Source organism: Lemur catta, chromosome 11 (assembly GCF_020740605.2).
Source record: "Lemur catta isolate mLemCat1 chromosome 11, mLemCat1.pri, whole genome shotgun sequence".
Taxonomy (NCBI): Eukaryota; Metazoa; Chordata; class Mammalia; order Primates; family Lemuridae; genus Lemur; species Lemur catta.
The window spans coordinates 35,959,427-36,103,605 of record NC_059138.1 but is presented as its reverse complement, the minus strand read 5'-3'; the positions used below and the strand labels follow the sequence as shown (position 1 = coordinate 36,103,605).

The following is a 144,179-nucleotide window of genomic DNA, read 5'->3' as shown; positions in this document are numbered from 1 at the left end:
ACTTTACAAATGTGCCTGGCACATAGCAGGCATTCAGTAAATATTTATTTAATTTAATTATTGTTTGGCCCAAGACTTCAACTCTATGTCAAATTTCCTGAGACATAGATTAATTTGGTTCTTCAGTATAACTTCACTGGTTGGAGAGAAATTTTTATGAAGATTACTCCTTATAAGGACCACTAATTTTACTTTTGAGAAAAAGAAATTTATTTGTGAATACCATGCCTACTTCACTCAAAATAGCTGAACTCTACCATATTCTTTGCTTTTATTTAAATACTTCAGAAAAGAGATCAGAACCTTGAAATCCTTTACTCAAAAGCAAGGGATGACCACTAATACAAAAATCTTGCCAATTCTTTATCTAAAAAGAAATTATTGGCTGGAAAAGAAAGTGCCTGTTCTAAACAGCAAATCCAAGAAACGCTACCAAATAGAGTTAATCCAATCTTGCTCTGGGATTTATTGTTCTTAACTATTTTACTGCCATATCTCATTTTATTTGAGTGATTAATCATCAATCAAATTTTAAGATTCCCCCGTGGTCTCACAACCTGCCAATTAGGAAAATAAAATGTCTCCTTTACCAGAGTTAAGATCCATGACCTCCCTAAGTATGTATAATAAAAAGGGGTCATGGGTCATTAATGACAAATGGGCTTTGTGATGGATGGCTAAAAGCATAGAAAAGACAAGATAAAGCAAAAGGAGAGACATTTTAAAACTCCATAGAAATTGAAAGGAAAGATATACAATATCTTCAGAATCTATAGATATCTTTGCTGACATTAGTCATAGAACGATGCTATTATACATATAAAAAACCACTCACAGTTTTTCTACACACTGTTGAGAAGGGAAAAAGTGGCCTTTAAATATATAATACAACTAGAATGGTAAAAAAGAAATTAATTGATTAACTAGCCTGCATCAGGTGTGCTTAAATATATTAACGAAAGTATACAGATGTTGGCAATTTTGCCCTCTTTATTCCGCAGGATGCATATCTTAATGTTCTAATGCAGAGAGAAAGCCGGTGGGCCAACCTGCTGCCCTAAGGGGCAGAGAACCAGGGCCTTGCACATGTGACCTTTCGGTTCGTGAAAAGGCCTCATGATCTTGCAAATAAACTCACAGAGGCTGCAAATCAAAATGATGCCAAGGTCCTTGGTCAAAAGGAAGGCTGAGAAGAGAGGGAAAGAGCAACTGAAAAGGAAACAGAATCAAGCAGCGTGATCCTTATGCACCATGACAGGCCCAGCAGAGAGGGGCCCTTCTGAGGGCAAATCTGTAATATGCCCCAACATAATAGCTTTTACAGAAATTTTCCTTGATATCAATGTAAGTAAGTTTATGTAACTCAATGAGCATGTTTAAAATAGTACAGGCCTCCTTTCCATTCCAACTTTGAATTTTTTTCATGTTTTTTTTTCTTTTTTTTTTTTTGCCCACTTCATTTGCACCTGTTTTTCAGTTCCTGTTTGTTGGTAGAAAAGTGGAAACATTTCTTGATTGGTGGGACAAATCCATAATACAGGAATCAGAAGAATAATGTGAATTTTGATGTACCATTTTGACCTAAAATTAAAATTTTCTTTTCTTTTATTTTGAAAATGGGTTCCAAGGATTGTCAAGTGACCCAGTCCTCCAGACTGTAAAGAGGAAACTCAGTGGCCCCAAGCAAGCTCTGTTTTGTTTAGAGGGCCTAGTAAAACATGCATTATGTTCTAAGTGCTCAACTAATAACATTTAATTTTTAAAAATTTCAGTTGCAAAGCAAAACCAGGGAATCAATATGAAGGAAGCTTCTCTTCAACATGGATGTTTCTTTTTAAAATATATACTCTCAACACCAAAGAAAACCTGGAGTTCATTTTTACTTCCCCTTATTACAGACCTTCCTTTTATGAATCTCCCAATTAAAGATGGTACAATTCTTAAACTGCAAATAACCCAAGATAATTGTTTCAGGGGTGCCCATGATGTTTCCTCACACAGACAAGTTCCTCAATGGCATGCACAGAGGCCTTTAATTTATTCATTCAACAAACATTTACTAAGATCCTAATGTGTACTGGGTACCATTCTTTGTGCTTGGGATGCAAAATCTCTGGCCTGTGAGGCTCACATTTCTACTGGGGAAAGACAGTCTAAGAAAATTATGTGGCATTTAAAAAGTGGTAAGTAGTGGTAAGTATGGAAGCTAAACAGAATCAGGAGTAAGGGGTGGGCAGTTTCAATTTAAATAGGGTGAATAGGTTAGGCCTCATTAAAAGGTGACATTGGAGGGAAGATATTAAAGAGGGGACAAAGGAGTGGACAGGCAGATCTCAGGGAAGAAGGTTCCAGGCTCAGGACATGGACAGTGCGAAGGCTGAGGGCAGGAGCAATGCCTGGAGTGGTGAGGACTGAGCAGGGGGGCGCAGAGCTTAGTGGGGGAGGCATAATGAGAGATGAGGCTGGAAAGGCAGAGGGGCCAGTGGCTTGTGGGCTTTTGGTAAGAATCTTGCTTCTACTCTGACAGCCATGGGTTGCTAACAGAGGTTACTGAGAGTGACATTGTCTGACTTTTATTTTTAAAGGATCCTCTGTTTGCTATGCTGAGAATAAGATGTAGCAGCACAATGGAAGCAGAGAGAACAGGAGGCTCTTGCAATAATCCAGGCATGAGACTACAGTGGCTTGATAGATACGGCAGTGGTGAGAAGTTGTCAGATTCTGGATACACGGAGAATGTAGACAGATTAGATGAGGTGTATGGAAGAAAGAAAGGAATCAAGCACGACTTCAAGGATTTTGACCCACGCAAGTGGAAGGATGGGGCTGCCATCAACTGAGGTGAAGCAAGTCTGGGATGGAGAGAAGAGCAGGAATCAATTTTGGACACACGAAATGTAAAAAAAAATTATTTTAATCAGTCTAGTCTCTAGAACACAAGTGAATTCAGGAAATCTCTCCATCATCCAAAATAATGTTACGCACACTCACACCTCTGCACCTTTGAACATGCAGGGCTCTCTGCCGAAGATGTCTTTTCACCCCCTTTCAGGCTGGCAAACCTATATTTTCCAGGTCAAAAACCACTTTCTCTGTGATGACTTTAACAATTCCCCTGAGCAGAGGTTGCCATGGCCACTTCTGTTCTCTAACAGCATTTGTAGCTGCTGAAACTCTAGCACCCACCCATACTGCACTGTAAGGCTTTGCTCGTGGGTTTCTCTTCTGCACTGAGAATCTGTGAGTACCAACTTAATGGGTCATCTAGGTAGGTGGCTGCATCCTAGTGTATTGAGACAACGCAGGTCTAGCTGTATATGTTCACTAAATGACTAAGGACCCAGTACTAATAGCTGCCACCATCTTTCACTTTTACAAGGCACTTTGACTTATTTTCTCATTTTATCTTAACAATAATCCTGAGAAGAAAGGGCAGTATTGTTTATGCCAGCAGGGAAAATGAAGCTCAGAGAGCTTGACTTGCCCAAGGTCATGTTATTTCATGGCAGACTGAACTCTTGCCAAAGCCTCCTGACTCTTTGTCCAGTGCTCTTTCCACCAGACTGTGCTACTTCCACTGCCACAGGGTCTGATCAAGCTGCCAACATCAGCACCCCCTTGTTCCATAAATCTTGCATTTGGAAAATTCAGACCTTGCATGGCACTGTGGCAAAAGCTTCAGCAATGCCTCAACAATTGACTACTGTCTTTAGTTTTGGTCATGGCTCACAATTCCTGTCAAAAGAGCAGAGTACAGGAGTAGCATTAAATTCACAGGATTTTTTTTTTTTTTTAAAAAAAGCATGCCAAAAATGGGGCAAAGAAATATTGACAAAATTTAGTTTTAAAAGATTTTCTCAGGGCCACGCTAGCCAAACCAAGAGGTGGAGGCAAAGGTAACAGGGCTCTCATGAGTTGAGGGGCTTTAGGTACCTAGAACTTCTTTGCCTGACCTGACAAAGTTTTGGAGTTGGCAGATGGGTTCCAATTCAGGTTAGCAGGGGAGGGAAGGAGACAGGCAAGAAGAGGTGCTGCTAAGACAGGTATTTAGAATTTTAGTGGATGGGCACTTGCGTCAGTTGCTGGATTTGTTTGGAACACTGTTTTGCATGGGTTGTCCCTACAGAATGTTTACTATCTCAACCACTAATCTTTGTCCTATGTGTACTATGTAGGCTTTTCTACAAGCTTTAAAAAAGAAAAAGGAATAAGGAAAAAGTTAATGTCATTGATCCTCTAATATGGATGACTTAAAATGCAACTAATGGCAATTACTGGCTATTTCCACTGAATCTTCATAGACAACATTAGAGTCTTGTAAGTTATGCCAAATAATATGCTCTTCTTCTTGTTCAAAGAATTGACATAACAAGAGTATCGATCTCCACCAAATAGTAAGCATGAGATAAGACATAGCTTTGCTCCAGCGCTAAGTATCCAGCTACAACAATGGAGGGTTTTCAAAGTTATCAAAAACGCAATAAATGAACCTGTTGAGAATTTGTTGACAAGTATTTAGTATGCACATGAGGGGAGATAAAAGTGTTCTCTTTGATTGCAATAATGACATGGGGCGGGGGGGAAGAAAAGAAAAACTGGAGTCTGTTTTAGGTTCAGGCCCAAAGATAAAAATAATTTTAACCGAACTTTTCCTGAAGTGCCCGCAAGCAGACCTACTTGTAACTTGGAGCAAGAGTACAAATGAGGGCTCCCTTCTCCTCCCAGCCCATCTCAGCCCTGCACCACGAGGGGCCTTGTGCTTCTGTGTGTAGAAATCCAGTCTAAAGGTCCAAGCTTCCCAAGCTTTGTCTTCCATATCCCCCACCCAGTCACTGCCCACCACACCCCCCACTAGCTGCTTCCTAGCTTCCCCTCCAGCCTAGGGGTGTGCACACTTCAGCAGTCAGTCCTCTGAGACCTACATAGGCCCTGGATACAGGCTCCGGCTCTTTGAACGGGGAATCCCAGGCTTTTTAGTACCTATAGCAAGGTCTAGAATATTGCTGCCCAGGGTGTGGTCAGGGGACCAGCAGCATTGTCACCACCTGGGAGCTTATCAGAAATGCAGAGTCTCAGGCTCCACCCCAGACCTGCTGAATCTGAATCATCAGGATTTTAGTAGGATCCCCAGGTGATCCAGGTGCACAGTAGAGTTTGAGAAGCACATTAGACACCCACTTGGCCTTTGGACTCCTCCTCCCTTACAGAACAGCCAGACGCAGGGAGAAGCAGAGCAGAGTCCCCTAGCCACAGGCCCAGGGCAGGAGTGCTGACTGCCAAGCCCAAGATCCATAATGCCCATGAAGGATTTTCCTGGAATATGTTCTAGTAATCTACAAATGCTGTTTCTAAGGCTTAAGAAATATGATAGACTGCTTAGGAAATGGGCTACCTGGTAAGTTCAATGTTATTAATATTATTTGGAGGAGAGTAGATGGGCAGTTACATGTTCGCACTTGATTCCTGACCTGCTGTTGCAGTCTACATTCAGACCCTGGAGTTTTCATCACGCTGGCATCTGAGTGCCCTCAGTCAGTCACATTTTTTGACCATCTTGTTAGTGTGACAGAGACACTATTATTCTTTTCTAAATTGGACTGTACAGGGAACTAGTCTATTTAGTATTAATCTTCTGAAATACTTCTTGTTCTGAAGAAACCAGGAAGTATTGTTTTTTGTTGAAAATCCTTCTTAAATTTGTTAGTCCACTTTCCTGAAAAAAGGGTCAGAACAGTGAGTCTGTGGCAGCATTTTTGCCTGGATCTGCTTCCATCCAACAATACTCCCATACACACCCCACCCTGGGCTCTGTCATCAAAGTAATTCACTCAATCAGGGGAGGACAAAAATGTGAAAACCAGCAGTTTCACTGCATCTGCCAGAGGGGATTCCTTGATTAGAACATTCTTAGTAAAAGTGGAAGTTTTTATTGGAATACAAACAGGAATGCAGAAGTTTGGACAGCCTGAAGTTGCAGTCTTGTGTAGGGCAAACAAAAAAACTAATAGACTAATCAGAGATTTAACAGGGAGTTCCAATAGGCGAACAAGAGATAGAGGGCTAGAAAAAGCTCTTTACACATGCTGGGTTGACAAGGACTATGCAAATGCACAGCAGAGACCAGAGGGACCCAAGCCATGCACACGCCCATGACCAATGGTGTTTGCATACACACGGTAGACACAAGGGAGTCCAGTTGAATGTACAAGGTGGGGGAAGACTTGAAAATGGCATAAAGTTTGAATGCATTCTCCAGCCACATATGTAAGTCCATTACCAGAGAGTGGAAGCCTTATCAGCTGGAAGTGTTTAAGCACAACTCTGGTCAATCATTGGCTGACTACTAAGCTATGCAGACACAAGAGCAAACCTTAAGAAACCAAGCTAAAAATATTTTAAATTTAATAAAAAGATGGGGCTGAGCGTGGTGGTTTATGCCTGTATTCCCAGGACTTTGGGAGGCCGAAGTGGGAGTTTTGCTTGAAACCAGGAGTTCAAGACCAGCCTGGGCAACATAGTAAGGCTCTATCTCTACAAAAAAGTAAAAAAAATTAGCCAGGTATGGTGGTACACACCTGTAATCTTAGCTACTTGGGAGGCTGAGGCAGGAAGATCGCTTGAGCCCAGGAGTCTTAGGCTACAGTGAGCTGCGATGGCACCACTGCACTCCAGCCTGGGCAGCAAAGTGAGACACTGTCTCTAAAAAACAAAAAAGAAAGAAACTGAGCGGAGACACCAGCACACATCAGCAATTGCATATTGCAGGGGAAACATGCCACAGGTTTAGTAAAAACAAGTTACTAAACAAACAATAACAACAACTACAAATTCCTGAGGAGGTGGGGGAAGGACAAATCCACAGTTGTTACTCCATATCTAAAATGCCAGTATGCAATAGCAACAACAATTGTGAGAAAAGCAAAGAAAATGTTATTCATATACAGGGGAAAAAGCTATCAATAAAAAATGTCCCTGAGTGGTCCTAAATGCTACACTTAGGACCACTGAGGCTTCCAAAGCAGCTATTATAAATATGTTCAAAAAACAAAGAAAACCAGGTTTAAACATTAAAGGAAAACACGATGACAATTATTCAACTAACAGGGAATGTCCATAAAATAATAGAAAGTATAAAAATAACCAAATGGGAAGTTTTGGAATTGGAAAGATCAATGTCTGAAATGAAAATTTCACTTCAGGCATTCATAGCAAATCTGAGAAGGCAGAAGAGGAATCAGTGAACCAAAAAAAACCAGATCACTAGAAATTATCCAATTTGAAGAACAGAGAGAAAGGAGGATAAAGAAAAATAAGCAGTCTCAGAGACCACAGGACAACATCAAGTATGTCAAATAAGCACAGTGGTAGTCCCAAAAGGAGAGGAGAGGGGCAAAAAGAGGGGATAGAGAAAGTATTTGAAGAAATAATAGCTGAAAACTTTCCAAATTTAATGATACATATTAAGACACAGATCTAAGAGGTTCAGTGAACCCTAGTAAGATAAACAAACACAGAGAGCTATATCTAGGCACATCCAAGTCAAACTGTTGAAAATCAAGGGCAAAGAAAATTTTGAAAGGAGCAAGAGATATTATTTGTTAATCAAAAATAAAATAAAACTTTAAAAAAAAGATTCAACCAAGACATCGTGTGCCTGCTAACAGTGGCTACATCACCACCTATGGATTCATCTTGCTAAAAACACAGATCATGAACATAATCAAACATTCGGTGCCAGCCATAAATCCCCTGGAAAAATGGATGCCAGACTGAGATGTTAAGTGACATAACGGGGTTGTAATCCTCAAAATCCAAACTGTAGTAAACTCTGCCAGGCAAGCAACCCATTCCTTTAAGAAATAATTTACTCACACACATATATTATCCTTCTTTCCCCCCACCTCCAATCCCAAAATGGATGGGCTACAGAGGTGAAAAGATTCTTCAGAAACAGACTAACCAGTTGCAAGGTGTAGATTTTATAAAGATCCTGAATAAAATGCAATATAAAACCAAGAAACAAACAAATGACAAAATTACAGGAATTTTAATACTGATTAGATATTTGATTATAGGAAGATATGGCCTTTAAGGGATACTGAAATATTCACAGATAAAACGATATGCTCTCAGGAATTTGCTGCAGGTTAGTTCCATGAGAATGGAATCCATATTCATTATGAGTTTGTATTTCTTGAAGCAAAGTGATGGATACGTGGGAGTTGGTTTTCTATTCTTTCTGCTTTTGTAGATTTTTGAAAAATTCAGAACAAAATTTTCATAAAAACAGTATACTCAGCTGACTGTTCACATCACAATACTTAAAAAATAAAACATTGTAGATATTTAAAAAAGAAAAGAAAGCAGCAAGAGAAAAATGACTCATCACCTACAGTGAAACAACGATCCAAATAATTTGTGACTTCTTATCAAAAACAATGGAGCCCTGAATGTAGTAAAATGAAATAATCAAACTACTGAAAGAAAAAAAATCTGTCAATCAAAAATATACCCCACAAAGTTATCCTTCTAAAGCAAAACAAACAAACAAAAAAAGACCCCACACATTTCCAGGTAAACAAAGACTTTATGAAGCATTACTTACAGGACTCATAAATAGAGTATTTAGAACATATGTAAACAGAATGTAAATGACAATAATAGCATAAAAGAGGGAGGAGGGAAGGAGATAGTGAAGTAAAATTTTTATATTTTACTAGAATTAAATTAGTATTATTCTGAAGTAGAGTATAATAAGATGCACATTACAATGATTAGGGAAACCATTAAAAAATAATTCAAGGAAAAAAGCAAAAACTTCAATGGAGGAATTAAAATGGTATTCTACAAATTATTTAGCACAAAATAAATCAGTAAAGAAGAATCAGAAAAACAAAAAGGAAATAAAATGATAGAAAACAAATAGCAAAATGTTATAAACAAAGCCAACCAAATCAATAATTACACTAAATATATATGTACCAAATATCCTACATAAAAAGTAGATTTTTAGACTAAAACCTAACTATATACTATCTAAAAGAGGCACACCTTCAAAGACACAAATAAATTCAAAGTAAGAGGATGGCAAAATATATTCTATACAAACAAAACCATAAGAAAGTTAACTATATTAATAATAGAATAAATAAATTTGAAGACAAGAAATATAGAGACAAACTGAGACATTTAATAATGATAAAACAGTCAATACATCCAAAAGATAAAACAATTATAAATGTTATTTTAAAAACTGACAGAATTAAAAGGAAAAATATATTAATATAACTCAACAATAATTGAATATTTCAATATCCACTCTCAATAAGCAATAGGAAAACCACACAGAAAAATCAGAAGGGATATCAAATAACTGAACAAAATTAGCAATCAGCTTGACCTGATATTTATAGACTATGCCACCTAATGACAACAGATACACCTTCTTTTCAAGCAGACAAGGAACTCTGTCCAGGAAAGACCATGTGCTGGGCCACAGTTCAAGTCTCAATACATTTTGAAAGATAATCGATCATTTGAGTATGTTTTCTGACTATAACAGCATTAAGTGAGAGATCCATAACAGAAAGAAATTGGGGATATCCCCAATTATTTGGAAAATAAGTAACACATTTCTAAATAACTCAAGAGTCAAAAAAAAAATCACAAGGGGACCTCAAAAATATCTTGTACTAAATTTCAGAAAACATAACACATCAAAATATGGGATGCAACTAAAATGGTACATAAAGAGAAATCTATAGCATTAAATGCCTATATAAGAAAAAAGAAAGGCCTTAAATTCATAACCTAAGCTTTCACTTTAAGAAACTAGGGGAAAAAAGTAAACTAAACCCAAAGCAAGTCAAAGAAAGAAAATAATAAATGAAGCCATAATCAATAAAAGCAAACATTGGCTTTTTAAAAGTATCAACAAAATTGGCAAACCGTTAATTAGACTAACCAAGAAAATAGGAGAGAAGAAGTTAACAAAATCAGAGATGAAAGTGGAGACATCACTATTGACAGTATAGAAATTAAAAGGAATTATAAGAGAATATTAACTTTATGCCAACAAACTAGACAACTTAAGTAAAATGGAGAAAGTCCTAGAAAGACACAAATTACTTAAACCAATTCAAGAACAGATAGAAAATTTGAATAGACCTATAACAAGTAACTAAATTTAATTAACGATTAAAAATATTCCCCCAAAGAAAAATCCAGGCCCAGATGGCTTCACTGATGAATTCTATTCCTCTACAAACTTTTTCAGAAATAGATAAGAGAACACTTTCCAATGCAATCAACAAGGCCAGCTTTACTCTGGTACCAAAATTATACCAAGGCATTATAAGAAAAGAAAACTACATATCAAATCCTCTAGGGACATAGAAGCAAATATCCTTAACAAAATATCAGCAATCTGAATTCAGCAACACATAAAAAAGATTATATAACACGACCAAGTGGGAAGTATTACAGAAATACAAGTTTGTTTTAATATCCAAAAATCAATTAATATAATATACTATATTAATCAATGACAAAAACCACATTATCATTTTAATAGATGTAGAAAATGCATTTAACAAAATATAGCACCCATTCATGATGAAAATTCTCAACAAACTAGAAATGGAAATTCCTCAACTAAATAAAGGGCTTCTGTGAAAAATCCACATTTAACATAGTTAATGTGAAAGAATGAAAGTTTTCTCCTAACATTGGGAACAAGATAAGGATGTCCATTCTCATTACTTTCATTCAACATTGTATTAAGCTTCTGGTTAGTACGATAAGGAACATAAAAATTAATGGCATCCTAATCAGGAAGAAAGAAGCAAAATTGCCTTTATTCACAGATGACATGATGTAGAAAATCCTAAGAAATCCATACAAAACTAAGAGAATTAGTAAACAAGTTTAGCAAGGTAATGGAATATAAGATCGATACTTAAAAATCAATTTTATTTCTACATATTTTTAACAATACAAAATGATATGAATAATTCCATTCACAATAGCATCACACAAATATAAAATACTTAGGAATAAATTCAACAAAAATTCAACTCAGGACACTAAAAATTCAGAACATTGCTGATAGAAATTAAAGAAAATCTAAATAAATAGACATTAAATGTTCATGGATTAGAAGATTTGATATTGTTAACATGGCAATTCTCCCCAAATTGATCTACTGATTTAATTTAATACCTACAAAATCTTAGCACATTTTTTAATAAAATTAACAAGATGATATTCAAATTTATATGGAAAATTCTTAGGAGAATGTGCCCTTGAGTCAGGAAATGAATTCTTAGATATGATACCAAAAGCACAAGCAACAAAAGAAAAAATAATTACATTGGTCTTATCAAAATTAAAAATCTTTGTGCTTTGAAGGACACCACCAAGAAAGTGAAAAGACAACCCACAAAATGGGAGAAAATATTTTCAGATCTTATATTTGATAAGGAACTTGTATCCAGAATCTATTTTTAGAAAACTCAATAATAAGGAGGTAACTCAATTTTTAAAAAATGGCAAAACACTTAAATAGACATTTCACCAAATAAGATATATGATGACTAATAAATGTATGAGAATATGCTCCACATTACTAATCACTAGGGAAATGCAAGTAAAACTAAAATGAAATACCACTACACAGCCACTAGAATGGCCATAATGAAAAAGACAATACCAAGGGTTGGCAAGGATGTCAAGAAACCGGAAACCTTATACATTGTTGGTGGGAAAATAAAATGATACAGTCACTTTAGAAATCAGTTTGGCAGCGTCTTAAAAAGTAAAACACAATTTTACCACATAACCCTGCAATTCTACTGCTAAGTAGCTACCTAAGAGAAATGAAAACATAGGTACACACACAGACTTGCCCGCTAATGTTCACAGCAGCATTAATTCATAATAGTCCCAACTTGGTCTCAATCCAAATGTGCATCCACTGGTGAATACACAAACACAACCTGGTATCTCCATACAACGAATCCCACTGATACAGATTACAGGATGGAGGAACCTCAAAAACATTATGCAAAATGAAAGAAGTCAGACACAAAAGATTCCATATTATATGATTCCATTAAAATGAACTGTCCAGAAAAGCCAAATTTATAGAGAGAGAAAGCAGATCAGTGGTTGCCTCAGAGTGAAAGCAAAGTTTGACTGCAAATGGCCTCAAGGAAATTTTGGGGGGTGATGAAAACTTTCCAAACTGCACTGCGGTGATGGTTGCTGTGTTAGTTTTCTGCTGCTGCATAACAAGCTACAACAGATTTAGAGACTTAAAACAACACACCTTTATCATCTCATGGTTTCTTACAGGTCAGAGCCCAGGCACAGCCAAGCCGGGTCTCACAAGGCTGCAATCAAGGTGCCCTCCAGGCTGCTTTTCCTCTGGAGCACAGGGTTCTCTTTAAGCTCATTTATGTTGTCGGCAGCATTCAGTTCCTTGTGAAGGACTGAGGCCACTGTTATCCATAAGCAATTCACAACATGGTCGTTAGCTTCCTCAAAGCCAGTAGAAGAGTGTCTCTCTTCTGACAGTCCTTTTTTAAGGGTTTACACCTGCTTAAGTGAAGCCCAGCCGGGTTACTCTCCTTTTCCATTAACTCATAATCAACTGACAAGAGACCTTAATTATATCTGCAAAATCCCTTCACCTTTGCCAGATAATGTAACCTAATTATGGAAGTGACATCTGGTCATACTCACAAGTCCCACTCACACTCAAGGGGAAGGTATTGTACTGGGCATGCACATCAGGGGTGAGAATCTTAGCGGCATCTTGCAATTCTGCTTACCATAGTCATATAGTTTATAAGTTTATTAAAACTCACTACTTGTATACAGACACTCCCTGCCTTATACTGATTAGATGTAATTATTCGACTTTATGATGGGTTTATCAGCATGTAATCCCATCATACATTGAGGAGCATATGGATTTACAATGGTTCAGTTTATGACGTTTTGACTTGCTATGGCTTTGTTGGGACATTGGAATGTAATCCCTTGTGAATTGGAGAGCATCTGTACTTACTATGGGTGAATTTTATAATATGTAAATTATACCTCAATAAAGCTGTAAAAAGTATGCTGTGAAAAACAAAATGTTGTCCACAGCACCATAATTCAATTTTTTTATTTGGGCTACATTTTTTTTCATTAAATGAACTAAGCTGAGGACTATCTTTTCTAGGAAATTATTCAACAGGAAAAAGTTGTCTACATTCATTGACCATACCCTTTATAATTTGTTGCACCAATTAATTCACAGCAACCACTTCACGGGAGCAAAGCAGCCAACTTTTCCACTAGTTGGGTTTTATTCCACTGTGAGCTTTCTTAGTAATGAATGGAGGCTCACTTATATTCAAAGACTTCAGATTTCCAAGGAGAGTAGAGTTACCTCCAGACTAGAGTTTCTTCTTTCTGATTTCTCCACCAGGGAGTGGCTCCATTCTGAGCTTCCCTCAAACAAAGTATGAACAATGGTGTTTAGTCACACGAAGCCTCCATTTTGCCAGCTGCATACTTCCTAAAATTTCTTTCACTTGAAGGTCAAGAACTGTGTTCTGGAGCTCTTTATGGTGTCCTGAGAATGTCTTTGAAGTCTGGCTGCTCATGGCATTTTGTGTGTGCTGAATTTTTGTATAAAACTCAGTATTTCCTGACTTCAGTCTACTCTGAGAACCTTTAAATCCTTTAAAGAGCTTGCTACATAAAAAACACAGCGAGCGGCGGGGCACAGGGGTTCATGCCTGTAATCTTAGCACTTTGGGAGCCTGAGGCAGGAGGATCACTTGAGGACAGGAGTTTGACGTTGCAGTGATCTCTGATGACACCACTGCACTCTAACCTTGTCTCAAAAATAAATCAATAAATAAACACAGCAAGCCTCTGTAATTCTACTTCAGGTGTTATCTGGACACCATGAGGCACTACAAATTCCCTAAGGGGATGCCCTATAACTTCAACTGGATGGTTATCTTGTAGGTTTGTTGTTTTCAAGCCGAAACTTAACTGTTACCATGGAAATAAAACACAAAAGGAGATGTCTATTCTGGGGGGAAAAAAAAACTGTTTAGAATTCTCATTCAAAGGTTTTATGTTAAACATGGATGAAGCTCTTCTGCATAATTTATTTTTGTGAAAATAAAAATATTCCTTGGGAATATACAAAAGTTATCTTACTATAAAATGCTTGGACCACCAACTTATCAGCAAATTTTAAAAAGTAATACTTTACATATTTTTTTTAAAATTAGAGTCATTTGCTTTTTGCAGTCCTATTGACTAAAATGGTCACATTATCAGATCATTTGGAGAATCTCAGACACTCTATTCAATTAGTCAAGTTGGATGCAGTTCTATCACTTGTATGCGCTGTAGATTAGACTATCTACACTTACCTGAATAGCATCTTCAGGACTTGAACTGACACTGTTTCCTACACAACATTTCCCTTAGAAGTTTGGGTCATAATCTGTAACTCACAACATGCAGAAGCTAAAATTCCATTCCTTTGTTATTTATCATGGCAGGATGACAGTAGCTCACAGGAGTTAAGACTGAGGGATAAGGATCAAATTCTTTGGGTTAGAATCCTAGCTCTGCAACTTAGCAGCTGTGCTATTTTAACCAGTTACTTACACTCCCTAAGCCACAGTTTCCTCATCTATAAAATGGGTATAATAGCATAAAGCAGGAGTTGGCAAACTATGACCATGGGCCAAATCTGGCCTGGTGACAATTTTCTAAAGAAAGCTTTACATAGCCACGTCCATTCATTTATGTATTGTCTATGACAGTTTTTGGAGAGATTGCATGGCCTACCACGTTTAAATATTTACTCTCTGGCCCTTTATAGAAACAACTTGCCGACTTCTGACATAAAGTGTTTTTGTGAAGATTAAATGAGATAACTCATGCAAAGTGGTCCATATAGTTAAACAACCAATAAATGTCAGGGATGATTGTCATTTATTAAAAGTAACAAGTTGAAAAAATCGTTGTGCTCTCATTTGCTCAAGTTCAGAGAGACATCTATATATACATAATACCTCAGGACCAGGCTGCCCATGAAGTAATATCTCCAGACCAGCAGGCACGGCCCCCCTTTTTTTTTTTGATGTATTGGTCCTGGAGGTGGCTTAGCTGGTGTGATTGCAGGATGTGATGTGCAGCTGTCAGTGCAGGGCAGAGAGCCCGGTGGGCCACAGACAGCAGCTGTCACGAGTTATCCATTTCAAGTAACTGATACTGTGCCATTCCTTGATGGAGAGGCTCTTGGTCACAGGTGTATGAAACATGCATATTCATGACTGGCCCCACTTCTAACACTGCAGAGGAGACCAAAGAGAAAGTGGGGAGGGCTAGAGTTATGCTTCGACGATGACCAGAGCAGGTGCAGACAGCCACTACAGAGGCTACTTCCATTTCCCAGGCAGTAAATGGTTTTCCAAGATGTATTCTGTTGTCCAGAATAGGAAACAGGGAGAGTGGTCAGTACATAATGTTTTAAAATGTGAGTTTAATGTAACAAAATCTAGACTAACGATTCACAATAATATAATGGATCTAAAGCTGGTAACATAACTTTCTATAGAACTGGCATTGCTGAGCCCATGTTATTACATTTGCAAAAAGACTTTGGTCAATCACCGAAAGTTACAATGGTACCCATAAGTCTTTCAGACTATCCTTACAATATTGTCTTTCAAGGAAAATATTTAAAAGATCTAAGGAGTTTACCCTGAAACAGTGATATTCAGATATAAATTACTGCCTCCTATATACTCTCTGCTCCTGCCTAGGGCCTTGGACATCTCACTTAATCAATTTGCACCTCATTGCCTTGCATGTTAAAGGGAAGCTGTAAGGACATGCAAAATTATAACAGCCATGATTCAAAATTATTTCCTGTTGGATGCTGGTGGAGTCTCATTAGTTGCTTCCGACAGGCTCATAAATAAACTTGAGTCCATAGTAAAGAAAGAACATTATCCCCGGTAGGAAACCCCAAATTGGCAAATAGTTTACATATTAAAATGGAACCACTGAATTGAACAAAGTCAGTTGTAAAGTCTTCGGTGTTCATCTCAAGAACCTTCCTACCAAATCATCTCATTGGCATTATTTAAAACAATTAGGTCCTTTTTTGGATGCAGCAGTTCATCAAACGCCACACACACAACATTCATAATCAGGGCTATTTCCCTGCAGGAGCTTACCGTCCACGATAGACAAGGCTGTCACTAGTGGAAGTGAAGAATAGACATTCACACCAAGTGGGCAGGCATCATAATAGAATTCATAGTGTATTCAAACCAATATTCAAATTGATTCCAAGCTCTTGGCAATCCTGCTTCTTCAAAAAGACAGTGTGGTGTTGCCTGATTATAGCTAGCTGCAAAATTCTCCATAATGCATTCTTCACACCACCCCACTGAAGCAGCAGTCAGATGGAAGTTATGTGAGGGCTCATCCAAGGCTTTGCTTCCTTGTGCATGAGTAAATATCAGCAACCACACCATTTTTCATGTTGAAAGAAAACTGATTGGCAAGAAGCAGCAAGGGCACCTGCAGACTCTTCAATAAAATACATCCCTTTAACTTCCTGGGTGATGACAATTTGCACTTGATAGTGGCAGCCAAGTTGGAGTCAACTTGATATAACCAAAAAGAGTAATCACTTAATCAAACTACCAATTTCATACATTTGTCCAGGTGATAAAATTAATTCTCTCTCCACCACTACCAGCATTTCTGTGCCTTAATTCAAGGGATATGTTTCTAAATTACTGATTAATATACACATACTACTTTGGTACTCAAAGTATATAGACATAGATACAGTTGTCCCTTGGTATTCCCGCAGATTAAACCAACAGCAAATAGAAGACAATCAAAAAAGCCAGGTGCAGTGGCTTACACATGTAATTGGAATTCCAGCTACTTAGGAGGCTGAGGCGAAAGGATCACTTCAGCCCAGGAGTTCGCAGCTACAGAGAGCTTTGATCACACCACTGCACTCCAACCTAGGCAATAGAATGAGACCTTATCTATAAAAACAAGCAAACAAACAAAAAAAAGAAACAAAAAAAAAAACCCAAAGAAAAGAAAATATTTGGAAAAAAGTAAAAACAATGCAAGCAAATCAGCAAGAAAAAGCAAACAACCCTATTAAAAAGTGGGCAAAAGACATCAAACTTTTCAAAAGAAGATAGACTAATGGCCAAAAAATATATGAAAAAATGCTCAACATCTCTAATCATCAGGGAAATGCAAATCAAAAACACAATGAGATATCACTTAACTCCAGTGAGAACAGCTTTTATCAAAAAGTCCCCAAACAACAAATGTTGGCATGGATGTGGAGAGATAGTAACATTCATACACTGATGGTGGGACCACAAACTATTACAACCTCTATGGAAAGTAGTATGGAGATACTTCAAAGAACTAAAAGCAGAACTACCATTTGATACAGCAATCCCATCACTGGGTGTTTACCCAAAGGAAAAAAAGACATTCTATAAAAAAGACACCCTCACTCAAATGTTTATGGCAGCACAATTCACAATTGCAAAGATGTGGAAACAACCCAAGTGCCCATCAAGACATGAGTGGATTAATAAAATGTGGTATATGTATACCATGGAGTACTACTCAGCCATAAAAAGTGGTGAACTAATACCTCTTGAATTAACCTAGATGGAACTGGAGACCATTCTTCTAAGTGAAGTATCACAAGAATAGAAAAACAAACACCACATGTATTCACCATTAAATTGGAACTAATGGATCAACATTTATGTGCACATATGAAAATAACATACATTGGAAATCAAGCAGGTGGGAGGGGGGAGGGGGGATGGATAAATTCACACCTAACAGGTACAATGCACACTATCTGGGGGATGGGCACTCTTATAACCTTGACTCAAATGGTACAAAAGCAATTTATGTAACCAAAACATTTGTACCCCCATAATATTCAGAAATAAAATAAAATTTTTTAAAAATGCAACAATAAAAAATAATACAAATAAAAATACATTTTAACAACTATTTATATCATAATAGGTATCATAATTAATCTAGAGATGATTTAAAGTGTACCAGAGGATGTATATAGGTTATGTGCAAATACTACACCATTTTATATCAGGGACTTGAGCATCCTTGAATTCTGGTATCCTGGAGGAGGGGCAGTGTGGGGGCCTCCTAGAACCAAGCCCCCTTGGATACCTAACGATGACTGCAGAGGTGGAGACAGAGATAGAGATACAAACACAGAGATGTGGGAAAGCTATATTTTCACTTTTTTTTTTTTTGTAAAAGATAGGTTTAGGAACAGGTGAACTGTATTCGTTTCTGTATTAGTTTGCTAGGGCTGCTGTAACATAGTACCACAAATTAGGTGACTTACACAACAAAAATTTATCATCTTACAGTGCTGGAGGCTAGAAGTCAAAGATCAGGGTGTGGGAGGTGTCAGTTCCTCCTGAGGCCTGTGGGGGAGAATCCCTTCCGTCTCTCCTGGCTTCTGGTAGCCTACTGGCAACCACTGGCCTTCCTTGGCCTGCAGATCTTTGCCTTCTTTTTCACATGGCCTTCGACCACTCTATCTCTAAATATCCTCTTTTCATAACAACATTAGTTATATTGGATTAGGGCCCACCCTAATTACCTCATTCTAACTGTAAAGACCCTATAAGGTACTCAGGTACTGGGGGTTTGGACTTCAATTCAACCCATAACATATGCCCATTTCTAAAGCACTGTGTCTACAACCCAGATCATTGACAACTACTATTTTAAGTACCTATCTCTTCTCGAAGGTGCAGAGGAGCAAAATAAATGCAAAGTACCTCAATGATATAAACAAACCTGCTCACAAGCCTCACTGCATGCATTTCTTTTTATATCAAACTTCTATGTATACTCAGTTTGTAAGCTGGATGAATTTAATATATTAAAATGGTTTCATGCTTTACTGGTTTGCGGGGTTGCTAGTCATGGCTGACACAAAAAAATTACTGACTGTCCTCTTGAAAATTATGAATGGGATTATGGCTTGAAATAAAACACAATTAGATTTCAAAAGACTATTACTGACATTGAATGCCACTGAAAAAAAGTATTTGCTGAATTTACACCCTTATTTTATCAAATTAACTCAATATGACTTTCACATATATATTATCATTTGTTGGAGGTTAAGACTATGGTTTGTGTTTTGAAAACAGTCCCATCATGTAGCATCAATAAGGGTATCAATCTGTCAGACTGCAGTGTGAGACCATTTCATTTATTCAAAATCGGGTAGATACAGATATTGTTAAAGACATATGATATGTACATATCCCTGAAGCACATTTTGCCAGAATGCTATGGTGAAAAAAGTGACACGTGCATTCTACCTAATAACAACTTAGATTTATGTCATCTTCTCTTGGCACTTTCGTTTTTATCATTTGCTATAGTTACATACCCTTATGGGGTAGGGTTAGGTAATGAGAAAGTTTTTGTGTTTTAGCTCCCTTCTCTAGCTAAAGGAAAAAAATACTTAAGTAACTTTTCCAAAGCCATGCAGTAGCTAAAAATTTAATTAATCAAAGATTTCATGTAATTTTTCACTCTAGGAGTCTCTCTAACATGGCATCACTACCTTGAACCCAACCCCTAAAGCCCACTAACTAGCTGGGTAAAGGCCCTGCTGTAACTAACTCAACTCACATCTTGGAATATAAAGAAAACAACAGATAGGAGCACTTAATGGCCAACCAAAGAGGGGAGAAAGTTTCATTACTAAAGCTTAAAGCTGCAGCAAGAGTACTTCTGATCTGCTTCACAGGCCAATCTTTTCACTTTTCATTTCTGTCCTGTGTGCCTCGCTTATGATTTCTTCCAATTCAGAGGTTAGAAAGAAATTTCAAATGTGCTTAACTCAGTCGGTGTGCAGCCACGCAGAGACCTCTGGAGGGAAATGACAAGCACCAGGTTCAGACAGTACAGGTAAAGGAAAGCCGTGTGCAAATCTGGGATCATCTGCCATGAGCAAAGGTATAAAATTATAGAGGAATTCTTCTGGGTCACAAAGATGTCATTTATGGCACCACAGCAGCAATTTTTAAAAAATGGTACCCGTTTGGATTGAATGATTTCACCTGCCTGCTCAAGTGCCTAATTTAGAACCAGCAAGCAAATTACAATCTACAGAATTCAGGCATGAAATTATGAATGTTTGATTTCCCATGGTCTAGACTTTGCCTTCAAACCAGGGCCAAGAACAAAATCCCACCATTTTCTGCAACGAAGACCTACCTGACATTCTGACATTTTTCAATATTCATGTATTCAGTCATTCATTCTTGCATTAACTCATTTATCAAAATATGGGGGCTCTCACATACATACCATGCATAATGAGAAAAGCAGCCCAGGATCCTCATGGAACAGAGCAAGCACTAGGTTTCTAAGGTCAGAGATCTGGGGAAAGCTGACAGAATCCTATTGTGAGCAAGGCTCAAAATGCCTGGATGACTATTTAGTTATCATGCAGCACTTGGCCTCTCAATGTTATCTAGAGCAAATATCAAATATTTTCATACAATTGGGATACTTTTCTTCATTTACCACCTGTCCACTTTACTTTTATTTAGCCTTATTTGCTTTGGTTTCACTTGGTATCTTTTATGCTGTGCTCTTTCTATAGACTGAATAAACTGATTACTTAGATATTTTTTTAAAAAATGCTCCTGAATTCAGCTTTAATACATTATAGAAGCTCAGTCATCATATAGTCCTTGTGCAAAGTGAAGAATTCTGATTGACATGAATAGTCACCCCAAATGGGTTTGCCAAGTTCACATTTTTGTATTATCTAACTTTCTCAAACTGAGGCCACCTGTATATAAGGGAACAAAATAGTTGGAAAAAAGAGCTGCTATGGCTAAGAATTTAACTATGTTGCACTGAAATAACCTTAGCTTTGACGTCTTAGTAAATTCTTCTCAATACATATCTTTTAAAAGTAAATGTATTATCATATTTCATTTTGTAGGGTGATTTTATAAGTTATTTCTATTTTATGCTATTAAGTTACTTCAGTGACCCAAAGTACCACAATAAAATATCTCTAAAACATTTAATATTGAGTTCTATGAAACAGCTACTCTTCTCCATTAGCCAGGCAATCACCATAAAAATTTTTATTCTTCCCTTTCTCTTTCTTTCAGATTTTAAGTTCTTAGTGCTCTGTTCTTTACTCTCTCCTCATTATTTAAAATTTCCCTCACTCCGTCTGCCACAGGACACTTCTCCAGGATGTCACGATTATCCTGACCCACCTGAGCCTTCCCTCTATCTGAATCCTTCACACTCTCTCATCTCCATCCTCCATTTCTGCTCCCAGCAAATGAATCTCACCATGAACTCGCTCCCTCTCTGCTATTTAATGAATCTCCTCATAATCTTAGGACAGCAATAAACACTTGATATATATTTACCTTCCACCGTAATTTTCCATCATGGTAACTGTTGCTAGAAACATATATATAGCCATGGAGTTTTAAAAACCCCAATCCATCTATGAAAATGCAATTTACCTTAAAATGTGTGAGACATACAAAGTATATATAATGACTTATGTAAAATACAACACATCATATAAGTTAATATAATAAATTCTGAAGTAAATTACCTTTGTTTATATTACAGTCTTAATTATCTCTGAATTTTCACTTTGCTTTTCTGTTCATATTATTGTCATGCCAATGTTATTTCCCTAAAAGTAGAAATATTCATTTGAATATATTAAATATATATTTAAAAATGGCTTTCAACCATCGTGCTAACAACATCAGAACAAAAGACTATGTCATCAAGTCATTTAATTGGTCAAAGATGACAAAGCAAAATTTGATAGCTTTTCAACTTTCAATTTTTTAGTTTTCAAATACTACAATTCTTCAATTTTCAATTGTGGTTTTATGGAACACCAGGGAGAGTTTCAAATTACCCCAAATTGTTTTTTATTTCACTTACATCCTAGTAATCTCTATTTCCCAGTACCTGTTTTAGTATTCCAGTTATACACAAAACTAACTCTCCTACTGAAATGTTTTAAATCAGATGTTGCCCTCCAAAATGAATGGAAGACTGGGTGCCATATTAAAAACTTCAAGAGCAAATATTTAGACGGATGGACTCCCAATGGCAGCAGAAAGCCAAAATCACTCTTCATGAATATACTCATATAGATAAAAAACACTGTTAGTATGTAGGACAGATTTATCTTGTCACATATCAAAACAATCCGTGGACAATACTAAGACTCTCTAATGCAATTTTACAAGAGAAGCTGGTTGGGTATTTCTGCATTTGTTCAAATAGATAATAGAGGAAACAGCCACAGAACAGTCAGAGGAATATTTGCAATGCAATTAGGGGGGACAAGTGCATCTGAGTGCGTGCCAGGCGCAGGAGCTTCCCCTTAATTCACACAGTCCGATGTCTTAACGTGGCGTACAGCAGCAAACTGCACTTCCTACAGTTTTAAAACTTTTGTCAGTTAACTAGATGTTTACCGAGTGCCTCGCTTGGGCACTCAACATTTCGGGTATGCCATCCAGCTCTGTGGACGTTGTTCCAACACCATCTGTCACTTACGATTCCACAGATTCAAAAATTTCAATTCAAACTAATCTACTCGGCACTCAAACTGAAGCTATAATTCAAATTTCGACATGAAGCTTGAATTCCTTTTCAGTGTTCTTCAACTTTGACCCAGCTCCCCCCCTCCTTCACTGAAAAGGGCCAAGACAACAGCCCAGCAAGTGGGGCAGGCAAAACAGGCCTCCTTTGTTCACTTTTGTCCTTTCAGCTCTCTATTGAGGTAAGGGACTGAAAAGGCGCACCAGGCTTTGGAAAGCAGCGGCGGACTCGCTCGCAAGCCATCCTTCCTCAAAGAACCAAAAAACTCCAGGATGAAACTTTTTCGACAGGCCATTCTTACCTTAAGGCATAATTAATGGTACTTTTCCTTTCCGTTTGCCTTGAGAGAGAATCTGTTAACGGTGTTTAACGTGAGTTTGTAATGTGCCTCCAAAATGCATGCTGTAAATCATGCCATTCAAATGCCAAGGGCATCTAAAAGTGGCATGAAATTAGCTTTAAAGTTGAAATTTGGAGAAAAGATCACTACATGCTGAATACACATACTGAATTTTTTGAATGCTCTCAGCCCACTTGAGAAAGATAAATCAAATTCATTGCATATTACCCAGTGGAAGACCTCCTACAGGATTCCCTCAGATTGCCTTGGGAATAGATTTTTCTGGTTACAGTGGGTTTTGAACCAATACATCGTGCACATCATAAAATTGAAAGATCTATATGCAAATATATATATATACTCAAAATATTGTTTTAAGCCTTTCCCACCATCATTTAATAATAAGGATTTTAAAAGGATCATTTTTGTCTGACAATAATAATCATTTTCATTCTCATGTGAACTAAACAAAGTACAGGGCAATATGGAAGGAAATCAGGGAGCACGCAATACAAGGTAAGATTTGTCATTTTTGTGTTTAAACTGAATAAGCATTTGGACAGCATGTGCAGTGGAAAAGCATTAGTGGTTGTAAATTTCTTCCCTTTACCACTGGCACTGCTTATATTCACTAGCTTTTTAGTCACTTGAGGGAAACCCTCCATCAGACTGTTAAAAATTACCTTTTTCTAATTTGAAATTCCAATCTTGTAGGCCAGTAAAATAGGTCAATTAAGTTGACACCACATCTTTTTTATTAGCTCAGCTAAGCAATTATAATTGGGTGGTGAGGGTTTATGCTGTCATGTTTGAAGATTCAATGGTGGGAAGAAATGCCCAATACAGAACTGTAATTTACAACTCCAGCACATCCCTAAACATTCAGTGTAAGGATATTCCTATCTATTTTCATATATGAGGCAAATTTGCTCTTGGTCTGGATTAAAATAACAATGTCATTTTTTGGCAATGAAACAAAAGCATACTAATTTAACCTACCCTCATAGGAAAATCATCTAGCACAAGTGCATTATAGACATAGACACTCTAATTCAACATCTTAGCAAAATAACAAGAATGTATGTCACCAATGCTGGCTTACCCTGGACTACAACACACATGCTCCATAACATCTATTTCATGCTTTGCACAAGGTATGTGGTCAATCAGTATCTGTTGGAAACCATATACCTCCTTATTAATAAATATTAAGCCAATAAGGTTAGGAAATATTATAAATGATTTGTTCATAACACATAGATAATAATTTATAGCTTTTATATATATATATATTTTTTTTTTTTTTTGAGACAGAGTCTCACTCTGTTGCCTGGGCTAGAGTGAGTGCCGTGGTGTCAACCTAGCTCACAGCAACCTCAAACTCCCGGGCTCAAGCAATCCTCCTGCCTCAGCCTCCCGAGTAGCCGGGACTACAGGCATGTGCCACCATGCCCGGCTAATTTTTCTATATATATTTTTAGCTGTCCATATAATTTCTTTCTATTTTTAGTAGAGATGGGGTCTCACTCTTGCTCAGGCTGGTCTTGAACACCTGAGCTCAAACGATCTGCCCGCCTTGGCCTCCCAGAGTGCTAGGATTACAGGCGTGAGCCACCGCACCCGGCCAATAATTTATAGCTTTAAAAGGTAACAGCAACAGCACTTCACACCCATTAGTCTGGCTACTAACAAGAAAACAGAAAATATTAATAACAAGTTTTGGCCAAGATGTGGAGAATTTGGAACCCTTGTGCACTTTTGGTGGGAATGTAAAATGTTGCAACTGTTACAGAAAACAGTATGGTGCTTTCTGAAAAAAAATTAAAATAGACCTACCATATGATCCAGCTGTCTCACTTCTGGCTATGTACCCAAAAGAATGGAAGCAGTGACTTAGAAAGACATTTGTACATGGATATTCATAGCAGCATCATTCACAATAGCCCAAAGGTGAAAGTAACCCAAGCATACATGACAGATGAATGGATAAGGACATGTGGCATATACATACAATGAAATACTATGCACCTTTAAAAAGGAAGGAAATTCTGACAAATAGATAAATCTTGAAGACATTTTGCTAAGTGAAATAAGCCAGTCATAAAATGACAAATACCATATGATTCCATTCAGATAAGGTACTTGGTATGGTCAAATCCATAGAGACAGAAAGTAGAATGATGGCTGCCAGGAGCTGGGGGCTGAGGAAACAGGAGTTATTGTTTAATGGGCACAGAGTTTCAGTTTGGGAAGATGAAAAAGATCTGGAGATGGATAGTAGCGATGGTTGCACACAATGTAAATGTACTTAATGTCACTGAACTATATGCTACAAAATGATTAAAATAGTATATCTTATGTTATATATATTTTACCACAATAAAAAGTACCTCAGCAAAAATATCACATTTTAAACAAACATATTGCACTTATTCCCTCATTTAAAGACAACCTGATAATGAAGGATTTACAGTTGCCAAGCTGGAGGCAGAATCATTCCCATACTTTTCACCCTCACGGTTGCCCTCTCCTCCACATTTTGGGAGGAAAAATAAGCATTCATCAATTCATTGAGGTACATTTTCTTGTTCTCAGATACTTTAGTCAAACTCATATATGCAGCAAGTAGAATGGTATGGCCATGGGCTAGGAGGGAGGGGGAAATGAGGAGATGTTGATCAAAGGGTACAAAGTTTCCGTTAGGGAGGCCATCTAACATACAGCACAGTGACCACAGTTAAAACTAACATATCATATTCTTGAAATTTGCTAAGATAGATCTTAAATGTTCTCACCACACATAGACACAAAAGGTAACACTGTGAAGTGAGGGATATGTTAATTAGTTTGTGGTAATCATTTCACAATGTATACAGATATCAAAACATCACATTATACATCTTAAATATATATAATTTTTTCTTCGTCAATTATACCTCAATAAATCCGGGGGAAGGGGAGGAAACTTCACTTTATGATGCCAATGGAGGCTTTTCATTTGCCAAGGCAGATAAAGAGTTAAATAAGCCACTGGATTATTGCCCCTAACATCTAGGTCTCTCCTCTGTCCTGACCTGCCAGGAAGGTTCAGGGCTCCTTCACATGGGAAAGCATACAATTTAAAATGAAAAGAACATCTGAATGTATTTAATAATTTTCAATCATTTTCAAATCACTTCCTTTGCACCAATCATCTCAGCAGTTGAAGACTGACCTAAAGTGGTCTTTGGATCCAAAAGACAAAATTTCCAAGAAAAGAACACATTAGGAGCTTCGTATTCCAGTTAAATTTGCTATGGGTTGTTGTATTTCTTAGATATAAATTGTTCTTTGAAAATGTGGATGAGATTGCAAAGGCTGCTGATATAAGGTGAGAATATCAGCCTAGTGTCTCAGTGGTTACCCTTTGGTGCCAATAATGACTGGTAGGAGCCACAAGGGGGCTCTCTCGGGCGTGCATTACACTGTTTCTTGATTTGACAGCTAGTTACATCAGCAAGTTCCATTTATGCAAGTTCATCAAGCTGTACACCTATAATATGTGAAAAAAAAGTCTCTGTGTGGGGAAGTATGTAGCAATGGATGAAAAATTAGAATTAATCTCCCCAAGGGCAGAAACTCTTTTGTTCACCACTGTATTCCCAATGCCTGGAACAGTAGGCCATGCACTCAGTAAATACGTCTTAATGAATGAATGAATGAATGTCTTTACCAGAAAAGCCTCTAGTGGAGTTCCATTCAATAACTCCTTTGTACGTACATGATATAATATATGCAGAGTCTATTTATATTCAATCAATTATAAAAGGAAAACTATACATATAGGAAAGTATTATTTGAAATTATTCTTGAAATTTTCTACAGCCCAGGTATCTCCAATCTTAGGGCCCTCTCACATTTCTGAAGCACTTGCACTTAGGCATTATCACCACCATTGCTGTCTTGGCCTCACAGGAAGTACCATTTCCAAAAATGACTTGCTTTCCATTTACTGCCACTGTAGCAATAACAAAAACTGATGTGGTGTAAGAGCACTGGCTTCCAGCCCAAAGACCACATCACCACCCTGTATCGCAGGCTGGGGGACCTTCCTGAGCTCCCTTATACTTGTTTTGAAATGCAACGGGTTATGTGAAATGTTTAGCAACTTCCCTGTAATAAAGAAGAAAGAAGGTTGAAAGAAGACCATGAGTCAGTAGGATTACAAATGCAAAATGAATCCATTTTTCTATTTGATCAGTTAATTATAATAATTCTAAAAGCTATTCCAAAAATAGATGATTTCATTTTCATTCAAATTCTTCATTTACACTGGTTAACAGGAAGCGTCTTTATAAATGTACCACACGTTTCTGTATATTTAGGATATTGAATGCTTTCCTAAGATTGGATACTAGGGTCCTATTCAAACGCAACATCCAATTTGAGGAGTAACTCTTCTGCAGTCAAAACAGTTTGCAAAAGATATTCAGGGTTGGGTGCCTTTTCCTTATTAAAATTTTTTTTTCTTAAAAATTATGACATGCCAAGCACATCTCTCTGTAATCATATAGGGGGCTGGCTCTGATTATTAAGAACAGTTCAGTGACTGCAATGGGTTGGACTGTGGGTTAACAACTATGTACTTAAAAACTAACCGGAATAATAGAACATGTAAAAGAATTACAGAGAAATAAAAGGCTATTCCACAATATGATTCTGAATTACAACATTGCCTGCTACTCTGAGGTCTGCAGAGGCCTGAATGTCATGGGCTTATAAGGTATGTCCCTGGATTTGAACACTCAGTGGTTTTAGGCTTCCCCTGAATCTCCAAAAGGCCCCATTTTCAGTTTTGGATGGTAAAGCGCAGGGGCAAAACACTAATCCTGCTCCCCTACTTCCTAGCTGTGTGGCCTTGGGAAAGTTATTTTATCTCTCCAAGCCTGTGTCCCTAATTTTTAAAATGTGGTTGTTGTGGGAATTAAATGAGATGATACATGTAACACGCACAGAGCCCAGGACATCTAAGCTCTCATAAACCAGTTGTCTATCATTAGTATTAAAGTAGAAAGTATCCAATTGTCTAACTCCATTTCAGCACTCCGGAAGGTCTCATTCACTCATGAGCCATTGTTACAATATTTTAATAGCAGGGCATGGTTAGCATAAAGCAGCCCCAGCCCAAGCAGCCCAGTCTCCTAGGTTTGTATTCAGTGGCTATTCAGTGTTCCTTCCCAGGACCACCCCAGGGGGAGCTCCTGGTGCAGAACCAATGCCTCCTAACCCATTATCGGCTCCATTTCTTCCTGCAAGAGCCTCAGGCGAGGCAGGGCCCAGCCACTCAGATCCTCACTTCTGAGCTTTAACCATCTGGGACTAGGAAAGGAATGGAAGGCTTCGCTCTCAGGACAGCTCTACGCCAGGTGTAGCCTCGGGCTGAAGCTGCTGGTGCGAAAAGCGCAGGAGAGAGGCGGGGTGGGAAGGAGACGCCACCGCTCCGCGCCCGCCCTCAGTGCCCGCCGCTGCGCAGGGGCCGCCTCCACCGTGCGGAGGACAGAAGACGCCGCCAGGGCCGGGGGCCGGGCGATTCCGGGGGGAGGGGGCGGCCTGCTAACCCGCCTCCCGGGCCCAGGGCGCTTGCTGCCCGGAGTACACTGCTCTGGGAGAAATGACAACTCCCTGGCTCACCCTCCCGCGACACCCTGGTCCCCCTCTGCACTCTGACAGATGCGGGCCGGGAGTGGCTGAGCCGGCGGAGCGCCGGGGACCAGGATGCCGCGGGGCCCACCCGCACCGCGAAGAGGGGCCCGGGGGCGGCGCCCGGCGCAGATGGCGCTCCCCGCGGGAGGGATGCTCCAGGGCGGCTGATCACTCCCGGCTCAACACAGCAACCCGGCGCGACGCCGCCGCCGGAACCCGCCGCTGGAGCCTGGGCAGGGAGGGAGCTTTCCAGTCACTTGCTGGGCGGGGCGCTGGGACCCCCGGGACCCGCACCTGTAGGACCAACAAAGCCCCCCGCAAAAGCCCCCACCCACTGTCCTCGGTGTCTCTCCCGTCCCCTCAGGATTCCCCGAGTGTCCTCTCCGGGGCGGCGAGCGTGGAGGAGCAAAGTCGGCCTCGCCCCCCGGACTCGGCGCTCCGCGCAGGTGTGAGCACATCCGAACAAAGCCCACGCCCAGATGTGTCCGCGGGGACCGGAACACGCACACGCCGGTGCGCACCCGGCCGGGCCCCCGAGCCCGTCGCCCACCGGCTCTGTCGCGTGACACCCTGCGCCCTAAGTGTCCACGCCCGGGAAGCCTCCGTGCCGAGCCCCGGCAGCCTGTCCATGCCCAACTGCCCACCGGGAGACCTCCAGGCAGGGCTTCCCGGAAAGCGTGGGACGCGGGTGCGGATGCAGAAGTTGGCCACAGGCTGGAGGGGGTGGGGGGCGCCGGCGCTGCTGTGTTTCAGCCGTGCCCCGTCCCGGGCGCCCGTCCCCTCCTCCCGTTCGGCCCCTGCAGCAGCGTCCGGGGCCTGCCGGGGAGAAGGGAGTCGCCGACCTGCTGCGCCCCTGCCGCAGGCGCTGCTACCCGGGAGAGCGCTGGACCCCGGCCGGCGTCCCAGTGACAACGCAGCCGCCTCCCGCGTCCTCCTCCGCCCCGGCTGTCGCCCCCAAGCAGGACAGAGTGTCACCGCCACACGCGCACAGAGCTACTCACGTTCTCGCGCCGCGCCCACCGCTCAGCCCCGGCGCGACTGCCCTGGACCCCGGAGCGCAGATGTCCTTCGTTCTTGACGAAGCTGTCGCCTCTGGCTGCCCCAGCCAGGCGGCCCCGGAGCTGCCCTCTGCGCCCGCGCGTCTGAGGCTCGGACTGCGGCGCGCGCCCGCCGCTCCCGCCCTCCCCGCTCCCCCTCCCCGCGTCGTGCTCTCGCCCCTCCCGGCTCTCCTTCGCGTCCTCCTGTCCCCTCCCCCGCAGTCCTCCCTGCGTCCCCCGCCCCTTCCCCTCCCGGCCGACTCCCTCCCGCCCTGCTGCTGCCGCGGCAGCTAATGGGCCCCAGCCGCCTGCGCCTCCCGGGACCCGGTGGCCCCTCACCTGAGCGCCGCGCCACCCTCAGCCTCCGTCACTGCGAGCTTGTGTGATACTGGGGGTGGCGGTGGGGGACGGAGGGCGGGGGTGTCCCGGGGACCAGGGTGGCTGAGATTTAGCTTCAGAAGATGTTCCAGAAAATGGGTAGCTTTTAAATGCCACTCTTAGGGGTGTAGATTTCTGTGGGAGGTCTATGGTCTTTTTTATTTTACTTCTTTTAAAACATTTAAATCCCTTCGAAACTCATCAGTTGGAGTGATTGAGATTGAGGGGTGGGTTTTTTTGGTTTGTTTTTTGTTTGTTTTTGTAACCATTCTTTCCAAACAACCCTCAGCAAGGGCGCCTTCAGAGTAAGGCAGATGCTGTCTATTCCGTAGTAGGAATTGGGTCTTCTGTTCCCAGCTAACAGGGTTAGTTCCAATCTGCTTATTTTCAGATTTGGGAGTATTATGGAGAATTATTTTGCAATGTAAAACAACAATTAAGAATTTCTAACTGTGTAGTACTTGAGTCAACACACTGCATGCGGCACAGTTCAAGCTGCGGAGCCCAGGATGAGTCCGGGATGATGTCCAAAGTCCTTAGCCTGACGCTCAAAGTCCTTCCTAATGTACCGGTCTGCAGACCAAATGACTGGCCTGCCCGGTGTCACCCGATTTGACCACTGCAGCAGGCTCCAGCTCTCACTGGGCTCCTCTGAAGCCTTGCTTCCTTCTCTGCTGTAATTCACTTGAACTTGTCACTGCAACCCACAGCATCTGCATACAAGCAAGCAGCCTTCTTTTCTTTCTCCTTCTGCTGCCATCCTCTCCTTCTTCTCTTACAGCCAACTGTGTTCCGCCACGCAGAACCGCCTTCGGTTCCTGAACCAGTATTCTGAACCCCAGCTGCTGGGTCATTGCACAAGTTATTTCCTCAGTCCCATCAGTCACTCTTCTGGTCCTTACCCCACAGCCATTCACCTGGGTACCTTGCACCTCTCAATTTGCTGTCTAAATTTCCCTCTGAGATATTAGTGTTTTTTTTTTAAAACAAGTGATTCCATGAACCTCCTGCTTAAAAGTCTGAAAATTCCAGATCTTTTGGTGTGCCCATTTACAATCTGCCCCTAACTTACCTCTCCATCCTCCAGCAAAGAGAATTTTCATAACTCTAAGCCTGTGCATATGAGATTCCTTCTAGCTAGAATATTCCTCCATCTTGTTTTCATCTGAAAAACTCTTGTTCATCCTTCAGAACCTTACTTAGTTGTCAGCTCCTCTGTGAATTCCTTCCTAAATCGCTGTGTTTTACTATAATAGTGCTTGTCACTTTTTAATGCTCTATTTTCATGCCTGACTCCACAACATTTCACTTCTTTGAGGACAATTTGTCTTATTTTGTATGACCTCATTTCACACCAGTACAAATGAAGCTACAAATAACCAGAACTCAGCTCTCACTGCCTCAGTATTTTCACCTGTGTAAAGGACATCAGGCCCCTCACTTCCCTCCCCACTGCAGTGATTCCTGAGAGTCCTGGGGTTGTCCTGCATGTCCTTCTCATATCTATCTACTCTACGGTTGTCCCCTCACCTCAGCCTCTGTGTGACAATAATTTCTCACCCACATTCTTTTCTAGTGAATCCCACAGGGCAAACCTGTGAGGTGGGAAAATGACACCCTCCTCTCTTCAGTTCTTGCCGTGGTTCTATGTAGCAATTTGTCTCCTGGGCACTGAAGCAACATTACTTGTGTCTCCCTGTGTTACAACCCCATAAAGACCTTCCTTAAAAAACTCCTTCAACTTCTGCTTGGAATTGTTCTTTCTCTTCAGGTCCTGGCCCTGGTCCATGAAGCCAGGATGGGGCAGGCAGCACTTGGTCCTGGTGAGGTCCAGATCTGTCCCAATGCCTGGGAGACTACTTGGGTTACAGAGGTACTCGGGGGTTGTTGAAGGAATGAATACTTAAATGAAATCTTGGGCAAGTGACAACTTCTCTAGGTATAGTTTTCCTCATCTCTATAGGTAGAATAACAATGTTTATAACACAGGATTATTGTGAGGGTCAGTTTAAAACACTGGCTAGTATCTAGGACATAATAAATATTCAGCAAATTCTAGTTTAAACAGTAATTGTTTGATAAGGTGTTTGTCAAATAAATACATGCTTGAATAAAAAGTACAAAGCCATGAAAGAAAAAGCTCTGGAGGAAATAGGAACCACAGGGACAACATCAAACAAAAATTTAAATAATTTTGATACTACAGAATAGTTGCAATAATGTAACATTATTATATAGTTTTAAGTTCTAGCTTATTACTTCGACTGCATTGCAGCCCTTCATTGCTGGGGATTAGCCTCCTGAGAGGATGAGTGACAGGAAGGACCAAACAGCTGCTGCAGGAGGAGCTGAAATTAAGGGAGCATGGGAGGAGGGGATAGAAGAATAATCCAAAAAAGGATTAGAAGGATGCCCAAGCACGCAAAAGGACTTTCTTATGCAGTCTATTCGATTTGCCTGCTGTTGCAGGAGACATTCCGATTTGGCTGCACATTGCCAGTGATTTGCATAACTCACCCGCTTACCCTAACTGCTACCCCTTTCCCATTCCTAACTTTTGTCTTGTCCTCTACCCCCAGCTTCACTGCATCTTCAAACCCAGGTGAGGACTGGGAATAAGGTAAATCTATTGTTCTTATCATTTGATAATAATAGAATTTTCCATGTGCCCAAATGCTGTTGTCGCACTTTACATTTATGAACTCATTTAGTCAGACGGCAGCACCATGCAGCAGGTACTATTATCTTTCCCCTTTTAGAAAATGAGGCCAAAGAGGTTAAAGAACTTACAGAGACACACAGCTAGCAGCAGAGATGGGATTCAAGCCGGGCATTATGACTCCAGTGTCAACAGTCATAACCAACCACTGTGCCATGCTGCCTGTCAGTGACAGCATGCTAAAAGTTTAACAGTTTGTTTTGATGGCTGCATCAGTGTCACTGTGTTAAAACAGCTACGTCAGAAAGTCGTGGAGCCCCCCAGTGGTACCTGCGGTGAATAAGTTTTAGCTTTTCTCCTTCCTCTTTCGTAGTCCTCTCTTTCTCAGGATTCCCCTTTCTTCTTTTCCTCTTCCACTTTTTTCTTTCCTCACCTTATTTTCCAGGCTAATTTTCTTAAGCCGCATCCATGCTGCAGGCCTCCCAGGGGAGTCAGTGCAATTGGCCCCGTCCTAAAACCGAATGCTAAGTTCACCAAAGCCTAACCTGGACCCAGCTATGCCGGTGATGGGCTGTGTGTCCACGAGCAGGTCACTTCCCCTCTCAGCCTGTTTCCACACTGTGAAATGAAAGAGTTAGGCAGGGGAAACATCACAGTCCCTTTTTAGCTGTGTCATTTTATGATCCTGATGGTAACCAAGAGCATTTCTTCAACTCCTCTGGTAAAACTCAGTTAAAAGCTAGCTGAATTCTAGGTAAAAAAGGAGCAGTAAAAAACTGTTCTCCCAGTAGTATAACAAGGTTGTTTGCTACAAGAATTGCTTATATCAGTGTCATCATGATCTTAAAGTAATATTTTTATGGCTAGTCAACATGCATTAGATTTCTGACAGGGATGTGGAAAATGTAATAATTTTAAAAGCCCTTCTATGAGGGCTCTGTGGCACATGCCTATAATCCCAGCAACTTGGGAGGCTGAGGGGGGAGGATCGCTTGAGGTCAGGAGTTCAAGACTAGTCTGGGTAACATAGCAAGCCCTTATCTCAAAAATAAATAAATAAACAAACAAACAAACAAATGAATAAATAAATGCCCTTCTGTTTGAAAGGATATTTATAATCCAATATCATCAAAAAACATTGTTGTTTAGATGGGCAGCTTCCAAACTGGTTCCCAGTGACCCCTTCCTCCTGGTATTCATGCCTGTGTATAATCTCCTCCACTTGACACTGGGCCTAATGACTCACTTCTAATGCACAGAATATGGCAAAAATAGAAGGATGTCACTTCCGGTATTAGTCTCCAAGACACTCTGGCTTCTGTCTTGTTGTCTTGCTCTTTGGTGAGCTTGCTTGTAGGGAAGCCAGCTGCTGTGTTGTGAGCCGCCTTATAGATGGGCTCTCAGGGCAAGGGACTCAGCGGAGCCTCCAGTCAACAGCCTGTGAGGAACTGAGGGCCTCAGTCCAATAGCCCGAACCTTGCCGCAGCCACAGCTGTATGAGTGAGTGAGCTTGGAAGCAGATCATCCCCGAGCCAAGCCTTGAGATGAGTCCAGCCCAGGCTGGCGCCCTGGTTGTAGCCTTCTGAGAGCCGTGGACCAGAGGATTCTGAAAACCTGCGCCTGGTTTCCTGACCTCCAGAAACTGGGAGATAATACATGTTTCTAGTGTTAAGCTGCTAAATTCATCACTGATACAGTTGTCTAAGTGTATTCCAGAACTCCAAATTTTCATCTGACCACACAAATAAAATCTTTTTCCTTGATAGGAAAGGGGCAAAATGATCAAACTGCAGCTGTCGTAAGATGCAGATATAGTGCTGGATAAGGAAGCAATTGTGGGACAGATGAGACACCAGTATGACTTGACCAAAGTGAACCTCAGCAGCTCCCACCCCCACATCTGAGTCACACTGAGCTCCTACAGCCAAGCTAGGGTGACCGTCCCCTGTGCCCCACCCAGAGCTGGTCCTTTCTCCTCTTGGATGCTAACCACAGTCTCAGCTGGCCCCTACCTCGTGAAGCTTCACAGTGGGTGATTATTACCCACTATGGATACTAGGATGTGTGGTTATATCAACAGTATTATACTATGTGCAGTTTCATACTTCACTTGACCGGCAATGCAAAGTTTCCGCAGATGCAAAACACCAATTGCTATCCTGCGCTTCTCCTCACCCTCTGCCACATAACCACAGAACTCTGTGTGCCAGTCTGGTGCCATTTGGCCTCGTGTCAAACAGAAACCAGAAATTTAAAACCCATTCCTTGCCTGATGCTTAGCAACACAGGATCCTACCCCTATCTAAAGAATGTAATGCTCGAGCAATTGGAGGAAAATGTGACCTTCATGCCTGCCATATGTGGCTTTCTTCTCTGGGAGCTTATGAGTCACTAGGATCTTCCGCTGGGCTCAACCCACCCCTTGCTTGGGGAACCAAGTTGGAATGAGGAGGAACATTTTTAGTGATAATAAGCATATTCCTGTAGCCAACTCCTCCATCTGTTCCTACAGTTTCTATCTACAAGAATGTGCAAAGGTTCTGCTGCAGATTTAAGACTAGCCAGGGTCCATGTGCAATCAGCCCCTGCTGATGAGGTCATCCAGTTATTAAGGACAGGGAACTGCAGACACGGAAAACAAAGATGCTGAGAAACACTCTTGGTATGTGCCCTTCATTTCCGGCATAAGGGGGAACAGGTGACAGGTACAATGAAGATGAGTTCACTGTGGAGGAAAGAGAGGAAGTGGCTTCAGAACCAATACTCTTGGGTCTGAATGATTGAAGGCTTTCTTATTTAGCTATTTTGTTGAATTTTTAAGAAGAAAAAGGGTCTTAGATTAAATATACACTGACATTGTACTTCTGTTTATATTTTCTTTTAAGGCTTGATTTAAATTTTAACTTTTTTCAATATAATTTTGAAATTCTGGTAAAATACACATAACATAAAATTTTCCATCTTAGCTGTTTTTAATTATACAGTTCAGTAGCGTTAAGTACATTCACATTGTTCTGCAACCATCACCACCATTCATCTCCAGAACTCTTTTCACGGTGCAAAACTAAAACTCTATACCCTTAAACAACAAATTCCACATTCCTCTTTCCCTCTGGGCTCTAGTTACCACTATTCCACTTTCTGTCTCTATGAATGTGACTGTTCGAAGTACCTCATGTAAGTGGAATCAGGTAGTATTTGTCTTTTTGTGGCTGTTGTATTTCACTTAGCATAATGTCCTCAAGGTTCATCCCTGTTGCAGCATGTGTCCGAATTTCCTTCCTTTTTCAGGCTGAATGATATTCTATTGTGTGTGTATATAACATTTTGTTTATCCAGTCATCTGTTGATGGACACTTGGTTACTTTCACCTTTTGGCTTTCATGAATAATGCTGCTATGAACATGTGTGTACAACTATCTCTCAAAGATTCTGCTTTCATTTTTTTTTGCTATATACCCAGAAGTGAGACTGCTAGGTCGTATGGCAATTCTATTTTAAAGCTTTTGAGGAAGCACCAGATTGTTTTCCATAGCAGCTGCGCCATTTTACATTTCCACCAACTGTGTATGAGGGTTTCAGGTGCTCCGCGTCCTCACCAACACTTGTCATTTTGTTTTGTTTTTTGATAGTAGCCATTCTAATGAGTGTAAGGTCTTCCAATATTTTTAAATGTCAGAAATCCATAGGATACAAGCAAGTCCAGTGTTTTAGAAAGCCCTGCTCTGGCCCACCTAGAGCTTATGCCACCCTTTCCTTTTTCTAGACCATATCTGGGTACCTAAGATCCAAAAATTCCATGAGGACCTGAAAAACTCCCTTCCCCATGCTCTGGACCACGGACTGTTCTGCTGGCGTACGCAACTGGAGGCCTCCTAGGCAGGTGACGCAGAGGTGTGGGGATGCTTGCAGGGGTGTGGACATAACTTGCACGTGGGTGGGAGTGTTCACTTGAGTATACTTTGAAGGTTTGCCGCCTTTGGAGGTTCAAAACTAAGTCAGAGGTGGGCCATGGAATGGCTGTCCCCATGTCACCACATGGTAGCACAGAACTCTGAAGAGTCTAAGAATTCAAAATTCAAACCTGGACACCCAGGTCTTTATGATGATATCTTTATTAAGGTAAGACAGAACATATCTTATAACTTTTAGATATTTAGACCCATGGTATGTGGGCCTCCAATTGTATCCATTCCCCAAGCTCCCCATTTGTTAGGGAAGGTCCTGAATGAATCCATTTCTTAATGTAATAGATACACGGATCTATTAAAACATATTGTTAGAATAATAAGGTTACTTCTGGATTTAAGTAATTTTGATTTAGTAATATTTCATACTTAAATGGACCTAATCCTAAATCTTTGTGTGTGGGTGGATGGGAGGCAAGATTAATTGGAATAATAAACTTTCTTAAAAATGACTAATGTTATTTTAATTTTTGGCCAAGAACTCTATAATTTTTCCCCTAGTAGCCAAATGCCTCAAACATTTCCACAATTTTTATATTAACTGTATTAGTAAAGCCTGAAACAGCATTGTAGCATACATATTAAATATTGAATACTGAAAGCATAAAGTTAATTCTCTTAACAAATATCAACTTAAATATGTGAGAAAGTATATTATTTATAGCACATAAAATATCAAATATTTTGTTACTAAAGACAATATTTTTTTAAATTAGAGTTTTAAATCTTGACATATAGTTATCTGTTATGCTAATTAAGCAATTATGTACAGTGCTTTACCCAATGTTTATCACATAAGGGGTTCTGTGTTTGGGGTATTACTTCAGAGAAGGGTTCTAGCATTTGTTGAGTGGGGAGGCTGAGGCTCAGAGAGATTAACTAACTCACTCGAGCTCACATAGTAAGAAATTCCATCTGGGATTTAAGTCAAGGTGCATTTTTCTTTCAATTCATTCATTCATTCATTCAATATGTTCATTGAGCACCTACTATATGCCAGATGCTATTTAGGTACTGGAGATGAAGGCACCTAAATAAGAGAGGCAGAAGTCCCTGTCTCAGGGATCATATAGCTTGGAAAGGAAAGACCAACACTAAACAAATAAATATTTGTCTAATTATCTCATTCCAGTTGTAGTAAACACAAAGAAAGATTGCAAGAAGATTGTAAAAACGTGGAGCCAAACTTAAGTCTGAGGAGTAGGAACCCTTCCTTAAAGATTTTAAGCCGAATTAAACGAACAAAGGAGAAGAGACCACTATGCACCAAAAAAGCCCAGTATTTGTAGTGGCAGGAGGCCAGAAGTGGTTTGGGGCATTTCAGAAACTGAAAGAATGGCAGGGAGCTAGAGCAAACAGCAAAGCAGAAAGATGTATGTGATGAGTCTGCAGGGCCAGGCAGGGCCAGGTGATGCAGGGCCTTGACACCATGACAAGCACTTTGGAAAGCTGAAGGATTCCAAGCTCTCTGCTTACAGATGGAGGGTGGATTTGCAGGAACTGATTAGATATGGGAAGATTGGTTAAGAGGCTTTCTAAAAGATTCAGAAAGAAAAAAAAAAGGTGGTTGAACACAGGTGGTGGTGATGGAGAAAAAGCAAAGTAGATGGAATAAGGATCTCTAGCCTAAGACGAAAAAGCTGATAGACCTTGGTTACCACCAAGGGAAGTGACAGGTGGAGGAGGATGTTGGGCCCCTGGCATGAGAAACTAGCAGGCTGGTGAATTAGAACACATTGGAAGAAGAGAGGGGCTGAGGAGTAAGGGAACAGGCAGAATGATGAGTTTGGGTTTTGACATCTTGGGTTGGAAGTGCCGTTGAGACGTCCAAAGGGAGAAGAGTACAGAGTTGGGTCAATGGCTGTGGAGCACAGGCAAGATGTCTGGGCCGGGATTTGCCAGGATTGAGATGGCAGTTGCGAAGACGGTGAGTAGCAGCTCAGCTAGGGAGCAGAGAGGAGGAGAGGCGAGGGCCTGTGAAGCTTTTGCTGGAGAAAGAGCCAGCAGAGGAAACCAAGGCTCAAGAGGTAAGGAAACCCTCAGGAAAGGGTTGTGTTTTGAAGCCTCAGAAAATTACATTTCAAGAAGGGAATGTCTGACAAATACTGTTAAGGGGAAAGGAAAAGAGAAGTAGAAAACCATCCATTAGCTGTGGAAATTGGCAATCACTGGCAAGTTAGAGAAAGGCAAGTCAGTGGAGTGACTGAGACAGTCTGTCTGGAGTTACAGGGTGAAGAGGAAGGAGATAAAAAGGTAGACACAAGTTGAGTTGTGACAACTTCTGTGCAAAATCTGGCTGTGAGGAGGGGAAGAGTGTGGAGCCTGGGGAGAGGTTTGTTTTAAAAATGGGGGAGACTAGTGTATATCGAAATGCCAGTGGACTGAATTGAGAAGATAAGAGGTGGAGAAACTAGAAAGGAGTGAGATATGTCCTTAAGCAACAATAAAAAAATAAAAAGAAATGATAGCCATATTTTCCAGATTAAAAATCAGGAGATATGTTGAAGACATTACAGAATACTAGAAAAACCAGACTACTAGTGTATGTAATTATCCATTTCTGTTCACATTTTAAATAAGACACACCATCATAATTATAATTTATTAATGTGATTCAAAAAACATTTCTGTAGCTTGGGGCCATCTTTCTGTATCAACATTTAAAAGTGTTTTCCTATTATTCTTTTCTAGTTTGAAAAACGTACTGGATTTTTTATCCAAAACCTGCATTTAAAGATAAATGTATTGCTGCCCCTCAGTGTTTTTATTATTCAGTTGGATGACTCTCCAAGACTGTTGTTTTTCTTATTGCCTTTTGTTATTTTACCAAGAATTGCCTTGAGACACGAAGAGACAGCAAAAATCAAATCACTTTATTTCCTGCTTGACTTTACTTGCTAAAATTAGAGGACCTTTATATTAAAAGTTTAACAAGTTATGGTGTAATAACATGGAAATGTCATACTACTGTTTTAAATGATAATTAAGAAGACTGAGAAATCAGGATAATGTTTATAAGCTATATTTTATGTGAAAATAGTGGAACACAAAATGGTACCTGTACATTATTGCAACTCTAAATACATATAAGAGAAAGGCAATATGCAAATGAAAATAGCTCTATTGAGGGGACAGAATTATGGGTGATTTTTAAATCATTTGTCTTTTTGATTAGACTTATGTTATCTTTCCAATAAAATATTTTTATTTAACATCTTAGTCTATTTTCTCATTTCATTTTCCTTCCCTTCTCTACTGTCATGCCCTAAGCAAGGCTGTGGAACCTGGTGGCCCCTGGGCATTGTTTGGCCTTGGCACTAAACCTTGGAGCTAACGCAGCTACTGTTCTCACTCCAAATCCCAGGGATAGCATGTCCCGTGAATGTGCACCCTGTTTAGAGGGACCTCTGCATTCTGGCGATCTTCAAAAGATGGTCCAGAAATAGAATAGACTGCAGTCATTTGACCTTAAAATAAGGGAGGCACACATTGGCGAGGCAGGTTATGTGCTTAAAGAATTACTGTACTTTGGCCTCTTGGTGATTCTCTTTGGGAATGCATGGTATTTTAAAATAGAAATACCTAAAGGTAGAAATAAAACCCAAAAATTTTAAACTTTGAAACTGACAGAGTTTTGCCCATCCCACTGCATGCTATGTAAATGAATAAAAGATCTATATCATATAGAAGGTATTTCGGATTTAAAAACTGTGATTGAGTCTTAATTATTAAAATATGTACAGATAGATTTTTGCCAAGTAAGATGGGTATTCAATGTCACCATTTTGGGTTAAGTAATAATGGCAACAGCTATCATTTATTGAGGATTATATGTCAAGCACATGTGGATCGTAGGTACTTTGTTATCTCATTTCATCCTCACAACCATGGTTTTCTGTTACTGTTACCCTGGTTTTACAAAGTGAAGAAACTCAACCTCAGAACAGTTAAACAGGCCGGGCGCAGTGGCTCACGCCTGTAATCCTAGCACTCTGGGAGGCCGAGGTGGGTGGATCGCTCAAGGTCAGGAGTTTGAGACCAGCCTGAGCAAGAGCGAGACACCATCTCTACTAAAAATATAGAAAGAAATTATCTGGCCAACTAAAATATATATAGCAAAAATTAGCTGGGCATGGTGGCGCATGCCTGTAGTCCCAGCTACTCGGGAGGCCGAGGCAGTAGAATCGCTTAAGCCCAGGAGTTTGAGGTTGCTGTGAGCTAGGCTGACGCCACGGCACTCACTCTAGCCCGGGCAACAAAGTGAGACGCTGTCTCAAAAAAAAAAAAAGAACAGTTAAATAACTTGCTGAAAGGTCATGTACTTGAACTTGTTTTGCTTCAAAGACAATGTTATTATTTCTACCACATTATTAGTAAAGAAATTAATTTCATATAATTATACATATATACCAAAAATTAAATATTTTATATATAACACAAGTTACTTATATATATATAACAGGAATTATTATATATTAATATATACAGTACATACACAAACATATATATGTACTAGCTCTGGAAGACAGTTTTAGAGCTTCCCAGAAAATGACTGCTTTTAAAGGACAAGACACTCTTTTGGATGCACAAGGTATGGTGCTTTGGTGTTTTCACCACTCCATATCAATGTTTTATTACCATTCCTTGAATATGTCTGGCACATATTAGGCATTCAAGAAATATTTATTCAATGAACAAATGAAATGTCAGCACAGAGAACTCATAGGGCTCAGGAGACACAGTGTGTATGTATATTGTGGGTGGTGGGGCAGTGTATAGTGTGAGGCACAATGAGGATGCTCTGCTAAGAAATAACAATAAGTTTAAAAACACACTAAGCATAAAGATGGCATAAAGAACTTCTTTCTTTGGCTACAGAAAAAAAAATTACATTTCCAGATCCAGGACAAGAAAACACAAATGTAGATATGCTCTGGAAACTATGCCTTCCCTGCCTGTCAAAATTACCGGCATGGAGCCTCTACTCAACTTGATGTGCTTCCCTCTCTCCTACATTTCTTGGTGGAGTAGTCTTGTGGGAAGGGAGTCAACTCTGCAGTCAAGATTTGAGGCAGTAACAACAGTAAGGCTCATGGCATATTTCTTCATAGGTAACTGGTTTCATTTCAAATGGCATGACCTGCACATTTAGTAACTGTTGCAAACTAAGGGATATATAACGTGCTGAATATCTTTCTTTTCTTTTTTTTTTTTTTTGAGACAGAGTCTCACTGTGTTGCCTGGGCTAGAGTGCGTGGCATCAGCCTAGCTCACAGCAACCTCAAACTCTCAAACTCGTGGGCTCAAGCAATCCTTCTCCGTCAGCCTCCCGAGTAGCTGGGACTACAGGCATGCGCCACCATGCCCGGCTAATTTTTTTCTATGTATATTTAGTTGTCCAGCTAATTTCTTTCTATTTTTAGTAGAGACGGGGTCTTGCTCTTGCTCAGGCTGGTCTCGAACTCCTGAGCTCAAATGATCTTCCCGCCTCGGCCTCCCAGAATGCTAAGATTACAGGCATGAGCCACTGCGCCCAGCCAACTTGCTGATATCTTAAAGTATCTTTTTAGGCATAAAGAAAACATGTAAAGCCTATAATTTCTAAGTTCATACTTACTGTTTTACTTTAAAATCAATTTCAGAAATAAGGGCATTGAAAATTGTTTGAAATTATTTGGAAGCAAATAACATGGAATGTACCAATTCATGTGCAGCAAAAGCATTTGTCTCCAAAATCCATGACATTATTTTCAAATAAATGAAAGCAGACACTATTTATATCCTTAAACTATAACATTTGTGCTCCTATAATATGCTGAAATATAAAACAGAAATTTCTTTATAAATTATCATCTGTCATATTATGTTATAGCAACACAAAATGGACTAAGACAATTTGTGTACTTACAAAATGTATAGGATATCGCTCACCAAATTGTTTTGTGTTTCTATCACCCAGATATCATAGAGCCTTTAGAGAACAAATTCTTTGCTATACTGTACTGAAATCTTATAATCAGGTTGATGATACAAATGAGCACTTAACAGATGTCACTTAGATAATGAGGTATTTCCATTTCTGAAAAATAAAAGCAAGCCTCACAGAAACACACCTCTTACATGCTGTCACTGGGAAGAAATGCAAACCACTACCATGATCAAAATCTATTAATTGCATCCAATCCCGCATTCCCAACTATTATCTGGAAAGCAGTGGAGAGCGTCCTGGGTTGGGAATCCAATCCATTGATGATCCAAGTCATCAAAGGTAACAGGGCAAGCTCCTACAAGCCTTTGGCTTTTTCAGTGCCATAATTTTCAGAAATTCCTTGTGGGATAACAATGCTGGCTTTGCGAAACCTACAGGATAGTTAGAATAAAATGAGGAAGCATATTTGAAAGTGCTTTAGAAAGTAAATAAATGCTGTATCCAACCACAAATAAGTGCTATATATAAATGTATTACTATAGTTGTTTATTGAAGGTACAGAACTCTCTTGCCCATGAATTTACTAAAAGGTGTATCTTTAAGAATCCAGGCAACAAGGTAGCCCACTTGAAAGATTCAATCTGACAAATGAAGAAGATTCCAAGTCAGGGGGCACTGATGAGGAACAGGGGATATGGCTTTAGAATGAGCAGATATTGGTCAAAGAGAGAGAAAAAAAGCTCACTTTCTGAACAAAAGAAACCTTTTATTCTGTGCTCAGAAGAGCTGTATTTGAGTTCCTGTCGATTCAAGACATGCAAGCCACGTGAATGATGCTTACCTCAGGCACTGTGTGAAAGGAAATGTTCAATGTTTACTGTCTAGAAAGGCCCCGGCTCACAATGAGGAAAATGATCCCAGCCATGATTCTGCCTACTAGCACAGGGAAAAGCACCATTTTCAGATTTTTAAAAAAGAAATTATTTCGAAAAGTACTTTTTAAAGCATTTTCATTTTCCTCATCTCCCCATAATGATGTAAGGCAGATGATTCAGTTAAGCCTAACTTAAGATAAATATTAAGGACCGATATTGTACCTAGCAGTATTCTAGAAGCTGTGAGAGATTTCTAAGAAGCATATGGCAAGTTGAATTGGGAACACATAAAATAATTAGATAAAAATAAAGGAAACTATGCTGTTTGAATTATGTATTGCCCAATGAGAATTTCCACTCCTTTTCCTCTCATGCAGTAGTTTTAGCTACCTGTTTTAAAATTGAAATCATGACTTTTGTAGATGTTTTCAAATGATTGCAGGGTTTACCTTCTGGTGCATACCTGATGCTTTTTTTTTTTTTAAAAAAAAGCAACTCTCTGGTTGTGAAAACTACACAAAAGAGGGTGGGAATTGAACTCTCATTCTAACTTGAACTGATGATTAAGCTTGTGATGAACCAAGCGCAGCAGTAGTTTCTCACATGCTACTGCAGACACAGGGGCACAGTGTCTGAAGATCAGAACGTAGCCATTTTCCCATGCTTAAAAAATAAGAATGTTATAAGCCTGTATTACAAAATTCTATACTATCTAAACTTCTCCAAAACCTCTGAAGCATACCTATCCTTGTTATGCTGTATATGCATATAAAAAAGATATTTGCATTATATGCTAAGATAATATAAAGTTCCATGGCTTCTACAGTTTTTGTGTCAGCACTGGGCATATTTCACATAATTCAACATAGGAAATGGATGCATAAGGGCATGTTTAGATATGTATGGATTAATTGTACTCTGATACCAAACGTGTTCATTCAAAATTAGCAAAATAACAGCACTTGTGATTTACAAGAATGTGGCTTCAATGATTGAGAAATAGAAAAAATATGTGGTTTTAAATGACTCTTAATTCTACTGGCATTATTTAAAAAACTTGTGTTTTTAAGACAAAATCTGAAAGTTAGAAAGAGGTGTTAATTACACTGGCTTTGCTGAATTTTTTCAATTTGAAAAACTTTTGATATAAGAATTCCCTAGAGTGTTCATATATGTTACCATAAGCACAAAAGCATAATGACTGTATTTGTTACCCTAGAACACTTTTTTAAAAATGTAGTCCAATTGTACAAAACAGAATGAAAGATAAATCACTTGCTTTTGCAAGATCCATATAGGTGAATCCCAAGGACACGTGCATCTTGGCGTAGAACATTTGGTCGCTTTTATTTTTTCCTTTTTAATATTCTGTTCTGTTTGGTCAAGATATTGTTTATTTTTAATTGCATTTACATTCTTTTAAAATTATTTTGATAGCTAATTTAATTAAAATGTTACATTACTTTTTTGGACCAAGGTGTGTTGGGCATACAATGTAGTATATTTAACACAAGATGATATAGCCATCCTTTCTTCTCAGATAATTGGATAGATTTTTGGATTGTTGCTAATCACATTGTCTTTTACATAGTAAGTAGTGGATACTATCACAGAATGCTACCAAGTAGCAATTGTTAACTATTTTATTCTTTTATTGGATGAGTACATCTTGGTTTGACCTTTAAAAATTGCCTAAATAATACAAATCAAGCACTTAGATGTGATGTAGATTTCGTTAGAATACAATATTTGAGAAGATATTACAATATTTGTAATTCTAGATATTTAATTTAGGAGAGAAGGCTACAGAGACATGTTCATAATATGATTTATAATTTCCCATTGATATTGAGAAAGCAGTCAAGAAATATGACTTTTCTCACTATCATCTTCTCAGTGTTGTTATGTAAAATAGGAATAATGATAGTACCCACCTCATAAGGTTGTTGTGAAAATTAAATGGTAATAAATGTTAGCTACAACTATTACTGGAACATCCAACCATTTTGGACCATGTAGCCTGTTCATACTGAATCACATTGAAACTTTAAAATCCATCTCACAATTTATATTGTCCACAGGCAATCAATGAGTCTGTATTCAGATTAAAGACTAATGTTAAAGATTTTTATCATGAAGGTAAGTCAACATCATTTTTAACAAATTATCTGAACTAGTAATGCATATCTGTGGAGTGTGATGAATTTCAATCCACTCACATCAGTTGAATAAAAGTTATAATGAACAAAGCAATCAGTGTGAGTTCTAAGGGACACATTTATCAAACCCTTGGACCGATACATACAAACGGTTTAGTCTGGGACATCTGTACTCTATGAAGCTTTTTTGGATGGTGGATAGCTCCTGCCAGGAACAGAACAAACTGTTTTTTGGATGTGATCTCCCTCCTTCCTACCTCCTAGTCACCAAAGAGTAATTGCCATAGATTTGCTCCAAAATAGTGAGATTAAGTGAACAGTTCCGTTGTATTTAAACTTGGCAAAAAAAAAAAAAAAAAAAAAGAGCAATGAATGTAAGAAGAATTTCTGTTGGGATTGAACCAGAATGGAATTTTACAAACGGCTTATGCACCCTAACTGGACAAAGTATACCTTCAGTTTCTTGTGGAAGAAATTCATTACTTGCATTCTGTGGATAAGCAGTTCAGAGTTTCTGAAAGAGAGAAATGTTGGCATTTGAGGTGCGAGACTTCTTCATTATGAGGGGCTGTCCATGCCCAGTGCTTCCCATAACACTTACCAACTCCGTCTCTGTTCCCCCAATCTCCCCTCGCCCCCCGGGATTTGCAAATCCTTCCAGGGAGAGGTAAGACCACTGCTAGTAGAGAACCACTGTGTTAACAAACAAAGAGATAAAGAGGAGTATACACCTTAATTTGATATGGGATTAATATTCTTTTTCAAAAAACAACTCTGAAATCATGAAGATTGAGATGACATTTACCGACATGAGTACAGTTCTTCACTGTACCCCAATATATTTTAACCGCTCAGTAAATTTTAACCCCAAAATTTCACAGATTCAATTTAGCAAGCTAGTCTTAAAGTCACTTCACATTCCAGGAAAGGACATTCTAGGACAGAGGGAAAGAAAGAGTTGTGGCTAAGAGAATGGACTGGTCCTCGCTATGCGACTCCCTAACTGTGGTATCTTCGGCAACTTTTCCTAAGAAAGGGATAATAACGATATTTACCTCACAGGCTTATTGTGACAATTCAATGTACTAATACATGTAACCTGCTAGCTCAGTTCCTGGTTATCAGTAAGCACTCAAGTGTTAGCTATGTTCTAGTCACATTACTAGTAGTGATGCCTGTGAAATATTCAAAACTGTGACTAGAACTATTCCTAGGGCATAGCAGGTTAGGCAAAATTCTGAACTTCAAACTTCAGGGGTCCCAGCTACTCCAATAATCAGCAGCTCTATCATAAGTGAAAGCCTGCTGTCACTAGCTGCTGGGGAACAAAAAAAAAACCTCAAGTGGAGCCCCTTCCTCCTGTCACCAAAAAGTTGTAAGATCCCCTTCTATCCCCATACTGGCCCTTTGTGACTTCCTTCCCTCTCAAAAAGATTCCTTTGACATCTCATTTATCCTGGGTAAAAATGCGGTGTGGGAGGGAAGAAGTGCACAACGCAATTATAACAGAGGCAGGGCTCTCTCCACCTGCCAGGGGAAATCCCATCCAGTCCATGTGCCTCTAGGGACTACTCCCACTGAAGTACTATTTTTAATAAAGAATAATATCTGTAGCAAGAACAGCACTGAAATATTGCCAGTGCACCATTTTCTATAGAAATAAGAATTCTGAGACACCCAGCAAAGCCTGAGAATCGAAAATTTTTTATTCTGTTTTTAAAATACAATCAATGTGTTGAGGAACTTATTACATTGTATAAAATAGACTATTCTACCTCTTCGCTTCTTTGAGGGCATTATTTTACCTGTATAGGTCTGAAAATTCATTTTTACATCTCTTCCTGTCTACTGGACATTTGCAGAATTTATTTTTTGGGTGGTTTTTGGACGAAGAAACCACTGGTCTTATTATAAAATGAGGGTTATCTCAGGTGAATTACAGTTCTCCAGATAACCAGTTTTAAGTACAAATGGGGACAAGAATGACTGAAAACTGGTGCACCACACAACTGGATGCGCCTTTTGTTGTAGAGTGAAAGGAGCTGAAGAAATAGGGACAGGGAACATAGGCACATGCTTACGTGGTTTAAGAAAAGCTTTGGCCAGAGTTCACTTGTGTATTGTACTGTTTAGGAGGGAAATGACCAGCCAACCACAAAGGGACAGAATTAACTTCAGCTGTAACACAGATGAATTGCATCAGTTTAGGACAAGAGTGACCTTACAATAAGGTGTAAATATGTAAACTGCATAAATATTACCTTATCATGCTTGAAATTTATTACAAAGCATTCCCTGAAATATTCTGATTTCCAATTATTTGTACTCCTCCTACAAGTTGTTCTAGTTGCATATTAATGTGTGTACATTTGTGGTCTGAAAGAACCATTTTATAATATCTTTAGGAATCACTGGTAGTTTCTCACTTACTTATACTGTGTCTATGTATCCAAGACTATGTAATTTAGATGTGAAAAAATTTTAGAACTAGCTTTCCTCATTTTACAAATGAAAAGCCCAAAGAGGTTGTCTGCCTTCCTCAACGTCACAGACAGACGGACTTTGCAACAGAGCCAGGATTAGCACTCAGACTCCCAACTTCCTCCTGCACGCTTTGGACCACATCTCCCTGCCTCTGTGAATCAGCGCTGCAAAGGAGCAATATGACAATACGGACGACAGGGCTTAGCTTTAGTTTATACATCTACAGCAAAAGGCACCTACCTTGTTTCATTTTTCTTGAGGAATCTAAATAAACTTGATGTAGAGATTTACATGGCAAATAGATAACCCAACAAAGATGAACTTGTTTGGCATAATGTTTCAGGTAGGTGTATATGTTATTCACTTTTGTAAAATCCAGATAGTTCAAAGGAGTTAATAAGGTAAAACAAGCCTAACTTTCTTTTTAAGCATATTGTTGACAGGTGTATTTAAATGCTACAAAGAAATAGGGAGCTATATTATGAATAATTAATTTTAAAATGACATTAGCCTTTTAACAGCAGATTATTTCAACAGTTTATTTTTGTTAATGATAGGAATATTTTCTCAGTAAATTCAAACAACTTTATAACAGGAAATGATAAGCTAGAGCTAGAGCTGGAAAAGTTAACACAGCATTATCTGGAAATTTCAGGGGAAAAAGTGGTTGATTAGAACTTCACCTTTTTTTAACCCCATAATGTTAAAATAAGCAAATTCTGAATAGAAAACTGTATTTGGTTCTTTCATATTTCAAATGTAAAAGTACTTTAGTAGAGAAAATTCCATTTTCTGCATCTATTTAGATGGAATTGTAGTAAAAGGTGGCATGTGGATTGCAAAAGGTAGCTAGTGAAAACATTAAATAATGTAAATTTAAGAAGAAATTAGCTTTCCAAATGAAATAAAATCAATGATCACATAAATTCAACATGATTATGATGACTGAAGCAAAAATAAAAGGAGGATATGATAGTTTTTAGTTTCTTGTTTGGCACATACATTAATACATTTTCAAACATCAAACAGTATAACACCAATATCTATTAAAACCAACTAGCACAATAATACAATTCCTAAAGTTTAGTTAATTATTAACATTTTAAAAACCTAATTCCCACATGAATTCTGTAGCCAAGCATATCCTCTGTGCTGTGCAAGCTGGCCAAAGCACCATCTTTTTCAGGATTTCCCAGAATTTGTAAGTATTTCAACATTAACTCACGTTGAACCCCACAATTTCTTACTGAATTTGGTGAATCTTCTGGACAGGCCTTCATTTATGAGAACATATGCACACACTCATCACAGTTTTGAAAAGAATGGAAGGCCTTCATACATGTCAGTTTTTAATTTTATCCAATCATTAATTTTCTGCAGAGTTGTTTTTTCTTGACTTAATATTTTTGCAACCTTTTTCATCTTTTGTTCATTTCTTTCTATGTACTTCAACCCTTCCAACTGCAGCTGATCCAACTTTTCATTTCGACTTTCATCGAGAGGTATGTTTTCACACATTACAGGATTGAATCTAAAATAGGTGTCAGGAGGTAACAGACCATCAAGCATTATATGGACTTCTGTTAAAAACGGAATAAGGTAGAGAAAAAAAGAGAGGATACGGTAAATTATTCTGCAATGATCTATTAATTTTATCTTTATTTAAAATTATCTTAGGCACATTACAAAGACACCTGCTTATTTCACTACTCAAACTAATTAACAATAGGAGTAAGGAATCTGTAATAATGCATAAAACTACAAAATGAAATTCATCTTCCAAAATACTTTATATTATTTTGCTAAATTAGGATAATTGTTCTCATCTCTCTGTGCTTTTGGTCATGTTGTTCACCACTGCTGATACACCTTTTAACCTTTCTTTCTTTGTTTTACATTTTTTGGTATCATCTTTATTGAGGTATAATTTATATACCAAGCAATTTACCAATTTTAACTATCATTTGACAAGCTTTGACAAATGCATACACCTGTGTAACCACGACAACAATCATGACATAGAGCATTTCCATCACTGCAAAAAGTTCCTTTTTTTTTTTTTTTTTTGGAGACAGAGTCTCCCTCTGTTGCCCTGGCTAGAGTGCCGTGGCGTTAGCCTCGCTCACAACAACCTCAAACTCCTGGGCTTAAGCAATCCTTCTGTCTCAGCTTCCTGAGTAGCTGGGACTACAGGCATGCACCACCATGCCCGGCTAATTTTTTTCTATATATATTTTTAGCTGTCCAAATCATTTCTTTCTATTTTTAGTAGAGACGGGGGTCTCATTCTTGCTCAGGCTGGCCTCGAACTCCTGACCTTGAGCCATCCACCCGCCTCGGCCTCCCAGAGTGTTAGGATTACAGGCGTGAGCCACCACACCCGTGGGCCCCTTCGAGTTTCTTTACAGTTGGTCCCCCCCTTAGCCTTTGAGTTTTCTAGAATTTATACCAAACAGAATCACAAGTATATAGCTCTTCAGTATCTACCTTCTTTCACTTAGCAAAATGCTTTTGAGATTCATCCATGTTGTAGCATATATAAATAGTTCCTTTCTTTTTATTGCTGAGTAGTACTCCCCTGTATAGATACAACACAATTTGTTCGCTCCAGTTCTGGTCTAAGCTCTCTTCAGCTTTTAGCTATTAGAAATAATCCTATTATAGGGCCAGGTGCCGTGGCTCATGCCTGCAATCCCAACACTTTGGGAGGCTGAGGTGGGAGGATTGCTTGAGGTCAGGAATTCGACACCAGCCTGGGCAACACAGAGAGACCCTGTCTCTACAAAAATTTTTAAAAAATTAGCCAGGTGTGGTGATGTGTACCTGTCATCCTAGCTACTTAGGAGGCTGAGGTGGGAGGACTGCTTGAGCCTAGGAGTTCGAAGTTAGTATGAACTATGATCCTGCCACTGCACTCCAGCCTGGGAGACAGAGCGAGACCCTGTCTCCAATCACCATCATCATCATCATCATCATCACCATCATCCTCCTATAAACATTTGCAGATAAGTCTTTGTGTGGATACATGCTTCCATTTCTTCTGAGCAAAAACCTAAGGATGAAATTTCTGGTTCATATGGTAAACACGTATTTTTTTTTTTTTTTCAAATTGCCACACTGTCTTCCAAAATGGAAATACCATTTTTGCATTCCAATCATTAACATATTAGAGTTCCCTCTGCTACATATCTTTGCCAAAACTTGGTATTGTCAGTTTTAATTTTAGCATTCTACTGGGTGTGTCGTGGTATCAATTTTCATTTCTCTAATGACTGATGATGTTGAAAAGCTTTACATGTACTTATCAGTTATCTATATCTCCTCTTCAGTGAAGTGTCTGTTCAAATCTTTTGCCCATTTTTTTCATGGAATCGCTTGTGTTTCTTCATATATTCTATAAATATATACAGATATATATGTAATATAACAATTCTCCATATATTTTGCATCTGATTATATATTTAGATCTGATAATGGATCACATATGTTTTACAAATATATTCTTTTAGTCTATGGCTTGCCTTTTCATTTTATTAAAGGTGTCTTGCAAAGAGCAAAATTTGTAATTTGAAGTCTAAGTTATCTATTTTTTTCTTTTTTGGTTCATGTTTTTTGGGTCCTACCCAAAGAATCTTTACCTACCCAAGGTCATCAAGATTTTCTCCAACATATTCTTTCCTAAGTTTTATAATTTTAGCTCTTAGATTTAGATTTTCACCTAAGATCAAGAACAGAGTAAGATATCTGCTCTCATCACTTCCAATAAACACTGTACTGGAGGGCCTCCTACCACACACACACACACACACACACGGTAACTATGTCAGGTGATGATATGCTAATTAGATGGATTGTAGGAATCATTACACAAGGAATATTTATATCAAAACACCTTGTTGTATACCTTAAATACAATTTTTTAACCTGTCAATCAGACCTCAATAAAGCTGGGGGGAAAAAGAATATTTTATTGATTTGACAACAAAATTCCAGATAGTGAAAAACCCAGTATATCAGCTTTTCTTTGGTTATCATTTAATGAATAAAAGTCCTTAGTGCGGAGTTTAAGATCCTCACTTAGGTTAATGACCGAGCCAATAACATGCTGATATGGAAAGAATGAGATTCAAAAACAAGGGCTGTTAAGTAGTAACAATTTAAAAACAATTAATAACAGATTTTATACAAGACCTAAAAATAAAATGGTAAAATGAGGAGATCTAAACCTCAAGGCCAAAAGTAGAAATTCAACATAAACTCACTGAACACATATTATGTGCCAGGCATTGGGGTCAATAGAAACTAGGTAAGTCAAAGCAAACTGGATAAGTTCTTGTCTTGCATTCTTGTGGGATAGATAATAAGCAAGTAAACAAGCAAACATGTAATATTATATCCATAATGAGATAAATGCTCTAGGAGGAAAAAAAAGAAAAAAAAAGAAGCAGGATAAGGGATCTAGTGAGACAGTGAGGGAGGTGGAAAAGTGGTCAGGAGAGGTCTCTCTGAGGAAGTGATGTTTGAGCAGAGACCTGAATGAAATAAAGGTAAAGTACATATCTGAGTTTCCCCTTCTTTCAAGCCTTGCAGAGAGAAGCACAGGAAGCAACCACAGAGGCCCTGAGGCAGGAGAGTTCTCAGCAAGTTTGAGGAACAGTGAGAATTAAAGTATGGCCAAACTCACTTTTGAGAAGGATACACTAAGAGAGGGGAAAAAATAGATTCAAAGGCTAGGATTTAAAGGACTTGGTAAACTTCAGTGAATGAGGCTTTTGGATTCTGTTCCAAGTGTGATAGGAAGCCTAGAGGGTTTTGAGAAAGGGAAAGGCATGATTTAATTTACATTTTAAAAGGATCACTTTGGCCTTTCTATGAAGACTAGACTACAGAGGCAGCAAGAACAGAGGCAAGAACTTTCTCTAATTCTAGTTGCCTCCATATTACTAAATCATTGAATTCCCTTACTCTAATTCTCTGTTACCATGTGTATATTTGAACCAATCTGACTTCTTTTGTTGCTTTTCCCTTTCTTAACTGGCTGGAGTCTCCAGGCTGGAGATTTTGTGCTATCCCTGCTTTACACACTGCTCCATCTGTAAGTAGGCAAAGGTGGCACAGCTCCTAGATAGAAAATAGTCTCTGCTCTAGGGTCACTTAACAAGAAATGAGTAAGAAAGGAAAACAAAATATTTGCTCCCATGTGTTTCCTAAGCCCACACTACAGAAATATCATACTCTTTTGTAGTTAGGATCAACATTCTACCAAAAACTGCTAGAATGCCAAAAGCTGAAGTGTTTTAAAGTAGCAAACAGACCAACCTTCTGTATCTGTAGCACTGTTGATAACATTAGAAAGTTTGGTTTTTAAGCTTGTGTGTGTCACGGTGTTTCTCACGTCACTGTCATAACGCCCGGTGCCCAGGGATACTATGCACTCTAGTGGGACATCTGGCCAAAGACATTTACACTCATGCATTGCCAATGCTGAAGGGTTATTCAAAAGCAAACCTCCATCCTGCAAAATACAAGTTAAAAAAAATCTTAAAAGTGAAATTGTATTTTATAAATATGAAAACAAAAATTGTAGTTTAAACAGTTTGACACTCAATAGGGAAAGCTGAACTCTTTAATAAGCTAACCAAATTATTTAAAAACAAGAGGTTCCTATAAAGTGAGTTTCTTTTATATAGTACAGCTGCAAAAAAAAAAAAATCATATGAAAACTCACTACCTCATGAGGAAATTTCTTATTGAGCTTTTCTTTCCTATTATGAAAGTTCTTTGAACTTTTTGGATTTCTTTGCATATTTTGCTCAAAAATACTGAAGTGAACTGAATTACTTTTTAAAGACACGTTATCCTCATTTAGTGGTTAATATAGATTCTATATAAAGCCTAACAGAAAAGAACTGTGGTTATACCAAGCAATTAAAATTTGTCCTTTTCTCACAAGTCAAATATAACCAAATAATTCTAAATTAATTGAAGTTTTATTAACAATACAATTCCAAAGCATCACATTCATTATAATGCAGATATAATATTTAAAAAGTAGGCAACACTTTGTATTTCTAATTATTTATTATTAATAAATATTATTTTAGAGAATTCAAAAGGAAATGGAGGTCAAATATGCTGATAGATTACTATAAAAATGTAAAATAAAAATAGATAAAATTATGGTCAAACTGTAATAAAACTCATTGCAGAGCTATATTAAAATATATTACATCATTAATATTATATTTAAAATCTAACAAGATAGGTTTTACTTAAAATAGTTTAAGTGACCACTCCTTTCCCTGTACAGCTCCCATCCATGCCAGTTAATCCTCTGGTAAGTACAGAGAAAGATGCTTCCTGCTTCCCAGGTAAACAACCTGAATAAACTCAAATGACTTTTGATGTCACTGATGTCTTGGCATCTCCCTTGGAATTCTTCATTGCTAAGATTTCCAACAGACCTTGGGATTCCCCTAGTTCAATCTTCCACATATAGCCCTATAAAAGTTTTTGACAGAATTCTTGAACACTTTCAGTAATGTGGCACATACTACTTTATAAAGCAACTCATTTCATTTAAAAATATTTTAATTTTTAAGATTATACAGTAAAATTAATTTTTTTCATGTACAGTTCCATGAATTTTAATATACATATAGGTTCTTGTAACCACTACCACAACCAGGATACAGAACAGTTCCAGTCACCCCAAAAAAACTCTCTCATGCTATCTCTTTGTAGGCACACCCTCTTCCCACCCATGACCCCTGACAACTACTGATCTGTTTTCCATCATTATAGTTTTGACTTTTCAAGGAGGTCACAGAAATGGAATAATATAGTATGGGACCTTTTGAAACTGCATTCAACAGTCACTGAGATTAATCCAACTTGCTGCATGTATCAATGTTCCCTTTTACTGCTGACTGTATGAATGTGCCACACAGTTTATTTATCCATTCATCCATTGTAGGACTTCTGAGTTGTTTCCAGTATTTGACTACTACAAATAAAGCTGCTGTGAACATCTGAGTACAGGATTTCGTGTGGACATAATTTTTCATTACTCTAGAGTAAATACCCCAAAGTGGGACTGTTAGATTATATGGTAATTGTACCTGTAACTTTAGAGAAACTGCCAAAATATTTTCAAAGTGGTTGTCCACTTTGCATTCCTACCAGCAATGTATGAAAGTTCCAGTTGCTCTGCATCCTTGGCAACACTTGGTATTATATTTTTTATTTCAGCCATGTTAATAGTTCTGTGGTGGTATTTCATCATGGTTTTACTTTGCATTTCCCTAATATCTAATGATGCTGAACATCTCTTCACACCCTCACAACCTTTTGCCATCCTTTTATCCTGTGGTGAAGTGTCTGTTGAAGGCCTTAGCTTACACTGTTAAATTTTGAGCTTCTCTTATATTCTGGATATAAGTCCTTTGTTAGGTATGTGATTTGGAAATATTATAGAGAAAAATTTTTAATTTTGATGAAGTCCAATTTGTCAATTTTTTTCTTTAATGGATGATGATTTCAGTATAATCATAAGAAGTCTTTCATCTAACCCCTAGTCATGAAGCTATTCTATCAAAATATAAGAAAATGTAAAATTGATAAAAATGTTTTAGTTATAATATTGACACATGTAAATTAAAATGATCCATTTATGTAGTTGACATATAGCTTATAGAAAATCTATGGATAAGTTTTTCAATACTGTCTGAAAATCCTTGTCAACAATATTAGATTTTTTTTCTCAACAGATACCTGAATATCAAAATAAACAGAGCACACATACTTCAGTTATTAGAGAGGAAAGTTAAGAATCCACTCATTTGACTCCATGAAATGAGACTGATTTTAAGTAGGATATCATATAAAAACTTAAGTATTTATAAAAAAATACAAATTTTGAAAGTATCAGCTCAAAGCTTTATTGACCTTATTCTTATTGTTTAGTATAAGTTATGAATTAAGATTTCCATAAAGAGTAGGAAAAACTTGACAGAAAAAAAATTTAAGATAAGTAAATTAGTCTACATAACAGAAAAAGATTAACAGAAATATTCAACTTTATAGATAATTTAACCATAAATTTAAAACAGTATAATTATAGATAGCATCCTGTCACTTAACAGCTGTTTCTCTAGTCTAGCTACTTAACCTTTCTTAAGACTCCAATTATTTGTAAAATGTTAGTAACTCTCCCTCATAAGTAGCAATGATTAAATGAGATAATGAGATAATGCATGCAAAGCACTAAATAAGTGTCTGGCACATAACTGACTTAATGAGTGTTTACTATTATTTTTTCATGCCCTCTCCTCCAAAATACGCCTACCAAAATTGTCAAATAGGCAGGCTTTGCATTTTCAGGAGCCGTATTTCACTTTTATCATGTTTGGAAAGCTAATCATACATACTATCTAGCTTTTCCGTCAATACAATGATCCTAATGGGCTATAAATCACACTATATAAAATACAAAAAAAATCTTTCCTAAAATATGTTCTCATGTCAGAAGGCTTGTTAGGACAACAAACAAATACAAATATCTTGAATTGCACATCTTTTGCCATATGCAGACATGAAGAAGAGTGTCTCCTTGGTTGATCCCTCTCAAGTTCAGTGAGATTTAGTAAGTGCTGATTCTTTTAATCACGTAAAATTTACAAAGATAGGTCAAACGAGTCAACTTACTTGATGAAGATCATTTCCCAATGCATATTCAGCAAAATAGCCTGGAGCAGCAGATGAGGCTCTAATGGCCTGCCACATTTTATACTGACAGCCTCCCAAATAATGAGAGTTGACTCCAGGAAAATGACCATAGTTTCTGAACACAAAAGCTTTCGGCGTTATCCCTCTGTTTACTATGGTACTTACAGCAGCTACCTAGTGAATTTAAAAAGTGAACAATACCATTGTAAGCAGTAATATTTGGGATCTGTAAAAATTAAACAATATTTAATAGTATGAATGAATATATGGCTCTATCCAATAGGATAAATGTGTAACACAAATATAATGTTGAGCAAAGGGAATCAGATCTTTTTAAATAGGTATTTCTTTATGGGACAATAGAGACAAAGGCTGAGACAATTCTGAGAAATGTACTACAAGAGAATAATAAAAGAAATTTTTTTGACTACTTGATTTATTTACTTTAAAAAGATATTCAAAAAGGCATATTTTTTAGACTTTTAAGTAATAATTGATACAGTAGTAGTAATGAATAGAAACTGCCTTAAGATTAGTAAATATACTATTTCCAAAATATACAAATTTACTAACATTTACAAATTAGTCTTTGTTTCTGTGATCTTTGAAAGTATTTGGACTTTACTAAAACCAAAATGTACAACTACACAAACTATCAGGGCTTTCAGATAACAGTTATTAAAACTTGGTAGTGGGGTAATTTTTATTAAAAAACTATAATGTCATCCATCCCAGGTCTCAGATTTTATTGCTGTCAGTTGAATTCATGCCAAATGTACTGTTTTGTTAATTAATGCTCTGCACTACAAACTTAAGGCTGAAAGGTATTGATAAGGCCAAAGTTGTTAGTGTCCTATGCCAAGTCCTGCCAGGGACTTGTTTGCTTTGCTGTTTAATGAACAGAGGTCATATCCCAAATTCCTGTGAGTAATCCAAGTGTCTCTGGGTCACTATGGACAGAGAGTGTTTCAGTAGCTGGCATATAGACAGGGCTGGATTAAGAAACATTTTGGGTGTCTGCTCCATTTATCATGATGAATTACTTTTTGAGTTGGCTATTCTCTTACACTCCATTATTTTATTTAAAATTGACAACTTTCATGATTTAAAAGCAAGCTAACAGACAAGGAGCCCTGGAGATACAAGGGTATAAGCAAGAGGTGTAGAGTGCAAACTAAGGTCCTCTCCAAAAGAGCTAAGTTACCTCTTCATCACGGTCTATGAAGCCTGTGTAGTCTGATCTGCCTACTGCTCTAGGCTCATCCCACATGTTGCTCTTGGAGTCTGAGGCAAGTTAAGTCTTTCAGTTCCCGGAATTCCCTATGATGACTCCTGCATAGGCCATTCCCTTTGCCAGGAATGCTGTTCATCTATCAGCCTTCACCCCAAGATCTCAAATCTCACTAGCCTTTCCTCATGTCCTTTTAAATACATGCTTTCAGACAATTACTTTTGGGCTCCATAGCACTTATACATTTTAGGGAAACTAAATCTTACCTGTGTGATTATTTCATTAATACCTACGTTGTTCTACTGGGCTGTTAACTCCATGTCTGTGTTTGACCACTAATATATCAAAAGTGCCTAGCACAGTGTACAGTGTGTGCATAATATTTACAGAATGAATGGAAGTATGAATATGCTGATGTTAAAGAGCAACAGAGGGAGCTGTATTTGATTTTTCATGGTTATAGCTTGTTATCCGAGAATAAATACAAGCTGTGTGGGAGTCCTAGCCACATAAATACTATTCCTTAATCAACTGAGTAATAGTAAAGAAAACAGAACTCAGGCAATACTCATATCATTGGGTTTCAAGCAAATAAATAAATGAGGAGCCACACTGAGACATATCCAAGTGACATTAAATTTTTTAATTGGGATTCTATTTGTACATTAATATAATACAGTCATGTGACACATATTAATGTTTTGGTCAATAACATTTTTTATGCTTGTATTTATTTATTTATCTTATTCTTAATTTTTTTGTAGAGATGAGGGTCTCACTACATTGTCCAAGCTGGTCTCAAAATCCTGGCCTCAAGTAATCCTCCTGCCTTGGCCTCCCAAAGTGTTGGGATTACAGGCATGAACCATTTCCCCCGGTCTGTTTTGGTCACTGATAGACTGTACATACGATGGTGGTCCCATAAGATTATAATGGAGCTTTTATACTGTGTTTTTACTGTATCTTTTCTATGTATAGATATACAAATACCTGCCATTGTGTTACAATTGTCTACAGTATTCAGTAGAGTAACATGCTGTATGGGTTTGTAGCCTAGGAACAAGAAGGCTATGCCATATAGCCTTGGTGTGTAGTAGGTTATGCCATCTAGGTTTGTGTAAGCACACCTGTGATGTTTGCACAACAAGAAAATAACCTAATGACATACTCTCATCATTAAGCAATATGTGACTGTATGTGTGTGTGTATACATTATATATATATGAGGCAGATAAAATTTCTTTTTAAAAGTCTAGGAGGGGAAATACCATAATTTTCCTTACCTCACTAGATTTGATTAAAATAATTATAATAAAATAATTCTTCCTCATTTTTAGTTCCACTCTTTCATGTTCTTAAACTTCTGTTATACTTTTACTGGATATAGAAAAGGTCTAATAATCACATCTTATGTCTTCATAGAATGACCCATTATATAAGGAATTAATATAATCTATTAGAAGAAATTCCTAAGAATTTTTTCCCTTAATAATAGGGCCCTCAAAATATGTGCTCTCACCAGACCTTCAGTTCCAGCTAGGTGTCATATTTAAGAGACTCTAAGCTTACCTTAGGACATGTGGGATTTCTTGCTGTTTCAATCATTAGTGCAGATCCCATTCTATCCCTTTATTAAAAGAGAAGAAATAAATTATATCAAAATGATTTTATCTGCTAAATACCAGGGAACATGCTATGCAATTACTGTTTGTCCATGGCTTTGTCTAACTGCTATGAGTGACCAAGAAAAAAAAAATGTTTAAGGCTCTCTTCTAGGAGGCTTATAATCCAATTAATGCACACGAAATAATATGTAGTTATTTATTAATATCTGGTTCAAACTGCAAGTATCTATAGTTCTGAGGTAGAACAATCACTATAGGGTGCAGAAACTGAGAAAGATGCATGAAGGTAGCTTAAGAAGGACACTGAAATATAGCAAGGAAACATATTCAAAGCCAGGACATATACAGGTTAAAGGCACAAGAGCAGAAGAAAATCCTTTGTTTTCAGGGTCCTGCTGACAGGATAAAGGAGCTGTGTTAAGATAAGACTGCAGAAGTATGTTCAGACTAGTTAGAGTTACCTAAAAACCAGGTGAGGACATTTAGATTTTAAACTTGTTTAAGTAGTAATAGGTAACAGAGAGCCAATGGCATCAAAAACTACTTTTAAAATCATCAGAGTTGGCATCTGAATTACAACATCACAGAAATTGTCCTTGGGCGGCAATTTCCATAATTTCATTTCGCAGTTCCATAATAAGGAATTTTATTCCAATGTGGACTTTTTCCAGAGTTAAAAATTATATACATTTTGCCCATGAATTGAATATAAAGACTATGGTTTTACCAAACTTCCTCATGAGTAAAACCATTTTTCTAATGACATTTTCCAAACAATACTCATGTTTCCCAACTAGAATGTTAAGGAATTTCACTTAAAGGCAATATTTACAAATTGCTTGGTGATCTACCCTTTATAAGCTTTTATAAATACAAATATTAAAATGCTTTCCAAAATGGACGAGATCTTTCATCTTTCTCAACCTGATATAAACATTTCTTCTGAATGAAGATCAATGCAATTTTATTCTTCCTTAAGAGTCTTTATCTTTTCATAGAACTCTTAGCATAAAATTGGAACAGAAATCCTAGGAGCATATTGCTTTCAAACTTTAAGCAAAGTTCACACTTATTTTTCGTTTAAATCTTGATATTATCAAAAGAGCTAAAATGCTTTAGTGAATTAAGTTATGAATATAAATTTGCAAACAAAAGTTAGGAACAGTAATTGCTTATTTCAGAGAGATGTCAAAATATGAAAAAATCCTCAATATTCCTAGATTCTACTGATGCTTTATTTAAAAATAGTGTTCCTAAAGTAACATAAAATCCTTATCTCAGAAAAAACACATAAAAGTGCTCTCAATAAACAATGAGGGAAAAAAATGTTATGTCAAAAAAGGCCAGAAGGTAGATGTGGTAGAATGTAACAATGGTCCCCAGTGAATCATACTTCCTGGTATCCATTGTCCTTGTTTGTAGTCTCTTCTCATACAGACCCTCAATTTCAGTGGCTTTGGTCAATGGGACATCAGCAAACATGTTCTTAAACTGAGGCTTGATAAGTGTTTATGCACTAGGGCTTGCCCTCTGGGAACTCAGAGACCACGTGATGAGACAAAGCTTGGATGAGAATGACCAGGTAGAGAGAGAAACTCAGTTGTCCCAGCCACATTAGCTGAACTACAAAGTGAGCTTAGGCAAAAACAGAAGAAATGCCCTGTCAAACCACAAAAATCGTAAGACTAAATCATCATTTTTTAAACCACCAAGTTTTGGAGTAGTTTGTTTTGCAGCAAAAATTGAGCAAAAAGTAGAAAAAGAAAAAACAACTAATCACATTTATAAAATTTATCAATGCTGTGATTAAAAATAAGTCTCTGAAAAAGCAAAACTGAGCAGTATGCAAATATGTGAAGATATTCTCATGAGTAACAAAACGAAAAAAACATTTCATAGTAGAGAAGCTGGTTTTACAGTAAATTTTTAAAATGTCACTGAGAAACCTTACTAAACAGTATTGATTTTATGATTTCATGGGAACAGATATGAATTATTTTTTTCTAATAGACACAGAAGACCTAAAAATAACATACAACAATAACAGATGGGAAGACTTCACAATTGGAAAGATGTCAATATTCTACAAAATAACTTATACATTTCATGTAATTTCCATCCAAATATCAGTGGGATATATTTAGATGAGAACAGTAACCTAAGATTTGCTTTGAAGACTAAATGAAAACAGCTAACAGAACTGTGAAAAAGAATAACAAGATAAAAAACTTGTTATACTGTATCAATATAAAAACATTATACAAAGTTTCAAAAACTAAATTTATAGAATCTGTACAAAAATAAAGAAATCAACAGAAAAACCAAAAGCTTGGACATACACTCTAATATAGATAAGAATTCTAAATATGATAAAGGTGATGTTTCAAATCAGTTAGTAAAAAGAAAAAATACTTGGTAAGTGGTACTGGGATTTTTGAATTAATATTGGAGAAAAAAAATAAAGCTTGACCCCCTTATAATAGACACTGAAATAAGTTTCAGGTGACTTCAGAATTAAATATAAAATTAATAAAACCTTAGGACTAGAAAATAATATAAATATGTACCTGCTTTCAGGGAAGAAAGACTTTACAAACATAAAAGCAAAGTTAAAAAATCATTAAAGGAAAAGATTTGGCTAAATAAAGACTTTTAAATCCTCTACATTAAAAAACTCAATTAAAAAAGCACTTTTTCAATATATGGTTAATATATTTACAATATAGTGAGGAACACTCTGATAGGAAAATTAGCAAAGATTATGCTCTCAAAATTCACAAAAAAAGAATAAATCAAAAAATGTTCAAACTCATCAATAAGTGATATAAATTGAAACACCAGTTTCAAAATCTCTCAAGCTGATATAGTTTTAACCATTAAATTGTTTGGTGTTCATGAAATAGAAATACAAATTGATTCTGGTGGATGAATAAGCTAGGGCAACTGTTTTGAAGAACAATTTAGCTATGTATGTATCAAGATTTTTAAAATATATATACTTTCTGACCCAAAGTTTCACTCTAGAAATTTACCTTAAAGATATAATCAAAGACTTAAGTAGAGGTATGGGATGTCCATCTAAACTTTATTCTGAACTGCAAAAATATCTGAAGTATCCTCTCCCACAACAGAATTTGTTAAATAAAAAATAGTACCATAAAATGGTGAACATCATGAAAAAAATGTGTCAAAACATTATTAAATAATATAGGAAATCATTTGTGATAAAATGCTAAGTGAAAAAAAAACAGAATACAAAACTACATGTGCATTATTATCTCAATTTTGCTAAGGGGATGAATACACAAACACAACTACATACACATACACTTGTTTATCTGTAGGAAATTATAGAAAAAATATATTGCCATGTTAATAGTGCTTTTTCTCTTAGTGGGATTACAAATTATTGTCATTGTTTTCTTGATATAGTCTCTATATTCCATATAATGATTACTTTAAAAATACATCAACATTTGACCCTTAATTATGATTCTTATAAAATCACCTGATGATATATTCCAAAATATGAAAAGAAATTTAAACTTAAAGTTTCCTACCACAGCATTGTTCATAATCACAAAAAAATCAGGAAGAACACATATGTCCTACATGCCCTTAAAAAATCCTAAATGGAAATGATTAAGAAAATATGGTACCATCACACTCTGGAGTATAGGGTAGTCTTTAAAAATGTGTCAAGAGATTTTAATAAAGTTGGTAAAAAGGGAAAGGATACAAATTTACAACTATAATTTCAACTACATAAAATGTATATAAAAATGTATTAATACACAGTCTAGAAAAAAACTAGAAGGAAATATATTACAAGGTCTACAGCTCTGAATAATAGGATTGTGGGTGATTTTAAGCTTCTACTTTATGCTTGTATTTTTGACTTTATATAATATTTGAAAATAAATTTAAAAATTATTAAATATTTTAGAAGGATGACTTGAGAAAAGACTCATATGTTAAATAAAAACAACAGGATGAAAATATTGTCTGCGTACACCATGGTTTCATATTTTTAAAAGGGCAATTGTAACTTTTACATGCAAATCTCACATATATGAATCCAAGAAAACAATGACTAGAATATGATTCACCAAAATAGTAACAGCTGCTATCTCTCATTAGTGGGATTAATAATTTAATATTCTTCTTTATATTTTTCAAATTATAATATGTACTTATTACCTATATAATCAGAATATTTTAAAAAGAGTAATGACAACTTACTTAAGAATCTTTTCCCACGTTTGACTGTCATAAAATGCATGGCTCCAACTCATTTTGACTGTTCCAACAATGACATTTTGTGAAAATACATCTGATCCTAATTTTCGATAAAGTTCCTCACATTCATCCAAGGGCATATGAAACAATCCCAACATGAAAGCTAATATGGCACCTGAAAAAAAGAATCCTGTTTTTATCAGCATTGACACTAGAGCACTTATTAGATCTCCTGAGCCATAGATCTGGCATAATTTCTAGCTTTGATATTTTCTAGCTACATCACCTGGGACAAATTACTTAACTTCTCAGAGCCCTAATTTTTTCATCTGTAACATGGGAATAATAAGAACAACTAGAATTCCTAAGTCTCTTGTACTGTAATAATACATGTAAAGGGCTTTACCAGGCCTCAGAAATAAACGCTACCCAACAATGATAATGATGATGATGATAATTTAAAAATATGTAAAATGTGCTATTTTACATTAAATTATATAATATATAAGAAAGATACCGTGGTAGATAATATTCTTTCTAACATTAATAAATTACTTAGTTTTAGTCACAGAATACAGTATATTTGACAACTCACCAATTCATTAAGTAATTACTCCTTCAAGTTAGCCCTAGGAACCAACGTATTATAATTAGAGAAATTAGGTCCTCTTCGGGATGTCCTTTTAAATAGCTGATTTCATATCTAGCTGTAATTGGTAGGACACATTGCCACCTAGTGTGTCTAACTGGCCTAACCCTGAATGAAAGAGACGAAGGGGAGGAGAAAGATTAGGGGTACAGAGGGAGGGCCGGAGGAGGCAAAGGACCATGATCTTAAACGTAAGTGCTTAATGTTCTTTTCCTTAATGCACCACTTCTATATAATAATAATTACCTGTGCTCACACCACAAATGTAATCAAAGAGCTGATGCACTGGCTTCTGAGTAAGTTCAACTAATTTTCGTAGTGTTTGAAGAGCAACCACACCCCTGTAGAAAAGATTAAAGGCAAAATGAGAATTCCTGTTTCAAAAAAAATTAATTTAAATTATTGAATAAAACTATTCTAAAAATTACTTTTATAGTTTATATGCTAACATGAAAACTAATAATATAAATTAGAAACAGTAAAAATTGCTGACCAAATCTTTAGGATCACTTTTGAAAATCCAGTATCTAAGTAATGGTAAAAAATCTGTGTTATGAAAATATATTTTAAAATTTATACTATTATATTTATACTATCTATTATATATTTATACTATTTTATATTTATACTATTTTAAACACTCCAACTCCAGAATACACTTAAAACCTCCACTCACCAGTTTTGGGATGCTATATATTGGTTTCTTCTCTTACCAGTATAGTTGGTTACCTATGCTTCTATACATTTGTGTTTTATATATTGCACTAGTCAGATTTTTAATCTCCCTTTTATTTATTCATTTTTTAAAACTCTTAACCTCAGTATAATTCTCTGCATTAAAGGTATATTAATTAATGCTGCTTTGTTCATTTCTGGATCCTTGCCAAAGGCAATAAATAGCTTCATGAAGGAATGTAAAAAGATGAAACAGCCTAGTAGGTGTAGGCCAATTCAGGGAGTGTGTACCATGTGGACAATTTTTAACATGGGGAGAATATACAAAAACAATGAAAAGCTCTATTCCCAATACAAGGTATGGGGCAGGTAAGTACTGGAACACAATGGTAGTAGGCACCAAAAATATAAAATTTAGAATGTCAAATTTTACCATGCTACTGCTAACAGAAGTAACCAGAAAACATTAAGATTAAAGTAGAAAACCAAAGACACAAGATTTTTTCTTTATGCAACAAATAATGTAAATTTGAGGAAAGGTAAGAAGACAAGATGTCTTATAAAAGAAATATATTATTATTTCAAGGTGAGACATGAAGAATTAAAGATAATGCTGGATAAAATATATTTAACAATTTGACTTCAATTAGTTTATAAAAAATAAAATATGCACATATATTCACAAAGGAAAAGATTTGAAGAAAATAAATCAAAATATTAAAATGATCTTGGAGTTACGAGCCATGGTTTTTTCTTTTTTTCTCTTAAGTTTTTCCAATTACTTGTACAATCAAAAAAAATTATTTTAAAATTTTGTAGTTATAAATTAATTCGGAATGAATTTAAAATATATGTACTTACCAGGTTGCTATTACTATATACGCCTAACACTGTACTTACCAGGCTCTCTTATGCAAAAGAAATAAAAGAGTTAGGTTCTTTTTCTCGTAAGTCCTCATACCTTACTGCTTTCAACACAAACCTCCCACTCTGGCTGCTCTCTCATATTCCCCTAAACTAAGGTTTCTCAATAACAGTACAATTGATAATTCTGGGTCAGACAATTCTTTGTTTTGGGAGAGTGTCCTATGCATTGTAGAATGTTTAGTGACAACTGTCTTCAAACTACATGTAAATGGTAGTCCCCCCCTAAAAATGTCTCCAGACACTGTCAAATGTCCTTTAGGGGGCAAAATCATCTCCAGTGGAGAATCACTGATCTAAACTTACCTTAAACCTAACCCACACCTAGATTTTCCCAAATTTCCTCATGCTAATTTCTTCCCTGTATGACACACAAAACTCTTATTCTACCAAATCAAATATTTACTGGTCACAAACGTCTTTTTCATCATACCTCTCTCACTTTAAATAAACATTTGAATGTCCTTTGATATTCTTACTTCTTTCAGAACTCTACTTAAATATTAATTCCTTGAAATCATGTCATGATTATTCTTTAAAACAGCACTATAGACTGGGCGCGGTGGCTCACGCCTGTAATCCTAGCACTCTGGGAGGCCGAGGCGGGTGGATTGTTTGAGGTCAGGGGTTTGAGACCAGCCTGAGCGAGACCCCGTCTCTACTAAAAATAGAAATTAAAAAAAAAATTATCTGGACAACTAAAAATATATATAGAAAAAATTAGCTGGGCATGGTGGCGCATGCCTGTAGTCCCAGCTACTCGGGAGGCTGAGGCAGGAGGATCGCTTAAGCCCAGGAGTTTGAGGTTGCTGTGAGCTAGGTTGACGCCACGGCACTCACTCCAGCCCGGGCAACAAAGTGAGACTCTGTCTCAAAAAAAAAATAAAAATAAAAATAAAAAAATAAATAAAACAGCAGTATTATTCTCCAACCCTTTACTTTGCCTTTACTTTTCTTCATAGCACCATTACTACCCAATAATATTTTTGTTTTTCTATTTGTTGCCTTTGTCCTCCTCTAGATGGCAAGCACCATGAAGACTTGGATTTTGTCTATTTTGTTTACTCAGTGTCCCCAGAATCTAAATCAGTGCTTACAAAATAGTAGACAATCACTATTTGTTTGTTAGTTGACTCAATGAATGACACTATCTTTCCCAACTCCCCTGAACTTAACAGCAGAGAAGATTCTTTCTGCTCCTCAGTGAAATGATCCTACTCATTTAGCTGCTACTCTCCCTACTTCGCATCAGTTGGAACCAATTCTGTAAACTAGAATGATCTCTCTCATTTATTATCTCTTTATCACATGAATGAAGTATTCCTCCTTAGATTATTTCACTTCCCTAAGAAACATCCACCAAGATCTTCTAAACTTCTAAAACTTTGCTCTCTTCAGTTGGCTATTCTTTGCCAGCTGAGCATTTCCATATGGACATATATAATCTTATATTCAACATGTGCACAACAGAACTGTCTTTCTCAACACCAGTCACCTCCCCTGTCCCTGCAATCCTGTCCCAGGCACCTACAGGGTTATACTTAGAGTGATCTTGATCTACATGTACTATATCCAGTCTCCCTTTTCCTTCAAAATTTCTTGCATATCTTTCCTTCTTTCTGCTTCCCACTGCCACCATCCGAGATTAGTATTTTATTGTTCTATACCTAAATTATGAAATAGCCTCCTTCTCTCATCTCTCACTCCTTCCTCACACTGATGTAAAAGTATAAAGAATTTGGGTGAATATAGGACCACGGAATTTAACAAAAAGACATGGTACTACTTGAACATACAGAAGAATGACTGGCAAAGCAGGTACACCAGAGAGCAAAATCAGAGAGGTAAGTTAAAGCTAAGAACAATAGGCAGGGCATATTAGATATTAATACCATGAACTCATAGCATCTTAGATACTATGAATTTAAGAGGTAAGAGTAGACATGGCAGGGAACTAGAACACAAGCTTGAAAATTTTGAGAAAAAGGTCCAAAGAACCAAGCCAAAGAATCTAAGCAACAAGTAGGGAGAAACCAGACAAACCAAGACAGAAGAAGCAGCATGCATAGATTGCCAGTAGTAAGAATAGAGTTCGATAGTGAAATTATCTCCTTCTGAACAAAGAATGTGCTTATTTCTTATATAGAACCAGACCTGGCATCTGCAAGTGAAGACATGGGGTGCCAGGAAGTTATTGATAATAGTCTCTTTTCTAACCATCATTTCATCAAGTGACTAGGTGACTGATATAAACAGGTTAGATAAATATAATAAAAAAAAGCTAAAATTATAAAACATTGCCAAGATTTTAAGAGAATAATGGTTGATAAGCTTCTAAACTATCAAAAAGGTCTCAAAAGACCAAACTAAACATATATCCTAAATCTAATCAAAATAAAAGGTAATTCAGGTATTCAGGTATATGCTAGAGTAGCTCTTAGACTGATAAATTAAGAAAAACAATTTCATGTTATATTTTAAAATTTTGATTTTATAATGATATAATTATATCAAATCAGTTTTCTTAAGTCCATAAAGCTGAACTGAATTTGTAGTTTTTAAAAATAACTTTTTTAGCCTTACCTTGTTCCTCCACCATCAATTGTAAGAATTCGGATTCCTCTGCCTTTCACTGGATCCACGTAACCAATTAAGGCCAAAATTTCTCTAACTGCAGCCTGAAGAGTTTCATCCTTAATTTGTCTCAGTCGTAATAAATATGGAATAATTCTTTCCTATATTGAGAGAAAAGATACTTTATTGTTTTGTCAAATCAAGAGTGAAAGGGTATGTTTATTTTTAACCAACACATGTAGACTGTCATATAAAATCAAGGTGCCCAGTGTTCATTCCTTTCTCATTATTCTTAAATGATCAATTATTAGTTTCTGACATATTGTCTATTAATATCCAGGATATATTTGTCCTAATATCAAGGACAAAAATTATTCAATATTCAAATATTTCTTTAAAAGGTACATTGCTTAAAAATTAAAGAAGATATAATTTGCTTAACACAAATTTACAGAGTATTGTTACAATAAAAGGTTAACATTATAAATTTCACACAATATTTTGTCCAAATCCTAAAGAGGATAAAACTGCTTCATAATATTAAAAGGAAAAAATAAGCCCTCTTGTGTACATTGAACATGGAATACAAGGGGGCCTTATAGTGGAATATGAACAAATGATAATTAATAAGTAAAACTGGAGTAGAAGATAAAACCTGACCATTATAATTAAATAATTAGTGTAAATAAACCTCAGACTTCAAGATTTTAAGCATCCAACTTCCTACTGTTGATCACAGGAAAGAGCTTATTTATTTCTTTCTTTCTCCCACTAATCTGATGGGAAGCAAAAACATGCTAGAGCTTAAATCCTAGGGTTCTCTGTCGCTTACCAAAGATTCTCTAGCTTCTGTACACAGAGCATCTTATATGGTCAGTATCCCAGTTTTAATGGAATGGTTGATGGCAGCTATACTTTTGCTGTGTAACCTTCAGTAAATCAAACAATTTTCCAAAGTATCACTCACTTTGTTTATTGTTTATGATCAATCAAGCCTGAAACGCTACTGCTTTAAGTTCTTTTTCAGTTTTCTTTCTTCTTTTGCCCTGGCTAGTGTAGCTCCCACTAGAGGAACCTGAACAATGGTGAAGGACGGAAATGCAAATTTTCATTTCTGGTTAGAATGGAACAATCTGTTAGAGATCAATGCTCATGCCAAGAATGAACAGAAAAGCTTGATAAAATATAAGGAAAAACACCATCTGTTTAAAAGCATCAGAGAGTTGCTGAAGCAAAGAGGACAGGAGGGGCTAAGAATTTGGAGAGGGAATAATTACTGGGAAGTGAGTTATGAACTACAGCTTTACTTCTCTTGGGGCATTTGCTGATTCTGGGAAGAAGTAAAAGGTTAAAAAACTGGACTTGGCAACAAGAGGGGCAACAAATGAAGGACAGAAAACTATCCGACCATTTAGTTTCATGGGTTTGGAGTGAAAAAACTGAAGACCTGAGGGGGCTTCAAGCACATTTCTGGTTTTACCTCAAGACGTTTGCTGGATTCTAAACCTATGAGGTGTGGGAGGCTAAAAAAGCTAAGCTGAAGGCCTCTGAAAAATCAGTGGAATTTTTTGTATTCTTGAGAATTTAGGAACTAAGGGGAGGGTGGTAGTGAATACCCCAGAGACTGGCAACTGAAAGCCCTGGAGGAATACGCCCTAAAAACAGAGCAAACTAAAGATCTTACCCAAATTGTAACACAGCCTTGACCCAGCTCTGACGCTGACTGAATTAAGGTTATTAGTACCCCACTCTATGTGCCAACCAGAGGAACAAATAAACTCTCTGGAAAAAGAAATCATCTAATATAATCTGGATCCTATGCAGTATTTTTTTATTCACAATGTCCAGCATCCAGAAAAATTATCATGCATGTGAAGCCATTACCAAATGACCAAAGACCAAGAGGCAATACTAAAAAATGTTCAAATAAAAACAAAATTACCATCCAAAGATATATCTATGAATTAATTTAAGAAAAATCCAATGAAAGATGTGCAAGACACCTACATTGAAAAAATTAAGATGACCCAAATAAATTGAAGAGTATGCCATATTTGTAGTTTGGAAGATCAATATTATAAAGATTTATTTCACCCTAAATTGTTCCATAGATTCAATGCAATGCCAGCATAATTTTCTTTATTTTTGATAAACTGATGCTAAAATTTATATGGAAATATGATATGTCAAGAATAGCCAAGCCATATTAAGAGGAAGAACAAAGCTGAAGGATTTATCCTAGCAGATATCAGGTTTATCATAAAGCTACAAAAATTTAGGCAGTGCAGTACTGGAGCAAGAATAGACAGATACACCAATGGAACAAAATATAGTGTCTAGAAACAGCTTCACATATAATCACTTGATTTATGATAAAGTTATTTTCAATAAATGGTGTCAGGTCAACTGGATAAGTATATAAAGAATGGTCCTACCTCATACAACCAAATCTTCTGGATGAATAGTAGATGTAAGTGTGAAAAGTACAGCAAAGTTTTAGAAGAAAATACAGGAAAATACCTCTATGACCTTGAGATAGGCAAAGATTTCTTAAACAGGACATAAAATACTTATAAATTGGACTAAATTAAAATTAAGAATATCTGCTCACCAAAAAAACACCAAAAAGAGTGAAAAGGCAAGCCACAAAGTGGAAGAATATTTGCAAGACATATATATGTGTACACATACACACATATACATATATATGCACACACAGGCACACATACACATATATATGACAAGAGATTTATAGCCATCACATGTAAAAAAAAATTACATAAATCAGTAAGAAATGCAATGGAAAAACAGGCAAGACCTGGAATAAGTACTTCACAAAGGAAGTATGCAAATAGCCAATAAACACTGAAAAAGATGCTAAACTTCATAGATAGATACCAGAGAAATAGAAAATAAAAACCACAATATCACTTAACACCCAACAAAAGTGCTAATAAAAGATAAAAAAATAAACTAAACTGTTGGAGAGGAAGTAGAACAACCAGATGGTACACACAATTCTGATGAAAGTAAAAACTGGTATAAGCACTATGCAGTACCATTTGGCAATACCTAACAGAGATGAAAATATGCACTCAGTGACCTGCAATACTTCTCTTAGGTATATACTCCAAAGAAATGAAGACATATGTTTTCCAAAAGATATATCCCAGAAGCACTACTAAATATTGCCAAACTGTAAACTATCCAAATGTCTAGCAGTAGAATGCATGTTCTTACAGCTATACCAAACTATGTAGAAGGTTCTCAAAAACATAATGTAGAGTGAAAAAAAAAAACAAACCCAGACATAAAAAAGCACATGCTGCATCACTCCATTTATATAACATGCAAAAAGAGGCACAACTAACCTATGCTGCTAGAGTTCAGAAAAATTGGTCAAGCTTTTTGGGAATAGTGTTTAGAGTGTGGGTAACATTATTTTTCTCATTCTGGGTAGTAGTTATATAAATGTGCCCCATTTGTGAAAAATCATGGAGCTATATCCATGTGATTTGTACACTTTTCTATATATTTTTATAAAAAGTTAAAAAAAAAAGGATACATGAATTGGGTTGAAGGGGCCCCGCCCCTACTAGTTGAAGTTGTGACAAATTCAGCATTTTAAAAAAAGATTATAGAAACACATTTAACTTATGAAAAAACATGAGTCCATAATCCAAATTTTTTAAAAAGTGAGTTCTCACACCTTTAGTTCCCAAGAGAGCTGGTTGTTAAAAAGAGCCTGATACCTCTCCTATCACTATCTTCTTTCCTCTCCCCTCATGTGACCTATGCACAGATGGCTCACCTTTGCCTTTCACCATGAGTGGAAGCTGCCTGATGTCCTCATCAGATGCAGATGCTCAATCTAGAACTTTTCCAGACATCAGAATTGTGAGCTAATAAACTTCTTTTCTTTATGAATTACCCAGCCTTAGGTATTCCTTTACAGCAACACAAAAGAGACTAAGACATGGTTGATGGGATAATGGTTCTAGCATAACTATCCAATCAAAAGCATATTGTCATCACTCTAATCCAGTGGTCACCCTTAGCATTACTAATAGTTGCTCAACCAATTATTATGTGTGTCCTGATATTGAGCATTATGAGGTGTATGACATTACCTATAATGTACTCTAATGAGAAAATATTTAACTCAATCAGTCATGCCTTTATATATAAATTCCAGCATACAAGAAATAAAAAGGAAAGAGGAACACATCAAATAACACCAATATGAAGGAAACTAGGTAAATCCAGAAAGTGAGTCATTCTGCAAGTTAACCAGCCCATTCTCTTCGGTTGGTCAGTTTTGAAGGTGGGGGTGAAAAAGGACTGCGTTGTAAGTGACTTGGAGAAATAATCAGATGCAATGTGTGGTCTAAACTGAACCCTCATTTGGGTCCAATCAGTTATATAAAGAACATTTTTGAGCTGTGTATATAGATGAAAATTTACTGATACAGAAGGTTGCACATTGTAAGCTCAAAAAACAGGTTATAAAACAGTATATACAGAATGAGTTTATTTTGGTATATATTATTTGCATAAAACAATTTCTGGAGGATTATTGTGGCAGACATCACTAATGTTCACCAATACCCAGTCTGCAACTCCTCCTAAGCACACAGAAGTCTATACTTCTCAGGCCCAAGCAATTGACCAGGTATTTATCTACAAGTAGATAAATTTATCTATAGTCTACAAGCAGAAGAAACCTGTGGCACCTTCTGCTGGAATACTCTTATGCTGCTACAGAAATCATGGAGAAAACTTCAACTGAGATACAGGTAATAAGATAGAAGTAGCCACCACATGGAGGTTCTCTGGGCTGGTGAGTCACCTAAACCCAGGGCCAACTTTGCAAGAGTGAGAAATAAATTTCAGTTTTGTTAGGCCACTGATATTTTGGTGTTGTAATATTAGAGTTTAACTCAGCTGACTAATACAGATAAATTCTAATATATTACCGTGATAATCTCAGGGTAGTAGCAATATACTATTTATATTTTTATTTTCTTATTTTTCTTTCCTTTTTTTCTAATTTTCTACAATGTCCATGTGCTGCCCTTGCTCTTTTTAAACAATTAAACGTTATTTTTTAAATTTAAAAATGTAGTGAAAGGAGACCACCTTCATCATCAACAATGAAAAAATTATATAATACAATTCCCTAGATGTGGCTGCCACAAATGTAGCACACAAAATAAATGTACACAGAATAGGCAACTAGGGTTTTTCTTTTTATGGTATTAGGTTTGAAAGATGATTTCCTAGATTTGGCTACCATAAATATGGTACATACATAAAAAAGTAAAATTCATATCAAAGTTCTATAACATACAAGTATAACATTTTTAAAAAGCTCAATTCTTGATAATAATGACAAGTTTCACTGGAAAAGTTCACGAGAGTGTACATGATGACATATCGTAAGCAATATATCCACATCATTGTTTTTTAGATGCTTATTTAAGGGAAGGGCAACAACTTTCTTCAGACTATCTCGATTTTTATTCATAATTGATCTGAATACATTAACATATTTCTATCATATTTCTTGTTGGTACCGAAGGGTCCTTAGATTTGGGATCAGTTATGTAAGATAAGAGTCCTCAAAGTTTTAATTAGCAAGACTATTCATGATAAACTAAAACTGAAAACTACCCAGAAATCCATCAATATAGCACAATGAATAAACTGTGATACATTCATACTGTGAAACATAAAGACAATTAGAATGAATGATTTACAGCTACCCATAACAATGTAAATGATTCCCATGAACATGTTGAATGAAAGAAGCCAATCACACAAGCGTTCACATAACAGAAAAGCGGGCTAAACTAACCTGTGATTACCTTTTTGGGAGACTGTGACTGAAACAGGGCACAAAAGAGACTTCTGAGGCACTGGTTATGTCCTGTTTCTTCATCTCGGTGCTAACTACATGGATGTGCTCAGTTTGTAACTGAACTTTATGCTTCCAGATATATCTGTATTATACTTCAGTGTTTTCTAAAAGTTCTTTAAAATATGTGCTATGATCTGAATGTTGGCTTCCTCTCTAAAATTCATATGTTGAAATCTAGTATCCAAAGCAATAATATTAATGCAATAATATTAAAAGATGAGAAGTGAGGCCTTTCAGGGAGTAATTAAGCCCTGAGGGCTCTGCCTCATAAATAGTATTAGAGTGCCCTTGTAACAGACGTTGAGGGAGCTGCCTAGCCCCTTCTGCCATGTGAGTATGCCGCAAGATGCCATCTATGAGGAACAGAACCCTCACCAGACGTCAAATCTGCTGGTGCCTTGATCTTGGACTCCCTAGCCTCCAGAACTGTGAGCAGTAAATTCTGTTGTATATAAATTGCCCAGGCTAAGGTATTTTGTTATAGTACTGGAATGGACTAAGATAGTATATAATTCTATTTTAGATGTCTGCTTTCAGTATATCACTAAAATGTGAAATATACTTAAAAGTGTATGTGTATTTGGAAAATTTATCTTTTAGGTAAGGGATTATATAAATAGAAAAGACAATCCCAAATTTTAGAAACATGAAATACTAAAACTTATCTATTATAATGTACGTGTTATATAATATAAAACTAAGGAAGGGTACATCATTCAAAGATGTAGATAATTTATCAGCAAAGTGATTATCAAAAAGTAGGATAATTGTGAACTAAGTTAACATAATTTTCTGACGGGCAAGCTAAAACCAAGTACTAGTTGATTTCTAATGAAATTTTAGCAATATCTATCACTGTATGATATTTTCAAATTGTTCATTAAATATTACAAGTAATCTTAACAGTACAGATATAAAGAGACTCAAGCACATTCATCCTATTTTTCAGCATTTCTCTGAAAATAGTCTATTCAAATCGGTCTAATATCTTCACTATCTTATAATTGAAAAACTAAGGCAAAGAAAAGCTAATTATTCTACTTAATATGATTACCAATTCAATTATCCATAAGGTTATTAAAATTTTTAGACTTTCAAATATGAAAGGACCATGAAATAAGAACTAGCAAAAATTTACATATGAATTATGTCTCCTGTCTTAAGAGTAGTTACATAGTATAAATATCTCATTGTATTTTTAAAAACATGGCTGGCAGCTGTTAGGCAATTCAGCCAATATACTGATATTTATCTTCTATATTATAAATGTTTAATATCAAAGGACAAATATTAATACTAATAGCATAATTTGTATTGCAGAATAAAATGGATTGCTTAGCATAATGTATATCATAAACAGGGCAATTACTAAACATATATCACATGTATAATAAAAAACACAAAAAAATTTAAATAAAAAAATGAAAGGCTTTGGGTTCTCCATTTTAGAAAGTTTATTAGTATTTTGTTCCAAGACAAAACCAGATTAAATAAGTTAGAAATTACCTTGACAGCCACTCCTTTTCCTTCAGGAAATTCTAGAAGATGAAAAGTCAATTCTTCAACCCTAGTAATGCAGAGCTTTGGGTCAGCTGTTCTTCTTAATGCCTGAACTAATGCCCGGGTTCTGTTATCAATACTCACTCTTGCAATAATCTGCAAAGACATATTAAATATATATGATTAAAATATGAAACCACTCTAAGTAACAGTTAAAGTTCCTTAGGTCCCATTAGGAAATGAAACTTACAACTTTGAGAAAAGTTAATACAACTTAAACCTACAATGAGTAACAACTTGCCTTTTCTCGCTGAAGAGATAAACGCTTTTTCTCCTCTGCATTTTTGTCTTTGCTGATAGCCTGCTCAGTTTTAGCAGGTTCTTCCCGTTCTTCTGACTGACTTTTTGAATCATACTTTAATTTGGGGACAAGTCCACCGATATAACCACCTACTAAAGCTTGCACACCTTCGGTGGGACGGGAAAGAAAGTTAGCAATACTTTGTTTAGTCGACACTGGAAGAACGTCAGGTATCCCACTGGGACTTGCAGACTTGTCCACAGGATCTAAAGAAGATTCTGAGCCTGGCTTGTCAGTCAAGATGCCAGGATCTAGAGAACTTGGTTTCCCTTCTTCAACATTTTTACCTTCTGATTTGTCCAGGAAATGTTTATTTTCCTTTTTTTGAGACATTTTTTCCTCACGTTTGAAATATGAATTAATATGATTTGATAAAAAGTAGAATGATTCTCCAAATTTTTCGGTTATAGAATTCGTGTAACGAAAAAGACTTTGTTTACCTGTATCTTCTTCTTTATCTATAACATGACTTTTCTCTTCTGGAAAAAGACTCTTTTCTGTTGATTTATCACTATATTTTTTCAGAGATTTGATGGCTTGTTTAATGTTTTTCTGTTTTAACCAGCCACTATCCGTTACTTTTCTTAATATTCCAGAACTTGGCTTAAATTGAGCTAAACGTGAAATCATTTCATTCTGACTGCCAAAAATAGCCTTTGAAACAGAGTTCAAAGTACTTTTAATACGGGACATACGAATGCTCACTTTTGTAAGTCCCTTAGGAGCAGAAGTGCTAAGTTTCAAAATTCCAATATGTAAACCATGGTTGCTTGGAGAGTAACAGTGCTTACTGCAAGAATGTGCTTGACTTTTGGTCCATTTACATCTTATTTTGCTTGTATGAAAACCTCTTTGTAGACTGATGTGACTTATCCTCCAGTAATGGTTAGATGCAAACAAGAAATGCAGTTGCTTGTTTCTCTGCTTCCCACAAAGACTTCTTGCATTACTAAGGAGGTAAATATATATATCTACAGTCAAATTAATAGACATAACTTAAAAATCATCTATTTTCTATGTGACATTCTCTCATTTCATTCCTGAATGCTTCATTTAAGAAATTCCATAATTCATGGTCTTACCTGAAATGGCAAGGAAAAAAAATAAAAATTCGTTAAAATTGAAACATGGTATAATACAAAATACATGACTATTTGAACTAAACTCAGTAAATTATCCCAAAAAAGGGCACAATAATATATTTTCATCATGGCTGATACAGATTTCATTTTTAAGGTAATAAAAAATAATTGACAGTTGAAAGCATTCCTCCTTAGAACTGGAACCAGACAAGGTTGCCTACTGTCACCACTTCTTTTCAACATAGTGCTGGAAGTCCTAGCCAGAGCAATCAGGCAAGAGAAGGAAATCAAGGGCATCCAAATGGGGAAAGAAGAGATCAAACTATTGCTCTTTACTGATGATATGATTTATATCTAGAAAACTCCAAAGATTTTGTCAGGAGACTCCTGGAATTGATAAATAAGTTCAGCAAAGTCTCAGGTTACAAAATCAATGTACACAAATCAATAGCATTCCTATACACCAACAACAGTCAAGCTGAGAATCAAATCAAAGACTCACTACCTTTCACAATAGCAACAAAGAAAATAGAATACCTAATAATATATTTAACCAAGGAGGTGAAAGACCTCTACAAGTAGAACTATGAAACAATGAGGAAGGAAATCACAGAAGATGTAAACAAATGGAAAAACATATCATGCTCATGGATCGGCAGAATAAACATTGTTAAAATGTCTATATTACCCAAAGTGATTTACAGATTCAATGTGATCCCCATTAAAATACCAACGTCATTTTTGGCAGATCTAAAAAAAATAATTCTACGCTTCATATGGAATCAGAAAAGACCCTGTATAGCAAAAGCAATCCTAAGCAAAAAAAACAAAATGGGAGGCATCAAGCCATACTACAAACTTTAAGCTATACTACAAGGCTATAGTAACCAAAACAGCATGGTACTGGCATGAGAACAGAGATATAGACCATTGGATCACAACAGAGAACCCAGATATAAAACCATCCTCATATGGCCATCTGATCTTTGACAATGCAAACAAAAATACACACTGGGGAAAAAAATCCCTATTTAATAAATGGTTCTGGGAAAATTGGATAGCCACATACAGAAGACTGAAACAGGATCTGCACCTCTTACCACTCACAAAAATTAATTCACGATAGATAACAGACTTAAACCTGAGGCATGACACCATAAGGATTCCAGAAGAAAATGTTAGAAAAACTCTTATAGATATTGGCCTAGGCAAAGAATTTATGAAGTCCTCAAAGGCAATCACAGTAACAACAAAAAATAAATAAATAGGACTTGACTAAATTAAAAAGCTTCTGCACAGACAAGGAAACAATCCACAGAGCAAATAGACAACCTACAGAATGGGAGAAAGTATCTGCATGCCATACATCCAACAAAGGGCTAATAACCAGAATCTACAAAGAACTCAAGCAAATCAGCAAGAAAAAAAAAAAAAATCAAACAACCCCATTAAAAAGTGGACAAAAGACCAGAACAGAAGCTTTTCAAAAGAAGACAGACTAATGGACAACAAACATATGAAAAAATGGTCAACATCTCTCATCATCAGAGAAATGCAAATCAAAACCACACTGAGATATCACCTAACTACAGTGAGAATGGCTTTTATCAAAAAGTCTCAAAACAACAGATGCTTCTATAGCAGGGGGAGGAGAACTGAAATATACCAGAGTGTACTGTTGTTCTTCGCAACGTCTGCCCTCAGGAGAAACTATTAGTAGTTAACCAGAAACTAACCTGCCGGGGTTTTATCAGAGCCTAATTGACCTGGAAAAGGGGAAATACTCAATTCTGGCCCACTGTAGCTACCCTGTCCCACCTAGGGTGGGGAAAAAACTAAGAAGCACTTGTGAAGTTCACAGTCCAGAGGCACAGGCTCACTAAAAGACTGAGACCTAATCATAGAACTAGAGAAAGCTTCTCTTCCCCTCACACCTTACCATCACATTACTAAAGGCCTATTTATAGCATTTCCTTTTACCCAACACATCATGTCTGGCTGTTGAGAAAAAATTACAAGGCATACTAAAAGGCAAAAAACACAACTTGAGACAAAGTAAACATTAGGACCAGACAAGGAAGGAATGTTGGAATTATCAGGCCTGGAATTTCAAACAACTGTGATTAATATGCCAAGGGCTCTAACAGATAACATAGACAGCATGCAAGAACAGATGAGCAATGTAAGCAGAAAGACAGAAATCCTAAGAACCAGTAAGAAATGCTAGAGATAGAAAGCACTATAACAGAAATAAAGAATGCCTTTGATGGGTTTATTAGTAGACTGAGGAAGAACAGACTGAGGTAGATGAAGAAGAACATCTCTGAGCTTGAAGACATATCAATAGAAAACCTCAGAACTTAACAGAAAAATATCAAAGACTGAAGAAAACATCACATAATATCAAGGATTGAGAGACAACTACAAAAGGCATAAATATGTGAAATGCATATTAACAGCAAGGGAAGAGAAAAAAGAACTGAAAAAATATTTAAATAACAAGGATTGAAAATTTCTCCAAAGTAATGTGAGATACCAAACCACAGATCCAAAAAGCTCAGAGAACATTAAGCAGCATAAATGCCAAAAAACCCAAAACAAAACCCTGTACCTATGCATACCATTCTCAAACTACAGAAAATCTAAGACAAGAAAAAAGTCCTCCAAGAAGCTAGAGGAAAAAAAGCCTTACCTAATAAAGGAATAAAGATAAGAATGACATCCAACCTCCCCTGAGAAACCATGCAAACAAGAAGAAAGTGAAGTAAAATATTTAAAATGTTGACAGAAAAAAACCTACCAAACTAGAATTCTGAACCGTGCAAAATTATCCTCCAAATTTGAATGAAAAACAAAGACTTTCTCAAACAAAGATTGAGGAAATTTGTTACCAGTAGACCTACACTGCAAGAAATATTAAAATTCTTTCTCAGAGAGAAAAATAAAATAGGTTAGAAACTTAGATCCCCATAAAGAAAGGAAGAGCACTGAAGAAGGAATAAGAGAAGGTAAAATATGAACTTTTATTTTTCCTATTCTTTATTGATCTAACAGATAACACTTTGTTCAAAATAAAAATAGCAACAAGTGCTCAAGTATGTATACTTACGTATATATATGCCTATGTATACTTATACATAGGTGAAATGAAAGACAGCAATGATACAAGGGATAGAAGAGAGGAATTAATATTATTTTGTTATTATAAACTACTCATATTACCTGTGAAGTAGTATAGTGTTATTTGAAAATGGACTTGGATTAGTTGTAAATGTAGATTATAAACTCTAGGGCAACAACTTAAAAAAGTTAAAAAAAAAAGAAGCGTAACTGATATGGAGAATGGAGAAAACAGAGAATTATATAAAACGTCCAATTAAAACCACAAAAACACAGAAAAAGAGTGGAAAATAAAAATAGGAACAAAGCAAAAGGGTGACAAATAGAATAGTAAAAAATACGGTATATTGTAGATATTAATTAACTGTGTCAACAATCATGTTGAATGTCAATGGTGTAAATCCACCAATCAAAACATAGATTGTCAGTGGGGACTTAAAAAAAAAAAAGACCCAACAATGTTGTCTACAAGAAACACACTTTAAATATAAATAAATATATACTCCAGGGAAAGAAGAAATGAAATTGTCTTTGGTTGCAGATGACATGATTGCCTATGTAGCAAATCTAAGAAGAGTCAACAGAAAAACTCCTGGAATTAATAAGCAATTATATTAATAGCTTGGTTACAGAATATAAGGTTAATATACAAAAGCTTACATACCAGCAATGAACAACTGAAATTTGAAAAACACAGTATCATTTACATTAGCATGCCCCTAAAATGAAATACTTACATATAAATCTAACAAAATATGTATAAGGAGGAAAACTACAAAACTCTGATGAAAGAAATCAAAGAACTAAATAAGTGGAGAGATATTCCATGTTTATCAATAGGAAAACTCAGTACTGTCAAGATGTCAGCTCTTTCCAACTTTATCTACAGATAAAATTTTAATCAAAATTTCAGCAAGTTATTTCATGTATATCAACAAACTGATTCTAAAGTTTACATAGAGAGGTAAAAGAGCCAGAATGGCCGGCACAGGATTGAAGGAGGACAACAAAGTTGGAGGACTGACACTACTTGACTTCAAGGCTTACTATTAAGCTACAGAAATCAAGACAATGCGGTATTGGTGAAAGAACAAATAGATCAATGGAACAGAACAGAAAGCCCACAAATAGATCCAATTAAATATAGTTAACTGATTATGACAAAAGAGCAAAAGCAATACAATGGAGCAAAGATAGTCTTCTCAATAAATGTGCTAGAACAACTGGACATCAACACGCAAAAAAATGAATCTAGACACAGAACTTACATCTTTCACAAAAATTAAATCTAAATGGATCATAGACCTAAATGTAAAATGCAAATCTATAAAACTTATGGAATACAACATAGGGGAAAATCTAGATGACCCAGGGAATGGCAATGACTTTTTAGCCATAACACCAAAAGCCTGATCTATGAAAGAAACAATCAATAAGGTAGACTTCATTAAAATTAAAAACCTCTCCTCTGTGATAGTGTCAAGAGAATGAGAAGACAAGCAGAAACTCAGAGAAAATATTTGTAAGAGACATATCTGATAAAGGGCTGGTATCCAAAATATACAAAAACTCTTTAAACTCAACAATAAGAAAACAAAAACCAATTAAAAATGGGACAAAGATGTTAAAAGCCACTGTATCAAGAGATTAACAGCAAATAAACATATGAAAATATGTACTGCATCATATGTCATCAGAAAAATGCAAATTAACACAATAAGATACTACGACACACCTATAAGAATGGCCAGTATCTGACAACACCAAATGCTAGTGAGGATGTAGAGTAAAAGGAACTCTCCTTCATTGCTGATGAAATGCAAAATGGTTCAGCCACTGTGAGAGAGAGTTTGGCAGTGTTTTACAAAATTAAACATTCTTTTACCACATGATCCAGCAATCATACTCCTTGGTATTAACCCAAAGCAGCTGAACACTTATGTCCACACAAAAACCTTTGTGTACACATTTATAGCTGCTTTATCCATAATTGCTAAAAATTGGAAGCAATCAAGATGTCTTTGAATAAGCAAATGGATAAATAAACTGTGGTACATCAGTATTTGGTATGTGTACGATGGTATATACAATGATACAGACAATGGAAATTTATTCAGTGCTAAAAAGAAATGAGCTATCAAGCCATAAAAAGACCTGCAGGAACTTTAAATGCATATTACTAAGTGAAAGGAGCCAATCTGAAAAGGCTACATACTGTAAGTGTCTTAGTCTATTCAGGCTGCTGTAACAAAATACCATAAACTGGGTGGCTTACAAACAACAGAAATCTACTTCTCACAGTTTCGGAGGCTGGCAAATCCAAGATCAAGGCACTAGCAGATTCAGTGTCTGCTGAGGGTTCACTTTCTGGTTTACAAACGGTGACTTTTACCTGTGTCCTCACATGGTAGGAGGGACTACCTAGCTCTGTAGGGCCTTTTTTATAAGGGCACTTAATTCTATTCATGAGAGCTATACCCTCATTACCTAATCACCTCCTAAAGGCCCTACCTCCTAATACCATCACCTTGGGGGCTAGGATTTCAACATGAATTACGGGAGACATACACATTCACACCATAGCAGTATGAGTCCAACTATATGACATTCTGGAAAGGCAAAATTATGGAGGCAGTAAAAAGATCAGTGGTTCCTGGGGTTGAGTAGGGGGAAGGGATGAATAGGCAGAGCACAGAGAATTATTAGGGCAGTAAAAATACTCTGTATGATAGTATAATAATGGATATATAGCATTATACATTTTTTCAAACCCACAGAATGTTGTCCATAGTTCAAGCATGAACCCAAATGTAAACTATGGACTGTGGGTGACTGTGTCAATGTAGTTTCCCCAGTTGTAACAACTGTACCACTCTGGTGGGCGATGTTGATAACGGAGGCGGCTACGCATATGTGGGGGCAGGGGATATATGGAAATCTCTGTACCTTCCTCTCAATTTTGTTGTGAACCTAAAACTGCTCTAAAAAAAGTCTTTAAAAAAAAGCAAAATGCAGTACTAAATATACTATACACATATGAATAAATATACTGATATATAGACATTTAAAAAATAAAATGAAAACCTACATATGTGGTTGAAATCTGTGGGTACACACACACACAGATTCTAAAATAATAAGCACATTTTTATTTATTCTTGTGAGTTGAGGAGTGGGACCCAGGAAGAATGAGAAGGATTTTTACTTTTTATTTTTCTATTGCTTGAATTATTTACAATGAGCAGGTATTATTTTGTAATTTTAAAAAGTAAAACATTTAAAGCACTCTAATAGCAGGTGCCATGTGAACAGAAGACACACAGTGAGAGGAGATACCAAGAGAAGTTTAAAAAAGAGGTTAAAAGTGGACAAAGTTCAAAAGGAATTCATCATGCATAAGATGAGAAGGAAAAGAGAGAATTCTAAATAATGGTGAAAAACACAAGCAAACACAAAATCAAATAAGAAAGCACAGACAGCATATGCAGAAATTCTAAGTAGTCTAGTTTTACTGCAGGACCTAGAGAGATTATATGAGGCAGAGGTAGAAGATGATATTGAAAAAGATGGAATCAAGGACCTATTGTATTAATAATACAATATCCAGAAGATTACAGTTTGAACTGAAATCCTTCTAAATTTCATGTGCAAATATTACTTTTAAATACTGAATTGTACAGGGGGAAAGAGAGAAAAGAAGCAAATCTGTCTGTCTTCTTAGCTGAAGAAGCCCAGGGAACTTCACCCCAAAATATGGCTCCCTAATATAACGAGTAAAGGCCTTTAAAGATCAACAGATACTGGAAGAGACTTTTACCCCATCAACATAAAAAACAGTGAACCCACCAAGGAGAACAATTTGTTTTTCCTTCTCCTTCCTGTTACCTCATTATCCACTTTAGAAAAGAAGAATGAAGAATTGTAACCACACCTGAATGGATGCTTTCACAAGATGTCTGTCTGTCTCTCAGGCTCATTCATTTCCTAAGATAACCATTTATAAGTTAATCTGTTCCTCATCCATTCATTGTCATTAGTAATCATTTACTGCCCTTCAACAGAATTACCTGTATTCCCCATCTTCCCCCTGTCCTCTGAAAAAAATTATGTAAGTATCTGGGCCCATGCATGTTGATAAATCTGTATTTCATTTCTTCTATTAATCTACCTTTTGTCAGTTGATTTTCAGTGAAACTTCAGAGGCTGAGGGGGAAGTTTTCCCTTGGTCCCTACGTGGAACTTCTGAACTCCTTAGGAAAAATACAATCAACACTTTGGAGACAAATGTCACTTTGCATGTTCAGAACAGCAAAAACGACAAGGTGGCAAGTAAGGAAAACGAAGAATGATAGAGATGGGGCCCAAGATTCAGGCAGAAAACTGGACAATGCCCTAGACTATGGTAAGGAGTTTTCATTGCTTCTTTCCAATATGATTAATTATGAATACATCTATCAACTTGGCATTGAAATACAGTGTATAAAGCCAAAAAATGGGAGCCATTACAAGAAGACTAGACAATGTCATGATCATGAGAGATTTTAACATACCTGTCAGAAGCTACAACCGCTAAGCAAAAGTTATGAAATGGAGAGATGATCAACAAAATCAAAAAGCTTAATTTGTGTGATGAGCACCATCTGGGGGATGGATACGGTTGAAGCTCTGACGGGGAGGAGGGGGGACAAGGACAACATACATAACCTAAACATTTGTACCCCCATAATATGCAGAAATAGAAAAAAAAAAGCTTAATCTAATTGCTCTTAAATCACAACACTAGTAAATGCAAGATAAGTGTTTTGAGAGTAAATTCAGCCAAAACAAAAGTTAGAATGCAAAAATATAGGAAGAAGAGTAAGTAAGGGGTGCTATCATTTACTGAGAAAAGAGCAAGGAAGAATAGAGGTAGTGTATAAATACAATGGGGATATAAAAAAATGGAGAGGCTTGGACCAAGTATCCAGGGAAGGAATAGAATTTTAACTAGAGGAATTAAGGGAACTGTTAAGTGGAGGCCCAGCTGAGGATGGAAAGAATGAATTTATAGAGGATGTCAATTATTCCAATAATGTAGACAAAAAAGTGACAAGGATCTGAATTATAGTAATAGTACTTGAATGGAGAAGAAGGCAACTCTGAGCATTTTCAAAGTAGGGACAAAGAAACAAAGCGACCAAACCCAGGACTTGGTGACAGCTAAGAATAGGGTAAAGAGAGAGATGTTGAGAGAACTGTAATGTTTTAAATCAGAAACATATGAAGAACACCATTTGTGAATATGAGAAAACTGGGAAGAGGCCAATTTAATAAGAGACAAAATGAATCTTCTTTTGGATTTACAGGATGAAGTAACAGGGGGACATACAAATGGAAATGTACATAGACTGGATTCACACGTGGACTTACCAACACAGTGGCAGCTAAAACTATAAGACAGGATAGATTTATCAAAGAATAGTTTACAATAATGATACTTGAGTATTTTGGGATCCTAAAACCTGATGATAGCTCTTCTTCCTTGAAAAATGTTTATTTGCAAATTCACACTATATTTTTTATGATATTTCAGGATATTCACAGACCTGTTAAAGTATTTTTTGGGTTTCAAATATGAGAATTCTGGTTTAGAGAGAACCATAGGTAGAGCCTTCACTTTCACCCAGAGGGTTAGGAGGAGGAAGAGAAGATCTCCCAAGAAACAGAAAAAGCATAGGAGAAAAGATTCCCCCCAAAAAGTCAGGGCACTGAAACCAATATAGGAGAAAGTGTTCAAAAGTAATGGATAATGAACAGAATAAAATACATGAGGATGGAAGAGAAAGATTAGAACTAAGAAATGACAGGACAGGAAGGTGTCCAGTGCTAAGAGTTTTAACTCTTGGTCTTTTTACAAGTACCTGTTCCACAAGTGAAGCAATATGCAGCTTCAGCACAAATCTTCTGTCTTAACTGAGGAAAAAATTCCAAGTACAAGCTGTTCTTGAAACAAGTAAACACACAAACTAGTGAAACTGACCCTTTCATTCAACAACACTCATTAAAAGGGCATTGCATACAAGATTTTAATTTAGATCTGATTTAGAAATAGAAAAACAAGATCAACATTAAGAAAAAGTTTGATTAATAAAAATTACTAAATAAAAATATGTTCTTATATTGGTAGTACAGCTAATCGGCATAAACAATTTAAAATAGCTATAATGGGCTTCATACAACTGCTCATACAAGGCATAAGCTCTCAGTTCACAGTAATATACTTTCTAAAAATCCTCAGATTTTAAAATTGTTAATATTTCACTGTTTAACAATATTTTCTCAATACACTGAAACATACTTTTGTCTTTTTTGAAATCTCAACAATTAGGACTGCAGAACTAGTATACAACTATTACTGGAAATAAAAACAGTACTTTAAACAGTATTTTATGATAGTCCCTTATGTCACATCTCTTCTAAGTTTTTCCTAGGAGTCGCCACTTTTCTTTAAAGTTATCACCGAATTAGGCGTGGAAAACAGGTTCCTCCCAGCATGACAGAAATGACACAGGAATAGGAAGCACTGTAACACAATGATTCATACACCTTCACCTTTTAAAAAGCACACACCTAAATCCACTTAAGCAAGAACAGTCAGGCATAGAATCAAACGTGGGAGGGTTAAAAAGAAATCGCTCATAAAAACATCACGCAGTAGAATCACCAGGTGCACACTAACAGCCGAGAATGATGGAGAACAGGCAAACCGTTTTGCGAGTCACCAGTGAACTGCTGGAGATCACTAGAGCCCGGGGCAAGGCAGGACAGACTCCGGGAAAGTGCGCGAGGAGTCATGGGTTGGGACAGGAGGCGCCGGGCAGGACCAGAGAAACCCAAACAGTTTGCGCTTCTGGGCCCGCAAAACCCGCGGGTGCGCAGGAGGCGGAGGGCGCTGCACACCAACGGGCCCCAGGACCCGCGGGCTCCTTCCATACCCGGTGGCTTCTTGGAGCCGCGATCCTGGGACCCCCCGAAGCCGGGCGTCTCCCCACCCTCTCATTCTGGAAGCCCAGAGGGCCGGACAAGTGTCCGGAGTGAACACCCGGCCTCCTACCGTCCCGCCCCCGTTCCCTCAAGGCCACTGACCGGGATGCAGGCCGCAGTCACTTGGGCGGCAGCGGCGACCGGCTCCTTCCCGGCACTGACGTCCACTGGGCCGGCCTGCATCAGCTGAGCTTCCAACACAAACAGACGCGCAGCAGCCGGGGTGCCACCCCCTCGGCCCACCGTGTCCCGCCCCCAGCGGAAGTGACGCACAGGCCCGTTCGCGTCTACTCGCCTGTTGGGGGGCGGTTCCTCCTCCCTCTGGCCTCTGCCTCCCTGTCAATCGCCGCTCCGCCCCTCCCCAGGCATGCGCAATAGAGCATGGCGGAGCGCGAGGCCGCGGGCCCGCGGGTGGCGTGCGTGCGTGCACTTGCTTGCCGCCTCCCGGAGACGCGTGGCTGGGTGGCTGGGAATGTGGAGTTTAGATAGGGTCTAGCCCGGGGGCTTGAGCTCCGGGCCGGGGAAGCTCGTGTTTCCTCCGTGGGCCAGACCGCAGAGCAGGCTCGGGGCTTGCTTGTTTGCAGGCTGCCATCCCCTTTCAGCAGAGCCGAGCCTCCGTCTCCACGTCCGTGACGGCCCTGTCCTCGGAGCTGCTGGCTGCGTTACCAGCCGCCTGGAGGGTGGTGAGCGGCACGGCCCGCCCACTACCACGCTGGTGTCACCGTTCACGGTGACGTCTCCTCGATATCCATTCCCGGGCATGGCCACCCAGACTAAATGTCATTCAGAAGCGCTTTCATGTATATTACTGTAAATTAGAACAAATGGTTGAATTCTGACATTTTATCCGTACCAGGTGGGCAAACTACAGCCCACCGCATGTTTTTGTACAGCTGTGAGTTAAGAATGGTTTTCGCATTTTTCAAAGCTTGAAGAAAAATGCGTGTTTGGGGGCAAATGACAATTATATGACGTTCGTATTTCAGTGTCTGTCCATTAAAAAATAGTTTTATTAGGATACAGCCATGCCATTCCTTTCATGCTACAATAGCGAATTTGGGTTATTGCAACAGCCCTTACTCTCTTGAAGTGACCTTGCAATTAAGTTGAAGTCAGGATAGAACGTGGAAAACTAGTTTTCAACCTCAAAATGTTAACAAGACTGTTAGACTCCACTCTATGGCTCACTTTCTTACCGGTGTAAATGCTTTAGTCCCCTGTAAGATTATTGTAAAGTCCTTAAGGAAGGAAATGGTCTGAACTGCCGCACGTACTGAATGTTAGACTGATTGTAGTATTTTTAAAAAATTAAGGAGGGGGCTGGATGCGGTGACTCAGGCCTGTAATCTTAGCACTCTGGGAGGCTGAGGCAGGAGGACAGGTTGAGCCCAGGAGTTCAAGACCAGCCTGAGCAAGAGTGAGACCCTGTCTCTACTAAAAATAGAAAAATTAGCTGGGTGTGGTGGCGCAGGCCTGTAGTTCCAGCTACTCAGGAGGCTGAGGGAGAAGGATCACTTAAGCCCAGGAGTTTGAGGTTGCTGTGACTTAGGCTGACGCCATGGCACTGTAGCCCAGGCAACAGAGCCAGACTGTGTCTCAAAAAAATAAAAAATAAAAAAATTAAGGAGAGAAGCCAGCTTGTTAGGCTGTTGGGACACAGGTAAACTGAATTCGGTCCATCATAATACCAACAATGCATAAGCCAGACATGTTATTTAGCTAAACGACAGTTAAAAGATATATGCACAAATAAAACCTTAGAGGAGTATGGAAGTAAATTTAGTTCTTGAGGGATATTTCTCTCTTTTGTTAAAGAAAAAATTATTCTGACACTTGTTCAAATGACAAGGAAGACTATTCAGGACTATCAAAATAGGCATCAAGGCTATTGCCATAGGGCAGAGAGATCAGCTTCAAGTTCTAATACAACAAAGAAATCTAGGATTTATAGCCAACAGACAGAATGAGGGGTCAGTGCATGGAAAATCACTAAGAGGTGACCTCACGGTAGGGGATGTTCTTGCTAAACTGACTTAAGATTCTTGTTGAAAATAGGTGGGGGTGATCAGTTATCAAAGGTTGGGATATTCTCTCTAAACTGACTTAGCTGGATTCTTGCTGCAACTGGAGTCAGCTGGCCTAAAACAGGGGCCTAAGGACCAGCGCTAGTTGAGAAAGGGGCTCACGCTAACTAAAGTTTGGTAGAGGAGAGAGTCTCACCATACCTTCTCCCCTCGTGTTCCTTTATTCTCTAGTTTAGTCAGATGTTATCAAATATCCAGATTTCCCTCCCATGTCAGAAATTTTCAAGAAACTCTCATTCTTCCTTCTCCTTACTTGCCCTTCTCCCTCTCTTGTCCATCACCATACCTTTAATTCATCATAAGGTCTGACAAGTCTTACTGCAGAATCTGTTGAATCTTCCCTCTGCTCTGCATTCTCATTTCAACTGCTTTCGTTTAGGCTTTCATCCTCCCCCCTCAATTCATCTAAACTGGTTTTCCAGTGTAACTAACCTCTGACCCAATCAGTCTCTTCTTTGCAGCCACAGTAATCTTTTGAAAATGCACGTCCAATCATGTGTTTTCTCTGATTAAAAAGCTTTCGCTAGCACTTCATCTCCATGGAACAAACTGTATGGCATGATAGGCTTTGACCCTGCCTACGGTCCTACCTTACTTTGACTGCTTGCTGCTCACTCTTTACCCTCTAGTCATACCTGTATTTCCCCAAACACCCTATGCCTTTTCATACTTAGTGCCTTTGCTCATGCTGGTGGCTCAGCTTCCTTTCCACCCTGTCCTTTAAAGATTTATTAGTCCTTCAACCAGGAAAATCTTACCTCACTACTTCATAGATTAAATCATTCCTTCCACCTGTCCTTGCTTCTCTTATTGCCCTTGCTGTACAGTATTATAATTTATTTGTTTATATCCCTGCAAGTTTCCTACAGGCAGGAAGTGTAATGTAACTATATTTGTATCTTCTAGTTCTAGCATAATACCCCAAAAATAGCAGACTCTCTAAAATTCTGTATTATTGAATTGATTTTAATTTTATTTAGATTACTAGTTTGATAAGTTAAAAATGGAAAATAAAATGCACTTATGATTCTTTCAGTGTTGGGCAAAGTTTTGAGGGAAAAGAGAATTTCATTTACTTTCAAACAAAATAAATTCAGCAATGTGCAAAATAGATAATCTTGTGTATTAATACCAGACTAATGCCTTCAGGAAATAATGTTAAATAGAGTAATTGTTCAACCCTATATTCTTCTGCAGCTAGGTAAAGGAGAGATCCACATTGCCCCTATATCATTTACTTGCTGTGCTCATTCCATTTATAAGGTTTACTACTGATTTCCTCATGTATTTTAGATCTTTCCCTCTTCTATATCCATAGTCACTCCTTTATATTAAGGTCTAGTTCATAATAACTTCTTCAAAGGACTTCTAGTCTATTGCTCAAACAAAATGTAATGTAGCCAAAATAAATTTAGCCATATTGGTGTAAGATATTTCTTCAAATCAACCGAGTGAGGGATATGCCAAAAATTAATTCTTTAAGAATAGTCACCATGGTAGGCAAAATGATGGCCTCCTAAAAAATGTTTATGTCCTAATCTTGGAACCTGTGAATATGTTATGTTACATGGCAAAAGTGACTTCTTGTGGATGTAGTTAAGGTTACAGATTTTAAGAAAGGAAAATTATCCTGGATTATCCTTGTAGGTCCAGTCTAATCACATGAGCCCTTAGAAGCAGTAGAGATCTGACAGGAAGAAAGTCAGAGAGATTTAAGATGGGAGCTGGGGAGCAATTTGACAAAGAATGCAGGTGGTCTTAGGAGCCAAGAGACAGTCCTGGCTGACAGCCAGTCAGGAAATAGAGATGTCATCCCTAAAGCTGCATGGAATTGAATTCTGCCAACACGCTAAATAACCTTAAAAATACATTCTTCTACAAAGCCACCAGATGAAAACCCAGGTCTGCTGACACTTGATTTCAGCCTTGTGAGACCTGCAGCAGAGGAACTGGCCACCTTACATGGACTTCTGACCAACAGAACTATGACATAATAAATTTGAGTTGTTTTAAGCCACTAAATTTATAGTATTTTGTTTCAACAGCAATAGAAAATTAATATAATTGTCTTTTTATAGTTTGAAGACATGAAGGCAAGGATTTTATCTGTTTTGATCCTTAGCACTGAGGCTTTGCATTTAGTAGGTACTCAGTAACTATTTGATGAACATATATTGAACAAATTAGATTTACTCATTCAACCATTGAGTGGTTGGCTACATGCTTGGCACCAAGCTATTTGCTGAAAGTAAAAAAACTGAAGAGCCTTCATGGAACTCAAAGTCTAAGCTTAGGTAATTATACAATGTGGAAAGAGCACTAATGGAGACATGCACTGGGTATTTTCAGAGTTCAAAGCAGGGATACCTATCCCAGCCTGTGGTGTCAGGAAAGACTTACTGGGACAAAGGACTTCTGAGCCAAGTCATAAAAGATATTGTTAGCAAAGCACATGGCAGTAGTGGAGGTGGAAAAAAAAAAAAAAAGGAGAGAGCTTTACAGAGAGAAGGGACATTGTGATCAAAGGCAATGAGGTAAGAAACAACATAGTTATTGATTACTCGCCATGATGTATGAAGGGAACTCTCTGTTCCATGCTTCTGGTACTGGAAATGTGATATAAGGGCTGGATAAGACCTAAAACTGAGCTTTACTTGATCTTCTAGGTGATCAAAATCAGATTTTAATGCAAAAAAGTAATATGGTCGAATTTAAGTTTTAAGTAGATTTCTTTTGGCATCGTAAGAGGGCAAGATTTGAAGGAGATGAGGAGCCATGTTGTTGTTATATTGTGTTGTTTCCCTGTTTAACCTCTTAATAAAAATCATTCTTTATTCACCTTAAAAATTGCCTTAATGAGTTTGTCTGTCTATATCTGCAGTCCAGACCTCTCTATCAGGTCTGAGACCAGTTTATCCAACTTCCTGCTGGGAAATCCCCAGAGAAACTAAACCAGTGGGAAATAAACCAGATATATGAGGTAATTTTCTAGGTGAAGAAAGAATGGTTTTATTAATAGGTAAGTTATATCTCAGGTTTTGGCACAAGAGTAACAACACAAAATCTTAAGGACGTATTTTCTCTAACTTGCTTTTGAATCTAAGTTACACTTTACCTTTTACCTAATACTTTTGTAGGTTATTCTCTGCCTTACTTATTCACAGAACATCTCATCTAGTTAAAAATTCAGAAAAAAAAAACTAAAAATGCCCCAATATTCAATTTTATTGTCAGTTTTCTTATAGGCAAATATTAATGTTTGCATTGCTTAACTTCAGAGTTAAGACAGGGTTGGAGTCCTAGCCTCACCATTTACTAGTTGTAATACTGTGGGCAAATAACTTCTGCAAGCCTCCCTTTCCTCATTAGTAAAATCTTTCAACATCCCAATCCAATAGTCTAATTCGATTTATGATCTATGGCCAGAGAATGAGGTACTATGACTGGTCAGCATGGTCAAGCTACACCAAACTCCTCAACAGCACCCCAGCGTGTTGTGTCTTTCAAGAAAACAGCATCTCCCATAGAACCACAGTATTTGTCTTGGAAGAAAAGTTTTTCACAGAAGGAGAAAAATGCAAGGAAGAAAAACAAGAAGGCTGGGCAACATAGCCAGCAGCTGAACACTGGTTGGAATGTATGAATGAACCAGTGCTTAGATACAACAGAGCAAGTAGCACTTTTCCTTTAATGCCTTTTAGAGTTCCTGAGAGCTCAAAGGTTTGTCAGGGACTAACGATGTTTGGGAATTACGGTGCCTATGAAGAGCATGTGCTTTAAAATCAGGCAAACTTAGATTCCAGTTCTAGCTTTGCCACTTACTTGAGCAAAATACTCAACTTTTAAGTCTCAGTTCCAACAGTTGAAAAATGTATTTTATTTATAAGGACCTTTTCAAAGACATTTGGATCCAGTTTGAGATAGAATTTCTGTTTTCTAAAGGCAGCAATACTTGCTTATATTGTATCATAAAATCACTCAAGTATGACTTCAGACTCATACGAACCAGAGCTATGTTTTGTCACTCCCCCAAAAATAGTTAGCAAGACTTGTAACCTCTCTGAGTCTTACTTTTCTCATCTAAAAAAATAGGCACAATATGCCCATCTTAAAAAGTTTTATGAAGGCTTAAATGAAATAATACATGTAAAATGCCTAGTATTTATTAAAATACTTATTGTAAACATTTTATGACCTGATTACTGTGGTAGTCTCTAAATATACACCAGTCAATAATCTGAATACATACCAGTTAATAAAGCAGATGTAATCCTAGCTCTTGTGAACCGTACAACACACAGGATATACTCAATAAATTTAGCTAGTATTATTGGCATACCAATACCAAATTAATACAGCTGAAAAGAAGTTCATAACATTTCCAGAGATATTGTTTGAAGTAAGAGTCTAGCCTGAATCAACATAGTAGGATGCTAAATTCAATTCAAAAGAAATGGCATTTATGGGCACCAATTATGGGCAGAACAGTGAGGTAGGTACAGTGCCTGCCTCCAAAGAGTCTTATAGAAGAGGCAGATCTCTACATTCACTATAAAACAAGGAAGGATGAAATATGTTATATAACCAAAAAACCAACAACGTTCTGGGAAGAATTCAGAGGAGACAGTGATGGATTCCAAAAGGAGGTTAGAGATAAGGTCGCCAGCTCTAACAATATAAATATTATATGGGAAATATTTATACTATTAATAAAAAATTTTATCTTATTTATCTGAAACTCAAATTTAACTGGGCATTACATTTTATTTAATTAGGCTACCCTAATTGAGGAGAGCTGCTGACAAGCCATAAAACTTAATTATTTCCAAATGGAAGGATGTGCAGGATATAAAATAAGTGAGAAAACATATTTAATACAAGAACAATAGAAAAAAAAGGCATAAAAGTAAGAACTATACATGGCCTTTCCTGAGAATGGGATAAAAGCCAAAGGCTTGAATGGAATAATAGATAAAGCTGGAAATGTATAAAGAGCTAAATCACAAAGTACCTTGAATGGCTGAACTAGAAATTTGATCTTTTTGATGATTTATGGTGGTATATAATTCACGTGAAAGATAAATTAAACCTTTTCGTTCTATTTTGAATATTCAAGTTATAGATGTAATGTGGCTGTAAGAGGAGAAAGTACCACAGAGAGGGCCAGGCAGGAGGACTGCTCTGGAAGGAGGCCATAAGTGATTTATTGAAGAATGGGACCCTGAAGGAAGCTGGCAGTGACTTCAGATTAAATGAAACACACAAACAAAAACACCTTGAACATCTTGAGAAGAGGAAAAGACCTGTTTAAAAGGAACAGAAAATGAGTTCTCTCCAGGAAAATTAGTTAATGCCCAGGTATATGAGTCACAGACTTCAGAGTAGCCAAAATAAGCACAAACAGAATTGAAATGTTCAGAAACTGTGATGCCCTTTACAAACCCCAAAGAACAGAGAGTGAAACAATTCTAGGGAATCACAATGTGTGAGCCAAGATAGCATCTTATTTCACCCAGGAAGTCCTAATGGAAAAGCTTCCCTATTTTTTCAGCCAAATGCACATGCAATGCCACGAATATAGCAGCATAAGGGAAGGAGATGCTTTGCTAGCTAGTATCCCAGCCACTGTAGGTCAAAGGAATGGTTTTGAGTTAATCAGATTGTAGAAAAAAAAATCTGTAAAGTAAAATAGTCCCAAGGATGTGATGTGAATGAAGAGAACAGAGCATGTGATCCTGATAATATTCCATAACATTAATTAATGTTCAGTAACACTAAGTGTGCCCAAGGAAACCATAGGAGGTGATGTTACCTTCCTTTCCCTCCTTGTCTTCTTTCTCCTCCTTCCATATTGCAGAAATAATTTTAACTTCATGATTAATTTGTTACATAAATAGCAAGAGAAATAAAGAAGTAAAACCTGACTCCAACCTCCTTAGAAAATAACCTTTCAAGTATGTTCAAAATTTAAAAATTTGAAACAGGTATATTTTATACTATTTTCTCTATTTTAAGAAACTGCTTTTCCAACTAACAAAAGACCAGTAGTACTATTAATATATAGGTGTAACAGTATAGTATATGTATACTATATATATACACTATACTTTATAGATTTTTTTAATCTCCACTAAAATTTTTGGCTTCACTTTATGCCCAGTAGAAAATTGAGATATATAGATATATACACACACATACATATAACATGTCTTAAATTTAAAGAACTCAAGATAATTAGATTTATGATATTTATATAGATATCTTAAAACCTCTTTTTAAGCATCCTAATTAAATAATATTTATTACTGATAAATAAATATGGTAGAGATTGAATCATTTCTCAAGGGACATCCAATCAGACTTTAGAACTTGGTATAGTTCTAATGCTTGATTAAAAAACAAAATTTTGGGGAGATTGGGACTTTGTGTAAACTCAACTAATTCCCATTAATTCCAAAACAACCCTTGTATAACTAGACTAGACATAAAGCCTGGTTGCTTCTACACATCCCTTCCAACTAATAATATTGTGATGCATAAGACTGGCAAGTTGTTTTGGAGTGGGCTTCCTGTGGTTGCTATACATAGACTTCAAATATGTATATTCAGAAACTACTTTTACAGTTTACCAGGTATGATCAGACTTTTGGGAAACAGACTCACTCTAGTCAGATTCATAAGAAATTTTGATTAACCAAAATGCCAAAATACTTGTTTACATTGGGAGGTAGGTGGCTTTTTATTGATATTTGCTATTTAGCACATCATCTTTTTAATTAAAAAAATCAAAGTACCTGGGGAAGAGACGCTGGCATAGCAAAGTGAGAGAGCGTTCACAGAAAACTTGGAAATAGTGGTAGTAGGTTTTTTCACAAGAAGTCTATCAAAGTTTTTCTGTGTTTTTATGACTGTCTTGACAACGTTTCATGATTTCTTAATTCTTGCAGATCAAGTGTAACTGTGGGTTAGATGTCACAATTTACATAGCTGATCTTCCTAACTATTATGTTTCTGAAACCATGTATTTCTGGGGTGTTTGGAACTTACATTGAAACATTGGACTGAATATGTGTTTGCTTGCTTAGCCTGTCATCGGTCTAAATATTTTTAATGAAATATTCTTGTTTTAAATATACTTTTCCATATTTAAGTGTCTCTTTCTCTCTCTTTCAATTCTTTATCTCAATCTTCCCCTCTATCTCACTCTTGTATAACTATTTAGAAATGTCACTCTCCTTTTTTTTAAACTTTACTCTTTTTTGCCTTTTTGTTCATTACATTTTCACCTTTATTTATTTTAACATATTTTTCTAACAAATTATAATCTCAAAACTACAATTACAGGTAATTTCACATTGATTAACTTCTGTCTTGATTCCTTCCTAAGGACATAAAGAGATAAATAAAGAGCTCTTTGTTTTCACCAGTGAGATCTTTATAATTATGCGGTAGAAAGTTACTTCTAGGAAAACTTAACTTTCAATAATTAATCTGTATGATGTATTGATTTTGTTAACTTCGGTCATAGGAAGTGATATTCTGAACTTTTTCCTTAGAACTGGAAGTTCATCTTAATTAGGGAACTCTAACTTTCTACTTATTAAATGCACACATTAATTGTAATCAAAGAATGAAAGAAAGAACTAGAAATTTAACAACATGCATGTTGTATTTCCCAACATTATGGAACTTAAAAGTTTTCCTAAACTTCATTTTGAAGGTGAGAATGACATTAGTAATATATTCATAGCATTCAAGAAAGACCAGAATAATTATTTTAAGATCTGATGACTATATTTACTTCATTTTGAATTTCACTCTGTTGCATAACTTTTTTTACTAATATTCAAATATAACTATTATGACTTAGTAACTTCTTAAGTCTCACTGGTTCTCTGTTGTCTATTAATGATATTTAGGACCATATTATCATTTAGACTCAGCAGTGATCCTAAGAATCATCTGGTTTAAATCTCTTTTAACAAATGACTTAAATATTTTAATGAGATCTGATGAGATTAAATGACCTCTCCATTTGCACATACCTAGTTAATTCAACCAATATAATATAAAATATATAAAATATTATACAATATATAAACATTATATTATATAAATATATAATATATATTTTAATTTTTTAATTCTTAATTTTTCTTGTTTTTCTACTGAATTTTATGTTTCTAGAATATAGATGGTATTATGAATTTTTTTGTACTAAAATTGAGCCATTTTATGTTAAATTGTTTTAATATTTTGCAGTTTAAGAAACAAGAATAAGTATTAGCAGAGAAAAGTGACTAAGTATAGTTGAATTTCTTACTAAGTCTTTGGAGTTTTAACAAAGTTAATTAAAAATATGTATTATAAAATAAGAAAAATAACACAAGAATTAAGTCAACTTAATAACAGTGGCACCAAGCAACAGAAGCAGTATTTTTAAAATACAGAATAAAAATGATGTGGTAGCCCTTGGGTTACTGTTTGTCAGATGCAAAGAATCACCTGCAGCCTTCTAAAAGTATGGATTCCCAGACCCTGCTCCTGGAAATTCTAATTCATAATGTCAAGGGTGGTGCTCTGGAATCACATTTCACAACACCATGTGATCAAACAAGGGGTTCATAATTTTTTTGGTTTATGAACTCCTTTGGCAATCTGTTAAAGCCAGTGAATCCTTTCTTGGAATATTTCAATTTGGGCTGAGTGTCCACTGTTGGGGGTTCAGGTAGGTTGGGGCATACATGGTGAAGGATAATAGCAAGTCACTTTCTTGGAAGAGTATATGTTTGGGGGCTGAGGAGGCCATGAGTGAGAACTCACTTTGTGGCCAGAGCATGTCTGGTGAACTGGCCAAATAAGTAGACTGAGAGAATTCCATTTGCAATTCCTGGGAGACAGTGCAACCCAAGTGAAGAAGGAGCCCAAGCACTCTAAATTAGGTGCTGTAACAAAGCCTAAACAAGACTGGGGTGAGGGGTAGCCCTCTATGTAAAGACTGATAATTGAACAGAAGTTTGTCTCCACCTTATGTCTTGAGAGAGAAGACTGTCACTAAAGTATGTGAGAACTCTGTCCCATTAAATTTTATAACTCCTTAGGAGCACAAGCATAATTACTGCATTGACATACAAGGCAGAGGCCCATTCTCTGTGAAGATCCACAGACCATGCTTGGCCAATAACCACTCACAAACCATGGGAGTGCATGTCTGACACCAATTTGGGAATTTCAAAATGCATAACAGGGTTGAGTAAGAAGTTTACAGGGCTATAGAGATCCTTCATAAGCAGATGGAGTCATTGGTTTTAGTTTGTTTTGTTCGCTGATGCATATTTAGGGCTTGTAATTGTGCCTTTCATTTACTAGATACTTACTGAATATTTGTTAAATAAATAATGAAAAAATGAATGAAAAAAGGACTGACTTTACAGCCACAGTTTGGTTAAGCTTGGAGAAATTTAGGTTACAACAGACCTTGTTTGGTAATACTAAGTCACTGCTTCTAGAACCCAGATCCAGGAAAATGTCAAAACTGTAAAAAAAATTTTAAAAAGAATGTTAACAGAAAACACATCTGCTTGCACCATACCTGCCTGATCTAGTATTAATATGGCATATCCCAAAAAAAGGCAGCAACACAGCTGAACAGAATTACTATGTAGTCAGAGGGGGAAGAACATTGTTATGGATGCCACTGCTATAATATCAAACAATAATGATCCACGCAGGAGGGTTCTCTCAGTGTGGTGGACACAGCTAGCTGCTGTGGGAGAGAGAAAATAAAAATGTAAAAATCTCTAATAAACCCTTGACTTATAATATTTTTCACTTCATTTTGAATTGTTTGAAAGACCTCTCTTTAAAGAAAGCTGTAAAACAAGGCCAGGCTATAGCTTCTGGCAATAGAGATGATATAGATAGACTATATATAGATCTAGATATAGGTACATATAAATAGATGATATAGCTATAGGTATAAAGATTGAGGTTCAAATAAATTTAGTGGTTTAATATTTATATTTGTTAGTGTGTTAGAAAGAATATTATATAGTGATTCCAGATGGTATATTTTAACAGTGATTGTTTCCTGAGCAAATCTCAGAAAAAAGCCACAAATATTGAAAATTCTAAAATTCACTTAGTCGTAGTAGTAGCTTCTAACTTCTGCCATACTGAAAATACTGCCATACTCTAAATATAACTTTACAAAAGAAAAAAAGGAAAAAGGCTAATATATTCTTTATTTTAACACTAGATGGCAGCCTAGAGAGGCAAATTGTATTTGCTTTTCAGAGCTACCACTTGTTTTCAGCTTAATTTATCCACAAGGAAAGAAAGTTATAATAATAGTCTTTTAGATTTTTCGGAACTCTGCATTTGAGTCTCAGCTTTTCTCCCCTTAACTAAAAGGAACATTTCATAATAACTCTTTTTTTTCTTGTGACAGGCTGGCTGAGAAGATCATTATTAAAATATATCTCTTTAGCTATATAAGTATAGATAATTCTGAAAGCAAATATTTTCTGGCATATCTACTTAGTTTACATTTATATACTTTAGTAACTTTATTTCAATAATGGTTTGCTGCAACTAATTTTTGAACCTGAATTAAGTAGATTCTTATGAGGTAATTTTTAGAGTATACAGTTGTTTTTGTAGAGCACTAGGATTTAGGTGATCTATTCCTTTTGTTTGTTTTAATGCTTTCCCATGAGCACAACATTTGAATGCCTTTAATACAGAGGTCCAGGAAACTTTCCGAATTTTGAAATTTTGAAAAGACTGAGTGTATCAGAAATAAGTCAGTTACCTTACTTAGGTCTTCCCTTGCCTTGGATTAGCTCTCAAAAAGTTTTATTCTTCTGAACTTTGGATAGTGTCATGAAATATTTCTCTATTGTATGATTTATGATGGTCAAAACCTATATTGGAAAAAAAAAACAACCAGAGGAAAGAAAGCAAGTTAAGATCTTCCATCCACTCTGCCTAGAAGGGTGAATACCTGGCATCCAATAGAAGCCAAGGAGAGAGAAGTGTTCATGAGAATCATTGAATTAGAATTACTAATGTGAGAAAATTGGTGGTGGTTGTTTTTTTATTTTGAAATAATTTCAAGCTTATAGAAAAAAATTCTCATAGAATACAAATACCTTCTTTTTCCTCAACCATTTGGGGATAAGCTGACCTGATGCCTTTCTAATATTATAGTGTGAATTTCTTACAAATAAGGACATTTTACTACATAACCATAATACAACCTTCAAAATCAGAAAATTAACGTTGATTCACGACTACCATCTAATCCTCAGATCTCATTTAACTGTCATTTGTCTTTAGTTTCTTTCACTCTAGAATAGCTTATCAGTCTTTCCTTGTCTTCCAGAAATTTGATGCAAAGTAATTTTTTTGTAGTCTGGCCCTCTGTTTAGTTTTGTTTCATGATTAGATTAAGATTACTTATTGTTGGCAGTAATACCACAGAAGTGATGCTGTTTTCTCATCACACCCAAAAAATGTCTATGCACACAAAATTTTGCATTAAATTTTAGGGGATTCAATGATCCTTGGAGGTCTCCCATAGTCCAGTACTCATCCCTGGAGGGAATGCTACTTCACCTTTACTAGGTACTGGTTATAACCTGGCAGGAGAGATTTAAAATAGCAGTATTTACACTATAATACAGGTTAATAATTTAACAGCGTTGCCTGAAAAATGGGACAATGATACACTCATGAAGCTGCAAATTGGTTAATTTATATGCTGACTGTCTCAATGTGGAGCCAGAATTAGACCCAGCAAAACAGTTCCTGAAATATGGTTTAGTAGGTGCTGCTGTTCACCTGAAAAATATTTATGGAACTCTGTTTTATACTAGGAATTCTTAGGCAATGAAGCTAAAAAATTCATAAAAATTTAGTTTGTGGATATGAAAACAAGGAAGCAATAATGACAGAGATGATAGGAATTATAATAAGATTAAATAAAGGGAGCTAATAGACTAAATATGCAGGGCATCCGGAAGTGCAAAGGAGGGCTTTCTAAATAAAATAATGAAGAGGTCAGTCCTGAAAGATGAATAGGAGTGAGTCCATTGCCCTTACACATATGCTTAAAAAGTCAGTGTGCTGGCTGTGTTTGGTGGCTCATGCTTGTAATCCCAGAACTTTGGGAGGCCAAGGCAGGATGATCACTTGAGGCCAGGATTCAAGACCAGCCTGGGCAATACCACAAAATCCTGTCACTACAAAAGATAAAAAAATTAGCTGGGTGTGGTGGTGTGAGACTATAGTCCTAGATACTCAGGAGGGTGAGGCAAGAGGACTGCTTGAGCCCAGGAGTTCAAGGCTGCAGTGAGCTATGATTGCCCCACTGCACTTCAGGCTGGGAAACAAAGCAAGATCATGTCTCTTAAAAAAAAATTCTATAAGCCTTATTACAAAAAAATGCAGTCTTCCATTTCCTGCTTCCCAGAGTCAACCCCTTCCAATGATATATGTAGATTCTTTGTGTATTTACCTATATTATCTCAAAATAACATGCTTAATTTGCTATGTTTAAAGTTTTGCATTTAGGCACTATCTTTTGACATTCCACTATGGTCAATGAGGATTTTGCTCTTTTTAATTACCTTGTCATCCCATGCCTTGCTCCTGGTCTCATCACAAACACATGCACATACACATATATCCCTCCCATGTTACCCTCCATCTTCCCAATATAATTATGTAAATGATTATGTTGTATTTACATTATTTTGACTACATAAATGCAATTATGTACTAAGATATGATGGTTTGACCTTTCATGCATATTTGATGTCAACATTTGTCTGGATTCTTTCATAGTTTTCTCTGTGCTTATCATTAATTCAACCCTAAATTCTACTCCAGATAAGTGAGTTTCCTCACAAGATGTTCAAGACATTAGTTAATCTATCAATTTTAATCTTGAAGAACTCTGAGTCTTCTGACCTACTCCCATTTGGGCTGGTGGCTCTCTAGGCCTGTATCCTGCTGTTGCGTTGGGACCTTCCTCCACTATCAACTTGGGATTCCTTTTGCTTCTTTCTTGATTTGAATTTCCTTTTTCCTATTTTAAACTGATATGTTTGAGGATAAACTATCATCTAGGAAATCATTACAGAAGATAAACAATTCTTTGATTTTCTTTTATGGCCTTATTTCCCTGGGATACATGTTCCAACAGCTTCCTTAGGAAGGATACAGAGGAGGCAATTTTTGAGACCTTGACCATATAGAATTCTGCCTTAAAAATCTTTTCCTTCAGAATTTTCAGATTATTGATCTCTTGTCTTCTTCCAGTGTAGCTATTAAAAAGGCTGAAGCCATTCTATTCTTGACCCTTTGTGACTTTATTCTTCTTGCTGAAAGTTTGTAAAATTTCCATGTCTAAAGTTCTGATTTTTAAAAATAATGTGCCATGGCAAGTACCTATGGTTCTCAGCACATAATGGGTCATTCCATCTGGAAATACATGTTCAATTCCTGAAAAATTTCTTGCATTATTTCTTTTACTATTTTCTTTGTTCCATTTTCTTTTCTATTCTCTTTAGAGAGTTGGATATTGAGACTCCTGGATGTATTAGATTTCTAGGGCTGCCATAACAAAATATGACAGATTAGGTGGCTTAAACAACAGAAATGTATTTCTCACAGTTCTGGAGCTAGAAATCCAAGATCAAGGTGTTGGCAGGTGTGGTTTCTCCTGAGATCTCTCTTCCTATCTTGCGGAGGCTGTCTTCTTTCTTTGTCCTCACATGCTCTTTCCAGGATGCTCTCACATCCTTGGTGTCTCTTTGTGTGTCCAAATTTTCTCTTCTAATAAGTACACCAGTGAGATAGCATAGAGCCTACCCACCCTAATGGGCTCGCTGTAACTTAATCATCTCTTTAAAGGCCCTAACTCCAAATACAGTCACAATCTAAGGTACTGGGGGTAGGGGCTTAAACATATGAATTTTGAGGGGACATATTTCAGCTTATAATACTGGAGTTGTCTTATTTGGGCTTCTTATTTTCCATCTCTTGGTCTTTTGGCTCTACTTTTTGGGAGATTCCTTTAACTTTAATCTTCTAACTGTATGAACTTTTCATTTATAATATCACATCTTAAATTACTAGAACTCTTTTTGTTTTCATAATATTCCTTCTCCAAAAGGCATCACTTTTTTGTTTTCAGGGATGTAATATAGTCTCTGCTCAGTAAGAACATTAATAACAATTTGGTTCTTTCCCATAAATTTTCTTCTGCCTACACAATCTCTGTTTCCTCCAAGTTGCTATTTTCTATTTATTTATTTTGGTCACTGCTATGTTCTAAATGTGTCCACCAGAATTCATGTGTTAGAAACTTAATCTGCAATGCAACGGTGTTGGGAAGTGGGGCCTTTTTGAAGGTGCTTAGGTTGTGAGAGCTCTGCCATCATGAATGGATTAATGCTGCTATGTAAAGGGCTTACAACAATGGGTTCTCTCTCTTTTACTCTTCTGGCATGTGAGGACACAATGTTTGTCCTCTATTGCTCTTCCATCATGTGAGGACATAGCAAGAAGGTCCTCATCAGATGCCAGTGCCTTAATCTTGGACTTCCTAGCCTCCAGAGAAACAAATTTGTTTTTTTATAAATTAGCCAGTCTCAGGTGTTTTGGTATAGCAGCACAAATGGACTAAGACAGGCATTATCTTTATTATTAATTGTTCTCCTCAGTTGTCTTTTGACTGCCAGTGGGCAGAACATTTAAAAGGTGATGAGAAACTCTGTATCCATGGGCAAGTCTTGTCCATAAGCTTCACCATAGTGCAATAATTCTCAACTTTTGTTGTACATTAGAATCACCTAGGAAACTCTTCAAATATAGATTGACCAGGCCTTATGCCAGACCAATTGAATCAGATTCTCTGAGAGTGGAGCTCAGGCAAGGAAAATTTTTAAAACTTCACAGGTAATTTTAATGCACAGTGAGTACTGAGAATCATTGTTGCAGAGTGACTTAGCTGGATCCAGCTGGAATTCTCAATGTACAATATTTTTTGTTTTTCTCTCTTAGTTAAACTTAGTGAGCACTAGGCAATGCCAAGCCAATCTCTATCCAGAGAAATTAGATTAGAAACACTGTCAAAAATATTATGGAAATTAATACTTGGATATGTCAACTTTTTTACATTAGTATTCTGAAAAGAAAGAAATGACTCTGGAAAGCAATTTCTGTGTAATATTATATTTAGATTTTTAAATAAGCCTCATTTATCTCCATCATCCATCCATCTGTATAGTCTCTTATATTTCTCTGTAGTGTCACTTTTTCATTTGTGGTTCACAGAAATCAATTTTTTCTCCTTATTCCCATACCTAATCTTCTCATTTTTGGCTACTAGAGTCTGTTCCTGGTATATGTCCTCCCTCTCAAGATTTTCTTTTTAGCCTTTAGCTGTATCTGTCAAGAGAAATAGAAAGATTTTAAAAAGAATAAATTGTACTGAATACTTCAGTTTTGATACATGATCAAATCCCATTTCATTTTTACTCCATAAATCTTCCAGGCCTTATTTTCACCTCTAATCCACATATACAGTCATTTATCATTTAAAATTTTTCATTATACATTCTATTTGATTGTTGGTATATATAATGCTAGCATTCGCACTGCTAAAGCATGTCTACCTAGGTTAGAGAACCCATAAACTAATTAGTGACCATTAAAAATGTTCAAACTTATCAATTATTTAGAAACAACAGATTTTTAACATCTTTCAAAGGCAAAACAGCATAAATTTTAATGCCTAAAATGAAAATAATCATAGTTAAGTAAAAAATGCCCTTTTAAGGGCAAAACCCATGTCATTCTTAACACAGCACATTTTGAAAAATCCACTTCATTTATCAATAAAAATTTCCTGCCCTTTTAAGGGCCACTTGTAGGTAGTTTTAGGTAATTTTTTTCTAATTTTTTATCATATACTTTCTCTTAAATATTAAATAATGCAATCTTTTCAAATATACTGAAATATCTAAATATGTGTTTACTGATACAGCTTTATATCAGGGAATAAAAAGTAATTTTAATATGTTTATCCTTTTAGGTAATATGATATTTTATCAAAAAGTAAAGGTAATAACATGCTAAGACTTCACCCAACATAAGATATTTTGCTCATTTATGTTAAATGATTTAAGATAAAAATTTAAGTAGCTAGTTTAAAAGACATCTGTAAGAACATTGAAAATACCTTTCATATATTTAAGAATTTGTCAGTTCCAGTTTCTACAGTGAAATATTCATCATGTTACCATTACCTGAATGTATGAAATCAAGTCCTTTTGAAATGTATACAATGCTGAAAAAAAAAGTAATGCTTTATCACAATGCTTGAAGAGGGGAAAAAACACAGATATACACAGTCGTGGATGGAAAAGCTAACACTATTTAATAAAAGTAATAACACAGATACGTGAGAGAGACTCACCATCACTGCCAAAGGCTCTGGGATTCAGAGTTGCCTGGAGGCCTTTGGTGTAAGGGTCCAGGGAGGTAAAGGGAGTCAAAAACAGAATGGGAGTCTGAAAAGGAATAGAAGATGACTTCTTTCTAGCAGGAAAATACAAGAAAATGTTTTTTCCTATTATCTAGAAGGCATAGGATTTATGGAGAGACAGAATTAGTGAATAAATTCTCAAGTGAGACAGAACAAGGGGTTACCATATTTAATTAAACATTGCATAACTGTATATATGCCACAGAGACACTATTAAAAACCTGAACCTTGGAACCTTAGAACAGAGCTACTGATGTGTTGATAACTAGTGATGCATTATTCTTTGTCCTTAAGGTTTCTCTGAAATAGATTGTAAATGAAGTGAGATTACTATTTTAGAGCTTCATTAAAATATTAAATATGTATAGTTTCATATTAATATCCTCAGGTTTTTATTTCAAAATTGGGGAAGAGAATAGCTTTAAATTAAAACTATCTAGTTTCAGTTCATATTAGCTTTAAACCCACTCTCATTCTTGTAAGATTATATGTTATCCTTTCCAGTACTGCCTGGTTCTTCACTTTCTCTGGAAATAGGGAAGTGGTTTAGTGGGCTGTTACAAGCTCAAAGAAAGGCGTGAAACTAGAACTTGCTTGCAAAGGGAAGAATGGTACACAAAATGTCATTCTCACGTAGTTCACATTTCACTGCTGCATAAAACTAAAGAAGTCAGTTACCTGCCTGCCCACCTACAGCCTCTTTTTCAAAGGGAAATTGCTCCTTCTCAAAGCTTTACTAAGTTATATGGGCTCTGTTCTGTACCATGTGACTCTTCCCTACCCTATTTACCAGATGCAATTGCAGCTTATGAGACTTGATTCAAAGGACACCAATTCATAGGTTTTATGGAGTCCCACTGGCTTAAAAATACAAGCTGGGTCAATTGGATTCCTTTCTTGGGAATTTGGAATTGAAAAACTGAATGACTGTATTAAGGTTATTAAATATGAAATGTCTGATTTCCTTATGTATTAAGTTTGATAGTTGATATCTCTGACATTTCACTTTGACACTTATTTTTATTGTGATGGTACATCCTCAGTCTTTCAAATGCACATTTTGGTTTATGATTATCTTTCACTTTTTTTTGTAAAGCAATTTTTGTGAAACCATGGATAAGTCAAAAATTTGTGTTATTTTCAGGTATGAGTTCTGTCACGGAACCAATGCAGTGCAGACAGCTCAAAATATTAATGAAGTATTTGGGAAGGATGTGACTAATGAACACATACAGTCAATAGTTTGAGAAGTTCCATTCTGGTGATTTTAACCTTGAAAATGAGCTATGTGGGTGACCTGAGACCAAGGTGGATAATAATGAACTGAAAGCTCTAGTGGAAGCAAATCCATCTCAACCTATGCTTGAATTACAGCAAGGTTTGACATTACTAATCCAATAATATTGGACCATTTGAAACAAATCATCAAGGTAAAGAAGCTGGATAGATGGATTCCACACGAATTAAATGAGTGCCAGAAGAGACATCCTCTTGAAGTTTGCCTTTCTTTGCTGTCACAACATAAAGGTAAACCATCTCTATTAATACTGTATTATTACATGTGATGAAAAACAGATTCTTTTTGACAATCACAAGCATGCAGCACAACAGTTGGATAAGGATGAAGTGCCGAAACACAGTCAAAAATGAAACATTCATCAGAAAAAGCTAATGGTGTCTGGTCATCCAGCGCTGGTATTATCCACTACAGCTTCATGAAACCTGGTCAATCCATTACAGCAGATGTGTACTGCAACCAGTTGGATAAAATAATGAGGATGCATGTGATGCAGCAGCTGAGATTGGTCAATAGAGACAGGCCAATCCTCTTGCAAGACAATGCTTGACCACATGTTGCACAAACAACACTGCTCAAACTACAGAGGCTGGACTTGGAAACTCTGCCATCCACCGTATTCACCAGACCTTGCACTGACTACCATTTCTAAACTTTGGACCACTTCTTGCAAGGAAAAATATTCAATTCTCAACAAGCTGTGGAAAACAACTTTTGTGATTTCATTGCTACTCGCTCTCCAGGTTCCTTTGCTGCTGGCATAAACAAGCTACTGTTAAGATGGCAAAACTGTGTGAATAGTTTAGGTGCATACTTTGATTAATTGTACTGCTTCTTGTTTGACATATAATAAACTACAGTTTTGATTCAAAATCAGGCATTTCATATTTAATGACCCAATAATAGTGAGACTCAAAGCTGAAGGTTCATGATGTAGAGAAAACCTACGGTTCTGTTTGTAAACTGAGATTATAGGGTTTGGCTGGGGGAAAGAATGGAACAGATGTCATTCAGGGGGCAGTCGCTATGAGGAAGTCTCCATGGGGCACAACTGTGCTGCAACTCCTGCTTTGGATTCCTGTGAGACACTTGTTCGAGCCTTTCAATTCTGATCTTCCCTATGCCCTTTCTTGAGCTGGATTGAATTTCTGTTCCTTGGAACCAAAAGAGCCCTAACCCAAATCCTCTCCAACACTAACAGAGTTGCTTCAGTCATGTGCCATGGCAGTAATGAGAATGAATTCATCTGCTGGTGGAAACAATCTACGTAAGGGGAGAACATTCCATAGTATTACCTTTTCTATTGCCAAAAATGTGGAGTTGGTGATGGGCAGATTCAAACACTGACTTGGTTCTTGACATCCTGTATCTGATGAGGGTCCTTCAGTAATAAAGATCTCTTATTTACTGAGATGGGGGTGAGGAATCCAGAATTTCAGTTCACAGGAAGGATTTCCTGTTATACTCTTGGAGGCTGAGGGACTGTAGAAGAATCCTCACCCGATTTCTCCTTCACAGCCTTGAACTCTGGCTACTGCCTAGGAAAGCAGTTGTTAGAGTGAACTGTAAATTCCCTGTATCTATACATCCATCTATCCATGCACCTATCTAGCCAGTCATCCACTCTTTCTCCTCCCACTCTCCCTTCATGCCGTCTTTCTCCCTTTCATCCTTCTCATCTACCCTTACTTTCTTCCATACAGATTTTGAGGAATATTCATTGTGATTTTTAGGTTTACAAATTTCTAAAGACTTCCTTACTCCATAGCCTAGGAAATCTTTCAATTTTAGAATGCATAGTTTTAGGAGCAAATCTGTAGCGTATTTTATCTCAGGTGACAAGAATTGAATTTCAACAGCCAATTGCCTTACATGCATCACGATTATGGTTTCCACAGAAGCAAACTTCGAAATGGCTACCCTTTTTTTCATTCTGATGATGGCAACAATAAATCTTGTATTCTGCATACATTAGGCCTTAACGAATGAATCTAGAAATCTAAAAATAATTTCTGGTTTTTAGTCATTAGAAAGAGAAATCAAATAATAATGTTAATAGTTGACATTTCTATAGCCTTTTAGTTTGCAAAACACTTTTACATGTATGATATGAAATATTACCTCTGAATAAAGCATTAGTTGTGTTTCAGCGAGAAAGCTGAATGTTTGGCGAATTAAGCAACAGGCAAATGTAGAATGTACTCTTTCAACATGTTGGAGGAAGAAACTTGAGAGGAATAATAGCTGAATTTCAAACAGATTAAGTACTTGTATTACTTTCATATTGCTGCCCTTAGCAATTACTACAAGCTTAGTAGCTTAAAACAACACAAGCTTATTATCTTATTGTTTTGTAGGTTAGAAGCTGGGTAAGGGTCTTACTAGCCTAAAATTAAAGTATGGGAAAAACTGTGTTCCTTTCTAGAGGCTCTAGGGGAGAATGTTTCCTGCTTATTCAGAATGTTGACAAAGTTCAGCTCCTTGTGGTTGTAAGACTGAGGTCATCATTTTTTTATTAGCTATAAACTGAGACCTGTTTCCAGCTTCTAGAGGCTGCTGTGCTCCTAGGCTTGTGGCCTCCTTCCTTCATCTTCAAAGTTAGCAAGGTGGGTTGAGTCCTCACATGGCATCTCTCTGACTCCATCTGGAAAAGATTCTCCATTTTTAAGGACTGATGTGATTAGATGGGGCACACCCACATCATCTAGGATAATTTTCCCATCTCAAGGTTTGTAAACTTAATTACATCTGCAGAGTACCTTTTGCCATGTAAGGTAACATTCATAGGTTCTGTAGATCTGGTTGTGGAAATCCTTGGTAAGGGAGCATTATTCTGTCACAGTGACTAACTTCAAATATGTTTACTGATTTTGAATCGACTTTTTCACTGTAATCTCCCTCTACCCACCTCTTTCTCTCAAATGGTCTTAAAACAGAAAACTACAATCATAACAAACTATTAGAATGAAGTGTAAGCACAGATGACCTTAACTTCATAAAAAGGCTAACACATCATTCTGTCATTTTAACTAAAATATGTAGTTTTTTGTTTTTAGCTTTGGAACATTTTATAAAGTACCTACCATTTAGTTTAGATATTAACATTTTAACCTTATTCAACTCCCTTTTCTTTTTTAATAAATGAAACATAAAATCTCTCCACCACAACTCCTTCTTGCCTCTCCAGAGGTAATCATTATCATGAAGTCAGTGTGCTTTTAAACTACACAGGAATATATATACATGTATATATAAGCAACATAACATTATTTTTGCATTTTAGGATTTTTAGTAGTATCCTATCAAACTTTTGGCAACTTACCTTTTTGCATATTGTTTTGGTATTCATTTTGATGCATGCAGATCATTATAACTATAGTATAATATTTCATTGTTTTCGATTATAGGGATGTTTTAGTCAGCATAGGCTGCCATTACAAAATGCCATAGACTGGGTAGCTTAAACAACAGAAACTTACTTTCTCACAGTTCTGGAGGCCAGACGTCTGAGATCAGGGTGCCAGCATGGTCGGGTGCTGGTGGGAGCTCTCTTCCTGGCTTGCAGATGGCCACCTTCTTGCTGTGTCCTCACATGGTGGAGAGAGCATCTCTCTGGTATTTCTTATAAAGACAATCTTTTCATATCAGGGACCCACCCTTATAACCTCACTGAACTTCAGCTACGTTTCCTTAAAGGCCCTCATATCCAAATAGTCATATTGGGGGTCAGGGTTTAATGTATAAATTTGGGGGAAACACAATTCAGTTCATAGCAAGGGGTATTTATGATTATTTTGATTTTCTCAATGATGCATGTGATGAGATCCTCAGCTTGGGCAAGCAGAAGTGAGGGGCTGGAGAGGAAGGGAGGACTGTGAGGAAGAATTTGAGTGAAATTATGAACTTACTAGAGAAATACAGTAACATTGCTAGGCCTATCTGAGGTTTGTGGTCATGAATTTATAATCAGGTCTGTCCAACTGTGATTTCTCCAGCTTGTTTTTCTGATGTAGGAATAGAAAAGGCAAAAATATGAGAGTTCAGGAATGGAGTTTAGGGAAGTGAGGACAATAAAGGAAAGAGCAATGTTGTTGAAAGTTTTACAGAATGATTATGATGGTAAGGATAAAGGTGAATAGAGAAAGTTGTTTTTCAGATTTTGGAATATTTGCATCACACTTAATGGCTGAGCATCCTAAATTCAAAAATCCAAAATCTGAAATGTTCCCAGGACTATTTCCCCCTTGTGCATCACGCTGGTACTCAAAATTTTGGATTTTTGGATAAAAGACACTCAACCTGTATACTTATAATTTATTAAGTTTAAAGAAATATAGCTAATTTAAATTATTCCTGAGGAATCTATAAACAAAAATTATCATGTACACTGTTAAAACCGGAAACACATCATTACTTTCTTGTGACTCAGGGCTAATCTGTATTATTTATTTTAAATTAAGTGTTAGCAAAATGCAACATAGGGATACTTAAAAATGACACTGTATTGACTCTACCAATTATCTGCACATAATTTATGCAAAAGTTCTAAGTATTTTTCTCTATGGTCATCTAATAAAGACACTTCTAATTTTTTATAATAAGCCAACACACTTTCATATACTATCAATTAATTTTATTAGATTGAAGAAACTATGTGAAATATGGCCAAAAATAATCATCATGCATTTACAAAACAATTGGTATAGTATGAAATACTTGCTATTCAGAGTCAACTAATATTTATTGAGCACCTCCTATTTTCCAGGGCCAGGAAGATGTTTGTAACCTTACAGAATTCTAAAAATGATCCTTTTAGATAGATAATAGTATTTTCCATTTCACAGATGATAAAACTAAGAATCAGACTGACAAGACCTTGCTCACCACCACAGGCAGTAATGTATTTAATGATACTGCCAATGTTAAGAAAATATATCTATTTTTCAAATTTGTATTGTTACCACAATCTCTTCACTTTTACATTTTTCTGAAATTCCTGTATACATAATCAGTATTTTTATTTATACCACCATCACTTCCCTTTCCTAAGAGAAAACCTTTGTCTCTCTAGGGTCATCACCATTAATAATTTCTTGCTTATAAATTTTAATAAAATATATATAAGTGTATATATGGTTTTGACACTTATTTTGATGCATGTAGATTTTAACTATTGTATGATATTTCATCGTTTTGGATTACAGGGATGTTTTAGTCAGCACAGGCTGCCATTATAAAATAACATGGACTGGGTAGCTTAAACAACAGAAACTTATTTTCTCACAGTTCTGGAGTAATATAGTATTCCTCTATTATTCTGGAATTTAAAACTGACACAAGCACACACTTCAAAAGCTACACCTGTTAAGAAATAAACTACGATTTCTAAAATATACTTACATTTATTTAAAATTAACCTCACTAAAATTTTTGGTTTATAAATATAACTGTATAAATACAGGATGTTAAGAAGCTGAAATGACCATGTATTATGACAGCCACATATAAGGTACTGAAATACATACTTTTTCAAGTTTGAAGTACCCCTCCTAAAAACCGGGCTAATGGGTGACTCCTTATTTTAGTTTAACTAGAACAAAAAATGTATTTTACTTTATATTACAGATATATAACCATAGCCAAAAAAATCAACCACCACAGAATCCAATAAATATTGAGGATAACCCAATAATTAATATTATCAAATTCTAGCCAACTTCCAGTATTATGTATGTATATATTATCTTATAGAAAACTGGTTCTAATAAAATATCTTAATAGAAAATGGAACAATAAAGAAACAGACTATTAGAGATCTAGTAAATTCTCTTATTTTGCAGATTAGGGACTGAGGCTCAATCTTGATAAGTAACTTGCTCAGGTCATATACCAGTGGTAAAATCAGGACTCATTCCTGAACTTGACTTCTATTCCAGGCTCTTTTGACTGTATCTTTGTTCTCTCATGTTATGACTATCATTTTTTCACCATACTTTAATTTGGAAAATTATCAAGTAATAAAACTTTTTCTCTTCAGTCCAACAATTGTCTGGTTTTTCTAAAAAATGAGCATTACAAGAACAGGATGCAGTTCATAACATTAAACAACTCTCATAGGTTCATTAAGATGCAATCTTTATACAGGAAAAATTCACTTTACATATAATTTGGTTTGACTGGGAAAAGCTTATTTAACAGTCACAGCTTTAAAACTTCTTTACTCTATATCATAGTGACTTCATATGTTGTAAAATGATTTTCTATAATCTTGACATTTTCTTCCGATAGCCAGTTTTCCTGCTTTAGCTGCCTTACAAGAGCTTCCAAAGATTTCAACCTTCCTAGAGTTTGCTGCTCTTGTAGCTCAAGAAGAGTTATCTTCGAATGTAGCTTAGAGACTTTCTGCCAAAGATGTTCCTTATTTACATCTTGTCTGCAGTAAGAATGTTCAATTTGTAAAACTTCCGTCCCATAGTCTACATCCTTATATAAAGAGTCTTCAATGTCTGTGTCCTCCATTTCCATGGTTTCTTTTTGGGCAGATATAAAAGAATTAACTGCAGGTTTAGAATTTTCTGCAGGTACAAAAATGGCAATAATAGATTCTTTATTTGTGTTTAATTCTTCAACTGTTTGATTAATTGTGCTGAATAAGAATGGCTTTTCCTGTGCTGACTTAATTTCCACGGAATTACTGGTTAAGCTTGGATTAGCAAGATGATTGGTAGTTATTTCAAGCACTTCCTGGGTTTCCAAAGACTGATAAACACCTTCTGAATTTGAAGTTGTCAAAGTAATAGTTGTAGAATTTAGATTCTCAAAAGATGTGTGAAAACCACCTATATCTATATCTTGGTTAACTGATGTTTCCAAGGTAGATTCTGGTTTTCCCGTATCTTGTTTAACTAGATTAAGAGTTAACATGTTATTTTGTATAATTTCTGTTTTTGGAGCTTGTGGCTTCAACAAAGCAGATGAATCTGGTAATTCTGCATGTTCAGGGGGCATATCTGTGTTAACTACATTTTTATTTGCCTCATTTAATGCAAATGATTCTTCTGACTTGACTTTTAGGCATACTTCTTTCTCATTTTCCAATTTTTTCTTCTGGGGTTTTTTTTTGGAAGGATCTTTTCCCTAGAAAATAATATTTTCAAATTCTGAAAAAGATAGCCTTTACAGGCATTCTCTTATTAGTTAGTGCTGACTACAACTTGGAGCAGTATACTGGCCAAGAAAATTTATTCAATTTAAAAAATGTTCTAAATATATAATAAATATACCTTAGAGTGTTTTTTAAAAAGCATTAAACCCATTTGATATATGACAAACATTTCAGATCATTCAAAAGACCAGTAAAAAATTTATTAACTTATGTTAATAACTTAATAATAATGTATCTATCTTTTGCTTCTCTTGAGCTGTGCTTCATGACCATTTAAATTTTTAAAAAGTTATCACACCTTTAGTAAAAGCACAAATTAGTGTTCCTTTTTCTCATATATCTGTTTTCCCAAGTTACCTTTCCCTTTCACTGTCTTCACCTGATCACCTGCCACCCTGCTCAGTATTACCCATCTCCCCTACCCCCAATACCTGATTGTCTTCAGGCAAAGAAAATATTGTTGGAATTGCAGTTTGTTTTAAATACCGAATACCCCATCTGATGTCAAGAGAGTCAGGAGTAAAATGGTCACTACACAGGAACTGGTATTTACTGGGAACCCATGAATCTCGTTTCATATTCTTTAACCACTTTTCAAGTCTTTCTTTGTCATGCAGAGGAAATCTGAAATTAAAAAAAAGAGAGAAAATTTTGCTATATTTTCATAGTTTTCCCGTATTTCTGGCTTACATATCTAGGTAATCTATGCATTAAGTGCTATGAGAGCAACACACCCATCCCTACCAAATAAGAGCATCTTCATAACAACTACTATCATCTCTGCAGTGAAAGAACTAAGATATAAGATATGTAGCCAAAGCTTTTGTCTGGGAAGAGCTGAACATATTCACAGTGCTTTTAAGTAAAATATATGTGTTCTTATAAAGGATAAAAATCTATCCCTATTTTCTATGAATTATGTTCCATTTTTACTTTGTTGTATAGTTTGCCTAGAACAAGGAAAGAACTTTTTGTAAATTACAAATTCCTATCCAAGGTATTTCACACTAATACAAGTCAAATGGTTTATTATCTATAATTCAAGGTATTGAGCTTTAGGCCATTACTTATATTAATATTTTTAAAATAAGGAGATGTTATTTCAAACAAATGATTTAGCTGAAAAAAATGAACATTCTTATAAAATTAATATTCTCTTTACGGGCATCAGCCTCATTCTACTCATATGTAATTTTTAGTCTAATATTACTAGATTTCTATAATCAATGGACTGAGAACTCCAAAATTCAAGTTCTAAAAGAGAAACTCTGATATAAGAAAAGAATTATACATGTTAAAAAGGATGGACTCAGATATTTTATATGAAACAAATAAAATATAAAAGATAAAGGCAAGACATTTCTCTATACATTTTGTTCCTGTACTGACAAGAACCTGGATTTAGAGTTGGTACTAAAGTATTGCAATATGTTTTATAGGCAAAACTGGACTAATGGCAGAATTTGATAGAAAATTTTTGCTACTAAATAGGTTTGGGTTAATGTGTATTAAACACTAGTTGACGGTGGTTTATATTTCGTTTGATAACTTTCCAAGAATGCAGTCCAAGATATATACTACATTAACAATTTCCTGTTTTTAAAAAATAGTAAAAACATAAGGTTTCTATATAAAATGTAGCTGTTGTATATTCCTTCCCCCTAACCACTTAGCATGATTTTTCTAAGTTTTGGTAACTTTATAAGATGCTGTGGTGAGAGTTTGGGTACTTTGTCAGAATTTTTAATCCTGACATCCTTACATGGAAAAATCAGATGAACTATCTTTGGAAGTTCTCACCATACAAACAGTATTAATACATGTTTGAAAATATTTTAACCTTATACATATCAATAACTTAGGTTTTAAGTATGACAGGCATAACCAGAAAAAGCATTAAAGGCAAAAATAACTTTTTTTTTTTCAGCAGACCAGAATTCTGCTAGCCATAGGTAAGAGCAGACCTTTTGTTACATCTAAAATGAGAATATGCCTTTTATAATAATGTTTATATAAATTCATGTATATTTGTAAATTATTTCCATTACATCTATATGCTAAGTTATCAAATCATCAGTAAAATGTACTTTGCGAATATCCTTGGTAACTAGATTTCCTCCATTCTTGAACACGTAAATCTCTAAGAAATCTAGACTACATTTCCTGAATAACTTATTATCTTTATATTGGTTTAAAGTGTTTGACTGGTAATTTTGTTTCACTGTCTTATGCAATTCTCAACAAAGCATAAGATAATCACAGTATAAACTGGACATTATATGTATACATCCAAATGCATAAAAATTTATACTATCGCTTGCTGTAGTGTTAATACGAGTAAATTCAACTCTTCAAGTTTGGTGCTATTGGGGAATTTTTAAAACTAAATCAATTTTTATTTTGTGAATTATACATGGAATTTTAAAAATCCATAAAAAAATTCCACTTTCACTAACTTCCCATTTTGAAAAAAATATATAACTCACTTACCGTTATTTTTTTCCTTCTTAAAAACATTAACTGTGAGGTCCACAAAAATTTCAAAAATTTTTAGTCTGGTTATGCCCCCTCCAATATCAAAGGCCAAATAAATCTGGGAAACATGGGGCTGTATCAAGTTCAACATAATCTTTTGCTAGAAACCTCAGAGCCAGAGCCATTAATATAGTAACATTTCCCTATCAACTAAAGGTAGATTAGATTTTTTTCTCCCAAAATCTCTCTTTGCATCTTGAGGAAGGGCTTCAGAGGTGACAAGCCTGGAAAGAATGCCAGGTGGTGTCAATTACTTGGTGTTAACAGGTTTTTTCCATTACTTAAGATACTGATTAGTTTATCATTAGTAAATGAGAGCTTCAGGTCTAAAGTAAAATGAGCTTCACCAAATAACTGGAGAAAATCTGAAGAAAGGAAAAGACAATCAGGTTAGATCTAAATGAATTGTTTTTAAATACAAAAAAGTGGAATGTATTTTAAATATGCTGATTGTCATAGGCTTTTTACATATATTAAGGATGTACTACCTCCAAGTGCCGTTTTACCTCTTCGCACGTTAAGTATGAATTAAGTACTACTACTATCTCCACTTTACAGATGAGAAATCTGAGGCACCAAGAGCTTAAATAACTGCAGGTCATTCAGCTGTAAAGCAGCGCAACCAGGATTTGAATCTACTAAGAGCCTGGCTTTGGAGCCTGGATTCTTAATTATTATACAACACTGCTTCCCTTTTCTTCTGAATAAAAATCAGTACTTCAATAGCTTCATGGAAATACTCTGTGGCTGTAGTAATGCAAAATAACACTTACCTACTCTGTTCTCTGTACCAAGGAAGACTATATACAGCCCTGAGCAGAGGACAGTTTATAATTCTGGCTCTGACACAAAACTTTCAAGTTCGGTTACCTCATCTTTCTGGGCCTCAGTTTCCTTAGGAGAAAGGTGGGATTATATTATACTTAGGCGACCTAACTCATAGGGAGTGTAAATCAACTTTGAGTGCACCTTCCCACTTCACAGGTTTGATGTACCTTAAATGGTGGTTAACGTTTCAGTGAAATGAGGTCAGGAGAGGCGGGGGAAAGGCTCTGAAAAGCAGAGCACCGCGCAGACTTAACTGTTTTTTTAACTTTTTTTTTTAACCCCCAACAGGCCCCTATGCCTCGCCACCAGCCCGGCGACCTCGCTCACGAAAGGCATTGCTGGGTAAACTGAACTCAAGTCTTCGTGCCCCTGTCCTGTGCAGTGACCATCCATGTCTGGAGTGCTGAGCACTAATTTTTAGAGCAGACAGGAAGGAGACACGCAAACCCAAAGGCCACAGGACAGCGGCCCAAAGGCGAGGCTTGCGCTTCTGCTCCTGAGGCAACTTACGGGTAAAAACTCGGCTTCCGGTCTTTATTGTTTCGTCCCCGGCGGTTCTTGCAGCAAATCGCTGCGCAATAGCGAGGCATTGCTCGGGTGAGGCCCCAGGACAGAGGGGCCAGCAAGGGGCACAGGCCAGCCCTCCTCGCTGAGGCGGAGCCCCAGGTCCAGGTCGCCTGATCCACCGCGCCTGCGCCGGAATCTTCCCGGGGAAAAGTCGCCTCCACCCTCGACCCACTTCCGCCTCCACGGGCTTCAGCCCCGCCTTTTCCAGGGTTGGGGCCAGAAGTGACGCACAGGCTGAGCGGCAACAACAGTTTTCCACGTGCGCGTAGGGCGCCAGGGTCACGTGGGGAGGTGAGAGCCAATGAGGAAGCGTTTCGTGTAGGTCTTCTCCTGAGGTGGTGGCTCCTGTGGAGGCCGCCCGCCAGAAGGGAGCGGGCTGAGGGACTCGGCGGTGGCTTCGGGAGCGCGAGACCGGTGTGCAAGCGGCAGCGGAGCGCGCGCCGGCTCCGGGAGGCCGCGGTGAGGGGCCAAGCCCGAGCAGCCGAACCGAGCCTGTCGTCAGCGTCGCCGGCGCCTCCGCTCTGTGGAGAAGCCCCAGCAGCCTGCGGGTGCGAGCGAGGGACGAGGCCGGGGTCGTGGGGAGGGGAGTCTGGGGCGTCCCGGGAGCCCAGGCCTGTCTTTGTTGGCCTCCTCGGCCCTGGTGTCCGCCACACCGGCTGCGTGTTCTTGAAGGGAATAGAAGGAAGGAGAGAGCCGAGCCACAGAATAGTGCGTTTTGTGCTGTGGGTAGCGCCGCTGGCTCTGTCGGCATCGGACAGCTCCTCCGAGGACTGGACGCCGGGCCGCGAGGAGCCCCTGCGGCGGGGCCCGGAAGGGCAAGGGCGTGCGCCTGTCGCCCGTGGGTTACGGGGGCCGGCCCGACCCTGCCGGTCACCGGGCGCTGGGGAGTGGGGCCCAGCCTGCAGACAGGAGGCTTCGTCTTGGGAACGAGAAGTCAGTGTAATGCCACAGTTAGTTTGCTAAGACAGGGTCAGAGGTTCTACTCGAAACCGTGGAGTAACGCTCATCAGACCGGTAAGGTGCGTCTGTCAGTTTTAGGTCCGCGCTTTGATGAGGGAGCAGCCTGCAGTCCAGGCAGCGTCGTCTTCACACCAGGAGGTGGTGCTTGATCTTTGGTACCCGTGACTGTGAGTAACTCTGGAAAGGAGTACTCCACCTGCTAGTGACTCTCGGACAAGGCCGCAGGAGGGGAGGCAGGCAGTTTCCACAAACCGCGGTGTCTTCCGTCAGACTTGTTATTACGGACTCCTGTGGTACAGTGTTCGAAAAACAGGACCACTTCATTTTGACTCTTGAGTCATGAAACATACATTGTCAAGAATTTTAAGTGAAAAACTTCTTTAATGGTTTAAAAGTAAGAGAAATATTTTAACTACTGAGAAGTTTGAAAGTAAGAATCTAAGTTATCTAGAGGACAGATATCAGAGTTCGCTTTTCTGGTGGCCTTAGCAGAAATCTTAAATTCTATTAATGATGAGTTTTAAACAGAACGTATTTATCCATGGTTCTTTGTTAAACATTTGAGATCTTATTTTTTAAAAAAATACGTTCTACTGTATTGTCAGTACTGTGATACTAAGTTCTCTATTTGCAGTCCTTGGCTCACCCTGCTGAAGTGACAGCTGAATTGGTGCTTTTTTAGGGAGAGAAGATTACTGCTAATTAGACATACTGAACTAATGCCCTCCTTTTTTTTCCTGGGAAGTTAAATACCTTATTAACTCCTCAGAATATGAATTCTTGAAAGGAAGATTGGGATCCTTTAAAATATTATTTGAATCCCCCACCCTTTTTTTTTAAACAATGCTTGCTTATGATTAGTCTTCAATATTATAAAAATCAGTTACTGAAAAGTTTGTCTTCTCTGTGTATGGCCAGAGTATTAGTCAAAGCCAAAAAATATTTTTCTCAATTTGGTTGAATTCTATTAATATTTGCTCTCAACAAGGTTAAGCCGATTTGGGAGTTATAAAACCCATATAAATGAAGTAATACGTGAACAGGTACAAGATAAACTGTATGCTTAACATTTTGATACTTCATTAGGTTTACCTTATATCCCAAAGATTCATTGGGTTTCTTTTAGAAGAAAAAAGTCTTAGATTAGCTCCATGAATAAAATTTTTTTTCTTTTCTTTTTTAGGATATTAGAAATGGCTACTCCCCAGTCAGTTTTCATCTTTGCAATCTGCATTTTAATGATAACAGAATTAATTCTGGCCTCAAAAAGCTATTATGATATCTTAGGTGTGCCAAAATCAGCATCAGAGCGCCAAATCAAGAAGGCCTTTCACAAGTTGGCCATGAAGTACCACCCTGACAAAAATAAGAGCCCTGATGCTGAAGCAAAATTCAGAGAGATTGCAGAAGGTAAATAAATGACTATCTTTGAGGTCTCATGGGTATTAACTAATAAGGAGAATGATAACTAAGAAGCGTGTATGTATTTGAAGGTTTTGTGAAGATGGGTGGGGGAGTGGGATTTACGTATAAATAGATTCTCTGAGATTATTTTCTGCTGACATACTTTGATTCTGAAATGAATGTATGAAGGACAGTACATAATTTTGTCGGTATACAGATCTAAAAATGCTAAAAAATCTATTATTTCAGTCTATTATTTATAAAATCACTGTTGCTTCTGTGATGAAAGGAATTTTAGCTACCTCTAATTCTTAGCAATTAATTTATGAAATACAGTATTTTACTCTATAGATTATAAAAAAATTAAAGTAAGACTCTAAAATGCCTTATTTTCTTCTTCATTTGATGTATGTTTCAAAGCCATATTTGCCTGTAAAGAAAAAGTTGAAGCAAGTTCTGACTTAAGACTAGTTCAAAAACAGATTGCACCTCCTGAGCATTCAGTAATTATTGGTGGGTAGAGGTAACTGAGTAGGGAATTACAATTAAACATTTACTTCGACTACTAAGGAAGTAGAAAAAAAGTCTTAATTCTTATTAATTAGTATATTTGACTATTTAATTCTTTAATACAAGTAATGGTTTCACACAAATAATATGAAGATTAAAGAACTCCATAATTATTGCCTACATGTTTATTTTACTAATGGTAGCAGTCATTTAATAAATATTTATTGGGTATTTGCTAGAAGTGGCATTGTGCTAACTGCTGACAGTACAGCAGTGAATCAAACAAAAAGTCTATGTCTTGTTTTATAACTTCATTTTAACTTAATGGTTATGTTTGTAATGTTTTGGCTTATTGTGATTTGAAATTCTTTCCTAAAATAATAGTTGAATTCACTTATTTGAAGAGATTTGAATATATGTAATTTTGAATATTTTACCTTCAGTTTCTAAAGTATTTTTGTTTCTTTCAGCATATGAAACACTTTCAGATGCTAATAGGCGAAAAGAGTATGATACACTTGGACATAGTGCTTTTACTAATGGTAAAGGACAAAGAGGTAGTGGAAGTCCTTTTGAGCAATCGTTTAACTTCAATTTTGATGACTTATTTAAAGACTTTGGTTTTTTTGGTGAAAACCAAAACACTCGGTCCAAGAAGCATTTTGAAAATCATTTCCAGACACGCCAGGATGGTTCCAGTAGACAAAGGCATCATTTCCAGGAGTTTTCTTTTGGAGGTGGACTGTTTGATGACATGTTTGAAGATATGGAGAAAATGTTTTCCTTTAGTGGTTTTGACACGACCAATCAGCACACAGTACAGACTGAAAATAGATTCCATGGATCTAGCAAGCACTGCAGGACTGTCACTCAACGAAGAGGAAATATGGTTACTACATACACTGACTGTTCAGGACAGTAGTTCGTTTTTGCTCTGTTCTCATTAAACGCAACTAGTTCACTCTTCCTCAGTATCTTTGATGCAAAACAATTTTCTGTGAACTATTTTGACAAGTGCATGATTTCACTTTAAACAACTTGACATAGCTATTAAATATATTTAAGTTGTTTTTGACAAATTCAGCAATATTCAACTAGTAGGCAAAATGCTAAATTATTAATTTCTCTGATTAGGAAAGGTTCTTTAAGAAAAGATATAATTCCACCTAGTCCTTTTTCTCTATCTGCCCTTGAGCTCACTAATGTGGCCAGTTTTATTACCAAGAATAGATTGCGTTTGCCTGATATATATTTAAAGATTAAACTTTAAAAAGTTATTGTAGACTTAAATTGTGTGAACTTGAATGATTTTTGCAGTGAAACCTTTACTAATGTAAAATTGCATGCTCTGTGGCAGCTGTGACTTGGGTTGCTAAATGTACATGAAACTGTGTAATTGAGTTATTCAGCAAAGGAGAACAGTATCTTGGTTAATTGCCACTGAAAGCTTTAGAAATGGATGGTTTGATACTTAACACAGAACCATACTTTTCTACAGTAAAATTGGGGTAAAAAATGATTTTATTGCTTATAGTCTTTTGGGCTGGAAAAAAGTTGAAAACTTATGAAATATTGCCAAGAGATTGTTACGTGTTTGGTCCCCGCCTAAAAATAATTTTATAGTGTTGAAATCATAGCTACTTATACATCTTTCATATTTCTTTCTTAGTTGTTGGCACTCTAGGTTTTACTATGGTTTTTGTGTGTGTGTAGTTCCTCTTTGTACTCATCTTTATCTAGAGATTGACTAATACCTCATTCTGTTTGTAAAACCAGCCAGTAATTTCTGTGCAACCTTATTATGTGCAATATTTTTAAATCCTAAGAAATGTGTGCTTTTCTTTTCAGATAGACTTAATTTTCTTTAGTTCTGCACTTTTCCACATTATACTCCGTATGAGTATTAATCCTATGGATACATATTAAAACTAGTAAATGTCTCATACAACATAGTATGTGAGTGAGAGGAATATAAATATTTACAACCTGATGTTCTTTGTTGTCATTTTATTATTAAAAGTTTATTAAGCAGCTCTGGAGGCATGGAGGATATATAAGCATTGGGGCTATGCTGATCAAAGGCTGTATTCCTGGAATTACTTTTGACTAACCTGAAAATCCTGATAGGATCTTGTTTGAGTGCCATTTGGTAATTTCTATTGCCTTCATATCATCCTCCTCCTCTCACAAATTTTGGTAGCTTGAAGATTTTGTTAATTATGATTTTATTGTATTTGCTTGCTAGGAGTAAGTTGTTCATGCCACCAGTTCTTTCCCTTTTTAGGCCAGGTTGGGAAAAAGCAGAGACTTTGCGTAAAGCTGTATTTGTTATTCATCTTTAATTTGAAAACTATTAAGAAAATGAATTTATTGTATTTACGTACCCTACTTATGTCCTAGAAGTTATACCTACTAGTTAGTTTTGTTTGATAATAATGAAATAGCCATATCTTGAATTTTGGTCTGAGGATTATCTATAGCATATTAAACAACAAATAAGGCCAAAGAAAAAAGTCTCATTTTCAAATGAAGATTAACTTGATGCATTTTTTTGTTGTTAGCATGTGTCTCCTTTTTTCCCAGGGCCTGGTAATCTTGTTTTCCCCATTTTGAACATTTATTTTGATTTTCTCTTTTCTAACCTTCATTTGGCTGTTGGGCATAATTTTTGCAAGGATAAGTGGACTCTGCATCATTCAAACTTAAGATACAAACTAAATACTGATACAGGTAATTTATAGGGATGTGTGTGTGAGGAGTTTGATATAAGCAATTGAAAATTAGACTAGTAATATAAAAGATTCCCCAATAACTTAAATTTTTTCTTCTTTATGGTTTGTACAGATTGAATGTACAAAGAAAATGGGAAACTTCTGTAATTAAAGAAATGACCAATAAAATAGGTTAATCTTTGTCTCCTACACAAATAACCACCTATGAAGTCTATCAAAGTGGTTTTTTTTCCCCCTTCTGGCTAAACTAGCAATTTTCATATTATGACTTTTAATCATTTTCTTGAACTAAGTTCTCTAACTCTTGAATATTCCTGGGTTGACTATGTCTTGAATTGGATGCAATTGGCGTATAGTAGGCATGTGATGAGATTAGTTCCATGAGAATTCAGATCACCCAAGGTCAATTAAGAATTTATACATTCCTGAGGTAGTTATTTAAATTTTTTGAAGTAGATTTTTGTTGAGCACACTAGAGGAAAATGAGGTCATTGCCAAATGGAATAAAGAGGAGATTGGTACCAGCAGTAGGTCTCTAAAGTTTTTATATTTTTTATGTTAATGCTAGCACCTTCAGTTCCAGATGACAGGTTGAATATAGTCACTCATGATTATTTTTCTCCCTCTTGATCCCAATGAAATGACAAAATATAAGAATGAAGGTATAAAAGTGTTGGAAAACAGCAGCCAGAAGTTTTGAGACAATTTCAGGAATGTATAAGGTAGAAGGGTTTGGATTAGAAGAGAAATCAGAAAAACTACTATGTGTCCTGGAGAAGCTTTAAGTATCAGAATTGGGTGAGGGTGGTGTGGAACAGGCCAGAATTCAATCGTGTTGCTTAACTGAAGGACTGTTGGAAACCCCTGCTCTTCGTCTTCCCTCCAGGTAAACAGTTGTCAGAAGGATAATAGCTTTTTCCTCAGGCAAGGGACTAAGAACAACTCTTGAAAGAAAGGGATTATTTTGAGAGAGCCTTCCCAGTGAGAGTTTTAGGGTGTGATATGAAGGCAGAGTAGAGACCAAGTGAATTTTCACTTGGGGGTGAAGAGAGTGCTGGTGAAAAATGACTGCACTCCATTCTCAGAGTAAAGCCTCTTTACTTAAGCACCGTGGAGAACAATATCTTCTGCATGCTGGCCGCATACTCAACCTGCGGGCACCTGCTGGTTAAGAAGGTCTGACAACCTACCCAGAACCAAAGCTCCTATTCAAAAAGCAGATCTAATGCAGACATAGAATTGCTTAGGAAACTTCTTTTTCAGCTATCTGTGCAATTTGATGTAGTCTTTACAAACACATACAGATGTCCAAGGAATATCAGACATTTAAGGAAAACCAACAGCAGGGAAAAGAAGCTCCAACAGCCAACAACCAACACTTACAGAAAGAAATGTAATTCAGGGATTGAAAGATAATTTAAAATTCTAGTATTACCAGATTAGTGATAGAATGTTGCATCGATAAATCAGGCATAGGTTCTTGTCTTAACCCACTTACTTGGGGATTTCCTTCCATGTAATGATAGTACCAGAATAGATGAAGTAATATGAATTTATGTTTGTTTACAACAGCTATGACCAGTCAATGGGAGATAGCAGATGTACAGTACATATGTTCCCTACCAGGCAGGCCTTCTTTGTCCTACAAAATTCATATTCTTCCTCTTACCTCAATTTTGCTACTCAACTCCCTCCCCAGCTTCTCTCCAGACCTTGCCCTAAGGTGGAGCTACCTAGATAATTTATTGTGCAGTTCCGTTTGTGGTAATTCATTATAATACACCATAAGGGGTGAGCAGGGTGGTGGGGGTGATTACATTCTTGTGGAAGAAAATAAGCACAAATTATATGAATAAATTACTATATAAGTTGATTAAAGTATGGGAAAAAATGTGTAGCACAGGGAAGGAGAACTGGGAGGGCAGCCAGCTTAAGGATGTGTTGCAATTTTCAACAGGTTTGTCAGTGTAAACCTCACAGTTTGTGTGGAGACTTGAAGGAAGTTATTTGTATGGAAGGTAGAAGAAGCATTTGTGATAAGTTCTGGGAACAACAAAGAAGCCAGTATAGCTGGAGGCCAGTAAGCAAACCAGAATAGTGAGAGGTGAGTTCATAAAGGTAAGAGGGGTTTGGAGCAGCCCTACAGATCATGTAGGGCCTTGCCAATCTTTGTAAAGGATTTGGCTTTGGAATGTGACATGATGGCTGACTTTGAGTAGGTAACTGACTTCATCTTTTAAACATTTACGAAGGATCACTCTAGCTGCTGTGTTGATAATAACAGACTATAGAGGGGCAATGATGGAATAGGGAGACCAGTTTGGAAGCTATTTCAATATTCTAGGATGAGAAATTGTTGCAGCCTGTGCACCATGTCAGGGTAGTAGTGGAAGAGGTGGGAAGTGGTTGAATGCCAGAAGTATTCTGCAAGTAAAGTGGCCAGGATTTGTTTATGGATTAAAAGTAGACATGAAAGAGGAGAAAAGTATGATACTATGCTTCATGTTCTAAGTAACTCGAAAGATAGAGTTCCCTTTAACTAAGATGGAGAAGGCTGCAGTAAGAAGACATTGAAGAGGGAAAATCAGAAGTTTGGTTTGGACCTACTAGATTTGAAATGATGAGTTAGATGGGTGGAAATGTGTCTGGAGTTTGGGAGAGAGAGCTGAGCTGGAAATGTACATTTTGGAATTGTCAAAATATGGGTGATAGTTAAAACTTTGAGGCTAGATAAAATCACCAGGGAAATGCATATAGATATAAAAAGAAGCAAAGAACTGAGTCCCCGGGTACTCTAAAATTAAAAAATACAAGGAGAAAATGAGGAACCTACAAAGGTAACTGAGAAGAAGCAGCCAGTGAGTTAGGAGTTTTGTGTCTTGGAAGAAACTAAAATAAGTATATCAAGAAGCAGAAAGTGATTAACCTTATAAAATGCTACCACTAAGTCTAGCAAGATGACGACTGAGAAGAGACCATTGTTTTTTTAGCAACACAGATGTCAAAAATAACCTTGACAAGATCAATTTTTATCAAGTGGTAAGTGTATGCCTGATTGGAGCAGGTTTAAAAGAGAATAGTAGCAAAATTAAGTGCTCTTAAAGAAATTATTTGAATAAGAATTTATAGTGAAAACATTTCTGGATAGAATTTTTAACATGGAAATTTTAAAAGAATTTAAGTGATTTCCATCTGTGTAGCAACAGCTTATTCTATAGAATGATGTTCTACAGGAATAAGCATACTATGAAAAAAATCATGTTCAAATAAATTTCTAAAAGCTGGATTAGGATTTAAACCTTGTTAAATATGTTTCTTTATAGTTGTGTGCTATGGTCTGAATGTTTATGTCCCCCCACCAATTCGTATGTTGGAATTTTCACTCCCAAGGTGATGGTATCAGGAGGTGAGGCCTTTGGGTTGTGATTAGGTCATGGGGCACAGTTCTTATGAATGGGATTAGTACCCTTCTAAAAGAGGCCCAGGGGAGACCATTTTCTTTTCCCCTAACCATGTCAGGTTAGAATGAGAAGATCTGTGAGGAGGAGGCCTGTCACTAGACAGTGAATATGCTAATGCCTTGATCTTGGACTTCTCAGACTCCAGAACAGTGAGAAATAAATTTGTTTTTTATAAGCCACCCAGTCTATGGTATTTTGTTATAGGAGTCTAAATGGACCAAGACAATGGACTTCTTGGAGTTATCAATCTAGTAATCTATATTGTGAATCTTTGGTAGAGAAGCCAAGTATTTTTTACCAAACTTATTGGACCGTGGAAACATTTTTACTAAGTACTCTTAACCATATCATTTTTACTAAATACTCTTAACCATGTCTAAATGTACACTTAACCATATCTAAATGGTAGAAGCTTGGTAAATACTGGCCTAAATAAAACTGAGTAAAATATAATATTTAATAAATCTTTGGAACATATGCATGAACACATATTAAAGCAAGTAGGATAGTGTATATTATGCTGATATTTGTGTTGCCATTATCAAAAAATATGTATTTGAATGAACTATGATTGAAAAAGATTATGCCATCAGAGACCATTATGATTTCCCTTAGTCTAGCCTGTATTTCATCAATATGCTTTTCTTTTTCTGATGACTGCTCTAGCTACTTGAATAACACTGTTTCTTCAGACTATTTGACACCTACAATAGCCATCATCAAGCAATTATGAGAGGATAATTTATGTAAATGTAAACTTTATTCTCCCAAGAAAATAAAAGCTAGTTATTATTGTTACAAAAGTGTATTTTAAAAACAAGACAGTATTTGAGGACAGAAGAATCAGGCTGTGACTATTAAAATAAAGGACAAATCACTCCTGTAGTCTGCTGTGGTTTGGAAGCTTGTCCCCTGCAAACCTCATGTTGAAATTTGATACCCAATATTGGAGGTGGGGCCCAATGGGAGGTGTTAGGGTCATGAGGGCAGATCCCTCACAGGTGAGTGAGTTCTCACTCTATGACTTCCTGTGAGAGCTGGTTATTAAAGAGAGCCTGCGCCTTCTCCTGCTTGCTTCTTCTCTTGGCATGTGATCTCTGCACATGCCAGCTCCCCTTCACCTTCTGCCATGAGTGGAAGCAGCTTGAGGCCCTCACCAGAAATGGAGCAGAATCCAGCTCCATGCTTCTTGTACAGGCTGCAGAACCATTAGCTAAATAAACCTCTTTTCCTTATAAATTACCCAGCTTCAGGTATTCCTTTATAGCAACACAAAATGGACTAAGACCCAGTCTAATCCTTTTACTAATTGGACCAGTATTAGCAGTTAGTAATGTCAAATAGTTTCTGACAGTTGAGTAGTGAATTGAAGTATTTCTAGTCAGTGAGGTATGGAATAAACACACGCACACGCACACACACACACACACACACACACACACACACACACACAGAAACCCTGTACATATTTTTGGTGAAATATCCTTTGGCTTTGCAAAATAATGAGGTGAATAGAAACAGATCAAAATACTAATATAAGTGAATAATTAATCACAGGGTTTTCTTAGAATTAACTGATTTTTTTTTACTTTGCATATATGCCTAAGTCAAAAAATACTGACCTTGTTCTTATTAATAAAACTTTATTATAAGCTTTTATAATAAAGTTTCTGGTAAGTGCCAACAAAATGGTTTAGTGTTGTGAGAGAACACAAAGGATTTACCAAAAAATACATCATTACAAAATGGTGAGAGGAAGGGATAGAGAGAGGATGAGAATGAAAGGAGAGGAAAGGAAAACAACAAATTTAGAAGAGCAACATATAGAGCTTTTCTGGAAATAGTCACAAAGAAGCAAGCAGTATTTGATGGGGAAGTAGAGCTAAAGGAAGTTTCCCTACAAAGTAGCAATAATTAGTTTAACAGATTTCTCAGAAATAATACTAGATGCTGAAGTCAAATGGAGTGATATCTTCAAAGATTTGAAAGGGAAAAATGCTTGTGAATTTAGAACTGAACAGATACATTATTAATAGAGGATGAGACCAAATAAAGGCATTTTGAAAACAGAAGAACTCGAAGACTACCACCTACATACCCCTTATGAAAAAATAACTGGTTTTTATGCTACGTTACAATGTATAAGAAAAGGTACAACATGAGAAACAAGAGACAGTGCCAGCTGAGTATATATCCTAATGAAGGAATAAATAAAGCTAGAAGGAAATTGAGAGTATACATTAGAAATTGACACTTTGAAGTTTCTTTTTGGAAAACAAAAATTTTGTTTCTTTCATGGATCTAATTACTCAATTTACAACAAAGTTGTTTGCATTATCATGTTGTAAATGTTTTCCAATTAATCTGCAAACAGAGCACAAAAGATATAACGTATCAGATAATTATGTAAAATGTACCTAACATAGTGGGAAATGTCCCTTTTATTAAAGGGACAGCAGAGATAGAAGAAAAGATTAGTGTGTTCTACCATCTTTCATGGTAGGTAATCAGTTGATTCTGTCCAAAGTTATAAATCAAAGATGTGATTTAAGCATATTATTAATATTTTAAATTTTAATGATAACCACTGGAAAATCTGATGACAGACACTGGTAATGTGGTAGTTTCTAAGGAATGTGAGTGGAAGGAAGGGGGCTCTTCTCTTTGTACCCCTGAATGATGGCTGAGTTTTTGTTTCAGTTAGGAATCAAACTCACCTTAAATACTATATAATCTTGGAATTAGTAAATTTAACATTTTTGGTTTCAACTATTTGGGGCAGATTCCCAAGTTCTATAATGTAATAATTTATGGTTTTCCTGAAGCACGAAATCAAATTGCACGCCTTAGCTGTCAATTCATTCAGGTAGTAAGTGAGCCTCGCTACTTACTCAACATCTACATATCAAAATATCTTTGAGTGGTATGTAAATAAAGTTATTTTTATCTTTGGGTGAAGATTACTTTAGGCATTTTAAGAGGGAACATATTTGCTAAATAGTGTTCACCACATTAGAGATGGGAGTCTCTTTAATCAAGGTCAAGGCTGTTTGTTTTTGGCTGGAGTTGGCTGCTATTATGGCTCAGTCACCTGATCAAATCTTTTGCTGCCCAACCCTTTCCACTCTACCTCATCCTGCCACAGTCACACCTAAATTTCCCTCATTTATTTGAATACTGACTTTGATTTTTAAACTACTGGCCTTTAGGGAGTCAAATCTACACCTGGATGATTTCCCTTAGCCTGGGCCCTGCAAACTCCTGGTTTTTACCCTTTCCACACCAACTTACGCTGCTGAGGGCCCAGGGTTGCCTCATGGTAGAGATTTTTTGAGTTATGACACATTATGCAATTATCACTCACTAAATTAGCAGTTTCAATCAGTATTGCAAACACTTTCAACTATTCAATTTTTAAACTTAATTTCCTATTATTTGAATATAATTTCATATAATAATCATTTAAAGAAGCATTACATGATTCATTACATATATCAGGAAAAAGTCATTAAAATAAAATTCTCTGCTGACATTTCACAATTTGCTTTTAGTTACAACTAACTGTATTAATATGTAGGTAGTTATTTAAAAGTGTTACAATATTTTCTTGTTTTAAATGAATTTTACCCTAGCATTTTCTAAATGGTTCTTCTAGGATAGGTCTTACATTACATATTTCATAATTAGAAATGGAAGAGACTGGTATTTGCTAATTAATATTATTAATGAATATTATTTGGTTCTTTCTATTTTTATAATTTACACAATATTGATTCTTATTCCCTGACACATAATCAGTAATATAGGCTCACATAGATCTGGGACAAAGATACAGAGAAAAACTTTTTTTTTTTTTTTTTTGCTTTTCAGGGAGGTTTATGATACATTCATCTCTGTTCCCCTCTCTGTGTAGCTAGAGTAGTCTGTTAGTCAGCATAGACTAGTTGATGCTACAATAAGAACCCCCAAATCTTAGTGACTTAACACTATAGAAGTTTATTTCTTGCCCATGCTTATTCAGCCACCTGGGAGGCTGAGACAGGAGCACTGCTTGAGCCCAGGACTTGGAGACCAGCCTGGGGAACAAGACCCCAACTCTAAAAAAAAAAAAAAAGTTTATTTCTTATTTAGACTAAATTTGCTCTGGGTCCAAGTGTTTTTCTAGAGCAGCTGTCTTCCAAATGATGAGCCATCAGTGCTGACTCACCAATGTCTCTACCTATGTAAGGCTTTTTTGGTTGTCAGGGAAAGAGCTAAGAGTCTCGTGCTGTCAAATGCTTTGGCCCAGAAGTGATATATATACTTCATCCCACGGGCCAGGTGTAGTCTTATGATGCCATCGAAGAAGGAATCTGGAAGTATAATCTTCTATGTGACTAGGAGGCAAAATAGAGCTGGACAATGGTAAATGTTAGCAGTGTCTAACTTGAGGAGGCACTTTGTAGGTCATAGGAAATTCTTCAGGAGACAGATGATCTCGAATTTTGCAACTCAATACACACATCTCAATTCATACATCATAGTGATTGTGTGAAAGTAAAAAGGGCTGCACCAATGGAATGTATATGTTTTCTATGCAAGAATATAATAGGTAAGGGGAATAGAAAATGCTAGAGTAAAATATATGCCACATTCATTTTCTTAAACATTAGAATAATATTATCAAAATAAAATATTTCTAATAATTTTATTATAGATAAATATTTTATTTTGTGTTTTTGCAAAAGGAATAGCTGTAAAACAGCCTTTCCAAAGTGTGTTATGTTTATACTCAGTGAAAATAAGAGTTTTATTGTCAAGTACGGGAAACACTGGGTTGCAAAAGTTTCCTTATTATCTGAAGATTTCTCAGAGTCTTTAATATGTTAATTTTCACTGGCTGTCTCAAAGAAGCAGATATAATTTGAGGCATTTCTAAACTGTAACATCAAGAAACATTTTTTTCAAGGAGCATCTCTCTGGACCAATTAAATAAGGGTTCTGTGTAATGCTCTTTGGAAACTTTGGACTAGACATACCTTTAAAAATCTAATTAAAGAACAAACTTTTGTAGAGAAGGCAAACTTCTAAATACTTTACTCTAAAAGCTTGCCATGAACATTAATTAATGTTCCCTATAGAGGTACTACAGGCACTAGAGAAAATTCACTAGAAGACTGATTTGAAGAGAAAGTCATGACCTTAAAGGCACAAAGGATGTCTAGTATTACCTTGCCTTTTTTTGTTAGGAACGTTAGGAAGCTCCAGATTAAACTGGACATTGACCTGAAAGAAAAAATACCTAAAAGACATAATATGAGTGCATTTTAGAGGGCAAGAGCCTAAAAGTCCTCCTTCACTTATTCCCAGATTGCTCATTAACTTCTGTGTTTGCCTGCCACCTGGAAAATGATATAAAAATTGTCAATATAAAAAGCCAGTATTGGGAAAATTAGAAATGTCATCTAGATGGAAAAAAAAACAGTGCAAAGATAGTTGTGTTCATACTCATTCATAGCTGGTGCTCACAAATTGCAGTAATCTGAAAAGAACTTCCCAAGTTTCCCCACCGTCTTCCTGTAGCAGTGGCTTTATTTCCTCTGCATGACTGGAAATCCATTACCATCCACAGCCTCATCATCTTCCCACCTACAGCTGACCTCCCCTCTGTGCACTGGATCATGTTGCTCAGGGCATTCAGACATTGCTCCAGAGATTCTTCCCTTCTCCTATGTTATCTTTTTTTTTCTTTTTTGCTTTCCATTCAATAATTCCCACTAGCAAACAAGCCTGTTGCCATTTCTGCCACATTAAAACAAATTCTTTTTTTGACTCCACTTCTCCAACCAATAGCAGTTGCATTTCTTTTCTCTCCTTTGTAGTAAAACTTCCCCTAAGAGTTTTCATTCCCACCATTCCACCAAAACTTCTCTTGTAAGGGTTATCAATGAGCTGCACATACTGAAATCCATGTCAGATCACAAATATGTTGATCTCAGACCTTATCTTACACACAGTTCAACACTCTCTTCCTTGATATGATTTCTTCACTTAGCTCCCAGAATGCCAAACTCTTGGTGTTTCTTGTCCCCTACTCGTTGCTCCTTCTCAGTTTCTTTTGTTCATTCCTCTTCCTCTCCTTTGCATCTGCTCATTCCTTGTCCTTCCTTTCCCCTCTTCCCTCCAGGTGTTTCTTCTCTCTTCCTTTTCCCTCTTCTCCTCTTCTCTTATGTTCTCCTTCCCCTTCCTTTCCTTCCCTGCTTCTTTTATCACTTCTGTTTTCTTCTATTCCCTTGGTGATCTCTTTTCATCTCATAGTTTTAATATCATCAATATGCCTATCACTTCCAAATTTCCATCTCCAGCCAAGATTCATATATTAAAAACTCCAGGTTAATATATTCAACTGTCTAAAGTACACCTTAACTCAACATGTCCAATATGGATTTATTGATAGTCCAACTCAAACTTGCTCCATCTCAGCGGATCGCAAATCCATCCTTCCAGTTGCTCAGGTTAAAACCATGAAGTGATTTTTGATTTCCACCGGGCTCTTGTACTTGCTCCCCATAGCCAATTCCTTTGGTTATACCTTTAAAATATTTCCAACATCTCACAGCTTCTTATCACCTCCAATGCTAATACCACCATCATCTTTCATGTGGATTGTTAGGTAAAAGTACATTTCTATTTTTTACCCCTTATGGTCTGTTATCAAGCTAGCAACGAGAATTATTCTTTTTAAAGGTAAATTAGAGCTTATTTCCCTGCCTAGAACCTTCCATTTACTCCCATTTTATTCACAGTAAAAGCTAAACCATTTACAGTGGTCTGTAAAGTCCTATGTAATCAGCCCATTCTCCTCCTTACCTTACTAGTTTTATCTTCTATCCTATTATTCCCCTTGTTTACTCTTTTCCTGCCAGACAGGGCCCTTACTCTTCCAGGAACATGCCAGGTGTGCTTCCTCTTTTGGGTCTTTGCAGGAGCTGTTCCCTCTGGACCATTCCTGTATGATGTGGCCAATCCCTCCCCCAACTGCTTCCAGTCTTGGCTTACATGGCACCTTTCCAGTGGGAATTCCTGACCACCCTACTTCATACCGCACTGTATTAATACCTTAATGCCTCCTCCTCCACACTCCCCATCTCTCTACCGCATTGTTTTCCTTTTTCACACATCACTTATCTTAATTTATTACAAATTATGTTATCATCTGTTTCCTCCTGGTAGAATGTAAGCTGTAAGCTGGGGTCATTGTTTTGTTCACTGTTGTATCTCATGTGCCCAGATCTGTGACTGGCAGAGAGTGGAATCTCAATAACTATTTAGTGAATGAGTGAATTAGATGTATTATAAGATATGTATATTTCATAAGTCCATTATCTGAAACATTACAAAATCCTTTATTTACATGATAAAATAGGTTAATCTGAATTGAGACATCTTGATTCTACCAAATAAGTGACATGTTCATAAAGATATTGGGATACTGATTTAGTCATTCAACAAATGTTTTTTCAATCCCAAATGATAACATCTCTTTTGCTATAACTTTTCTATCATTAATTTTGTTTCAGACATTTTAGTGTGAGAAAATAAATTCTGTTCAAATGCCATTGTCCAAACTTTCAGAGATACTATCTTATAAGGAATTATGGTCATAGGGAGACAAAGTCAGTTTATATATCAATACTGGTGGATTTTTAGAGACTTAGAAAACTAGGACACAGCCTTTCAGTTATAAGATCAGAGGAGAACTTTAAAAAACTTTTTATTGAGTTAAAAAGTTAAAATCAAGTGTTAACTATTTTTATATAGACACCCTTTTCTGAATGGGGACATGTGAGTTCATCTAAGGACCTTTAAAAGAATAAATTCTTCCTGTACCAACTCCTTTGAGCTGTTTATATTGGCACAGTGACTTACGCATGCAATTTAAATTTCACACTCAAGCCATAATAAACGGTGTATTGAAAATTTACTCTATTAGTAATTAGAAACAAAATAATTCTGTCCTTTCCAGCACTTATAGAATATTTAAAAATTTATCATATAAGAGATCAAAAGAAATCTCCGTGAATTTATATTTAAATAATTTGTATATTTCAGCTGAGACTGCTAACAGAAAAGACTGATGTAAAAATAATATTGCCAAGGGCTACCATGGGACCTGAGAAAGGTTCAGAGATGATTTCAGAGCCATTTAGCCCTGGATCTGGCTATACCTGAAGCCAATCTTCCTTTGAACTCTTCAGTTATGTTAGACAAAAAAGGTCTTCTTTTTGCTTACGCCAATCTGAGTTGAATTCTAGCACTTGTCACTCAAGTGGACCCTTCATCAAGTGTTAGGGGCAACCAGGAGTTATTAATACATTGAGTCGTCCCAGAGAAGGAAGGAAGAAGACAGGAACACAGGGAAGCGAATGCTTCCATAGGAAGATGGAAGTGTGCTGCCCTGGTGAAGAGAGGAATCCTTTGAGACTGGGAGGAAGCAGGGTGGCTGATTAATGAGTGGCAGAGCCACTCAGCTGTCCTGGAGGACTCCATGGACAAGTGCTTTAGCTTTAACAGCAGTAGGGTGAGCCCCTGTGACCAATCCTGCTGTCAATGTTGGCTGCAAGTCTTCCGAAATGTTGTGCCATGGCCTAATAGGATTATCCAATTGCTCCAGCATGCTGTAAAAATATTTTTATTTTTACTGTGTTCCCTGATGAAAAAGGAGATTGGAAAGCACCAGAAGAGGATTGCCATGTGGAGCTTCTATCATATAGCCTGTAGGAGGTGAATTATCATCCCCCAAAGATGCCCACGTCCTAATCCCCAGCACCTGTGAATGTGTTCGGTTACCTGGCAAGGGGGAATTAAGGTTGCAGATGGAATTAAAGTTGTTAATCAGCTGACTTCAAAATGAGGAGATTATCCTGGATTATCACAGTGGGCCCAATATCATCACCAGGGTCTTTAAACGGGAAAGAGGGAGAAAAAAGAGTCAGAGTCTGAAAGATGGCATCATTGTGAGAAAGACTGAACCTACCATTCATTGCTGGCTTTGAAGAGGGAGGAAGGGGCCACTAACTAAGGATTGCAGGCAGCCTCTCCAAGCTGGAAAAAGCAAGAAAGTGGATTCTCTCCTGTGGCCTCTAGAAAGGAACATAGGCCTGCCAACACCTTAATTTTAGACCAGTAAGGCCCATTTTGGATTTTCAATGTCTAGAATTGTAATGTAATAAATTTGTGTTGTTTTTAGGCCACCAAGGTTTTGGCACTTCATTACAGCTACAACAGGAAACTAATATAGTGTCTCATGGAGGGCAGAAGATCAGTGCTTGATGGCAAAATTGGGCAATGAAAAGAGGATTAGTGGCCGGGTGCGGTGGCTCATGCCTGTAATCCTAGCCCTCTGGAAGGCTGAGGCAGGTGGATCGCTTGAGGTCAGGAGTTCAAGACCAGCCTGAGCGAGACCCCGTCTCTACTAAAAATGGAAATAAATTATCTGGACAACTAAAAACATATATATAGAAAAAATTAGCCGGGCATGGTGGCGCATGCCTGTAGTCCCAGCTACTCGGGAGGCTGAGGCAGTAGGATCGTTTAAGCCCAGGAGTTTGAGGTTGCTGTGAGCTAGGCTGACGCCACGGCACTCACTCTAGCCCGGGCAACAAAGTGAGACTCTGTCTCAAAAAAAAAAAAAAAAAGAAAAGAGGATTAGTAATTACAATGACAGATGTGGACTGAGGGCCAGGCCTAGCCCATGTTGTTGTCACCACATTAGTTGCAGGATTCTTGTGCATTTCTTGGAGAGATGCAGTCCTTTTTCTGGAGTAGGATTTCTACTATTTGAAGCTTATGCACTTTTCTTTTCTTTCCTTTTTTTTTTTTTTTTACAGGCAGCCTCGTACTGTCATTGTCGCCCAGGCTGGAGTGCAACGGTGTGATCACAGCTCACTGCAACCTCAAACTTCTGGACTCAAGCAATCCTCCCATCTCAGCCTCCCTAGTAGTTGGGACTACAGGCCACTATGCCTGGCTAATTTTTTTTTTTGTAGAGACAGGGTCTCATTATGCTGCCCAGGCTGGTCTCGAACTCCTGGCCTCAAGCAATCCTCTTGCCTCGGCCTCCCAAAGTGCTGGGATTACAGGTGTGAGCCACCATGTCTGGCCCACTTCTCTCTTTTGACATTATCCTCACCAACAATAAACACTACTCCATCTGTGTTGATAACTGTCACTCAACTTTTGTGATCTCTTTTTCAACTTGCATTCACTTTGAGCAGTACCCAATTAACTACAAAGCTCATCTCCTCTCCTGTTCCTGACCACCTCTATCACCTCCATGAATGTCATTAGGCCCAGGCCCTCCCAACCCTCCTTTCATCCTCATTTCTGCAGACATCCTCTTGTCCTGCTATCTTAAAGGCACAGAACATCATAAAAGCTTATGAATTTATTCTCTATTACAGTTCTAACTACTCTTCTTACTCTCTAAATCCTGCTGGTTGCAATTTGCTTAAAGCTTTCTTTTTACTTCATTCTCTGACCTATACTCTTTCTTATGACTACTTTTTCACTGAATCCTGAGCACCATGTTATTGAAAATAATTATTATTTGCCCATTGACTGCCCAAAGCTTTTAATTGTAAGTTGATTTGTAACAGTTTATATAGTTTTGCTGCATAATAAAAGTGCAGTAACATTAAATTCAATTTCATTTCAAACAAAAGCATACTACTAATGGGCTGAAAAGCTCTTATATTGATGGTACCTAGTCACATTTTTGCCAAACAGTCTTTTTTCTTTTCCCAGCTCCTATGAGTAGTGACTGGAAGCTGAAGACTAAACTGTCAGACACTTAATTTTACTTGTTGACAGTGACTGGGTGGTCAGTTGCTCTTTTTCACGTATCTTGAAGTATTTTCCATAATAAACTATAACATAAACAGTAACTTTGCAGTCTTTAGTGCTGCTATTATTTCTTATAAAAATCATTTGGATATATATTGGTTGGATTGTAGTTTAAGATGTAGCATTTGTTTTAATCAGACAGATTAAACACTGAATTGCCCAGGGGTGAAAACTTTTTTTTTTCAAAATGGTTAGATTCTTCATTTTTTTCCATTATTACTTGCAAAGAAGATAAAATCATACTTATTCTATTTAGCCCACTGCCTGAGGGATAGATTTTTTTCGTTTAGTTTCACTGATGCATTAGCATTTGTGACACGGCAGAAGCTGGAACATTACAAATGTCTGTAATTGTTTGCATTGCTGTAGGGAATATAATGTTGTTAATATCTATTACTGGATTAAATGAATGAATTAAGTAGCCAGAAACAAATATGATTGTCAAGCATGATTTAGTTGGCGTATAGCTTTAGAACAGCTGCCAAATTTAATATGTAGGGTGGAAGAGGGTTTAATAACATTTGCAAATACCAGTGTGGGACAGCTCTGCTTTCCCACTAGATGGAGGCCTTGCTTTGCTTTAAAACTATGTACAGCCCGGATGCCGCAGTGTGGTGGAAAATGGACAAAGTTCTACAGATTTTTTTCTTTTCCTTCTATGTTCCATTGCTGTATTTCTATTGTTAAACACTATTTGTGCTGCATGTATGCTTTTGCCCTTTGGAGTGGGCCATAAGAGAGGATCAAATCAGGAGGAGAGAAGAGTGGGGAGACCAGAGGGTAAAAATGGTACTAGCATAAGCTCTGCCATGAGGGAGGCTGAGCTGAATTTAGTTCCTCTCGTTTTCCACATTAGTATCCCCTGCCTTGCTCTTGGGTGCAAAGTTGTGCATGGCTGCCTGGCGCCTCTCTTCTGTGGGCATTCCTGATATATTTCAAAATATACCTTTACAATGTTCTATTTCCGCATATAGATTCAGATTCATATTTGGGTTCATCTAATACTGTATTCACTGAGCAGCTTTTATGTACCAGGCACAGTGCCAGGCACCTTCACATCAACCGTCTCATTCTTGCAATTCTGTGGGGCAGAGGTTATGATCCATTTCTCAGCCAGGTGGCAGTCAGCTATTCTGGGAAGGTAATATGCTAAAAATGTTTTCTAAATTGGCATGCTGCAGACATATCCACAATATTTCAAATATTGTGGCCCAATAAATTTAGAGTATGTGGTGACAGACATTGTTAAATAGGTCTTTTAATTGCAGGATTCACTGACTCTGTAACAGTGACTTCTGACTGTTGGACATCCTCTCCCTGTCCCCCATCAATGATATTTCTGTTACCTGCAGATGCAAAACCCTTCCTTATGGTTTTTGGTGTCTAAGGACCTCCTGCTGTAGCATGAACATTCTTCTGGAAGATCAACTGTTGTCATTACAAATGCTACATAGGATACCCCTAGCTCTAGCTAGCATCTCCATAGCACTTATGGGGAAGAAAGGGAGTGGGAAGCAGCCACATCCCAGGACAGAAGGTGGACAGTCACCCTTCCTGGCATGAAGCAGGACGGAAGCAACCAGCTACAGTGTCTTTATTGTGTCATTCTGCATGGCGTATATGTTATGAGGTCAGTACCTTCTGGTACTCATCAAGGTTAATGAGTGGCATTACCTGGAAAGTTCTTCTCCTCCAATATCAATTCCTGGATTATGGATTATGGGTTGTCCCAAATCTAATGTCTATACTGATTGGAAATCATGGATATTAACACTTACTTTCTCATCTAAAGACTGAATTGTGTGAGATATTAATAAACAATAATGTTCCAGTAAATCAAGTACTCTGTTTAACAGTGGGCTTATGGACATGGGGAAAACAAAGCTGTGAGCTTCTCAATTCTCCAAGCGCAAAGATCTTTGGAGCTCTGTCACCAGAAATGCTGGAATCAGCCTCCATAAGGCCTAACATCACCACCCTCGCTGATTACCTGACGTGATGCTGAGCTCAGCTCACTGGCTCTTTTCCTCTTTCTTGGTGATTTTTTTAAAAATCAAGGGGCCTTTTGGCCTTCTCTGTCTTTTAACTTTTGTCGGTACCAGTGCAGTCCACAGATTTCAGTGGCTGAATCTTGAGACAAAGCGTTGGGGTTTAGATTCCTTTTTTCCTAGAAGGCCTTTGGGCTACTTAAACACATTTGTTCACACCCTCCAGCAACCTTCAGTATTTGGCACAATCCCCATAATGTACATGTATATTATTTATTACATTTTTGCATCATTAGACATCTTATTATCAAAGGCCCCAAACAAGCAAAAGAAAAATCCCTCTTGTTACAGGACGCTACATGCAACTCTTCCTGCTGTTTCAGAGGAAGGCAGAGGCCTCAAAGACTGGGAGCGATACAGTGGCCCTCAAGGACTCTCACATTCTAAAGCAAAGGGTCAGATATGCCAAGACACTGAGAAGTCTGGTTCTGCTACCATTGTTCCAATGCCCACCTGCAGACTACAGAAGAGAAATGAAGAAGACTCATAGAAAGAATGACTTTGCAGAGGAGACACTTATCCCCAGTCCTGCCTGTCCCCCCTGCCTCCCACACCCAAGGTGCACTTCAGGAAAACTGCTAGGATAACTTGATGGTGTGCTTTCTAAAGTGTGACAATCACTGGAACTGAAATCTGATTCATGTTGAAAGGTCTCAAGGGAGGGGCTGTGGCTACAGCTGCCCCAGGGAAATGCGGGAGAAGAGACAGGGCTGCGCTGGGAATGGCTTCGTCTTCTAGGGTTTGGGCAGCAAGGAGGCATCACTGTTTGTCTAGGTATGGACACTGTGGAAGGCAACTGGATTGGGTTGCCGTGAGAGGGTCCCCATCCTAGACGGCTGCCTCTGAGGTCAAAGTCACCCCCACATAAGAGCAGAACATTGGGAACTAGGGGGCTGAGGAGGAAGTTGAAGAGCACCTGCTAGGGGAGTTCCCTGGCATCAGGGAACTACAGAGAAGAGATCCTTGCAGTCATGGGAACGGTCTCTGAAGAGTCTACCAAAGCCTTCCACAGAGTTCTCTTTGGCCATTCGCTCAGCCCAGTGGACCCCAATGCAAGATGACAATTGTACCCAGGTGGCAAGGGCTTTTGTGCCCTTCTGGATCCTCCTCCTCTCACTCAGGCCCCTACCTGAGGGGCCCAGAGCATCGTAGCAAGTACAGTAAGGAGTGGGGCTGTGTTCTCTGCTTCACCACTGCAGATTTTCTGGCCTGAGGGAGGAAGCGAGGAGTAAAACTGGATAATGTTTTAGTATTAAGTTTGGCCAAATATTTTATTGCCTACAATGCTCAGAGGACTTTCAGCTACCTGAGACTAACCTGAAAATCTGCAGGACCTGCCCAGGATTTCCTTCAGGGGCAGGGACAAGCAAGCTGGGAGAGCCAGTGTGAAGAGCTGAGGGGAGGAGGAACAGCTACCTCTGCTTGACTCTACATCTTTGGGTCCAGTTTGTCCAACAAATTGGTTCTACTGGGAGGAACTACTCAGGTGACATTGACTCAGGAAGTGGCCAAAGCTGGTCCAATTGCCTCAGTCAACAATGTCCTGAGGAAAGACTCCGGGAGGTGCCGGACATGTCTATTGCCTTGACTGCGGCTATGGTATCGCAGGTGAGTGCGTGTGTCCACTCATCAAAATGTACACATTCAGTATGTGCGGTTCTTGGTGTACCAGTTATACCTCAATCAAACACCCACTGGCGGGCAAAGTGAGTAAATCCAGGGCCTGGAAGTGAGTTTTTGATTGTGTATAGATTTATCCTTTCCATTCTTCTCAAAGACCAGAATTACAAGATGTAGGAAGAGTGACAGATACAGGCTCCCACAACTCAGTTTATCAACTCTCTCTATCAGTGTGGTCCTCCCTGCCCTCCCCTTGTCATACAGTTAGTTTTGAGGTCAGTCTTCTCCCTGTGTGCACAGTGGTACACAGGTGCCATCTCCCATTTCCTCAGCTTTCTCACTAGTGGAAATTAGTTCTAATTTAGCCCTTTTTATGAACTTACTAATTTGTTCATAAAATGTGTTCATAAACTTCTACAGCCATGGTCCACCCTTAAGCAATTAAAGATACATAAAATGAACATTTTCTGGCTGATAATGACTGAATGAAGTAGCTCAGGGCCTAAGGTGAAACTGAGGCTCCCACATCCAGCATTAACCAGCAATGTTAATTGATAATCCTTGGCAGTTATCCTTAGCATTTTGCAAACATTAATGAAACCTCATAACACTCTTGTGAGGCAGATGTTGTCATCTCTGTTTTTTACTGATGAGGAAACTAAATGAAAAAGATTAAAAAGCCGAATGGTAAAATACCTGCCTAAGCCTTTGTCTTTTCATAGTCATGTAATGGGGAAAATGGGGACAAACACATTGTCTCTCTTTTTCTAGTCCTCTTTTTTCCAGCGAAAGGACTGCTTGGAATTTCAAGGACATTTTTGAAACAGCATTACTTTTTATTTCCCTTTTGTCCGTCTTTGAAGAATTTAGAAATCAAGAAAAATCTAGCCCCGTAATTAAAATGCGAAAACAAAAGCTATTTGTAGCAGAAAAACATCCCATTAATGATTTCCGTGTGGTGGATTGACAAGTTCAAAGCAGTAATGCATGTTGCCATGGGCACCAGATTCTATTTGCTCTGCTGGTTCATTTTACTTAGCTGCTGAAGGAGGAGGGTAGCATTCAGACAGGGATCACTGAGCATTGTAAGAACGGATTTGTAATTTTTATGTAATACCTTCTCATTATAAATCTATACAGATAACAGCTGCAAACTGTTTATAGCCACGTTAGGGGCAGAGTTTTCAGAGTCTCTTAGGAATATAGACTGCAGAAGGGGGCACGGGCAATACCTTTTCTCCCTTCTCAAACATCTCATCCATAACAGGCTGTAAATAAATATTTGTCAAAAAGATGGGAGATGTCTGAATTAAACTTTGGGTTTATGGGGAGAGGGCTGGGACAGAAATTGCCATGTGGAAGAGAAGGCAGGAGAAAGAGGGGAATGTCAGGAGAGAGAAGCAAGCAGATACTCTGGAGTAGTTCATAATCATTCGGACACAGGGACGCAGAATTAAGTCTGTCCTTTGGCAGAGTCGGAGGAAGAGAGAGCAAGAACAAGTGAGACAGATACTGAGTACTGCTTTTCCTGAGACCACTAGAGACAAATACATAAAAAGCAATTGGGCCGCTGATGTTATCTAACTCTCTTCCTGCATCAGACACTTAGA

The 144,179-nt window shown here is 37.1% G+C and overlaps 3 protein-coding genes and 1 long non-coding RNA gene across 11 annotated transcripts; 1 reads left to right on the top strand and 3 right to left on the bottom strand.

Annotated features, from left to right (window-relative positions):
- Positions 1-48,778: 48,778 nt before the first annotated feature.
- On the bottom strand, positions 48,779-88,034 carry PNPLA8 (patatin like phospholipase domain containing 8). Of its 2 annotated transcripts, XM_045565397.1 has the most exons (10): positions 88,019-88,034; positions 76,632-77,640; positions 76,337-76,486; positions 68,920-69,071; positions 64,984-65,078; positions 64,092-64,263; positions 59,794-59,851; positions 56,973-57,167; positions 53,586-53,781; positions 48,779-49,846 (listed from the first exon to the last, which is right to left on the bottom strand). In XM_045565397.1, exons 2-10 carry the CDS (start codon positions 77,382-77,384, stop codon positions 49,572-49,574), a joined length of 2,046 nt encoding a protein of 681 aa, XP_045421353.1. In that variant the 5' UTR covers positions 77,385-77,640; positions 88,019-88,034; the 3' UTR covers positions 48,779-49,571. The 2 variants fall into 2 exon arrangements, with proteins under 2 accessions (XP_045421353.1, XP_045421352.1); XM_045565396.1 differs by lacking the exon at positions 88,019-88,034 and having other exon boundaries at positions 76,632-77,773.
- A 17,204-nt stretch (positions 88,035-105,238) lies between these two features.
- Positions 105,239-110,013, bottom strand: LOC123647705. 3 transcript variants are annotated; one of them, XR_006738315.1, is made up of 4 exons: positions 109,151-110,013; positions 106,490-106,583; positions 106,320-106,360; positions 105,239-105,459 (listed from the first exon to the last, which is right to left on the bottom strand). It is a non-coding gene; the product is annotated as an uncharacterized LOC123647705 (long non-coding RNA). The 3 variants fall into 3 exon arrangements; XR_006738316.1 differs by lacking the exon at positions 106,320-106,360; XR_006738314.1 differs by lacking the exon at positions 105,239-105,459 and having other exon boundaries at positions 105,772-106,360.
- Positions 110,014-112,471: 2,458 nt separating this feature from the next.
- THAP5 (THAP domain containing 5) lies at positions 112,472-119,149 on the bottom strand. The gene is made up of 3 exons (XM_045565395.1): positions 118,894-119,149; positions 115,452-115,644; positions 112,472-114,992 (listed from the first exon to the last, which is right to left on the bottom strand). Exons 1-3 carry the CDS (start codon positions 118,971-118,973, stop codon positions 114,078-114,080), a joined length of 1,188 nt encoding a protein of 395 aa, XP_045421351.1. The 5' UTR covers positions 118,974-119,149; the 3' UTR covers positions 112,472-114,077.
- Positions 119,150-119,272: 123 nt separating this feature from the next.
- DNAJB9 (DnaJ heat shock protein family (Hsp40) member B9) lies at positions 119,273-124,355 on the top strand. Of its 5 annotated transcripts, XM_045565393.1 has the most exons (4): positions 119,273-119,498; positions 119,983-120,304; positions 121,094-121,320; positions 122,295-124,355. In XM_045565393.1, the coding sequence occupies exons 3-4, from the start codon at positions 121,104-121,106 to the stop codon at positions 122,744-122,746; spliced, it is 669 nt and encodes a 222-aa protein (XP_045421349.1). In that variant the 5' UTR covers positions 119,273-119,498; positions 119,983-120,304; positions 121,094-121,103; the 3' UTR covers positions 122,747-124,355. The 5 variants fall into 5 exon arrangements, with proteins under 5 accessions (XP_045421349.1, XP_045421347.1, XP_045421350.1 ...); XM_045565391.1 differs by lacking the exon at positions 119,983-120,304; XM_045565394.1 differs by lacking the exons at positions 119,273-119,498; positions 119,983-120,304 and adding an exon at positions 119,521-119,969.
- The last annotated feature ends 19,824 nt before the right edge of the window (positions 124,356-144,179 follow it).

Bases quoted from the DNA above. Each gene is read 5' to 3' on its own strand.
- THAP5 (XM_045565395.1), bottom strand. From the start codon at position 118,973: ATGCCTCGCTATTGCGCAGCGATTTGCTGCAAGAACCGCCGGGGACGA. The intron at 115,645-118,893 runs GTAAGTTGCCTC...TTTTAATTTCAG, and splicing joins CGGAAGCCGAGTTTTTACCC to ATTTCCTCTGCATGACAAAG. The intron at 114,993-115,451 runs GTATTGGGGGTA...ATTATTTTCTAG, and splicing joins CTTTGCCTGAAGACAATCAG to GGAAAAGATCCTTCCAAAAA.
- PNPLA8 (XM_045565396.1), bottom strand. From the start codon at position 77,684: ATGTCTATTAATTTGACTGTAGATATATATATTTACCTCCTTAGTAAT. The intron at 65,079-68,919 runs GTAAGGCTAAAA...TCTTTTCTACAG, and splicing joins ATTGATGGTGGAGGAACAAG to GGGTGTGGTTGCTCTTCAAA. The intron at 64,264-64,983 runs GTAATTATTATT...TCTTTTTTTCAG, and splicing joins CATTTGTGGTGTGAGCACAG to GTGCCATATTAGCTTTCATG.
- DNAJB9 (XM_045565391.1), top strand. From the start codon at position 121,104: ATGGCTACTCCCCAGTCAGTTTTCATCTTTGCAATCTGCATTTTAATG. The intron at 121,321-122,294 runs GTAAATAAATGA...TGTTTCTTTCAG, and splicing joins ATTCAGAGAGATTGCAGAAG to CATATGAAACACTTTCAGAT.